General features: G+C 49.3%; 4 protein-coding genes and 1 pseudogene across 5 annotated transcripts; 3 read left to right on the forward strand and 2 right to left on the reverse strand.

The window, feature by feature from the left end:
* Window positions 1-17039: 17039 nt before the first annotated feature.
* On the forward strand, window positions 17040-82442 carry SMG1 (SMG1 nonsense mediated mRNA decay associated PI3K related kinase; the record flags this gene model as incomplete). Its single annotated transcript, XM_084271014.1, has 63 exons — window positions 17040-17128; window positions 25595-25758; window positions 28858-29013; window positions 33851-33987; window positions 36175-36233; window positions 36973-37186; window positions 37993-38118; window positions 38219-38291; window positions 39395-39492; window positions 40997-41170; window positions 42199-42423; window positions 42890-42991; window positions 43423-43692; window positions 44251-44381; window positions 45057-45218; window positions 45704-45822; window positions 46561-46648; window positions 46729-46830; window positions 47258-47398; window positions 47693-47892; window positions 48157-48353; window positions 49590-49757; window positions 50318-50472; window positions 51535-51680; window positions 52309-52510; window positions 54264-54373; window positions 54743-54890; window positions 55118-55277; window positions 55931-56051; window positions 56664-56912; window positions 57197-57481; window positions 57817-57961; window positions 58244-58382; window positions 58669-58899; window positions 58983-59160; window positions 59659-59820; window positions 60127-60344; window positions 60510-60664; window positions 61585-61807; window positions 62511-62757; window positions 62975-63204; window positions 63755-64003; window positions 64386-64524; window positions 64612-64721; window positions 65319-65537; window positions 65960-66150; window positions 66744-66916; window positions 67648-67927; window positions 68616-68888; window positions 69019-69253; window positions 70654-70880; window positions 71628-71778; window positions 71859-72048; window positions 72892-73361; window positions 74271-74408; window positions 75236-75388; window positions 75728-75907; window positions 76816-77043; window positions 77656-77867; window positions 78044-78150; window positions 78835-79014; window positions 79145-79251; window positions 80034-82442. 63 exons carry the CDS (start codon window positions 17040-17042, stop codon window positions 80109-80111), a joined length of 10989 nt encoding a protein of 3662 aa, XP_084127140.1. The 3' UTR covers window positions 80112-82442.
* A 2391-nt stretch (window positions 82443-84833) lies between these two features.
* On the forward strand, window positions 84834-92700 carry ARL6IP1 (ARL6 interacting reticulophagy regulator 1; the record flags this gene model as incomplete). Its single annotated transcript, XM_084271317.1, has 6 exons — window positions 84834-84869; window positions 86753-86886; window positions 89629-89748; window positions 90594-90711; window positions 91324-91408; window positions 91629-92700. The coding sequence occupies 6 exons, from the start codon at window positions 84834-84836 to the stop codon at window positions 91745-91747; spliced, it is 612 nt and encodes a 203-aa protein (XP_084127443.1). The 3' UTR covers window positions 91748-92700.
* Window positions 92701-93512: 812 nt separating this feature from the next.
* RPS15A (ribosomal protein S15a) lies at window positions 93513-98054 on the forward strand. The gene is made up of 5 exons (XM_084271141.1): window positions 93513-93532; window positions 94362-94499; window positions 94658-94737; window positions 96256-96341; window positions 97919-98054. Exons 2-5 carry the CDS (start codon window positions 94367-94369, stop codon window positions 98010-98012), a joined length of 393 nt encoding a protein of 130 aa, XP_084127267.1. The 5' UTR covers window positions 93513-93532; window positions 94362-94366; the 3' UTR covers window positions 98013-98054.
* A 4461-nt stretch (window positions 98055-102515) lies between these two features.
* On the reverse strand, window positions 102516-110213 carry LOC311197219 (large ribosomal subunit protein bL28m-like; annotated as a pseudogene). The gene is made up of 7 exons (XR_014618186.1): window positions 110034-110213; window positions 109775-109789; window positions 109517-109663; window positions 109131-109264; window positions 108354-108440; window positions 106508-106804; window positions 102516-103025 (listed from the first exon to the last, which is right to left on the reverse strand). The product of XR_014618186.1 is annotated as a large ribosomal subunit protein bL28m-like (transcript).
* A 1779-nt stretch (window positions 110214-111992) lies between these two features.
* PGAP6 (post-GPI attachment to proteins 6) lies at window positions 111993-129384 on the reverse strand. The gene is made up of 13 exons (XM_084271059.1): window positions 129282-129384; window positions 123532-123709; window positions 121842-122049; window positions 121633-121766; window positions 121075-121340; window positions 119650-119978; window positions 118746-118839; window positions 118097-118220; window positions 117312-117448; window positions 115085-115263; window positions 113695-113841; window positions 112563-112679; window positions 111993-112318 (listed from the first exon to the last, which is right to left on the reverse strand). Exons 1-13 carry the CDS (start codon window positions 129376-129378, stop codon window positions 112022-112024), a joined length of 2307 nt encoding a protein of 768 aa, XP_084127185.1. The 5' UTR covers window positions 129379-129384; the 3' UTR covers window positions 111993-112021.
* Between the last annotated feature and the right edge of the window lie 6299 nt (window positions 129385-135683).

Below are 135683 nucleotides of genomic sequence, written 5' to 3' on the forward strand. Positions count from 1 at the left end.
TCTTGGAAAAGAGCACCTGTGCTCCCACAGGAGAAACCAAACCCTGCTGCTGGTTGCAGGGCTGGGAGAGTCTTTGCAGCAGGAGGGGAGATGCCTGGAGGGTCTGGGGATCCCTCACTGAGTCTGAGGCTGCCCCTCTGCTTCCTTTCTCTGCAGCTGAAGCCGCTCTCCTCCTCCTCACTCTTCCTGGGCAGTGCTGGTGCCTCTGCCCGTGGAGCTCTGCAAGGGACCCGGTTGGGCTGGAAACTGGTTACTGCCCATCAGCCATGAGCACTTTTGGGAGCAGAGCAAAAGCCACCGGATGGCTGGTACAATAAAACTACAAAGGACTATTGGCTTTGGTTTGCTTTTCAAAGATTAAGAAGCTCTTTCAAGTGTCTGAGGCTTAATTTATCACCTTGATATAGACCAGCACAGGCAAGTACATTCATGGTGCAAGATACCTCTAAAGGTCTTTGTACTTCGCAGCTGGGAGGCCTCCAGCCCTCAGCTTTTTTTGTGATAATTCAGTCAAAATAAGCTGTGAAGAGGAGCAGCAGGTGAGGGTGGAGCTGTGGCAGAGCCACAGGCTGGGCACCCTGGCAGCTCTGCTTCCCCAGGGCTTGTCACACCGTCACACTGCTGGCAGGGACAGGCTGGGGATGGTGAAGAAAAGCCTGCTGTAAAACTTTCATGGGCATCCTGTTGTGGTTTGCCCTGCTCTGTTTGGACCTGGAGGAAGGTTTAGTGGTGGCTGCTGCCTCAGTGCAGCCCGTGTGCAGCTGGTTTGTCCAATATCTCACTGGGAAATCCCCTTCCAGATGCACAGAGACCTCCACCCCTGGCAAAGCCCCAGGATTTCAAACTGGGTATCTGCATCGCTCCTGGATAACTCATCGCTGAAGCAGACTCCTCCTGAGTAATCCCCAGTCTCCCCCTGCGCCTGGGGGTGTGACTCATGGCTGTGTTGACATGTACCCATTGCAGTGAAATCTGGTATTTGTTTGGCTCCTGGTGTTGATGTACGAAAGGCATGGAGATGAAGTGCTGCATGTTAAAGATCAATTAGCTTCTACTCCCACTGAAAGTGACATTGGTATTTGGAAGATGTGTGGGCACCCACGTCCCTGCTGACACTTGCTGGGGAATTTATGGTCCTCTCCCCAGCTGCAGGGAGGATGTTTCCTTCACAGTGAGCTTGGAACTTTGGTTTCTAGCTCTGCTCTTCCTCCACCTGAGGATGTTTTTGCGTATGGGCAGGGAAGTCCTGGAAAGATGGAGCAGGTGGGTGTCAGACCTCTCTCCCTTCTACTGGAGCTGAGTTTGGGTAAGTGAAGGAGCTGATTCACATCTTGGGTGGGGGTACCAGGTGGGAAACCCATCTGCCCAGAGACCTGCACCCCAGAGCTGGTGAGGGTAGGAGGGCAGGGAGAAGGGGTAGCACCATGGGGGCAAAGGCCTGGGGGCAGAAGGCTGCAAGGCTGGTACCCAGGGCTTTGTGCTGTGTGGCAGGAGAAGCCATGCCAGAGGCCCTTGCCTGGCCTAAGCCTGTCCTGGTGTCCCTGCTGATGGTGGGGCCACTCCTGCTCCCCTGGCTGGAAAAGGGATTGGGTTACTGCTCAGTTCCCTGTGACCTTGGGCCACCACTTCAGAAGACAGCAGCATTTTGAGGGGTGAAACACATCTTTCCATGTTGTTTAAAGTGACAGTCAGACTTTGTGGGAAGGAACCTGCCCAGGCTTTCCCATTCCTGCGGTTGGGTTGGTGTTGTGAGGAGGGAGGAGGCTGTTGCCCAATGCCTGTGAGTAATGCACCACTCCCTGCCCATGGCTCTCCCAGGGAGCCAGCACCCTCCATCCAACCAAAGCCCTGCTGGAACCCGGGGTGGCCGGCATGGAGCTTGGTGTGAGAGGACCTGGGCCAAAATAACCCTGGGGAAAGGGGGTCGGGGGGCTTTTTTCAGCCTGATAATTTCCCTGAGGGGACTAGGGAGGGGCTGCTACTAATGGAGGAAGGGGAGCTCAGGAAACTTTGTACTGCTAAAAGAAATGCCTGGGAGATGGCTGTGGGTGATGCTGGACTGGCCTCAGCCATCATTCAAGAGCTACAAAACCAATGAGGCCAGCACTGAACGGAGGTGATTCTTGTCCTAAGTTAGTTCCCTGGTGTGTTTTTTACTGTTTCTCCCCCCCAGAAAAAGATGTAGTGGCCCAATCTGGGCAGGCCTGAGCTGGTGGCTCTGCCCTTGATGGGAGGGTAATATGTTGGGGGCCAGCCAGGTGAAACACCAGGTGCTTCTCTCACTTCTGAATCCAGAAATTCAAGTGCTGCCACAGGATGACTCCTTTTCCTGCAGTTTCCTTCCATTATCTTCTGTCCCTGTGTGAAGAGAGATGCAAACTAAGTTTGCTATGGACTGGCTGCAAAAGGGATTTCAACTGCCTGGAGCGACAGACAGGAAAGACTGAGGGATGAGGGATGTGCCTGCCTCCCCGTACACTGCAGCTGTGGATGGTATTCCTCACTTCCAATCTTCATTTTGTCAGTTAATCAAATCACTCCTTTTAACCCTGGGCTTGCTGGGGGCTGCTTTCCATCCCTTCCAATGCCTGGCAAGGCTCCAGCATGGGCAGGGCAGGCAAAGCTGTCCCAGTGCCCTGCAGTGTCCCCAGAGAGCTTGTGGCTGGGATGCTGCTGCTACTGCTGGGGGATACTGGGATGCTGCTGGGGAAGCATCCCCAGCTTCAGGTGCAGGCTGGGGCTGGATATGCAGGAGCAGCATGTCAGGGACCAGCAGCCATGCCAGGCCCTGCCACGACGCTGGTGCCCAGTGAGGCCCAGAGGAACTCACCCGGTCACCGAAGACGCCTGCGAGCGGCGGCGGGAGGGCGGCAGTAAGAACCCTGACGTCACTGCCGCGGCTGCTCGCTCATCTCTCCTGCTGGGGACTATTTTTAGCATTATCTCAGAAGTGCCTCCTGGCCAGGGTTTGGTTGCTTAGCAGCCGCCTCACGGCTGCCGTGGTTGGGATGGGAGCTGGTGGGTAATGCTCACGTGCGGGGGCTACCGTGTGGTTTCCACCTGGCTGCTGCCCCAAAACCCCCACAGCAAGGAGCTGTGTGGGGCTGGGGGCTTTCTGCTGCATCACCCCTCTAGCACATAGAATCATAGGGGTTGGAAGGGACCTCCAGAGCTCATCAGGTCCAACCCCCTGCCAAAGCAGCTCCCCAGCTCATATTGCACAGGTTGGTGTCCAGATGGGTCTGGAATCTCTCCAGAGATGGAGACTCCACACCCCCTGGGCAGCCTGTCCCAGGGCTCCCTCATACTCACTGGGGAAAAGTTCTTCCCCATGTTGGTGTGGAACTTTCTGTGCTCCTGGGCTGTTGCTGAGCACCACTGAGAAGGCTCTGGCCCCATCCCCTTGGCAGCCCCCTTTTGATACTGGTGAGTATTGATCTGGTCCTCTCTCTGTCTCCTCTTCTCCAGGCCAACCAGCCCCAGCAAATGATATTCCTCAAGAATGGTTGGAAGCTTGCCAGAGTGGAAAACTGGGAAAAACTCTGGCTGAGGCTGTGTGCGCATCCTGGGGCACAGCCTAGTCCTGTCTGGTTCATGCTGTGTGATAGGCAAGTCTGGGAGTGCATCCAAGCTGGAGAGCAGCGATGCCGAACTGGAGGTCTCCAAGCACAGGCAAAGGAGGTACTGGGAAGGTGCAGTAGCAGGGGGGGGATGGGGAGGGCTCTTGGGAGGAAGGTGCTTGACCCTGGCAGCTGAGGGAGATAAGGGAGTCTGGGATCTCTGGATCACCAGTCTGAGAGCTGCTGGTGGTTATCAGGGAGGGACACGTTATCGTGAGGACGGATGCTATTTCAGGAGCAAAGCTGTTTGTGAGACTGAAGGTCTCAGTCAGGCACCAGGACACCATGGGCAGGAGAGGACTTCTGCAGGGTGGGGAGCAGCCCTGCTACACCCAAACCAGGGCCACAGACCAGATTTCTGCTCGAGGGAGGTGATCCCTGAGCATCATTCCCTAAGCCAAGGTAGGTCAATACTGCTGGGTGTTTTATGCCCAGGATCTCATCTGGAGAGTTTCCATGTACCTCCCTGGCTCTGGGCAGGGATGAGGGATGGGAGCACTGGCTGTCAGCAGGTAAGAGCCCTCTGTGTGTACCTGCAGTCTTAAGGACTTAGTGTGAAGGGCAGAAATCAAGTATGAATTCAGTCCCCTGTGTCAGTGTGCTCTGCAGACTCTGTGTGTTCAGAAAGCCACCCCAGATCCTCCACATAACTGGGAGTTAACGGGCTACCACCCTCGATAAATGTCAGCCAGGAATTAAGTGTGCTGTGGGGATGGGGCAGACATTTCCTGCAGGCAATGGTGACACCCAAAGCCCTCCCCATGGCCCAGTCACTGCCCAGCTAGCTGCCAAGCTGGAACACTGCTCCAACAGCTTGAGGAATAGGAAAACATGATACAACCAAGGAGGCATCTCAGCCTGGCTTCTCTTGCACCCTGGAGCAGTCTTTAATAACTTAAAGATTAAATGGCAATTCCCCAGCTACTGGCAGCTCAGCATTTCAGGAAAATCATTCTCCTAAAGCATGCTTGAGTGATGGAGCTATCTGCCCTCCCTTTGTCCTCTGTAACTGATGTCCAGTAAAGGATGCAGAGCTGGTTCCTCAGCTGGTTTTCCTGACCAGCCCCTGGGGATTTGGATCCGCCAGACACCAGCAGCAACAGCCTGGGAGTCATGGTCAAAGCAGCAAAACACAGCTGCATCTCTCTGCCGTGGTCCTGGAAGGGCGATGGAGAGTCGGGTACCGCTGTGTCCCTGCTCCTGTTCCCTCTGCAGCTACAGTTGGCTCCTCTCCGCTGTCTGGCGCGTGTCCTGGCTGAATCAACGCTGCTGTCTGCACAGGCGTGCCCCGAGGTGATGCTGCAAAGGTTACTCCTGGCTTTTCACTCCCATTACTCCTGTTAGCGCTCCCATCGATTATTTTTCAGACGTTATGCAAGGCTGAAGGGTGAAGCTGAAGCTCCCCCGCCCTTGTGGGGCAGCGCAGGAGCGGGTTTGTGTGTTTCCTTCCACCAGCTATAACCCTGACCCGGTGCCTTTGCCAGCACAGCCCCTCGCGGGGCCTTTTCCAGGTTTTTAATGGAACGTTTTCTGCATTCAGATCCCAGTCGCGGCTGCGCCTTCGCTCTGCCACCTGCTGCCGGCTGCTGCTTTGCAGCCGCCGGGGCCGGGCCTCAGGGTTCTTCTTCCTTTTCCTTTATTGTAAACTAAAGTTCAAATGAAGAATAATATTTAGGTGTTTTAGGGGCGAGCTTTATCCTACTGCTTGTTTGCTTAATGCTCTTCGCCTTGGCAGGCACGTCGGGAGAGGGAAGGGAAGCGAGCATTAGTGTTCCTCACGCCTTGGGTAAGGCTGGATGCAGCAAGGTAAATGCTGCTTCATAAATAAACCCTTCTGGCAAGGAAAGGCGTCTTTCTGCCCGGCTCTGTGGCCTTTTTGATGTAAATGTTATAGATGTGTGGTAATGTTTGGCCATCTGCTGATGGGAGTAAGAATTGCACAGGCAGCCCCTGCACGGCGGCTTCTGCCGGAGGAGGGATGGAGAGGAACCCCCGGTATCCTGCAGAGGTGCTGGGATGCCTTATCCAGACCTCCTCACATCAACAGACACCTAAATCCAGGCTCAGCATCATCACCTCGGTCTGTTGTAGTATGTCTGGGTGGGAACTAGCAGAAGACTGAGCTGGCCTGTGGGCTGCTGACCACTGGCTGCTCTCAGTGGTGGGAGGTGTTTCTGGTGATGTGTTTGTCTGTCTGATCACAGACTGCAGCTGGGACCAGACCTGGAGCACAGTGCCTGGTGAGAGAGGAGGAGGAGAGGTGTGAGAAGAAAGGAGATGAAAAAAAAGCCCTACAAACTGGAAAAGGTCTAAACAAAACCAAGGTGAGAAAGTCTTGGTTTCCGTGGTCGAGGCTGTGTGAAGGGGGAGGTGAAGGCTGGGGGAGCAAGGAAAAGCTGAGGAGGGAAGAAGTAGAGACAAGGAAAGGGGAAAAGAGGAGCAGTGGAAGTGTTGAGCCCTCCTCTAAAAAGAGAGGTGAGGCTCTACCATCCAGGTCGTGATAACTGGCCCCCAGAAAGCCACTTTGTCGAAGCCCACTGGTAGTGGTGTTTCATGCCTTCCCACCTCGCTGTGCTGTGGGGTGCCCTGTCCCTGTGTGGCAGCACGGGGTGTTTGGGGCCCTTCCAGGTGGGTGCAGGACTTGTGCTACCAAGCTGGAGCTGGTCTGCAGGGAGGAGCTGGGGCACAGGCTGTGTGCAGGGGTGGACAGCAGGGGTACAGCTGAACTGTGCCTCGACTGCATTTCAGAACCAAAAGCGCTGGTTAAAGGTTTCATCATCGGTTTTGGTTTCCTTTCTCTCCCTGTAACCAGCCACCTTGTTTCCTGTGCCAGCACGGATCAGCTCTGCAGTGGCGCTGGCCAGGATGGACACAGGGACACGGGTGCCCTGACCCTGCCATCTTGGGCTAGTGCCTTCACCACCTTTTCCTGCTCTTCCCTCCTCCCCTGCATTGGGCTCACGCTAACGGTCCTGCCCTACACCTCCTTGTTTCTCCTTGCCTGTAGCTGTGCTGAAGTCAAGCTGACGTACAACCCTGCAGCTGTGGTAGGATGGGCTGTATTGATCTTTATGTATAGATTCCCCTAACTTCACAAAGAGTATTTGACCCCTGAAGGGTGGGACCATCCCCTGTACCCTGGGAGGGGGGAATGGTAGTTTGGACACGCTGAGCTGTCGCTCAGGCTCCTGCTCTGGCAGTGACTGTGCTGGGAGCTGCGAGGTCGAACAGAAGCAGACACAGAGTCATTCCTTGCCAGCAGACAAACAGTGTTACTGGCATGACGTGAGCAACATCTACCCGGGGTGGGAGGAGGCTGTCAGCTTTCCACACATGGATTAAAGGTGTCAGGGAAATCTCCTGGATTCCTTAGATGTGCTGTCTCCTCTGGGACTTGCTTGTGTGCCGGGTTTGTGCTCTCATGCTGAACGTGGTTTGAAGCTCCCTTCAAGGGCCACATGTTTAACTGGCTTTGGGGGCAGGCACCTCACATGGTGCAGAGTCTGTCTTGCTGGAAGCCCCTGAAACATTTTGCCATTGTTCTTTTTCATTTGGCACACAAGTGTCTGAACACAGTGTCCCGAGTAGCCAGGTCCAAGTCACCGATGACGTCATGGTGTCTGGAAGGAAAACTTCCTCAGGGAGCAGGGGCTGTACGTGCAGCCTTGGGCTAACTGCAAACCAGACCCTCTGCTTTGTGTAGGAAATGAGCAATGTGAAAGCTGAAAGGGAATCATAAGGTTGGGCACTAGCAGAGGATGAGTTGGGTGAGTCCCAAGTCAATGTGATTGTCCTTTACCTTGTACCAGTGACTGCAGCTGCAGGATGAGCCCCAGCTCTCATTGAATCCATCCTTGTTCCTTGGGAGCCCTTTGCCTCTTACAGGGACAAGCCATGGTCCAGAACACCCTGCCAGGACCAAGCAGCAGCTGGCTAGAAGGATGTGAGTGCTCCTCAGCAAGCCTTCTGTCTTGGGAACCCATCCTTTCCAGAGCGCAGTCTGCTGGGCTCCAGGTTCTCATCCCAGTTTACCTTCTTTTTCTTCCTGTATCTTTATATTTTTTAAGCTGGTAGCAGAGGGTAGAAGCCCTTTTTGCTGACACTGCTGCAGGGACTTCACAGATTCCTCCTGGTTTCCAGGAAATGTTGAAAAGAGGGAGGGGAAAAACATCAGGAGCTATTTGACTGTCCTGGGAGACCTGCATTCCAGCTCATAACTGGACTAGGGTAAGACAATGGCATTAATTTTAAATGGCCTTAACAATCAAAGAGCAATTACTTCCTTTAACTGCAACCAAGACAGGGCAGACAATAGGATTTAATTTCAACAATATCTCAAGCAACTCAGCTATGATTTTGTCACAAAAGTGATAGATCTTCCTGCCTCACAATGCTCTGGGTGCCTGCAAAGGCCATGCTTGCTCTACCTTCAGTGGCACGATAAAGCACGGTACGGACTTTGCTTATCACTCAGCACCCGCCTGAAGAACGAGCCAGGGCTCTGGGCCTTGTGCTTCACTTGTAACCCCAGGTCTGTACAGCAGCAGCTGCCCTTGGAGCCAAAGTTCACTGGCAGAACCCAGCACAGAGTCGAACGATGCCCCCTTTGTTTTGGTAATGCTTATTAACTACAGTTTTTAGGACCACCCCTCCCCCCCCAAATTTTAGTCCCTTTACAGAGCACAAAGCTAACTCCATCTGAGCCCGGAGGGGCTGGGGACTCAGTGAGGGGGTGTAAGGGTGGCTTTGGATACTCTTGGGATGGGAAACAGAACTGAAATCTGGGCAAATAGAAAGGAGAGCTAAAGTTGGCTGCTGGAGCTGGTGAGCAGCACGGCTGGACAACAGGTTTGCTCTGCTGCTTCCTACTGTGTTGCATCTTATTGTTGCAGTTTGGTTTTCCCTGCTAGTATTCTTGGTTTGGCAGTGTTTAACCTGGCTGCAGCTGCAGCAGAAATTGTCAGGAGGGAATTTACTCTGTCTTTGTGGATGCATTTGTGTAGCATGAAGTAAAGAGGGCCCGAGGCAAGCTGTCAAACAGCAAGGGGGAGGCTAAGTATTGACTCTCCAGCTCGGTGAGCATCATCTGCCTCGCATGCGGCACAAGCAGGGGTCCTATAGAAAAAACGCCCTTGATGGTGTTATTAAGGGACATCTCATAAGGCAAAGAAACACTGGGACTGGAGACAGCTGCAGGGCCTAGAGCGAGCCCAATGAGTTCTGCATACTTGACTTGGCAGCATGTGAATATATAAACCTCATGCATAATTCATACAGGTAGGCAAAGGACCTGCTACACCCAGATGTGTATTTCTAATTCATCTAAACCAGCAGCAGTTCCCTGCCTGGTGCTAGAGGCTCCATTTATCCTTGCCTTGGTGCTGGTTGCTGTTACTCAGAGCAGCCCCCTGACATCCTGAGTCACCTCAGAAGAGGAGGACGTGAGGATCCAGCTTTAGCTTCTCGGTCCCATGCCTTGTTGTTGTCAAGGAGACATATCTCTGGCATACATCTTCTCTGTGGTTTCTCCTCTTAGTATGCTTTTCCATTGCTATGGAGACTATCAGAAGCTCATTTAGCAACTCCCAGTGCCCCACGAGGAATGTGTGTTTCGTAACCCACAGCTCTGGGCCGTTTCGGTTTTGGGCTCTCACCTGTGCTGTCTGCCCTGCCTACACCAGGGGCCGTCCGTGCTGAGGCTCTCTGAATGGATGCAGTGTAGCTCTGAGAGCAGGGCTATGAAAAGGTGGCTGCACCGGGGATGTTTTTGGAGCTGAGGCAAGTTTTGTATGTGGGATGTCACCATAGACTTGCCCTGGCTTCTTGGCATGGCTCTTCAAGACCAAACCCCTCTTTTTCTCCAGGTCTCCAGCTTGTGTTCTGCTTTCCCACACCACTGTTGTCTCCAGCAAAGAGGCTGTTTCAGAGCAAGGAGTAAGTGTTAGCATGGTGTAGGTGAACTGTAGCTTCGGAGACCTTAAGGATTTCCTAACTGTATTTTGGAGAGACATTTGGAGTCTCCAAATGGTGAGAGGGACTGACTTGCTGGGTTAAACAAGCTCCCAGTCTCAAGGACCGGGGCAGAGAGTGCAGGGATGATGGTCTTTCATTGCAGTTTCTGCCCAAAAAGCTTTACAATGTACAGAGATTTATAGAATAACATGTTTATACAGGAGAAATCACAAACTCTGGGGACTGAGGAGTATTGGTTATGTGTCACTCACCAAAAAACCCCTAGAGTTAAAAGGACATGTTGATACTGCATGATGGGATCTGCTGTCTGTCTGCTGTTTATTTCCAATAAATCCTTGGAGCTTTCCCTGGGAACACACCAAATCTTTATGAAGGATGGAGAAGCAAAACTTGCAGATTGGGAAAAGGTCGATCCTGGCTGACCAGGAATAACATCTGCTGTTTCTGCATGAGAGCTCGTTCATGCTGGCCTGGTGATGAGTCAAGGCTGTGTGCTGAAGGAAGCTGTGGTTTGCAAGGCAGTTGTTGGAGAAGTCGGAAATTGTAGTGTTTAGATGGGGCACTACAGGAAGGTGATGTGGTGGTTACGACCCATGCATGTTATTTGGGAAATCAGGTTCTCTTTTACATGATGCTAGACAGCTCTCCCACACCGAGCTCTTCAAAGGCTCAAGCTCACACCAAGTCTTTGTCCTGAACGTACCTGGCAGTAGAAGACAATTTATTCCTGTTTGATTTGGCTCAAATTGCTTTGTGTCATTATTTAGACACAGACACAGCCTCTGCTGCAATAATAACATACAATGACAACTATGCAGGTGAGATTTCAATCAAGCAGTGCCTGGGGCCTCAGTTTCCCCAGTGGAGACTTTGAACCCTTCTGGGTTTGCTCTAGATAGTGCCAGGTGAGAGCAGCCCCAGGGATGCCTGTCCCCTGCAGTGCCAAGCTGAGGAGCCACGGTTGAGCCGGAGCAGAGCAATGTCCCAGTTTTCCCCAGCTTTATCTACACACCGCAAGTGAAGGAGTCCAACTCCATTCCTTTCCTGACGACAAGTGTTTCTCCACCCTGGTAGCATGTTATCACTCTAACACCCAGAGGCATGAAAGACTTTGTCCTTTTCTTACAGGAGCAGAGGTTACATGGTTCCTGGGCCAGCCGGTGGGATGTTGATCCTCTGTTAACAACTTCTGGTCCCACAGCCAGCTCTGTGGTTGGACATGTCTGCTTGGGAGGTTCCACCAAAACCCCCTTCAGAAGGACAGTGAGAAAAACCTGTGTGGGACTTGAGAAACACACACAGTGTTGGCAGGCACACTGCTTGTACTTCATGTGTAAATCCCTCCTGTGGAAGACCGACTGGGTCAGAGCAGCAAACACTGATGCATAAGGACCTGGGGTTCATTCTCTGGCACCATGGCTCCTCCTTTTGGTGTTCTGCTACTTCTTTTTCCTGGTGAGGGCTGGTTATCAAGCTGGCATTCAAAGTATGACCCAAGTGTTATCTCTGGTGACATCATCCAAGTCTTTTCCAGAGGCTTCCAGAAAAGAGAGAGAGAGATAAGGACTTGGTGATGTTGAGACCTGCAACAAAAATGAGGAAAGGAAATAAGCCTAGAAAAAGCAGTTAAAGTTTGAGAAAATTAAAGGATAAATACCTTGGGGGAGTTGCCTGCCTCTTTCCCTTCTAATTGTGCTGCGCCTCTTCGATCAATTTTTCTTTTCATTTTCATTGGTGTTTATTGCCCACAAACTGAGCTGACTTACAGCATCCAAACAAATTTCCATGGGCTTATTACGCCTTAAGGGCTTGACACTTTCCTGGCAGTCCCTTTTAAATCACCCCTTTGACAAACATGACATAAACTTGGGTCTGTAGAGCGTGAAAATTTATGTGAGCGCGCCGTTACTTTAACAGATGGAGATTCTCAGATTCACCAGGAAGGTGAAGCACCAAGAACCCTATTAATTTTTTCCAAAGGGCTTCACAGTACAACAGGCTCGTTCTATTGGCATCCAAGGTAAAAGATAACTGCTTCATGCTCCAACTTGGCCGTTGCTCTGCAGTGCAGCGCAGGGAGTGCCAGCTCCGTTCCGGCATCGCGCAGCATTTCGTAATACACAATTACTCCTAGGGCCTGATTCAGCTTTTCACCCTTGCAGGGTGCAGCGTTTCTCATTAAGCTTCTGCCCAGGCTCTCCAGAACTAATGCAAGCAGCGCTGATCTCCCAACGGCCGCCCGTCCAAACAGCCGCCTCCTGCTGCAGCACGGAGGAATCTGCAGCTGCAGAGAGCAGAGCATCTCTGGCAGGACCTTGGGTACCGCACTGTCTGGCTGAACGGGAGAGAGGGAACTGCCCCTCCTTCCTGGCACACGGTTTATTCGGCATGAGTAAAAGGTATGCTTGGTTCTTGGCCAGCACTGCTTACCAAGCGACACACAGAGGGGGTTGGTTTTTTCAGGGATGTTGGGAAATGTCTGTAACGAGTCGCTGTGATGCTGTCAGGTGAACTGGGTGACACACGGTGTGCTGATGCTGGCTTTCCTCTAAGGCTTGCTGGGTGACTTCCAAAACTTGTATGTACTACATCACTGCAGTTTCTGCCCTCCTGGAGACCAGTGCCAGGAGGGCAGACCTGTCTCCCCATTTGTCCCCTGGCTGAGTTTAACAGTGGAATGTAGCCAATCATATTGAAAAATTAAAAGAACAAATTGAAAATTGCTATCCTACCATTTTTCCTTGGACATTTCAAGACCTAAATACTGCCAGACCTACAACTGGTTTTGCTGTATTTGTCAGGTCACGCTAACACCAAAACCTACTTGTTTGGGAACTGATCCCTTGGATGGAAGCGCTCAGTTTGTGTACTACATATGACTGTTGCTGTTTGTACATAGATGATGTCTGGGATGTTTAAGGAAGCACATAATTAATGAACAGAAGAGCATATTGTTAATACATGGAATGAAGAAACAGCTTATACACATTACAAAGGACTTCTGCAGTCCATGATGTGATATAATGAACATTCATGACAGGAGCTCAAATATTTACTCATACTCTGTATACAGAGGTACATAATGCAACCTTTTCTAGGAGCCTGGAATGCCTTAAAGACACCACAGCCTTGAAGAAATGGGGAAGAGCAGAAACTCAGGTTCTAACAAAGTTAATGTGTTTGTTGCAGTGATGTCGAGGAATGCTGTTGTCCTCTAAAAGACCTTGAGGAAATGGAGCAGATGGTTCCATGTGCTATCCCGCTTACACTCAATATGGTTTCATAAATATTCTGGAAAAGTGAGGTAGTGTTTTACTTCGTCTCTTATGGAAAGAGAAGATTATTGTCAGCACTGGATGTGTTTAAAAATAGGGTAGATGAGGTACTTAGGGATATGTGTTAGCTTAGGATGGGAACGGTTGGACTTGATGATCTTAAAGGTCTTTTCCAACCTTGGGATCCTGTGATTTATCTCTCACTCAAATCACAGTGCACTTACTGTGGAGTTCTAAAATAAAAGATTGACTATTTTTTTTTTGCATTAAAAAGCTTTTCCTTACAAAACTCTAGGATGGCTTGATGCACCTTGCTATTAATTATGACTATTAGTACGTTGGTGTGATGCACCCCACTGAATAAGGGAAAATACCAGTTTGAGGTGAAACAAGGAAAGCCCTGGTGCAGACCATGCTGTTGGTTCATGGCACACAGCTCATGGCATCTCTGTTTGGCAGCAGAATCACCAGCGATCCTTACACCCAATGACACTTTTAATGAGGAAAACAGTCGGAGCCCTGTGGGACCTGCTGTGCCTATGCCACGAGCACAAGATGTTCTGGACACCCCGGGCTCTGTACACCTGCGCTGACTGCCCATCCATCACGTGTGCTCTGAGCCTGCGAGCTCCAGGAAAGAGCTCAGGGGGCCATCCAACTGAAAATCTGGTAGGTGACTGATAAAACCAGGGTTCTGCCACCAAAGTGATGGAATTGGCAGGTATAGGGAGTAACTATTCTAGGAATCCTTTGTAATTTTTAAGAGGCATCCATCTGCAGTATACAGGCTACAGGATCTTGGCGTCTGGTACTTCTCTGCTCTACTTAAACACTGGTTTGCTCCTTGGCTCCTGTCCTATTTCCAGAAGAGGAAATAGCATCTCTTTCCCTCCCATGGTTGGTGATTGTTTTTCTCTCAATCTGTAGCTTTGTTATGGACCAGAGGGAGCCCAAGGCCAAAAGTGACTTTGGATCTTCAGCACACACTGCTTTTTCTAGACACACTGCTTAGTAAGGAAATGAACTAGCAGGGGGAAAAGATGCAATCTGGTCCTCCCCGCCCTGCTTCGGCACATGCAATATATAGAGTCTGTGCTTGATTCCAACTGAACATAACGCTCGGGTTAATACAGCTTTCTTTATGTATTAGAGAAATTGTTAATATGGACTATGAAGTGGGAGACGTGCAGCTCCCAGCGTCTGCCAGCCCAGAGCTCTGCATGAGGATGGGGGGAAAGTTGGATGGAGCAGGGAGAGGAGACGCCTGGGAGCAAGAGGGGAGATGGATCTCTGTGAGTGTCACTGACTCATTCTGAGATTTAGGAGAGGTCTTTTCAGTCCATATAGTTCTATTTTGGGGGGTGTCCAGATTTAGACATCTATTTATTTATTAACAAGGCTCAACATTATGTACGGCTCCAACTGGCGTCAGTGCCAGCTTCTAAGTATCCTAAACTGAAGTCCCAAACTCGAGCACAGAAAATTAGAAGGCGGTTTTGAAAACCCTGGCCTCTGCTTTTCTGGGCTGCTTCATTCTCAGAGTTGTGCCTGTGTGGCCTCCAGTTTCCTGAGCTGCTTCATTTGTAGGAGCACCTCCCCTATGAAGAGAGGCTGGGGAAACTGGGCTTGTTCAGCCTGGAGAAGAGAAGGCTGCGTGGGGACCTCATTGCAGCCTTCCAGTCCCTGAAGGGAGCAGAGAAACAGCAGGGGAATCAGCTTGTTCAAAGGGTAGAGAATGGCAGGACAAGGGGGATGGAATAAAGCTAAAGGAAGGAAGGTTTAAATTGGATATTAGGGGGAAGTTTTTTACAGAGAGAGTGGTGAGGGGCTGGAACAGGCTGCCCAGAGAGGGGGTGGATGCTCCGTCCCTGGAGGTGTTCAAGGCCAGGTTGGATGGGGCCCTGGGCAACCTTGTGTAGCTCCAGGCCTGCAGGTTGGTGTCTCTGCCTGTGGCAGGGGGGTTGGAACTCTGTGATCCTTGGGGTCCCTTCCAACCCAGACCAGTCTGTGATTCTATGATTCTGTGATTCTCAGAGTCATGCCTGCATGGCCTTACCCATACTTGTGGAGTGGTTGACCGAAATCTGCAACCACGGAAGTGCTACACAAGTAATTATTGCTCTGCCTAACATGCTGTGATGAGTGTTCTCACTGGTCACCTGTAACACCACTCAAATCCCACAACACAATCGTCCTTGTAGAAACAGATCAAGTATGTCTTTTTATTCGGTAAGAACAGAACACGCTGCGGTTTTAAGGCTGTGTACAGCCTTAGAAAGGTAAACATCACCGATTTGTCTTACAAGTGGAGACAATCCTCGCTCAGAAGAGGGATCTGCATTAGAACACACAGACATCAGCAAGTCATGCACCAGAATACAGGATTTCTGACACAAAACTTCCTGGAACAAACACCGAATTGGTGGCCCTTAAACTCCTGCTACGTGCACGCAGTCGTCAGTCACAGTGTGCCAGCTTACGTTCTCACCTTCCCTTCCTAAATTAATTTGAAAGGTAGTAAAAAATATGTTTCTGGTATTACTTTGCCCCTCAAGTGATTCATTACTGCTGGGATCCTGCTCAGTCATGGAATAAAAAGAAAAATCATCACCTGGTGCATCACCGGGGGCAGAGGGGCTGTTACACTTCCTTGGAAAGGGTGAATAAATTCACAGCGTGTGTTGCTGCTATACTTATAAAAACCTAACTTTGTGGCATGGTGTGTGATTCTGGGCACCCATCTCAGTTATAAAGAAGGGAAAAAAAATCTATCATGGCTCACGGAACTGGTTGTTTCTGCAAAACTGATTCATTTGGGATATGACAGCTCACGTCAATTGGAAGGCAGTTGGATTGGCACGGGGTCACCCCATGTCAAACACTTGCAATGAAGCCTCGTGATATCATTTTTTGGGTCCTGAAATAGATTTTGTGATCTGCACATCTCACGTTGCTTGTGGTCTGAAAGCCAACTGGGCTGTGAGGGGAGGGCGACGGCTGCCCAGCAGAGCCCACGGGGGCAGCAGGTAGGATGACATTGCTTTTAGCTAAGTCACCAACAGAACCACAGGGCTTTAGGCACGGGGGAGTTTCAGGTCTCCTCAGATCTTTTAGCAGTCTCAGATCTCGGATGGGATTTGATCTACCCAGGTCTCTTTGCTCAGTATCTGACTAAATGATTAGAATTTTTTGTAACTAAGTGAATATTTCACAGTTAGGGACTGGGTTTATTACATCAGCTAATGTTAAGTGTCCAGGTTTTTTAGGAGAAACAAAAAAACATGTGATACAGTCATCACTCTTCTTTCGGAATTGGACTCAGATCATTACAGATCGAGGGGACTTTCCTCTCGGACCGACCAGCCTTCCCGTTCAAAGAGAGCCTTGGTTTTGAAATGCATTTCAGCAGCTCTGGGGAAGGGGGAGAAACCTTAGAGGTTGAAGTGTTTAGCGTGGGATTTAGTTGTCTTTTCACTGACTGCTGCCCAACGTCCGACTTCTCCCCTTCATCCCTGCAGAGCGGCTGTCTGCATCCCCTCAGCAAAGGGAGGCAGGGCAAGGGCCCTTCAGCTCCACTCGGGGCCCGGGAACCCCGGTTCCTCTCTGGACTCTCGGGCTCCCCTCGGCGCTGGTCCCCTCGGGGTCCGGGATCCTCCCGCTCCCTTCACGCCGGACAGGCTGGGCTTCCCCGGCTGCCCGCACGGCCAGCCTCGCCTCACAGCTGAGCGGCCGGCAGCCGGTCGGCTGTCACCGGCCCCCACGGCCCGGGACGCCGCGGGATCCCCTCAGGACCCAGCAGGACGTCACCCTCCGCCCCCCGGCACGAACCGCCGCCCGAGCCCCCGCGGGGCGGGCAGCGGTTGGGTCCCCCCGCGGGTGGGGAAGCCCGTCCGCGGCGGCCGGAGGCGGGGCGCCCCCGCCCTCCCAGCGTGCCCCGCGGAGGGGGCGGGCGGCCCATGTCCGCCATCCCGGCATGCCGCGCGGCCGGGCAGCAGCCGGAGCAGTCGCGGCGGCCGCGTCCCCTCCCTCCGGTGTGAGACAGCAGCCGCCCGCCGAGCGCGAGTGAGGAGCCGCCGCCCGCGCCTCTTCCCTCCCCCCCCCCCCGGCTTCCTGCTCCTCCGCCCCTGTCCCGCGCCGCTGCCCAGCCGGCCATGCCGTCTCGGGCAAGGTAATGAGCCGCAGAGCCCCGGGGTCTCGGCTGAGCGGCACCGGCAGCAGGCAGCACTACCACCCGCGGGGCTGGAATGACTGGCAACCCAGGTGGGCAGGGCTGGGGCAGGGGGCGCGGCCTGGCCGCCCGCGGGGCGCGGGGGCCGGGGCAGCGGGGCTCAGCTGCCGGCGGTTCGGCTCGGCCCCGCCGCCGGGCCTGGGGGAGCGGGGCGGCGCGGGCCGCGGCGGCCCCGAGCGGTGGCGGAGCCACTTCCTGGCCGCTGGGCCTAGGGGCGGGCGGGAGGCAGCCGCCGGGCCTAGCGCGGGGCGGGTGGCGGCGGGCCGGCCGCCGGGCCTAGGCGGCGGGGAAGGTGCCGGCCGCAGCCGTGCCCCGGCGGGAGCCGGGCAGAGCCACGGGGCGGGGGGGGGATTTCCGGGTCCGTGACTGCCGGCGGCCGGAGAGGGAACGGGGACGGGTCTGTCACCGCGCGGGGCTCGGCGGGACCCCGGTCAGGGCTCGGAGCCGGCGGGTGGGAGCGCTCCTTCACGTCCCCGCCTCTCCTCCGGGTGTCCCCCGCTCCCCTGGGCCTCCCCGGGCCCTGTGGGGCGGCCGGCGGCCCTCTCCTGCGCCTCGCCCCGCGGGACAGTCGGCGGGGAAGCTGCAGCCTCGGGGTCCTGCCCTGGGGCACCTCTGTGTGCTGGGGCTGGCTTTCAGCGGGCGGTTAATGGGAGAGCAGCGGCTGCGGAAGCACTCGTGGGCTTTTGGGGGTTAATAAAATACTACGGGATCATTATTATTGTTGTTTTTCATCCGGGGGAAGTAGTGGAGCTATAAGGAGGCTGGGGTGAGAGCCAGTGCAGTGTGCTAGGTTTTAAGGTGTATTTACACCTGGTGTTCTGCTACTTAGTGAAATTCAAAGTCTGTTGACTCCTCTAGTTGAGTATAGAGAGTGTTTGGGTATTGATTGCTTCTAATATATCTGATATATCTGATGTATCTGCTCTGCTGCTCAGCTTTGCTACTTTAAGAGTCAAAGTTGTCGTATAGAACTTGTAAATACATTTGGTGTTTTGTGTTTGCTTTTTTAACCATGGAAAACTTGGCCCTTTTTTGGTGTTTCTGAAAGTTTAATGTAGTATGGGTTCCTACTTTTAAACTTCCCAGCAAAGACAGAGTGGCATGTGCTCAGGAGTGTATGCTTTCCAGCTGGATATATTAATTTGTCAAAGTTTTATCTTTTAGTCTAAACAAGATGTCTCAGAGGCTAAGGAAGCTGGTTTGCCAACGTAGCGTTGTCTGTGTTAGGCTCAGTTGTGTCGGGAGCAGTGCTTTCTCACAAGCAGCCTGGTTTAAGTTAGGCTGTTTGTTCCCTCTAAGTCTAACCCTGTGCTGTGGTTTGGTGCCTCCTCAGCTGTCAAGTCAGGGTGCTGTAAATGGGGCTGCTGAAATAGCTGAGCCAAAAGCCACAGCAGAAACAGAAATCTGAAAGCACTGGAGCAAGTGTGGCTGGCTGGGGGAGATCCATAGCATGGGTAGGGCCTAGATCTGCTTCCATCACACCGGGTGATTAGAGCTTCTGCTGAGAAATAGGTAACACCTTTCCTCATTCCATCACTTGTAAGAATTTAACTTTTTTCTTTCCTTTAAATATATTATTTAATCTGGTGAGAGAGCTCAGGAACCAGAGCCTTTCGCACAGCCCCAAACACAAAGCACATTTATACATTAAACTCAAGTTTTTTAAAATCTCAAAAAGATAACTTTGTTTGTGTGGAACCTGTGAGTCTACAGCAAGAACTTAGAGAACTTAATCTCTGCTTAAAGAATGAAGCAGAGACTAAGTTGATCTTTTTTTTTTGGTGTTAACTAATTTCTAAAAAGTGTTTCAGGTGCCCGGTTGGAAGGAGATCTATACAGAACTGTCAATGAGTGTTTCTTTTTCGTTGATTGCTCTTGGACAAGCCCTGAAAGACAGAATTTACCCACATATTCTTTCCTTCCTCTTTCTTGGGACTGTTAGTTCTATTTAGCTTAAGTGGTGTTGCTGGTAGGTGTTTTCTTGCAGGGCGTGGAAGTGGGAATGCACATGGCCAGGGTAATGAAAGCTACAATAGCTGTAGTTGCTTCAAGTTCCTAAAGGAGAAAAAAGGAACTGCCAGTGTGCAGATGTATTACCAGAAACACACACTGCTGCATATGTAAAAAATCCCTAGATCAGTGCTCGTTACTGGGTCCAGATTCCTCTCAGATTTTAATGGGATGCCATGGGATGAAAAAGGTGTGAGGCTGAAGTTTGGAGCTCACATCCTTCTCCAAGGGAGAGCAGTTTTTAATTAGAACTTCACACAGAATTGTAGGGGTTGGAAGGGACCTCAAAAGACCATCAGGTGTTTGTTTCTGCATGGATGCAGTCACATCTGTCGGATGCAGGTGGACTGGTTTTCCTGCAGTGTGTGTGACAAGTTCTCCTGATACATATGGGCACATGAGTGTGCACTGAGGTGTACCAGACCCTAAATCAATAGCCATGCAAAACTTCAGCTGAATGTTGGGTGCGTGTGACCAGAGAACAGTGAGGTTTGGCTTGATAAGATCTTGTTCCCCCTTCCTCTAATCGTTACAGCTTGGGGGACCTTTGCTTCTTATTTTTCTTTCCTTTTAGTGTGACAGACCTCACTCTGTTTTCCCTGGTACGACTTCTGGGGGGAAATAAAGTCATGTCAGTGTGCAGGTCTTGTGTGTAAGTGGTGTTAAATTTGTTGGAGCACCAAAGGCTAATTATATCCTGAAACAAGCAATGCTTGCCTTTGGTAGGAAGAGCTCTGGGTGGCAAAGCAAGCTTCACATGCTTCTGCTGGTACTAGGCAGGAGCTGGAGTGCAGGGTGTGCTTTCTTAGGCAAAAGCAGAAAAAGGAAGAGAAGAGCTTAATTAACAAGACCTCTCTGTCCTATCACAAATGGAGGCTAGCAGGGAGTAGATGGAAAAGTGAAAAGAAAATCTTTCACATCTGAGAGGTTCCAGAAGTGTCTCACTAGCTTCACTACTGCAATTTGTTCCTGCAAATGAAGTGTGTCCTCCTCGTGCAGTGTCATCAGAGCTACGAATGACTGACTTATGCTAGCATGCTGCCTGCCAAACCAGGCTACCACCTAGGTCCCTGTGGGTCCAGACACAATGAGACAGGGCAATAAAATGGGACCCTCCTTCCAGGAGGCTTCTAACAGGACAGCAGTATTGTCTAGTGCTTAATAATTGAGCACAAGTACCCTGTGCTTAGCGAAAGGCAGACTGGGAGGTACTGGTGGGTAGCACAGAAGCTCATCAGGGCAAACAGGCTAAGAAAGTGATGGTTAGGGCAGTGCTGTTGGAGGCATGTGTTGTGCAGAAGACAGGCACCCCTTGCTCTGGATATAGTCTGTTCATCATGCTGGGCTGACACGTTGGATGACAGGCTGGGTGATAGTAGTGGGTGCTGCATATAAGGGAGGTGGAGACAGAGACTCTGTTTCTTCTGCATCTGCATGTACAAGGTACACAGAAAATGTTGGGGTTTGAGCTGAGGTCTTGGTCTGGACAGGTCTGTAACTGAGAGACCTGAAAGCTGGCAGCGCAGAGGTGCTTGAGGATGTTGCTGAATTTCCTGAGGATGGGTGTAGAGTCGCGTAGGATGAAATTGGTAAGGTTTCTCCATCCCTTCAGGGATCATTGAGAGAGCAGGGCACAAGGAATGAGAGATGTGTGCAATAGGGAGGGAGAGAAAAACAGTCTGAGATGTTGAAAGCAGCATAGAGAGCGTGATGCAGTCCCAGGTGTGAGGTGCCTTTGTGAAGAGAGCAGTGGGTGCCTTGGAGAGATTCAGTGGACTGTGTGTGGGAGATGCTGAGCAGGAATGGGTTCAGGTCTGAACTGGCAACGAGTAATTCTGGCTCTCCTTTCACATCTGAGTGTGGTGAAGATGCTGATGGGGTTGGGACAGTGTGAGATCAAAGAGCTTTTTTTGCTTTTTTGGTAAAATGGGAGAGCCTAAGTTTGTAACGTGCAAGCCTTTGTTTTTACTGTGAGAACACAGGAGAATGAGACGTGAGAAAGATGAAAGAAGAGAAAAGTGTGTCAGTGGGAAGCAAAAGGCACTTAGAACAGCCACACTACCTCCTCTCTTGTGTGGAAGACGAGGTCTGACCAGTGATTTAGCTAACATAATACCCTGTATCCCAAAATAGCTCTATCAGAAGGTGTCTATGGGAAGATAAGACCAGAATGCATAAATGTGATAGGTGATACATTGCCTCCTAATGCCCATGGCAGGACAGAAGGAAATCGATGTGCTGCTGATGCAGAATTGAGGTGATTCAGAAGGTTGCTGGGGCTGCAGGTAGATGTCCAGCAGCAGGGATGGCAGAGTTGCAGTAGGGGAGTTGGGAATTAGTTATTTCACTAGTAGAAGACAGCCTCTTGTGCTCTTATTGTGCTCTCTCTACCCAGGAGTAAGACAAAAGTAGGCTCTGGGGTGGGCTCAGCCAGGCTTGGGCTTGGCAAGCTGGACCTAGTGATGGTGAAAGAGGAAGGAAGGTCGGAAGCTGGGTGGGAAGCTGTTAATTTGAGCGGATACAGTGGCTCTAAGCTTTAAATGTTTTATTGACAGAGATTTGAAGTAATGAGGAATTCATCTGCATTGTAGCAAATAAACTTGGCAAACAGAGCAAGTAAGCAAGCAAAATTGACTGACTTGAACGACTATACAGCAGCCTTGTCTCAGAATAAAGCCTCCATGTAGATCCTGTACTTGGAAGTGAAATCAAATAGAATAATTAAGTGATTTTTGTCTCAAAATAATATCCATATGGCAGGATTGTTCTGAAAGAGCTGCAGATAATGAGTAGTATACACCAGATTGTTTGTTACAAGTTTCTTGGACAAAAATTCTTAAGGCTTCCATAGAGCTAAAGAAAAATGATATATTTAAGATTGACCTATTTTTTTTTTCTAGATAAAAAGATTATTCTTTTGGTTAAAGCCAGTTGTTCTCAGCCATGCTTTCTTCAGTCAGACAAATTGGCTGGTCTAATCATGCTGATAACTGTTGAGGGAAGGAGATGCACACTTATTTTTGGAAAAGTCTAACTTTTCCATGTCCCTGGGGGGAAAAAAGAAGGTAGGTTTGTGTTTTGTTTTAAGGAAGAACTAGTAGTCATTTCTGCTTGTTTGGGTGGGTGGACTCCTCAAATTATTTTTCTGATGGGGAAAAAAGGCAGGTTAGAAATCACCCTGCAGAAAACTGAATGCAGTATCTTCTGTATAAATGATCTTGCTGAAACGATGTTTGCAGGAGGCTGGTGTGGGGGTAGTTGGGAGGTCTTCTACCTGGAGCCAGGCGTAGGTGAGAACTGTCTGTGAGGTCCTGAAGTGCTTTGCTTAGTCTCCATCAGTGAGCTTCTCAGGTGGAAGTAAGAGCAGTGTCTCAGGGTGGCAAATACGCTTTTGAAGCTGCAGTACAAGGTAATCAGGGTTGTGTTTATCCTTCCCAGTTCCTATTCCAGCTGTGTCTGACATCACACTGGTGTCTGTACTCCTGCTTAGCTGTTGCAAAGGTACAACGTGATTTTTATTAGCATACAGTGTTTGCTCTGTCACAGTGTCAGTGTATGGAACTGATCCATGTGTTGATGCATAGACATGTTTGGGAAGATTAGAGTGTGAAGTCTGTCCTGTAGCTGCCATCTGCGTGGCACACTGCTTGAAGTGGGTAAATGCCCTTCCCAAGTGCGGGCAGGCGTTGGGGTGGCTGGGAGTTCTTCCATGGCCCGGTGACACTTGCTGTGGTGTGTCTTAAGGGGCTGGAGGGCAGCAGGAAAGGCAATTCATTGTGAGACTTTGGCAAGTACCTGTGCACAGAGTGGCTGTGCTGGAGTTGAAAGTGTTCTTTTTCGAAACCATGAACACATTACTGGTGTGAAACGTGGTGTTTGAAAGTTGAATGTCTCTTCCTGTGCACGCAGAGCGTGTGAGCTGGCACAGCAGTGCCTTGTGTCACCCAGGCACCTGGGTTCCTGGGACAGCAGATGACAAGTACTGGGGCTGTGTCCTCAGGGCTTGATGAACCCACGCCGCAAACCCCTGCTGACATGGGAGCCTGCAGTACAGTTCCTAACTCTGCTTCCCCTGGGAACTGGTGTGCACCCCTGGACTGCCAGGCGTGCCAGGCAATGGGCTCTGCTGCTGGTGTGCTGCTTTCAGTTCAGAATCCTCTCTCAGAGCAGCAGGGACCGTAGCAGCCAGCTGGGTCACAGAACCTCCTCATTCTCTGGGAAAACTACCCTTCTAGCGAGGACTTTTTCTCTGCCTTATAAAGAAAGGGCACAAACTGGTTTCATTGAGAGCTGTTGTCTCTTACATTGATACACGGGGAAGAAATACAGATTTTTAAGAAAATCCTGCCCACCTTTTAGTTGGGTGACACTGTGAACTGATTAGCTTGCAAAAAGCTGTTCCTAAGGACAGAATGAAGGGAGAGTGTGGTTCTTTCCGGGAAAACGATAGGCTTGTGTATTGCACCACACTGGAGAACTTTCCAAAGCATTCGAAGGCTGTGGAGTGGGCAGGGAGGATAGCTGGGAACACCTGGGGTCCTCCAGTGGTTTGGGATACACAGAACAGTCTCATGAATTGTACCTTTAATCAGCTTGCCTTCAGACTTCAGAATTTCAGACTTAATGCTTGACAATTGGAGATGATAGAGTCTGCAGCACATTGCTGTGAGCAAAGCGGTGCTCTTTGGGGAGGTGTGCTATTAAGAACCCATCAGTACTTAAATTTACCAATTGAAAATTTATCAGCCTGTTCCACTGAAAGGCTAAAATAATTGGAGTCCTCTGTGATAGACTCAGCTGTTCCTCAGTGAGCTGGAAGTCTCTGTAGGCTTTAGGGCAGGGAAGAGGAAATCTGGGAGCTCTGTAGCTGGATGGAAGACTTGGATGTGGTGTAGGCACACTTGAAGTTGGTATCATTTGAAGGTAGAGTGCAGAGTTTTGTTGTTGTTCAGCATGATTAGATGAATGATGAAGGTCCAACTGGACAACTATTCCTACTGCCATGAGCAGAGACTTCTACTAAGGCTTTGCCTCGAGAGCAGCACAGCCTGAGTGTTGGACACAGAGGTAGATGTGATGCCACAGTGAATGCTCAATTTCCTGCTTTCAAGCACTGTTCCAAGTATATTGTCTTTTAACATTCTCAGGAGATGAAAATACAGACTGGTGTGTCTTTAACTCCAGTTGTTGCAAATACCACCCCTCATGAGAGTACTCTTCCAGTTGTACTGAGGATGAGCTGCATTTGCAAATCGCCAGGTCTTCTGGCTGGCTTAAACAACACCTGCTTTCCAAAAGATTCAGCTCTGTGTTTCCCTTTTGGCCTTGAGATGTATTTAACACCTTTTCCCTGAACTTGTCTGCTGGTTCTAATCACAGTGTTCTCTTGAGAAGTAAAAAGGAAAGATTTTTTTTTTTCCCCCAAGAACATGCAGTGTTTGTCCTTCCACAAATTGTAGTTAATGCAGAGGAAGGAGAAGGAATGATCTGTCCTGCTCCTTGTTAAATAATCAAATGAACTGTCCCAAATAAAATGAAAATAGATCTTCAGGCTTTGCTTAGGAAAAGTCTTGAAGAAGGTGATTACAAATATACTTCAGTAGAAGAAAAATTCTGCTGAATTTTTGATTTTATGAATATTAATTTACTGGTTTTAATATAAAACCTTCAGTGCTGCTTGTGTGAATGTGTTTGAAGTTGAATTTAGGCTCTGAAGTCTCATGCACACAAGTTTGGTATATTAAAGTTACTCTTGTGTGTATGTGTGTAAATGATATCACTTAGTGTGTCCAGTCATTCTCACCTTTTTCCTTAAGAGTTTCTCCTGGGCTATAAATAAGTTTTTAGACATGAGTGGTTTAACTTAATGCAGATTTTTAAACTCTTTTCATCCCCAAATATTTACTCTATAAAGAATAACAGCTCTTAATTTACATTCTGTTTTTTTCCCACATTAAGGACTGTTTTCATGCCTTGCAATTTTTTTTTTTACACAACTTACAGAACTTTCTAGGGGGTCCCCATAGTGATTATCAGTTACCTGCTGGTAACTAATAAGGGGTTTGGTGTTCCTTAGTAAGGTACATAGCATCCTATGGCAGTGTTTGTATCAGGGTGAGTAGTGCTTTCACAGATGGTAGGTGGTATATCTCCGACCTGTGGTATATGCCTGTACCTGATTGTACTTGTCATTTCTGGGAAGTAATTTTTCCATATATAGGTGTCTGTCTGAAAAGAGAGTTGAGAACATCCTAAGAGAAGGCGCTGGCACGCTACAATGCATTTCTCTTGCATGTTGCTGTAAGAATCAATTCTAATCCCACTCTGAAGTTAAGGCCACTCTTTAAGAAGCAGATTAGGTGTACAACTTTTTTCTTGACACAGAAAAATACATTTGGGATTGTCATTTCAATATGTTGCATATATAAGTGAATGTGAATCCCACTCCTGTTATACCCATACATAAAAAAATATTTTTCTCTTTATAGAACTGACAGTGCATCAGCTGACCAGGACAATTTAAAATACTCTTCATCCAGAGATCGGGGCAGTTCTGCCTCCTATGGATTACAACCCTCAAATTCAGCTGTGGTGTCTCGACAAAGACACGATGATATCAGAGTCCACACTGACATACAGAATGAAGAAAAAGGTATTCAGATTGCTCTTTCGTGTGTAAATGGTGAGGGGACGTTCAGAGGAAGGCAGCAAACTTGAAATGGTGGTGCAGTGAACTGATGGAACTCATTGATTCCTGATAAATCTCTCAATACAGTGATACTGTGTCAAAGAAATGGGATTGACACAAATGGTGAGGAAAATACCTGCTTGTATTAGGAGAAAGTAAGAGAAGACTCAATGCATTAACAGAGTAAGCAGTCTTTCCTAAAAGAATAGTATTCTGGATGTGTCTGATCTGCAGGTTGTCATTTCTTCCCAAATACTGTCTGGTGCTCCTGGTATTGCATCTGGGCTGCCAGATTAAATGGGCTCCTAATCTGATCCGTTACCTACTGGAGCGAGCTGGGATCTTGCTTTGGGTATCAGATCTGTATTTTGTCCTTAATGGGAGTCTCTACTTCTATGTGCCTTGGTCTGGCTTCATATAAATCACATGCTGTATGGCTCACACCATGCTTTTTCTGCAAATACATTCTCCAGAAAATAGCTGAAAGTTCTTTTTTCATCTTTATGAGGACATCTGAAATCGATTAGTTTATAAATCACCAAACATAGGTATGAAATAGTGACTCTGCAAGTAAGAAATCCTCCTCTTTGACTAGATAAACCTTCAGGCTGGCCAGGCTCGAAACAAATCTCACAGGAATATTAGTGTGGGAGTTTTTGTTCAGGAGCCTAAGAAGCATTCACACTCCCCCTGCTTCCCTGGCCTGTAACTGTCCTTAAGAATTGCTCCATTTTATGGGAAGTTCCAGCTGGGTGTGGTGATGCAAATGTTGTTTTTAAAGTAGTAGGTACTGTTGGTGTGAGGCAGGAGCATGGAACAGGTATTCCTTTATCTGCATACCCCAAGAACCATAGGATTTGGTTAACTTCAATAGAGAAACTGCTTAGTGAGTGTGTTTCATGCAGACTGGCATAGTAGGTTATTCTTGTACTTTGAAGTGTGCTGGTATTTAAAGAACATCCTGGCAGTGTAGTGAAATAGTAAGTTTTGGGCAAATTCAGTAAGGTAGGAGGAGAAGCTGCTGGGAAAGTGCCTTTTGAAAAGAAAAATACACCCCTCTCCCTCAAGTGCTGTGTCTCACAGGGCATGTCTCTGCTAGCTCAGCACTGCAGCCGTGCTGCTGCGCTCAGGTGTGACTCGAAGAGAGGATGAGGATATTCTGTACTAGATAACAAAATTCCATGTATTTCCAGCCCGGTTTTGGTTAAATTTGTAAGCCTACAGATGCAGAGTAGTTTCTTTGTTTACTAAGATTTTTCAATTAATCTGTTGGAGGCTACCAGCATGGAATTTTCATTTAAAGAACAGCTCCTACCCCCTTCATCTCTCACACACACACCCCAGGAGGTAACTGAAGAGAGGCATAACATAGTATTTACAGCCCTATTGCTGAAAGTCATGATTTCCCTGCTGTTTTTTAATTACTGTAAGTGACAATTTATTTTATATTGTTACCAAAGCTGTGCCATCTGTATGTCAAGTGGGAAAATGTAGGTTTGTGTTTAATTCATTTAAGATCATGTCAGATACGCTGCAGCAAATACTACGTAGCTTTGCAGACAACCAAGAAATGCTGAGATACTTTGTGTGCCAGAGGGAAAGGTTGCAATCACTTAACTCTAATAGTATATGGTAGTGTGTCTGTTCTTGATAGTTGATTCTGACCTCTCCAGTTAAACTAATTCCTTTGTTGATTTGAGTTTCAGTGACAGACTTCTGTTTAGTCATAAATATAATTATTGCTCTTAGAAGTAGCTTCTCTTGTGTGACAGTCTTGGTTTGTTGTGACAAAGTAATGTTAAGGTGACATACGTGCTAGTTTATATTTAAAAATTGAGCTTAATGTTGTAAACCCAAACATATGCAAGTTATCTTTACAGTAATTGTAATTAATCACAACTGAATTAAATCCTGGCACAGGATTTTCTGTAATGGTTGGTAGTCCCGTGCGTATAGAAACACAGATACTTCTACCAGTAAGTCACAGGTTCTCTTTGCCTTCAGGATGATGTTCTTCATATCTTCTAAGGTCCAGATTCAGCTTGAATGTATTTTTTTACCCATCCTGTGGGGAGGTTGCCTCTCTTAAGAGAGCCACCTCTCCCTTTGCCTAGGCTTCCTTTACACACTGCTGCTGGGGCACTGGTGGAAATCCCGTTCCTGAAAGAAGCCTCGTGTGTCTCTTGCTCTCCTGGGTTTAATTTTATTAGTTGATTCTTCCTCATCTGAGGCAGGGAAGGAGCTTTAGAAACCTGCCTGCCCAGCTGCCCTGGAAGTGAGCTCTGGTACAGGAGCGAAGTACTGGGCAGGCTCAGGGGACAGTTTCATTTCTCCGTGGTACAGTGGAGGAAGAACCTCCCCCTCAAAGTGGTGTGGCAGGCTGGAAAAATCTTTGGTTTCAACATCTGAGTATGTAAATCATCGTGGACCTAGGAGTAAAAATAATCAAATTACATCTACTTTTATTTGTTTTGTATTGTTACCAAACATGTACTCTGTGTGTATCAAGTGAGAGAATATAGGATTGAGTTTAATTTAAAATACTGCCAGCCTTGGTGTGTGAGAATATTGAGTGTTGTATGTTTGTGGAGAGTTTTTCAATCTGTACATGTAAATAATTTGTGAATTTTAAAAAGCTTTCTCTGTTTTGGCTGTTACATTGAGGCTGTGAGGTGGACTTCTAAGAAAAAGAGTATAAATTTGATGGGTCTAATCAAGGAGCAAGCAAGCACATGTAGCTAGCGGTTTGCCATGAAGGGCCTTGCAAAACACAGGGCCACAAAGAAGAATAATAATACTGCAGATGCAACAAAATTGATGTTAAATTTGATTGCAATAGAGGATTTTTCATATGCTTCAAAAAGACTGATTAGGTTCTGAATATGTGACCTGGAAACTTACAGGGTGGAACAAAACACTTCTGCCTGTGAAGGTACAAAAGGATGCTAAGGGAGGTGGTAGGGAAGAGGGCTGCTAATTTCCATATGAATTGAGTGACTTATACTGCACTACTTAATATATGGTCAGATATCTGGTTTTAATCTCACCTTGGTTTTTCCACAGGTGGCTACAGTGTCAATGGAGGATCTGGGGAAAATACTTATGGTCGGAAGTCGTTGGGGCAAGAGCTGAGAGTTAACAATGTGACCAATCCTGATTTTACCAGTGTTCCGCATGGGAATCGTGCTTTAGCCACAAAAGACATGAGGAAATCACAGGGTAAGGATGCCACAGGTTTCCAGGGCAACCTCTTGTGTTCAGAATATGAAAAGGTGATTGCTACGATTAGACGATCTATATGGACTTTATGTGATGTCTGATTGATGACGTTCATGGAAGCTGCTGTCTTGCCCTTACTGTTCCCTGCACTGAGAATTCCTCCACAGATTCGGCAGATCTTTTGGCTGTATGGCTTATGCAGTCAACCTTTCAGTCCCCTTTAAATAGCACCCGAACCCTTATTCAGGTTAGCCAAATCTGGCAGAGAGATCAAGGGCTCCAAGAAGGATAATTTGCTCAAAAATTGGTAAAAAACTTGTTATTTAACAAGTCCCTAGTGTGGGGAAACCTGCAGCGGTGAGCTCAGCCGTTACCTGTTCGCACTGGCCTGCGGGTCGGCTCATTGTACCAGCTGGTTAGTCTGTACGTGGGTGCTCCTGTGCCAGCCACAACTCCTGCTCCCTCTTGCTCAGCTGAGGATGAGAGGCTGGGGAGGAACTGGAGGCATAGTAAGAATGTGGGCAGGGTCTTGGTAGATGCACAGAGGGGAAATCTGGAGTCGCAAGAGGGTCCAAGAATACTGGGCTTGTGTTTTTGAGAAACAAGGCTTTGCTTTTTTAGGGTGTTAAATCAGAGGGGTGTTTTAAAAAAGGAAATATTCCAAGGACTTGTGAATGAAAATAGAAACTTCGTTATGACTAATCGCTGCCATTTATTGTGTCACTTAGTATAAGTGGTAATTGAGCCACTGACAAAAACTGTGACTGCTGTATGCCAGGCATGTTCTAAACATAGGAGGACATGGTGTTTCTCTGCAGGGATTTGTGTTTTGGAGGAGACAAAAGGTGAAAGGAGGGTGTTTGGTGTGTTGCGGGTGGAAGAACTGAGGTGCAAGTAGTGACATGACTATTGTGAAAGCCTCATCTTTGGAACAGGTCAAACTCAGTCTTTATGGTCCCATTCTAGTGTTGTGATCTAAAAATTACTCAGTTCTCTTAGTGTCTATTTAGAGGAAATAAATAATTGTCTAACAGAGAACTGTGTGTCAATAACACTCCTTGTAGTGGGCTTCTGCATGAATTTACTATTAGTACTGGTAGAAAATTCAGACCCTTCTCCTAGGTACATGACCACCCCTTTAATCCTCAATGTTGGGAGCTGTAATTTTGGGTAACTGAAGTTGCTGCCTGTGACTCTCATGCTTCTCCACACAGCCTGTCTGTCTGGATGTCAGATCTCAAGAGTTCTTCTGGTTTAGTTGGGCTGTCTTTGTGATTGCTGTAGGTTTCAGCAAGCCCTGTTGTTTTCTCATATCGTCCTCAAAATACAGTGGGATTATGTTGCAACAGGATCTTACTTTAAAAATTCTCCTATATTTTCTTGTTTGTTAGTGTGTGTGTGAAGCAATTTTAAAGCAGTTGCCTTCTGTGAGTTAGCATGTGGCTCAGCCCATGCTGATTTTCAAAAAGTGGAAGTTGTTCTGGTGTCCATTAACTGGATCTCTGGTTAGTAAAGTTTCTGTCATGCTCTTTGTTGGTTTATTCCTTTTTAAATTTTATTTTTTAGGTTATGATTATGGCTCAACAGACAGCTAACAGTTACTCTCTTAGGGAGTGATGCCAGTGTTCATCAGATATTAACTGAATAAAACCAGAGCTGCTTTTAGAGAGTTCTGAACGGTACGCCTTGTCCTGACAGCAGTTAAATGTGTCTCATACCAGTAATCTTGGTGGTGGTAGTTTTATTTGTACAGTTCTGCTCTTAAGATTTTTTTGTATGTGGAACAGCACAACCATGTTTGAAAATAAATCACAGTTTTCCACAAAGAGATTACAAAGAAAGAGATAAATGAAGAGAAGACAACACCAAGAGGCTGCAGGTTGTGGATTTAATCCAAGGCTTATGCTAACTGTTGACTTTTCGTCTAACACTGAATCCACCAGTGTTTTTAGGGACAGAAGGAGACACTTTTTTAGGGACTTTGCAAAGATTTAGAATATATTTATAAATAAATTCAGTAAGTAATTTTCAGTGTTTCCCAAAACCACTGCATCCTGGTTTGTCTTGGAAGAGCAGTATTGAGTGGCAGAGACCAGTGCAAAGTGGGAGTGACAGAAGCAGCGATGGGCTCCATGTATTCCTGGCCAGGTTAGTGTAGGTGGGGTGCAGCTGCAGGAGTATTGAGAAAGAGAAAAGTGTCTTCTACTTGAGGCACATCTGTTGGCTTGGCAAGGAGTGTATTACGGGGTGGCCAATGCACTGACAGATTCAGATTGCTGTTTTGAGAAGCTTCATATGCAGAGAGTCTGATAGAGAAATCAGTGTATGTGGGTTTGGTTTGGTTTGAGCTTTCCAGATACACTCAGCAACATAGAACATGGTGCTTTCCTAGCAGAAGAGTTTTCCTGTGGAATTATTCATGAAGAGTGGTTGCATTTCTTGCTTTGTCTACCATAGTATTTGTTCATTTCCATTGTAACCAAGCTGTAAAAGCGCTTTCACTCTTGTTTGCATGTCTTACTTCCAGACTGTTGCATTTAAACTTTCAAAACGTTCTTTTTCCCCTTTGGCCTGGTGACCTCACACTTCTGCCCAGGATTTAAAGGAAATGGTAAACATGGTAAACCCCTGGGCAGGCTGCATTCTGCCTGGCAGCTCATGTCTGGGCAGAAATACAAGGAGATCTTCAGATCTGAGAGGTGATCATCTAGCAGAGATGGCTGACCTCAGTCTGGCACCATCACTTGAAGGCCTTGGATGCTGCTTTAGAAGGTGTCTCTGCTGATCATGATGCCTTGTATGCTTCTCACCAGACACAGGGCTTTTTGTCCACCATGGAACACTGTGGATTCCAGAGAAAGCAAGGAAAAAGAATTTTAATTCTTCCTAAATGGATGTGTATGCCTTTGTCTTCTGGAAAATCAGGAACATCTTAAAAGAAGTGCTCTTCATGCCCATCAGATGACATCTCAGCCTGTCTTGTGGAAGCTGGGAACAAAACGTAGATTTGATCCTTCAGCCTCTTACTGCTATTTTAATGTTTGCTAAGCCTGCCTAATCCTTCAGAATGTCAAGTGTCTTCAAAATTAATTGCTTAAACTGATGCCTGGCAAGAAACAGATTATCCAAGCCTATTTTATTCATACTCTTTTAAAATAAAAGACATAAAAATAAGGTTGAGAATGTTCTTCATGACTATTAACACAGAAGGCGTGCTCTGCTGCAGATGCTGCTGTGACCTATGGGAATTACTGGCCATAGGACTCTGCAACACACAAAGGGTTTGGCTTCTTACATCTCCTTATTACAGGTTACTACAAGTTACCACTAGTAAAGCAAATACATGCTTAAGATCTGTTACTTCTACCCAAGTGTTACTGGTTGAGTGCTTGCCAGAGCTCTCCCAGGAGAAGGGACCATTGATGACGAAGTCTCACTTCAGAGATTATCTGCATCACGGAGCCCGGTGGTGGTCAGGTGTCCTGAGCAAAAGGTCCAGGAGATCTTGTGTAATGAAGTCTTTGCAGGGGGACCACTCAGAGAAGCTCCATTTTGGGTAGAAAGTGAATTATTTTTCCATTGTTAGCTACATAAGGGGGCATGGGATACAACCACCTGGAGCTACCAGTGGCCTTTACTGCTCTTCACCTGGAACAGCCAAGAGATGATGCTGTTTTCTGTTTTCTCAGACCAATGTTTGCTCTCCTGGACTGTTTTTCCAGCTGCAGCAGCCAATAGCTGTTGCTGATTCCTGCTCTTCCAGGATGTTTTTCAATTTCCCAGACAAGAAGTTTCTAATTGCAGGTCTTGGTTTTGTGCTTATCGACGGTTTCTTGGGATGTCTCAGGTTCTTGGGTAAACTAACGTGCCACTAAGGCTGCTCCAGGTCCCAGGCTGGGTTCTCAGAGTAGCAGTTCCCAGGCTGGCAGATGACATCATCTGTCAGTGTTTTACCATTAGAACCAGGTTCTTTATGGCTGCTCCCACTGGTTGATGGATGTGGAACACAGCAGAGAGGAAAAGCTGTTCGTAGCTGTCTTGGGTGCCCTCAGGGTGACTAGGAAAACCTCAGCATGTTTCATGAATCACCATGAAACATTTCGCACCAGAAGCTTTGTTTCCTTTTTGCAGATGAGGGAAAGGAATTATTCATGGGCATTCCTCATTCTGATTGGTACCTAAATCAGGGAAACAGTTGTGATGTGACCTTCACTGGTATCAGTAGTCCTGTTAGTCAATTTAGATAAACCATTTTCTTAGGAAGATGTTGATTCTGCTGTGTTATGACCCCCTTAAATCCATAGCCCCTGCATGCTTTGTGCTTGTGTTCCTCAGGAGAGGAAGAGAAGATCTGTTTTCCTTTTCAAAGTGAACCCTTCTAGCTATGAGACAAGACAAGACAACTTGGAATCTTTCCTGTGCCAAAATGATAGAGAGAACTTTGTTTCTTGGTAGTTGCTTGAGCTTAAATCTGCTTCTTTACTTCAAGAACCAGGTTGTTTTTTCTGCAAGGTTTTCTTTCAGTAATATTTGTGGACTTTCAAAGTTCTATTTAGATAAAGGGAACTAAATCCAGGGATTTGTGCAGAAGTAAACAGTTTGGTTTAATTCTCAATGAGTTCTACCCAACTACTAAAAGAAATGAAACATGTCAGTAGCTAAATTAGATTTTACATTCAATTTTCCTAATATTTTAAACTAACCAGGTTTTAGTTTTTTGATTTTTCTCCTCAGATTGCCATTATGACTCCTTCTACCAACAGACACTTGAGACTGCAAGTATTACTGGTGAAATGCTGTAGAGAAAAGGAAAACAAAGTTGCCTTTTCTTTTCCAGAGCGATCGTTGTCTTATTCTGATGAGTCTCGACTGTCAAATCTTCTTCGGAGGATTACTCGGGAAGACGACAGAGACCGAAGACTGGCTACTGTAAAGCAACTGAAAGAATTCATTCAGCAACCAGAAAACAAACTGGTGAGTAATTTCTGCTTTTCCACAGTATTTCTCCTTTTATAAACCATCATTTTAAAAATCTCGAGTGATGGGGAATGTCTGTGAGGAATGTCTGTATGTGGAATTTCCTTCCATAACAAAGGAAAGCATATTCCTCTATTGCCTGTCCTTTCCTGGCATTCAGGAGCCTTTTTTATTGCTTGATTGCTTGTGACATGTTGCCTTAAAGCAAAGTACTGAACGCATCAGCTGTGGGAATAAATATGGCATGTACGTGGGGGATTTCACTTGTCTTAGCAATATTTTCTGGGTCCTTCAGCAAGGAAATACAGGGAAAAGGAAGTAAAATGTGTTGTCTTGTTCAAGAATACTTTCTGTATTTTAAAATTAAAAGATGTGGATATATATGCAGTTTTGTGAATAGCTCATCTTAGAGTTACTCAGCTTTCTAGCTAAACACCTTTGTTTGTGGATTCCCTTTTGTGAGAAGAGAACAAAATAAATCATTGTTTTCATTCCATCTTTGGGGGTTGTAATGGGTGATTGAAGTCTCTCATATCCTCAAGTGCTTCTGAAGGGTTTGTGAGGGGAGTAAGACCACTCTGGGTATATATTTTTATTATTATTTACTATTTGAAGCGAGGTTTTAGGAGTATTTTGTCTGATACATCTCCCCTCCTGTTCTGGAGAGGGCAGGACTTCTCCAGGAATTGAAAAAGCAGAGGTGGTGGTTTCACACCCTGCCCTTCACTCGTGGGCAGTGCTCTGATACTCCAGCAGTGGGTTAGGTGTCTGTCCACATCTGTAAGAAGTTGGCTCATTCATTACATATTGACTAACCAGTGCAGACTGCGCTCTCTTCCAAAAGGCCTGACGCTTAACCAGTGAGACTTTCCCATTCTGTGCACCTGGGTATAAACAGACCAGGTGCAAACCTTCCTAATACTTGAGCTTTCCACAATTATTCTGTAGCTGTTTAATTACTTTATTCCTGATGCATTTTTCCCCCCAGTTTTTTCCTGTAACTGTATTAAATTTGGGTTTATGAATGTCTCAGGGCGTGTTGGAATTGCCATTCTAATAACTAACTCAGTGGTGTCGAACTTTGTATGTGTTAGTAGTCAGAATGGTAGAAGGTTGTCACTGAGAAACTTCTCTTTAACCTTCTCCCAGCTCCCTAATGAGAACAGGGTCAGATGTCAAGTGATATCCCCAGGACTGAGGCTCACACTTAACAATGGGCAGCGTTTAACCTGACAGTCCAGGGCTCCTGCAGTTGGGGACAGTATTACCTATAGCTGAACAGAGTTTGTTTCATTTTCAGGGTTGAAATGTGTGTTCAGCAAAGTGAAGTGGTAAAAAGTCAGTAGGCAGTGGCACTGTCACGTAATGGCATTGTGCTCCAGCTTCTACATTGTATGGCTTCTCCTGTCACCTCCCCGCAGATACCAGGCACACCTTTAAAATGTCCTTGTGAGTTCTGAGGGACAAGCGCACAGAGCACTTCCCCCCTCCCCTGCAAACAGTGGTGTTGCTCAAAAGCTTTAAAAACAAAATCTAGGTAACACCCACTGGGCTAAAGATTAATAGCTTTCTGAAGAGAGAAAACTGTTCAAGACAGTCTCTTGTAAATTAACATCTTACACAGTTGCAGCTCCTGTATTATTTCACAACTCCGCTCAGGAATATTTATTTTTTCATTGCATATGAGGAAAACCAGCATTTCTGGTTACCCTTCCTAGAAGCACTGGTTCACCAATAACAGTGCTCTGTTTCCCCAAGTAGTATTCTGTCTTTCTGATTGCCTGAGGAGAAGGTTTTATACTTCAGCATGTATGACCTGATCAATTAAGTGGTCTGCTGATGCAATTGATTATTAGCACAGGAGACTAGGACTTCGGTAGATGCTCCTGATGAGCTGTATGCTGAGTCTTTTTGTTTGTGATGTAATATTATCAGCAAGAACTAAACTTAGAGCAAACCTGGATAGCAGGCTGCCAGTGTATTTTTGTGGCTACTGTAAATAAATACGGAATATAAGGTGTAGGGTAATATTGCAGCATTGCTTAATATAGTTCATGCCAGTCTACAGTGCCCCTGGAAAGTGTAATAGCATTCTATTAGCAAACAGGATTGGCAGTGGTGCTTCTAAACAGGGCCTAGTTTGCAGAAGTTACCTTATGTGTCGTGTCTTGTCTTATCTTACAGGTATTAGTTAAACAACTGGATAATATCCTGACTGCCATTAATGATGTACTCAATGAAAGGTAAGCTGGAAAAATGGTCTGAAGGCTTTAAAGAGAAGAAATAATGACAGTATGAGGTTTGGGTTTCAGTATAGAGATGGAATGTAGGGCAGAAAGGTTGGAGGATATTCTGCCACTAATTTTGGATGGGTGTGAGGTAACAGTAACAAGATGGAACTGGAGGAGAGTTAAGATTTAAGCACGTTGATGCTGTTGGATTGTCTAGAGCATGCTTCATGTGGAGAGAGTTTGTGCAATTGCATCTTATGTTGTAGATAATACAGAGTCTGTCTCAGCTCTGTCTAATCTCAGTGTAGTAGCACACTGCTCTGGCTGTCTAGCTTCCAAATGGAACTTAAGTGCTTTCACAACCTGATCTAATTTATTTATGTCCAATTAAGAGCGTATGTAGAGGGAGCTCAGGTGTGTGGGGGATTTTTGGTGTTCAGTATTACTGCCCAAGAATTCCACTGTACATTAAGAATTTCCTTCCTTGCATAGTGTATTGCAAGTAGAACAGCCTGTTTATTGCATACTTTTAACTAAGTTGATTTATTCCATAGAAATAGTGTTTGATTGATGTTTTTCAGATTTTTTTATTTTAACTTCAGCACTGCTGCTGCCAAGTAGGAGAGAGCAGCTTTGCTCATGCATATATATATTTTTCTGCTTTAGAAAAATACTTGTTCATGGTTTCTTCTGTTCTGCTGTTGTGTCTGGAGATTCCACATTTCTGTGTTTTTTTCTCCCCAAACTACAGTAGCAAATTGCTTCAAGAACTGAGACAGGAAGGAGCTTGCTGTCTTGGCCTTCTTTGTGCTTCTCTGAGCTACGAGGCTGAGAAGATCTTTAAATGGATTTTTAGCAAATTCAGCTCATCCACAAAAGATGAAGTTAAACTTCTTTATTTGTGTGCAACCTACAAAGCACTAGAGACTGTAGGAGAAAAGAAAGCCTTTTCATCTTTAATGCAGGTAAGGCTACAAATTAAAACAGGATTATTAATGACTTTGCCAGTGCAATGCTGGAATCAACTTTTTAAACTGGAATGAACAGTAATTCTGTGTTTAGATAATAAGTAAATATAATTACAACTGGGAGTGAACTTTCTGACTGACTGGGATTCTTTGATTCTGGTTATGCTAGAAAGGAGTGTCAGGTCTTTGTAGGATGATACATATTTTGATGTGAGTTTTTAGTATATATTGCATCTCCAAGAAGAATAACCATGAGACCAGAGAATGCTCAAGGGGAGTGGTACACACAGCCCAGCCTGTTGTGTTGTGCTTCCTCCTATTCAACAATTTCTGACTTGAATTCTAGTTAGATCTGAGATGGAGTAGGATGTGTGCAGACACATCTGGTCCCCTGGTTCAAGTTTTAGGGTCTCACTCTGGGTGTAGAACAGCTATGTCCAGGTCTGCTTTAATTTATTATTTACTTTACAGAGCCAAATACCTGCAGTAGGAGAAGCAGGAACTTTGAACAACTAGTTGTTCTGTGGCTGAAGAATTGAAGAAAACAGTGTCCTTGAGGCTTGAACCTGGGTCTGCCTTATTTCAAGCAAATGTCTACTTGGAATTATTATTTTCATGCAGTATATGTGATGCTTTTCACATTTTCCTTCCTTCCTGCAGAAGGAGTATTGAGTTGTCTCTGAATCCAAGTAGCTTCCTCAAGTGGTCAACATGGAATAAATCTCTGTGTGTCTGATACTGTAACTTCTTCTTCACATGTTCTAGTGAATTGAAATGCCTGGTGGCTTTGTTTTGCTTTTTAGCTTGTAATGACCAGCCTGCAGTCCATTCTAGAAAACGTGGATACACCAGAGTTACTGTGCAAATGTGTCAAGTGCATCCTTTTGGTGTCCCGATGCTACCCACACATCTTCAGCACCAATTTCAGGGTAAGCTTGCTTTCTCCTCTGTGTTCCCCTTCTCCCCTAGAAGTGTTGGTGAAGCAACTTGGGCCATGAACTCTTTTTTTTCCTCAAAATTCCTTTGCAGGACACAGTGGACATTCTGGTTGGGTGGCATATAGATCACACTCAGAAGCCTTCACTGACGCAGCAGGTGTCTGGTAAGCTCAGCCAGAGTCCCCGATGGGGCCCACCCTTGCTCACAGATGATCTGAGTTTACTTGCATGAGTAAACTTGTCCCTGCTGACATGGGAGTTGAGATAATGCCAAAATGAGCTTCTGGCAAAGTAGCAGGAGACCGTATCCCTAACTCTTCAGTAAATTTGCGCTTATGGTTTTATGCTGTGACTCTAAATATAGAATCATAGAATGGCATGGGTTGGAAGGGACCCCAAGGATCACAGAGCTCCAACCCCCCTGCCGTAGGCAGGGCCACCAACCTCCAGGCCTGGAGCTACACAAGGTTGCCCAGGGTGCCATCCAACCTGGCCTTGAACACCCCCAGGGATGGAGAACCCAGCTTCTCTTTGGGGAGCCTGTTCCAGCCCCTCACCACTCTCTCTGTAAAAAAACTTCCCCCTAATATCTGATTTAAACCTTCCTTCCTTTAGCTTCACTCCATCCCCCTTGTCGTGCCATTCTCTACCCTTTTAACAAGCTGATTCCCCTGCTGTTTCTCTGCACCCTTCAGGGATTGTAAGGCTGCAGTGAGGTCCCCCCGCAGCTTTCTCTTCTCCAGGCTGAACCAGCCCAGATCCCCCAGCCTCTCTTTGTAGGGGCTGCGGCCCTCTGATTCAGGCTCCATTTAAACATTGTTTTGTGTAACTTTTTAACACTTCTTAATAAGTTTATAGCTCTTAATATATTCTCTGTGAAAAAATATATTTTCCCCTATGTGCTTGTGAACAATCTTAGTGGTAAAGAGATGGTCCTGGCATTTAAGAAATTGGGGAACTTCTTCCCATATCTATAGCAGTTGTCTTGGAGCTGTTCCCAGCAAGTCTGTTCTGTTTCCTGTGGCGTAGTCATAGCTTGGGTCCTTAATGCTTAACGGCTGTGGGCAGGACTGAACCTTAAAATGAATTTGTCAAAGGGCCAAAAGAGGGAAAAACAATTTATACTTACTTTAAAAACAATTTATGTTGAAATTTTCATGGAGATGACCTTCTCTTACCTTAGCAACTTCAGTCATATGCAACTAAAACTTATTTAACATATGCTACCTCATTCCCCTGTTTTAATTGTCCTGGTATTTTTATACAGGATGGCTGCAGAGCTTGGAGCCCTTTTGGGTGGCTGATCTTACTTTTTCTACCACGCTTTTGGGTCAGTTTTTGGAAGATATGGAAGCTTACGCTGAGGTAACCAAGACTTCATGGCATATACCAGAGTTAACTGGCTAATTTCTTAATAAATCTGCAGCTGTGGTTCTTATGGATGGATTGCATGTGTAGAAAATGAAATTAAATGGTTTTCCTGGGGAAAAGAGGATTGAATTATGGAGTATACTTAAGGCATGTACAATGGCAGTACTACACGGATCCTCAAGAACCACTTAAATAGTGTCGTAGCCCTTGTCATTGAGAATGTCAGGTCATCGTAAAAACAGTTGGCCAAAGAGGAATGCTGCCTTTGGTATAAAGCTGCAGTGAAGACATTTCACAGTCTTCCTTTGGTATTTTTGGTGGTTCAACTCTGGAGCTTTTCAGAAGTGGCTGTTGGGGGAGAGATTCTTAATCCTTCCCTAGATTAATGGTAAATCTGTTTCTTTTTTTTTTCTTTTTAAATGAACAAATGGATTGTTTTGTGTAAGAACTGATAGGAAACAAAAGCATGTTCATTTAGCATGCTTTGTTTTGACTTTGCAACCTTTGCTTAGTTAACAGTTTGTCTGAAGCTGTCATTAGAGGAAGAGCTTTGGTTTGGGGGATTGTTGTCTTTTTCTTAACATATATGGGGTCATATAAATGTATGATTATAACTAGATGATGCTGAACTGTGTGCATTAACATGCAGATCCTGCAGGTGAAACTGTACTTTAGGCTCACTAATATTACTGTACTTCTGTGTACACCAAGGCACTGATGGCACAGCGTGAAGAGTTAGGATACACAGTGTTCAGCCAACAAACCTGGGCTGCTGTGGCTGTAGGCACGTGGTTGCAAGTGATTAATCAGTGCAAGTCCCTGCTTACCAGCTTCTCTGTTGAACTGGACAACATGTGTATTCTTAGTCACAGAAGAGTTTTAAGATAACATGGGTTAACTTAAGTCGTGGAGGTGGTTCCAGCTAGTGTGTGTTATCTCACAGTGGGGTAGACCAAGGCTACATCTATACTAATGAGATCAGCACTTCTGGGAATGTTCCCAGGCACTGGTGCCAGCTGGCATGGAGTAGCCTGCTAGTAAACTCAAGGTAGCTGCCTGTAAACAGTGTGATGGGAATGGCCACTCGAACATCCTGACTCAGTCTGTGGCCTGGAGAGGTTTGGGAGAGCTGTAAAAGGGTGCAGACAACTGTTGTAACAGCACAGCAATGTGGGTGATTGTGTTCGGGGGAACAGGAAAGTCATAAGCCTCTGTTTTAATCTGCAAAATACAGAGTGCTCTGTTTCAGTGGCTAAATTAATGAGCAGCATCTCATCACTCCTGACCTGCTCATCAACAGGTCATATGTGCCTAAATCCCATCTTTGTACGTATGTGAAGTTGGAGATACTGTCTAAATACATCTGTAATTGGACAGTACCCATAATATGTCTGGAAAATAGATGGATTGAGTATTTTCAATCTCCAATTGGTGTTTTTTGTGCATGTATCATAGCTGCTAATGCTGTGTACTGATCTATCGAACTCCTGTGCTGTAGGACCTCAGCCATGTGGCCTCTGGGGAGTCGGTGGATGAAGATATTCCTCCTCCTTCCGTGTCACTGCCTAAACTGGCTGCGCTGCTTCGGGTTTTCAGTACTGTGGTGAGGAGCATTGGGGAACGCTTCAGCCCCATTAGAGGACCACCCATTACAGAAGGATATGTAACTGATGTAAGAACCTGTTTTTTTCGTTCTGCTGTTCTTTGTTGCTGATAGGTATCCTCAGATGATGCTATTTGCTGTAGGGTTTATTGAAATTCCCAGGATTTCACGTGAATCTGCATGCTCAGCTTTCAGCAAATGTATTTTCTTGAAATATGCTGCAAGAATCATACTAAATGTTAAGGTATAGATTGTGGTAATACCACGAAGGAGTTGTATGTAGCAGAAACTAAATTTTTAAAGCATTTTAGCTTCATGCAGCTAGGTTTATGCTTGTGTTATCTGTCTTTGTAACCAAAATGTTGCCATGTATTCAGATTGCCATGATGCTGTAAAAGCTGAATTCAAATTATGAGTTTGATTTTATAAAATGCAGGAATTTTCATCCATGCTGAAATGATATTCATCAAATTATATAGCAAATCCTCTTGTTCTAAAGTATAGTATCAGTTGGTGTAAACTCAGAATAAATATTAGAAGTAGCTGCTATACTTCTGTAACAGGAACTGTACAGAGTGTGAATGACTAAAAAGATAAACACCTGCAGTTGCAGTCTTCTTGCTGCATGAGCTGCACAACTGGAATTTATTCCTCTGTGAGGGACAAAACTTCTCAGATAAACAGTGTCTGAATTTCCAAATTAAAGCCAAGGCAGTTCTATAACTTGTCTCTTAATCTGCAGAGGATTCTTGTGACAAAAGCTCAAGAAATGAAAACTATTCTGTCCTTTACAAGGGGAGCTCTGTTAACATCAGTTGGAATTAAGCAGAACTCTGAGTAATGAATGTAGGTTTTCTAGGTGTTTGCAGGTCTTTAACTGAGTTGGAAAACAGGCAGTGGAAGGTTTGTGTTTTCTTACACTGCTGAAGTGGAATGCTATGATGTCCATGATTCAGAATAATCTACCGATTGAATTTACCAAGTTGGAGAAGTGATGATGGGACAGGATATCAAATACATGTGAATATAATTAAATAACACGCAGACCTTCTTTCTTTTCGGTTGAGTTTAATTTAGGTGTGTTTTCAATTTTCCAGGTTCTGTACAGAGTAATGAGATGTGTGACTGCAGCAAACCAAGTATTCTTCTCTGAAGCCGTACTTACAGCTGCCAATGAGTGTGTTGGTGTGTTACTGGGCAGCCTAGATCCAAGCATGACCATACACTGTGACATGGTCATCACCTATGGATTAGATCAAATGGAAAATTGTCAGTCTTGTGGCACTGATTATATAATTTCAGTCCTGAATCTGTTGACACTGGTTTGTATATATTTTTATTATTATGGTTTTCCCATTGGAAAAACAACATTTTCCAAGCAACCTTGCTTTTGTGAGTGTGTGTGTGTCTCTTAAATAGTATTTAAACCTCTGATCACAAGCAAGAAATCTCACTTCTAAAGGCTTGTATTCTTTTCTGCAAAGCTTATGATGCTAGCTTGTTTCTGCATTTGGCTTGTTGATAAAGTGGCATTTAGTTTTAGGCTGTTGTTTTTCTCCCTGTCTGGCTTCTGTTGGGTGGTGCCATTCTGTGCTCTTAAAGCCTGAAAATAACTACATCTCAGAATGTGAGTTTGGGAAAGCAAATACAAAGTACTTGCATTTCTGGGAAGCTGTTTTTCCTAAATATGTTGTATACATGGTAAAAAATCACAGCATTTTAATTAATCTCTAACAAAAAAAAAATTAATTCAGATAAAGGTATCTATCTTTTTGGTTTTATCCCCAGATTATTGAACAAATAAATACAAAGCTGCCATCGTCATTTGTAGAGAAATTATTTATACCAGAGTCTAAACTACTTGTTCTTCGTTATCACAGGGAGAAGGAGGTAAGAGTAGGTGACTACTACAGGTATATGACAACAGCATTCATGTGTTTCTTACACTTAATATATTTATTAAGGTGTAAAACTTTGTCCATTATAAATATATCTGTGTGAAAGTTCTGGGAAGGCAGGTGTAGCTAGTTCTTGGGTTTGGCATTTAGATTTGGTAAGGCACTGGCAATTGGTTGTCGCACCAGACAGGGAAGTCCTGAGCTGACGTGGCTTCACTCAGGGTGTTATGTGGGTGATCCAGACAGTAATTAATAGATTCTGTGAGTAAGTAGTACTTAATTACAGAAAATTAAAGATAGGTGTGTGCATCAAACTAGGCTGTTCACAGATAAAGCAGCATAACTTTGTTTGACATTGTTGATTAATATATTTTAGGATTTTGTGCTAATCAGCTATTCCTGTGATGATTTTATACTCTGCAGGTTGTTGCAGCAGCCCATGCTGTGTACCAAGCTGTGTTGAGCCTGAAGAACATTCCTGTTTTGGAGACTGCTTACAGGTTGATCCTAGGAGAAATGACCTGTGCTCTGAATAGTCTTCTCTATAGCTTGCATCTTCCTGAGGCCTGCTCTGAAATCCAGCATGACTCTTTCAAGAAGCGTATATTAAATGTGGATAATGCAAAGTTTGTTGTTATATTTGATGTCAGTGCTCTAAGTACTATTGGGAATGCTAAGAACTCGTTAATTGGGGTGAGTAAAACTACAGAAAAAGTCTGTGCAAGAAGTGTAAAAACCCACTTTTTTCACTTAAAATGTACCATAATGTATTTCAGCAGTAGTGCACATATGTATAATTAAAATTATCATCTCTGTTTCCTAATGTGCTGTAGAAAATCTTCCAGTATTGAAACGTAGGGGAAACAGAATGGGTGAATTCTATTTTGGGTTGGCACATAGTGAAAAGCAGTTTCTAGGGAAGAACATCTTATCAGGGTTATTCAGGGATTGATCCTAAGATGGTCATAACAATTCTTTTTGAAAATCAGGACAGATAAGAGCAGCTTTAGTGTGTCGTCTAGTATGTCAGCCATGTGAGAACACTTGTCCTGGATCTTTCAGAATAAAAGCATAAACTGTTTTTAACAGGTTGTTTAAAAAAGGGAAAATAAATAGTTGCAATGAAAATCAAGAAATTAAGAGCGTTTTCCTTGGGAAGAAGCAAAACACAATAATTAATGGGATGGAAACTGCACTTAAAAATAGATACTGTTTGTGATGTGTCTTTGCTTATGTGGACTTGTTCTGTAGATGTGGGCCCTCTCACCGACTGTGTTTGCACTACTGAGTAAAAACCTGATGATTGTCCATGGTGATATAGCAGTTAATTTTCCTGCTGTCCAGTATGCTGTACTCTATACCTTATATTCACACTGCTCCAGGTAAGCAGTTCAATACTCCATCAGTATTTCATGAGCAATGGGATGGATTGATCAGAATAGGATACGTTGTTGGAGGGATGAATTTAAATAGACTATTGCAACTAAGCTTTTGCCCAAACTTCCCTAATCAGTTTTCACTTTCACTAATTGCAGGGAGCCTCTCTCAGCCAAGAAAAGCATACCCTGGCTTAAAATTTGGCATTTTATTCAAAGGCAGGTTAGAAGTCTTGTGTTTGAATAGAGATAACTGAGGGAGAACCCCACTGAAAGTAAATGAGGAAAGATTATTTACTTTTTTGCTTACTGTGAGATCTAGGAGAGGTAATGAAATGTAACCATCAGGTTTTGATGCATTTTGGACCTTGTTACTAGGAAATATGGTCAAAGTGAGGGAATACAATAATCTGTTACTCTTCATGTTCCTCGGCTTTGGGGATGCTTCACAGAGCGTTCGATACCAGGTTACTGGGCTGCATGGATGGATGTAAAATTGTAGCTTTGTTCTCTTAGGCAGGGATCAAACTAGTGGGTTTTGACATGATGTGGGTGCTGTGTGGATGTATTAACTTCTGCTGCTGGGGGCTTGGGGGTGGGAGTGATCACTGCGGGGTTGTTGAGGAAGTTCCCCTAATCTTGGGGTGGTTTTATACTTAATGTTTTTCCTTGCCTTCTCAGGCATGACCATTTCATATCCAGCAGCCTCAGTTCTTCCTCTCCCTCTCTGTTTGATGGAGCAGTTATAAGTACTGTAACCACAGCAACCAAAAAACATTTCTCCATCATACTAAACCTTTTGGGGCTACTGCTGAAGAAGGATAACCTTACTCAAGATACCAGGTAACAAACACTTTCTTATTCAACAGGGGAGTTGGTGTTTTCCCCTCAGTAAATACCTTAATTCAGAAATAAGGATAATCATAGAATCATAGAATGGTCTGGTAAATTTGGGGTAAATTTAGCCAGTCAAATGTTGGGAGTTTTGTTGGTGTGTTTTTAAACCCTAGTAATGAAATACCTGTGGAAAAAGTAGCTGTTCACTTTTATGCATGAAACCTAGAAATACTTAAACCATCATAAGATCTGCAAGGGGAAAGGAGTGCTATCAACCTTCCCTGGAAAAGTTGTGCTCACTGAGAGTTCCCTTTCACAAAAGCAATAACGTTGTATTCCCAAACTTCTGGGAAACTAGGGACATTAATAAAGTTACAAAATCCTTTAGTATAAGGGATATTTGTTATGGTATAATACTTGAAGTAGTTTAAGATGTACTGAAAGATACCTTTCTCTAACTGTAGAGTGACTAATACTTTTGCTTTTGGAAGGAAACTGCTTATGACATGGGCTTTGGAAGTGGCTGTTCTCATGAAAAAATCAGAAACATATGCACCATTGTTTTCTCTCCCATCTTTCCATAAGTTTTGTAAAGGACTTCTGGCAAACAGTAAGATATCACATATTTATACTTATTAACTATCTTTCAGGCAGCGTAATCAAGTGTATAATTGACCTTGTCATGTACCATTGACAGTTGTAACTGTACTTGTTTCATTTGCTTTTTGGGATGCTTCTGGTTGGTATTGTGCAACAACGTACACTCTCCTTCTAGAATTTCCCTCAAAGGGCTCTCTACCTCTCTACCTACTTACATAAAGAATTATTTTCTTAAAATAAGAATTTGTGATGGTGAATTTGATCATCCAGAAGTGTGGGTGATGTGCTGGACTTTATTTGTCAAAAACAGTGGGACCATTTCCGTAATGCAATGTATTGTTTTGGACTTCAAAATCGGAAAATTGGAAATCGAACTATGGGAAGAAATGCTTTCAGTAGCATAAAACAAGTAACAGCAGTAACTTCCCAAGGCCAGGAGTTGCTAACTTGACCATAGTTTGTTCTTACTATTTATTGTGTGTAACGCCAATGTATGGAGACCATGGAAGGATTGATGTCAGCCCTTGGAGAAGGCTTATGGAATAACATGTAGCATGGCTTACTTCTGTTACTAAGCATTTACTTATTAGATTAAAGCCAGTCAATCAAATAAAGAGAAAAGTATTGCTTAAATCTCGTCTTTCCTTCTACCAGCTGTGCTGTAACAATGTCTTTAGAGGTTCTGCCACACCAGAATAATGCAGAATGTTCTGTAATTAACTCTTTTCTTTCAACTCCTTAATTTCAGCCCTTCTGGAAGATGTGAACATTTGTCTTCAAGCATGTAGTAGCCTCCACGCCCTGTCTTCCTCCCTCCCAGATGACCTTTTACAAAGGTACTTGTACAGGATTTTGTATGTTATCTTAATTATGCTTGTAATGGAGTTATCACCCCTTTTCCTTTCTGGTGCTGCAGGTGTGTTGATGTGTGTCGTGTTCAACTAGTACACAGCAGTGCTCGTGTGAGACAGACTTTTGGGAAACTTCTGAAGTCAATTCCTTTAGATGTGGTGTTGAGGTAAGTGGCTCACATTAACTGCAGTGTAAAAAATGGGTTAGGTTTTTCTATGAATTTATCTGAAAAATAATGCCAGTCAAATATTATCATACTGTCCTAATTTAAAATAAAAAAACATGATTTGTCTTGCTCTCCCTTCTACTTTATACTGCTCTTAAACCAGTAACACAGTACACAAAGTAATTAACAAATCTGATAAACTTTGCAGCATTTCTTGCAGCAAATGCAAATACTTGTAAGGTCCATGTTACACAGAGCCTCAGCAGTGTTATGTCCTGCAGTTTGTCTCAAAGATTTGAACTCCTAAAGCACCTGGTCTTAATAAAGCATAAACTTACTTCCAGTGCTTGCATGTGTAACTCTTTAGTTTTATTCAAGTATCTTTTAGCATGGGTTACTCTCTTTTCTTCCCCCCTTCTTCCTGCAGTAACCGTACCCACACAGAAATACAGGAGATTTCTTTGGCTATAAGGAGTCATATGAGCAAAGCTCCCAGCAATACATTCCACCCACAGGATTTCTCTGATGTCATTAGTTTCATTTTGTATGGAAACTCTCACCGGACCGGGTAAGAGCTGCTCTTAAAAGTGAAATTCATGGATGATTAATTTCTAATAGAAAATTCTAAGCTATGTGTAGCTCACAATTTATTATCTGTACAAATTACATTGGTGTGTGTTCAGCTGTTTGTTTTACATTTGTCTCTTTCTAAATATCTTCACACACACACCCCTTGTGCTGTGTTTGCCTGTGTATGCTGCTGCTTGGAAGTAGCCCTCTGAGGGATTTGTGAGCTGAAATAGGTGGGGTATAAACTTGCTGCCACGTGGACTTGTGTTAACATACTGCTGTTTGCTTTCAGGAAGGATAATTGGTTAGAAAGGTTATTCTATAGCTGTCAGAGGCTAGACAAGAGAGATCAACCTGCCATCCCTCGAAATCTGCTGAAGACTGATGCTGTTCTGTGGCAGTGGGCTGTTTGGGAAGCAGCTCAGTTCACTGTTCTTTCCAAGTTACGAACTCCTCTGGGTAGAGCCCAAGATACATTTCAAACTATTGAAGGTAAAACAACAAATACAGTTGATTTTCATGGGTATTTTGGGTAAGATTGTGCAGCTAACAGCTTCATGTCCAAGGCAAAAAGCACAACAGCTTTATTTTTCAGTCATTACAGTTTTAACACAAAGAAATGTGTTGCCAGAAGAGCAGTTGCATAATTACTCTTAACTTTTCAGAGATTTTACTTTAACATTGCTATACCTTCACACACTGAAATAAAACACTGTCTGATAACAACTTTTTCCTGTGTTTTGGTGAAATGTGTAGGTATTATTAGGAGTCTGGCAGCCCATACATTAAACCCTGACCAAGATGTTAGCCAGTGGACTACTGCAGACAATGATGAAGGACACAGTAGCAACCAGCTAAGGCTTGTTCTCCTGCTACAGTATCTGGAGAACTTGGAGAAATTGATGTACAATGCTTATGAAGGATGTGCCAATGCCCTCACCTCTCCACCCAAGGTTTGCCTGTCTCTCAGTGCTGGGGTTACTTCAAACAGTCTATTGAATGGACAGCAGTTTTCAGGGATGTTTAGGTCTTAATTGTGAAACTTCACGGGAACCTCTCAAAAGTTTGAGACTTAATTCATTTGGCCCTGACTCTGGCTTATTCCTAGAGACAGTGGAAACAGGATTCATTTCTGCAGTACCAACTTCTATAGTGGTTCAACTCAAGTCTGTACAGCCTCTCATCTCTAGCAGTCTCTTCCTACTTGTAGATTGTCAGCATCAGTAACACAATTATTTGAGGCTTCAAATTGCTTTTTGAGGAATATAATAAATATTTGTAAATAACATACCCTTTTGTGTAGCTCTAACCAGAAGAAATAAGCTGTCAGACTGTCAGACTTTGATGTGACAGTAACGTAACTTATCACTGGCGCATTTCAAGCATTTTAACTTGCCTGTACCCCTGGCCAGCTGTGTGCCATGCACGATGTCAGACCATCTGTGTTAATAAAATTAGAGATGTGGAATGTCCTGGGGCGCATCAAAAGGAGCATGGCCAGCAGGTCAAAGGAGGTGATCCTCCCCCCTCTACTCTGCCCTGGTCAGGCCCCACCTGGAGTGTTGTGTCCAGTTCTGGGCTCCCTGGTATAAAAAAGACAGGGATCTCCTGGAGAGAGTCCAGAGGAGGCTATGGAGATGATTAAGGGCCTGGAGCATCTCCCCTGTGAGGAAAGGCTGAGTGAGCTGGGGCTGTTCAGCCTTGAGAAAAGAAGGTTGAGAAGGGATCTTATTAATGTTTATAAACATCTAAAGTGTGGGACACAAGGGGACATAGCCTATTTTTTATGGTCTGTGGGGACAGGACAAGAGGTGATGGCCTCAAGTTGGAGCACAGGGAGTTCCACACCAATTTGGGGAAGAACTTCTTCCCGGTGAGGATGAGGGAGCCCTGGGACAGACTGCCCAGGGGGGTCTGGAATCTCCTTCTCTGGAGATATTCTAGACCTGTCTGGACACCAACCTGTGTGACTTGTCCTAGGGACCTTGCTTTGGCAGGGGGTTGGACCCCAAGATCTCTGGAGGTCCCAACCCCTGTGGTTCTGTGAAACATTATCTGTTTCTTCATCTCAATTGAAAGCTCAAATGGAGAAAAGAAACCCGTCCTGACTTTGTTATAAATATGCAGTACCTCACGTAACTCTTCATGCAGAGGGGTGGTGTTGTAAACCACACTTTCTGTTGTTAAAGGTGATCAGGACTTTCTTCTACACCAACCGTCAGACGTGCCAGGACTGGCTGACGCGCATTCGGCTGTCCATCATGCGCGTGGGGCTGCTGGCTGGGCAGCCCGCTGTGACCGTCAGGCACGGCTTCGACTTGCTCACCGAGATGAAGACTAATAACAGCATCTCTCAGGTACTCTCCAGCCTATTGCAAAATACTCCTGCAGCACTACACTAAGGCAGTCAGTAGTTGCTAAACCAGCTGCTCTGTACAGTAAGAAGGTGTTTTAGAGCTGTGTTTTAAACTCGTGCCTCTGTTTCGATGAGTTCTGTGGTGAAGTGACACTGTGGGCTCATGATGAGGTGCTGTTGATACCTGTGGTCAGACACTGTATGTGAATGATTGCTGTAGCTTGTTCAATTTGAATGATTGCTGAAAAATTCAGTTCATGATTTGCTTTAGTATTTCAGCAAAAGAGGTTTGATAGATATTTATTGGTTCCTGCTTCTTCAGGAATTCTTGTACTCTTGTGTAGATCATCATATAGGGGTCGCTGACTCTTGATACTGAGACTGAGAATTCACAGCCCATACTCTTGCCTTTGCTTTTAGAAAGCAGGGAGCTCTGTAAGGGGTGGATATGCAGAGCACTTCACTTGTAGAAGTACATGATGAAGTACTGCTGCACCAAGTGTTTAACTGTATACAGCTTTTTATGAGGCTTGTTAAGTAAAGCTTTTGATTTGGTTTTAGGGAAATGAATTGGAAGTGACAATTATGATGCTGGTAGAAGCATTATGTGAGCTTCACTGTCCTGAAGCTATTCAAGGTATCGCTGTTTGGTCCTCTGCTGTAGTTGGGAAGAGTCTGACCTGGATCAATTCTGTAGCCCAGCAAGCAGAAGGGCGGTAAGTTTTCTCAGTTAATTCAATGTTTCGAATTGGGCATTTTTTCCTCCTTATGTATAGCTCTGCTTCTAAATCTCTTAAACTGTGGTGTGAATCAGGGCTCCTGATTTAATTTCCATGTCAGCTGAAGTCATTGTGTTTCAGATACCTAATGCATCCAGCTTTTTTAGATATTTTCACGTTTAATTTAGGTATTTTTAGATATTTCCATGTTTAGTTTTACTTAAATTACCAGAATAAATAAATGGTGTTCCTAAGATTTTTTCTTAGTTTTTTCATACACAGCAGTGCTGTTTTCATATTGTATCTTAATTTTCCATTGAAAATATTGATTTAAATATTTTCTAAAGAAGTTTCTGACCAATGCTGGGATCTGATTACCTACCACGGTCTGCCAAGAGAAGGACTGTGAGGGACATGTTTGCAGTGTTAGTTCAGCTTTGAAAAAGTGGCTTCTACATCTATTGAAGTAGAATCTTGACCCAAATAAGTGGGTCAGTGTTCCAGATAGGATATGCCTTCATTTTGGTGTTTTCATCTCCTTAAAGGAAGGCATCCTTTTTTCTCTGAAATGAAAAAGGGGCAGCTTTCATTATTTACCTGCCATGTAAAAATCCCCCAGCAAAACAAAGAAATGAGGTTTTATAGTTACAATTATCTTTTGTAAGAGTAATAATGCATGATGGTTTTGTAATATGTGAGAAGCTTCTCAGAACTGTGGAGTTGAAGGTGTGAATTGCTGCCCTAGGCCCGGGTGACTAATGACATGTAATGCTTTACTCATTCAGGTAAAAAGCCCAATAATCAAATATAAAAGGCATTTTTCTCCTTCAGTCTGTACTTGGTCTGAAGCTGGCGTTAAAACCTGAATGGAAAACCTTTTATACTATGCTATATTCTGGAAATTCAGCTGGTAACTTGTACTGTGTTAATCCCTTTCTTTTGCTGAAGGTGATGGGTGAACTTTTGAGTGTTGTGCTAAAGAAATGTTTCAAATACACCGTTTACTGTAAAAACCTAGTGGTTATGTACAATGCTGATTAAAATATTAAACTGTTTAAGGTTTGAAAAAGCAACTGCAGAATACCAGGAGCACCTGTGCTCCATGACAGGGGTGGATTGCTGCATAACAGGCTTCGACAAGGCTGTTCTCAAGCTGGCCAACTCGAGCAGCGTGAACAACGCCAGCCCCAAGCATTCCTTGAACGGTCAGTGTTCCTTGGCTCTCTTTCTGAGGGAGATGGGAGTTGGTCACTGTATTTACATAAAATTAGAAGATTCGTGGATATAGCTGGGGTAATGATGGCATCTAACTCTGAAATCTGGAAACCTGATTCTGTCTGCAGTTAAACTGAACTGCTTAATGCCATCGAAACCAGTATTATGGGTGAAAAGGAGGGTTTGCAGTACTGAGGTATAGCTGAATGAAACTAAGAATACGTAAAATTTAGCTCATTTTAAACTATTTTATATCATCATAACATAAGGCTTAGTATTTATGACACAATTGTATCATAAATGCACTAGTTAGTGAGTATTAACTTCTGAGATGCTGCTGCTGTATCCCCTTTCATCTTTGAAAAGGGACCTTCTTCCTAATTCAGTTCATCTGTTTTCCTGCTTTGATGCTTCTTCACAGCTATGGACTCCAAAAGTTCTATTTCAAAAAATAATAGAAGAGGAAGAATAACACTATAAATGTTGTGTAACTTTGACTTTCTTCATCCAGCTGTCTTTTTTTTAAACAGAAGACCAATTACAGTTGAGTAATAAAATTGCTATATTAAAATGTATAAGCATAAATTTAAGTATATATGCTACTCTTTCATTTCTCAGGAGAAGCTCGAAAAACTGTTCTGACTAAGCCAAGTGACTCTTCCCCAGAGGTTATAAACTACTTGGGTAACAAGGCATGTGAGTGCTACATTTCCATCGCCGACTGGTCTGCGGTTCAGGAGTGGCAAAACATGGTCCATGACTTGAAGAAGAGCAATAGTAATACCTCAATCAATCTGAAAGCAGATTTTAACTACATAAAGTAAGGATATAATTTATTCAGCTGTTCCTTTAGAGTTTAGTGTTGTGGAACTCAAATATTAAGGGTTTTCTGGATTTTGGAAGCTGCATGTTATTGAGAGGTGTGGTAATAAAGTTGTGTTCTTGGGAGGGGGGAACTTGGCCATAGTATTTACTAGCCGTGCAGAGCAGTAAAGAGGTACCTTAATTCTGAATAGTTACTGTGGCTTTCTGACTGCTGAGGGTTCTTAGTATTCAAGAAAAACATACTTTCATTGAAAGTGAAAGATACCAAATTTGTTCTTCTCTTGCTGGCAGAAGATGCATCCTTCTGCACAATTTAAATAACAGTTAAAAATAAAATATCTGTCAGTGGTGCAGTTCTTGAAGTATTTTAATGCATTTATTTAATGTAGAAAGTATGTTAAGGATGTTGTTTGGGTTGCTTACATTGTTTTTTCTCTTACTTTGATGGAATTTAGAATTGAAGCTTGTGCATTCACTTCCTAACCCCTGATATTTGTGTGATTCATGAAAAAATACTTGTGATATTGAAGTAGTCCTTCGAGGTTTACAGGTCCTGTCTGTCTCATTTGACAACTCGATTGCTTTCCATCCCTGTACAGTTGTGGTAAACATGGTAAAATCCTTCTAGATGAATGTTCTTGACTTGAAAATAAAAGCATAGAAGGAAGCTTTGAAATAAAACCTTGCAGGTCTGCCAAGGTGACTACTTCTAAGAGAGGGATGACCCTTTTTCTTACTGCAGGAGCTCAGTGTTGTGCAATTAATACGTTAGGAGAGCAAGTGCTTCTCATGGATGTGGAAACCTCCCCCTTCTGCACCTTCATGGGGTTGTAAACTAAACTCATGGACCTTCTGATAACTACCACGAGTGCTTGCTGTGCTGCTGCAGCACTGGTTTGAGTTAGGTTTCATCCAGATAATTACTGGAAGAAAGATGATACATCATCAGAAAATTCCTGTAATGGGCTCCTGAGGATGCACAGCACACTGACTGCTCCTGAGCAGGCTGAGAAGACACTCTGTATTAATGAGGACTGAAATAATAGAGCAGAAAGGGGAGTTTTCACATGCTGAATGCTTTTTTTCTAATCCAGATACTTAAATAATTCCTCCTTCATTACATAGTAATGAGACTACTGAACCTTTGAGCCTTCTCTGTGCTGAGCCATCAAACCTCTTAACCTTTTGTTGTGTATTCTGTACAGCTGTGTAATGCCCTATGATTTCCTAGTGTGGAATGATGGAGGGGAGAAAAGGCAAAACTTGCTGCTTCAGGCTGCTCAGCAGTTTAAATTTGTATTGTCTTACCTGCACAATATTCCAGTATTTCTGGATTTTTTTTTCATGGAAACTGAAGAGGAGAACCCTTGGTCTCATGAAATTCTGCACAAAACTTACTTTTCAGTGTATAGAGGGAGTGGTGTGGAAATCTGGAGTTTTATTTGACCTTGGAAGAGCTGAAAACCACCCTTTTTCTTTCTGACAATTGTAGAAGAGTATCTGTAGTGTGATATGAAAAGCTTCATAGCTGGAGAGGTGCTGTTTCCTTTCATGTTGATCCTGAATCTGTCCCTTTGGTGCAGTACTACTGCCTCTCACTGATCTAGGTGAAAATTGCCAGGTTTGTTCAGAAGTAATCCTAAGTGCTCTGTAGGATTTTGCGTTGGGCTTGAGAGTTTATTGCTGTGTAAGAGACTTAGCAACTGGCTTGAGGAACTGTGAAAATAACTGTGATCGTTGAATTGCAGGTCTCTGAGCAGCTTTGAGTCTGGGCAACTTGCTGAATGCACTGAGCAACTAGAATTGCTACCAGGGGAAAATATCAACCTACTTGCAGGGGGATCCAAAGAAAAAATAGGTATAAATGCATATGTTTGCTTTTGCATTTGAAGTAATGTTAATATTTCTTTATGTATTTGTGTCTAAATGACAGACTGAATCTTCTCAATGCAGCATGGACTGACCATAAAAAACCTTTATGAGCTGAGCTTCCAAATGATTACCAGGGTTGTTCTAAATATTGATGCAAGTGTGTGTTCTGGAGTTAATGAGCTTGCTTAGAAATAATCTATCATTGATTTCTAATATGAAAACATACATATAATTTTATATGTACTCTAAAAGAAGTTTTTTCCAAACTTCCTTGCTCTGAAAAATGCCTTCTCAGAAGGTGCCACTTGATGAAATTTGGCAGTTCTAGTTGGCTTCAATTGTTTTCTCCATGCAGACATGAAGAAGCTCCTTCCTAATATGCTGAGTCCCGATCCAAGAGAACTTCAGAAAGCAGTTGAAGTGCAGCTTTTGAGAAGTTCTGTGTGTCTGGCAACTGCTGTAAACCACATAGAGCAGGAGCAGAAGTGGCAGTCAATATCTGAGTAAGTTGAAACACGCTGTAAATGATGGGATGTGCTGTGCAAAGCTGTTCTAGCTTGTTAAACCTAACGTTATGAAAAGCATATTCCACTTTGTACATCACATCTCTGGTAGTTTGCTACCAGTTTTACCTGTTGCGAGTTATAAGCTTACTGGGGAAAGTAAGGTGAAGTTTAACTCTTAAAAGTCTAGCTAACAGCAATGCCTGCTCTGATTTGTTTTCTTTCAGGAATGTTATAAAGTACTTAAAGCAAACATCCCGCATCGCTATTGGACCGTTAAGACTCTCCACACTCACCGTGTCTCAGTCTTTACCAGTGCTGAGCACTCTTCAGTTGTATTGCTCTTCTGCTTTGGAGAACACTGTATCCAACAGGCTGACCTCAGAGGTGTGTCAGTGTGCTTAGGCCAGAACTGGAGTAATGTCTTTCTCCATGTCATGATGTATTGCATATAAAACATACACTGATTGTTTGGCCAGTTGTTAATCAGACTGTAAAAAGGCAGCATATGGTTTTGTAACATGCCTTGACCCAGGTGTTTTAAAATCTGCATCTCAGTTGGACTTCTTTCTGTAGCTAAACGTACCACCTTTCAGTTACACTTATGGCACCTTTTAAAGTTTCATTGGTAGCTGCTTTTTAGAAAAGTGTTGATATTCCTTCTCTGAATATATCACAACACTCCTGCAACACACGTGTATAACACGTTTTAAAATGATTTTTAAAGATTTATCAAAACACAGTCACCTCAGCAGTTAAAAACTGTGTGTGAACTTCAACCAATGCAAATGGTCTAGTTTTAATTTCTAATTGTGTTGTTCAGAGAATGATTCTGCTTGATTTTGAGCTACATTTAGTGTTACCCTCTCAAATCTATCTGTCTTGAGTCGTGTAAAACACTTGTGTGTTATTGCTTAAGGGTAAAAAGTGATGTCTAATACAAGTAACTTACTGTGTGCTAAAATAAATGACCTTTGTTTGTAATGAATGAAAAGACATTGTGGTAACAAGATCTCTCATGACAACTATGACACTTTCAGGACTGCCTTGTACCTCTCTTCAATGATGCTTTGAGGTCGTGCAAGCAGCACGATGTGAGGCCCTGGATGCATGCACTGAGGTACACAGTGTACCAGAATCAATTGATGGAAAAACTTAAAGGTGTGTAAGCTCTTGGTGTTATGGAAGGGGAGTGTAGAGTTTGAACTTAAATCTGTTGCTGAAAGCTGCAGCTATATCTCTTCGTGTTGCTGAGATGGGTTATGTCTCAGAAACCACGTTTTGGTTATTTGGGTGACTCTACACCCAGAGGTCTCCTTTACTCCTGTAATGCAAACAGTGTTCAACTGAAACAGATTTTATTGTGAAATGCTTAGCAGTTCTCCAATCTTCCATTCACATGCTACTTGCTCATCTTCTCATACTTCAGAACCCTTCAGTGCAATCAATAACAGGTCTTTTAAAACAGCCCTGAAAGCCATTTACAGTGCAGTGTGGTGGGAGGTAATGGGAGAAAAGAAGTTGTACTGGGGACAAGTAGATTGCTTAGTTAAGAAGAAGGCTTATAGTGAAAAAGTTCCTCTTTTGCCCATCAGATAATCTATGGATTAGAAATGAAATAATCTAAATATCTGTTAGGAAATACAGAAAAGCTGAGCAGTTTTGAGTGATGGCTGTGTACAGAATACACTGGACAGAAATGATCTGTATAACCCAGGTGCAATTATTGCTTGTTTACTCATTTTATTTACAATGTCTTCCTTTCTTCTCCAGAACCAACAGTCCCAATTAAAAGCCATTTAATGGAACTGGGCTTAACAGCAGCGAAGTTTGCCCGGAAGAGGGGAAACATCGCCCTGGCCACACGACTGCTCGCCCAGTGCAGCGAGGTTCAGCTAGGAAAAACCACCACTGCACAGGATTTAGTCCAGCACTTTAAAAAACTGTCTGCACCTGGTCAGATAGATGAAAAATGGGGTCCTGAACTTGATATTGAGAAAACAAAGTTGTTATACACAGCAGGTGAGTGTGTGCTAGTTGTAGATATTTGAGCTTCTGGTCCTTACAACCAGGCTAATTCCCTTGACCCTGAAGAAATCACAATATGCTGGTATCATTAGGAACTGATGTCATCCTGTTAATTTTTGTCTCAGTCTGGAAGTGTTTTCACGAGTCTTACTTGTAATTTTTAACTGCAGAAGAGAAATATTTTTGTAAAAATATATTCTTATACACTGTATCAATTTCAGCAGAAATGCTTTGAATAAAGTGTACTGCTCTGACAATATGCTTCTTATGATGCACAGGTCAGTCAACACACGCCATGGAAATGTTGAGTTCTTGTGCCATATCCTTTTGCAAATCTGCCAAAGCTGAATATGCAGTTGCTAAATCTATTCTCACTCTGGCTAAATGGATTCAAGCTGAATGGAAAGAGATCTCAGGACAGTTGAAACAAGTATACAGAGCTCGACAGCAGCAGAATCACACTGGTCTGACCACTTTGTCTAAAAACATATATAATTTGATTGATCTTCCAGCTGTTAATACACTAGAAGAAGAATATCCTAGGATTGAAAGTGAATCTACAGGTATTATCTTTTTTTATTACATGGTTACTGTTGATCCCACAGGGGGGTAGCACTAGTTAAACTGATGAAAGTGCTCTGTCACTCATGTATTTCTCTTCCTACCACACCTGTAAACAGTCTGGGTTTTGTGCAACAAGTAACTTATACACAGTTTTAAAAAAAACCCCAAAACTGATGTTTGGTATTTCTTTGGCTTTGTTTTCATTCAGGGAAGAAACTGGAACATGTTTAGTTTATAAGGAGGATATAAAATTTTGTCATGTTGCTGTCTGCTTTCAGCTCCTGTGTTTGCTAAAGTTTAACATCATAATGTATATTGGTCTTTCTCCTATCAGTAAATATTGGAGTTGGAGAACCTGACTTCATCCTGGGACAGCTGTATCACTTGTCTTCAGTACAGGCACCTGAAGTAGCCAAGTCTTGGGCAGCCTTGGCTAGTTGGGCCTATAGATGGGGCCGGAAAGTAGTTGATAACGCCAGGTAAATGCATCCTGATGTTTAAATTTATATGGCATACTTTTCTCAATGTAAACCCCTTGCTTTGTATTTATGATTACTGTTCTCTGTGGTCCGAAGTCACATGTGAACAGAGACTTGAGTGTTTTCTTGATTATTTGCCCTCTGCAAAAATAAGCGAGTTTAAATCTGAGATAAGGATGAGGATTTCTTCCTTGGAGAAGTTTTTTTATATACAGTCTTAATGGGTTCAGTAGCTCTACACAGACTAATACATTGGGATCAATAATTCATTAACTGTTACAGTCAGGGAGAAGGTGTTCGTCTGCTGCCCCGGGAGAAGTCTGAGGTCCAGAACTTGCTTCCAGACAGCATCGCAGAGGAAGATAAAGAGAAAATCTATGGCATTCTTGGGCAGGCAGTGTGTCGTCCGGCTGGGATTCAAGTAAGTGTCAGTTTGCTGCTTATAAATGTTAACCTCAGTGTGAGCCTCATTTTTCCTCTGCTTATGGTTCATATAAACTTGTGGAGTTAAAGTTAAAATTCAGACAATCCCAGAGGTCTGAGAGTAACCATCAGTTAGCTACGTGGTAACTCGCCTGCTCTGTGATAACTTGATCAAGTAACACAATTGCAGGAGGTGCCCAGACCAAACCTGGGTCAGGAACTAATTCCTCATGGAGGAGGTTGGAGGCCTGAATCAAACTTGTGTTCTCTTTATTTGTGTTTAGGATGAAGATATGACCCTACAGATCACTGAAAATGAAGACAATGAAGAAGACGATATGGTGGATGTTATATGGCGTCAGTTATTAACGAGCTGTCCCTGGCTTTCAGATCTGGATGAAAACGCAACAGAAGGGTTAATTAAAGTGTGGAGGAAAGTTGTAGACAGGATCTTCAGTCTCTATAAACTCTCCTGCAGTGCATACTTCACTTTCCTCAAACTCAATGCTGGTCAGGTTAGTGCTCATGCTGGTGAGGAGTTGGGTTTACAACCTTCCCTAAAGGCTGTCACAAACTGTGTGTGCTGCTGTCTTTCAAGGTTCCCCTTGATGAAGATGATCCCAGGCTGCACTTAAGAAATACTTCTGAGCAGAGCACTGATGATGTTATTGTGATGGCAACCCTACGACTGTTGCGATTGCTTGTGAAACATGCTGGAGAACTCAGACAGTATCTCGAGCATGGGCTAGAAACTACACCTACTGCTCCTTGGAGAGGTAAGAATGCATCATCCAGTTGTTTAATTTTGATACTTTTTCTCTAAATACAAGCAGAGAGGTATTGGTTGCACTTGGAGAATTTATTTAAGCATAATGGGATGAGAGCCTGGCTTTTAATAAATAATTTCATGACAGGTGTTCAGAATGCAGGGTGGACTTGAGCTCAGAGCAGATAAGCAGCGCAGGGTATGATCCTCTCCCTCCCTTGCATGAAGACATAGAAAGGAGATGCAGTTTGTGAAGTCTTACATTGTATTATCACTTTAAATAGAGCTCAACTGAAGGATTTACATATTGCACCTGATGTTGTCTTTGACTACTAGATCAGCTATCGTCTGTACTGTGAAAGACACTTATTAAAAGACATTTTAATTGGGAAACTAGACATGTTCTCCCAATGTGAAACCAGCATGCTCTTAAAAATGAAATAAAACTGCCTAATTTGAAGTGAAACAAAGTGAATTGGCACATTGTTTTCTTGTTCTGTTTGTGAAGGTATCATACCCCAGCTCTTCTCCCGCCTCAATCACCCAGAAGTGTACGTTCGCCAGAGCATTTGCAACTTACTGTGTCGAGTGGCTCAGGATTCTCCTCATCTCATACTGTATCCTGCAATAGTGGGCACCATTTCCCTTAGCAGTGAGTCCCAGACATCAGGTATGGAGGGAAATACAAATGTTCAAATACTCTTTAGCTGTTGTATTTTTATAAATGTTGGGGTTGTTTAAATTTTTCCCAGTAACTCTGATTACTTTGATTGCAAGAATATTTTTATTGTGAGAACTTGCTGATGGGTTTCATGTGATTTACCAGTTTGCCAAATAAGTTGGTCTTTTCAGTGTTAACATCATGTACTTCACCAATAGTTAATGTAATATGGGGACCTGATGCTAAATTAAGCACTGAGCTAGGGTATCTTTCAAGGCCAGAATGTTAATATTTGAACGTCCGTGTTTAATTTAGGGAACAAGCTGCCCTCTGCCATCCCCACTTTGCTGGGTAATATTCAAGGAGAAGAACTATTGGGTGGTGAATGTGATGGGGGAAGCCCCCCAGCTTCTCAAGAAAGTAGTAAAGATGACACAAAAGTTGGATTAAATGAAGATCAAGCAATGATGCAAGATTGCTACAGCAAAATTGTGGAGAAACTCTCTGCTGCCAATCCAACGATGGTATTGCAGGTAATTAATGCTAATGTGATAACCTCTTCCTCTTATTTGAACCACAAAATAGTTTGGTGCGGCTTTGCTGTTAGACTATCTTCTTTTTTGAGCTGTTCACCTACAAAAATAAACCTGAATGTTAGTACTCTTAAAAGTAAGCACATCTTAACTTCTTTTACACAGGTTCAAATGCTGGTGGCTGAGCTGCGCAGGGTCACAGTTCTTTGGGATGAACTTTGGTTGGGAGTTTTACTGCAGCAGCACATGTATGTCCTTAGAAGGATTCAACAACTGGAAGATGAAGTCAAGAGGGTCCAGAACAACAACACTTTACGGAAGTATGGCTTTCTGGGAATAGTTCAAGTGATAATTGTAACAAATGTTTGTCCTTGGGGAAGCATACAGTCAAACTGATCAACAGTGGTGTTGCACCTGAATTCATACTGTCCTGTCTTTGTAAGACAACAACCTTACTTCAAGAACAGATTGGTGCCACCACAAGTACTCTAAATCAAATGAGAAACAACAACAGTCTGCCTGTGCCTCCATGCTGGGATTTCCATAGTACAAACTGGGGTCTAACGAATTACTAAGTTGTGGATTGTGATGCCCTGTAGTTCTTCCTCTCCGAGGTCTGTCTTATGGGTCAGCTGACATGAGGACAAGAATGCTGAAGGGTGTAATCTGTTTGGAGTTTAGTGTAAATACAGATATTTAGAGTTAATGTCTTTATCTGCTTTTGGGTTTCAGTGTGCAGCAAGTCTTTTTATTTTTTTCCTCTCCCTTACTCTGAGGGCTCTCCTCTGAATGGGTTCGTGGAAAAGGAAAACCATCGACTGGGCACTTGGCCTGGCTTCAGAATGCCTCTTGACTTACATAGTCAGGGCTGATGTGGAGAGGGAGAACTGCATGATCTGAATCTCTCTTCCCCTTTGTAGTGTGGCACATCCTTGGGATGTGGTAGCAAAGACCTCCTGTGACAAAGCAAATCAGGTGTTTAGGTTTGAACTCCGAGCTGCTTCTTGGGGTTTCCAGTGGTGAGGAACCCAGATTAAATCTCAGTTGAAAAAGAAGTGTGTTTGAGGAACAGGCATTCGGTGTGGAATCAAGTGCTCTTCCTTGAAATGCAGTCACCCTCAAAGACCTCATTCTAAAGATGTAACAAGTTCTCAGGTGTCTCAGTTGCAGTCTTAGTGCTGTGCTTATGAAGTGACTTGGTGTTAGGAACTTAAGAGGAAACGTTTTGTGTGTTCAATAGAGAGGAGAAAATAGCAATCATGCGTGAGAAGCACACAGCTCTGATGAAGCCCATCGTGTTTGCGCTGGAGCACGTGCGGAGCATCACAGCAGCTCCGGCAGAAACTCCCCATGAGAAGTGGTTCCAGGATAACTATGGGGATGCCATCGAAAATGCTCTGGAGAAACTTAAGAATCCTTTGAATCCTGCTAAGCCTGGAAGCAGCTGGCTCCCATTTAAAGAGGTACTACATGCACAGGCAGAGAATACAATGTGGGACATAAACAGGAGGTTGCATAACTCTGCTGCCTGTGGCCACAACTCAAATATTTATAAATGCAGGAGTAAATCTCTGAAGGAGTCAGATTTGTTGTGACTTTGTTGCTTATCACCAGACAGGGTGTATTTACTGCATAAAGGACCTACAACAACCTGAAGGTAGTTGTAGAGAGGTGGACGATGGTCTCTTCAGCCAGGGGACAGGTGATAGGACAAGGGGAAATGGCATCAAGCTGTGCCAGGGCAGGTTTAGATTGGACATAAAAAAAAAAATTTTACTGAAAGAGTTGTCAGGGCCTGGAACAGGCTGCCCAGGGAGGGGGTTGAATCACCTTCCCTGAATGTGTTTAAAAAAAAGGGTAGATGAGGTAGGGATATGGTTTAGCTTAGGATGGAAATGGTTGGACTTGATGATCTTCAAAGGTCTTTTCCAACCTGGTGATTCTGGGTTTTGGGGTATTTTTTTGTCATTTTTGTCATCTTCATCCTAAGCTGCAAATGAATAATTAGGGGAGCAAGAATGAAAAGTAATTTGAAGAAAAATCTCTATGCTTTCTGGAACATGACTGCCATTAAGTCTGGTTTGGAGGGGGTGTGTTCCTTTTGGGGTTTGTTTTAATGGCTGTTTAGGTAAACTCAGTCTAAACCAAACACTTTCTTTGGAGCAGATTATGCTGAGTTTGCAGCAGCGAGCACAGAAACGGGCTAGTTACCTTCTGCGGCTTGAAGAAATCAGCCCTTGGTTGGCAGCCATGATGAACACTGAAATAGCACTGCCTGGAGAGGTGTCCACCAGAGACACAGTCACAATTCACAGTGTGGGCAGCACCATCACAATCCTGCCTACCAAAACCAAACCCAAAAAGCTGCTTTTCCTGGGGTCGGATGGGAAGAACTATCCCTACCTGTTCAAAGGTAAGGAGTTGAAGTTTGCTCCTGTGAGTTACAGTCTCTTGTTATAAACCAGATGTATTGAAGTTAGGAATTCATGGTTGCATTTTTGTTGGGTGTGTCTGCATGATATGGAGAAAGAGTTGTTTGGAGCAAAATCAGAAGCGAAGTAGGATTTAAAATACTAAATTTGGGGCTTTAAGAGAACAACTAAATTTTAAACAAAGTAAATTTCTCACAGGTTTGGAAGACTTGCATCTAGATGAGAGGATCATGCAGTTCTTATCCATTGTGAACACCATGTTTGCTACTATTAACCGGCAAGAGACACCCAGGTTCCATGCAAGGCACTACTCTGTGACACCTCTGGGCACGAGGTCGGGCTTGATCCAGTGGGTGGATGGAGCTACACCTCTCTTTGGTCTCTACAAGCGGTGGCAACAGCGAGAAGCTGCTTTACAAGCACAAAAGGTTATAACTGTGGGGTGTGCCAGCCTGGAATAATTTGGAAGGGATGTGTTCTGATTTGCTTTGTAATTCTAAATAGTGTAGCTTTAAGAGAACTGATTTGTTTGCAGCAATGCACAATTGTTCTGTGTATTCTTATCTCTTGGGATTTCATCACGTGTCCATGAAATTGCCTAGATGTCTTTATATATTACAATATGTATCAGAAATATGCTGCTCTGGGACGATAATTGAAGGAGAACTGTTTTTGAGCAGAGTTAACCTTGGGTTAAAATTCTTTTACTTCAACATCTCACTTCCAATATTCAATTTTGAAATAGTTTTTACAACTCTATTTTTGAAATTTTCCTCAGCAAGAGCAGAGTTAGGCCAAAACAAGGTTTTCTGTTTATTATTTAGGCTTTTTTAACTATTGGGTGTTGAGAGCTCTAAGCTGTAAAAGCCATCCTTAGCAGAGCTGATTTCATATTGCATTCTCACAAAACCTGGATTTGGGATACTTTTCTGCTGTAATAACTTGCAGTATGTGAACTACTGTTTTTACCTCTCCTAGGCTCAGGACTCTTACCAGACACCCCAGAACCCTGGAATAGTGCCCAGACCCAGTGAGCTTTACTACAGTAAAATCGGACCCGCTTTAAAGGCGGTCGGGCTTAGTCTTGATGTGTCACGTCGTGACTGGCCCTTGAATGTCATGAGGGCTGTTCTAGAAGAACTGATGGAAGCAACTCCCCCAAATCTCCTAGCTAAGGAGCTCTGGTCATCATGTACAACACCAGATGAGTGGTGGAGAGTTACCCAGGTGAGTTATAACTGATGTATCTTCTGTTGAAAGGCTGTGTTTGTAATGGGATGAGGGGCAAGAAATGCCTGGGATGTGTTCAAGCAGTGATACTCATGAGTTAGGTGAGCTGGCACTGCTGAAGTGTCAGGTAACAGGAAATGTTGGCCATCTGGAATAGAAATATGGGTATACACCTGATAACAACATAGAGCTGTGCTAGAATTATGAGTCTAAGACTTGAAAAATCTTATTAAGAAATCAGACAACAAATAGAAAACAGCTTGGAATAAGTTGGCTTTGATTTGTCTTACACTTAAAATAATGCTTTAAGATGGTAGGCAGTCCGATGTGTTGGCAGAGGATTCCCACCAATAATTTTTTCCTGAAACTCTCTTTAAAGTCGTATGCAAGATCCACTGCAGTTATGTCCATGGTTGGCTACATCATTGGTCTTGGAGACAGACATCTGGATAATGTTCTTATAGATATGACTACAGGAGAAGTTGTCCACATAGATTATAATGTTTGCTTTGAAAAAGGTAATTTAAAAAATGCTCTATGTTATTCAAATACAAGGCTTCCCTGCTTGGTCATTAAAAGAAACAACTGAATTTTTTATCTCCAAGGGAAAAGCCTCCGGGTACCGGAAAAGGTGCCGTTCCGCATGACGCACAATATCGAAACAGCTCTTGGAGTGACGGGGGTGGAAGGGGTTTTCAGGCTGTCCTGTGAGCAGGTGAGTTGGGGGGCTTGTGGGCAGCAGAGGGCTGTCGATGCCAGATGGCCTCTTAGAGATTTCACATTAAACATTCTGTCATTAATTTATAAAACCTTCACCTCTTCTGCTGCGATTTTAATTGTACTCGGGTTAGATACGTCCTGTAGTGGGCAGTTAAGAAGTGGGACGTTGGATACATGTGCCTGTAGTGGTACAAGTACTGCTTGGGGTGGAAGGAGTCTTGTGGCTCTGTGTGTAAAACGTGATGCTTTTCCTGAAGCATTTTTTGTGAAGTTTTGTGTCCCTGTTTTCTTCTGTGCTTTATCAACATGACAGAGACACTTTCAAACAGAAAAATACTCTAAACAAAGGAGGATTTTCCTCCTCATGGTCTGTTGCTAGAGTTTGTGGGGAAGGCTAGAGTGCAGTCCTTAGTTTTGGCCATGTTACTGCTGGCTGGCTGTGTTTGTAGGTGCTGTGGTGGTCTGTGTGTGCGGGGGCTGGGGGTAAGTCATGGATTTCAGTCCCCCTTGAGCAGGTATCTCGTGTTCAAAGCCCTGCTGCGCTACAGGGATTCCACAAGATCAGAGTGAGTCTGTTTCACATCTGATGCAGGTCCTTCACATCATGCGGCGTGGCAGAGAGACGCTGCTGACACTGCTGGAAGCGTTTGTTTATGATCCTCTGGTGGATTGGACAGCAGGAGGGGAAGCAGGCTTTGCTGGAGCTGTCTATGGAGGTGGTGGCCAGCAGGCTGAGAACAAACAGAGCAAGAGAGAAATGGAAAGAGATATTACACGTAGCCTCTTTTCTTCAAGAGTGGCTGAGATAAAGGTGAGTTCCTTATAACAACTTTCTCTTTTATAACCAGAGTGGTTCCTATGCCTTCACGTCATCTATTTGCTTTTTGGGGTGGTGGAAGAAGTGGCAATTGTTCAGCAGTAGTTAAAATGTCATTGAGCTGAACTGAGTTTGTATTGAGGGAGGTGCTTATGAGGAGCTGCAGCTACTTGGTGTTTGTTTTCTGTGTGCTCAATTCTGAAATGGGCGTTAATGTTTTGCCTCAATCTGGGCTACAGGAATACAAACAGCAGTTGGAGAGCAGCCTAAAGAAAGAAGGGCTGTTGAGCTTTAGTAGGTCAGTGCTGGAGGTAGTCCTAGATGAACAGCATCAGTGGAGGGTTACATGTTGCCTTAAGCGGCTTCCTCTTGCCTGTTTGAAGTCCTGTTCTAATACATCTGTGTCTTGGTTACAGGTTAACTGGTTTAAGAACAGAGATGAAATGCTTGCTGTGCTGCCAAAACTGGACAGTGGTTTAGATGAGTATCTGAGCCTGCAAGAGCAGTTGACAGATGTAGAGAAGTTGCAAGGAAAACTGCTGGAGGAGATAGAATTTCTGGAAGGGGCAGAAGGAGTGGATCATCCTTCCCACACACTTCAGCACAGGTACAGAGGAGTCAGGAATTCTGCCAGGAATCGCCCAGACCAATAGAGTTTGTAGCTCAGTAATGTACTTGTGAGTTAGATCTTAAAAATGTGTATTTGAAAGAGATGAACAGCTGTGGAGGAGTTATTCTTACAGTAAACAACTCGCTCCTTGTACGGAAGAACTATTGAAACCATTTTCCTTCTAAGCCTTATTTATGCCCTACATCTCCTACTGCATCAGTATAACCAGTGCTATTCCATGTCCCACACTTGACCCACGAGGCAAGAGACAGTGTGCTGAATGCAATGTCCCATCAAATTAATCCATGTAATGTGACTATTGATAAATAACGCAAAACTCTTTTCTTCTGAGTTTCTAATTCCTTAATTTTTTCAAGTTCTTTTGAAATTGGCCAAGATTTTCAGGATTGCATGAGTGGTTTGTAGGAAAAGAGAATTAACTGTCAATGCAACTTTGTTAAAATTGTATGTAACTGGTGAGACTATGATAATTTTCTGGTCAGCAAGGTTGGTGTGGGTTTGTATTCAATATAGTTAAGTCTTCTTTTGTCTTGTAGCACTCATGTGATTCTGTGGCTTCAATAATTCAGGTATTCAGAGCACACGCAGCTGCAGTCTCAGCAGAGAGCTGTCCAGGAAGCCATCCAGGTGAAGCTGAATGAGTTTGAGCAGTGGATAACACATTACCAAACTGCTTTCAGTAACTTAGAGGCACCGCAGCTTGCAAGTCTTCTGCAAGAAATCAGCACGCAAATGGACCTAGGTATCAATAGTGTTTGTGCTTTGAGATTGGAATGCTTTGAAAGTAATTGGGGTTTAATAGCAGGAGGCAATAAGAGTATAACTGAAAGGGAAAGCCCTGTATATACCAGGGGTTCTTCAGAGGGGGATTTAAAGAACTTCAGCCCTACTGTTCCAAGCTGCCTGAGGGGACTTCTCTGCCTTAGCCCAGCTGTGCATAAGGTGTGCCTGGAGAAGAGAAGGCTGCAGGGAGACCTTTGAACCCCTTCAGTCCCTCAAGGGGCTCCAGGAGAGCTGGGGAGTGGCTGGTGCCCACGGTAGGAAAGGTCAGGCCCAGTGGAACAGCTTCAGCTGCAGGAGGGCAGCTGGAGAGGGGCTGGGAGGCAGAAATCCTTCCCCAGGACGGGGGAGGCCCTGGCACAGGGTGCCCAGAGAAGCTGTGGTTGGCCTGGGATCCCTGGCAGGGTTCAAGGCCGGGTTGGATGGGGCTTGGGGCACTCTGGGCTGGGTAAGGTGTCCCTGCCTGTGACAGGGGGGCACTGGGGGGTTTGAGGTCCCTGCTGACTCAACCCGTTCTCTGGTTCTATGATTATTTTCTTACCTTGTGCTCAAAACTCTCACTGTGAATCCTCAATGCCTCCCATATCCCAGCTAAGAGAATGGTTCTGAAAAGATGTTCAGTGCTTGTGTGCTCTAAAATGTGTAACCTGCAGAGAGGGGCAGAGCTGAATTTCTAATCCTCCTTCTTAAAAGGGCCCCCAAGTTACGTGCCAGCAACAGCGTTCCTGCAAAATGCAGGCCAGGCACATCTCATCAGCCAGTGTGAGCAGCTGGAAGGGGAGGTGGGAGCCCTCCTGCAGCAGAGGAGATCCGTTCTGCGTGGCTGTCTTGAACAGTTACACAGCTATGCAACAGTGGCTCTTCAGTACCCAAAAGCTGTGTTCCAGAAGCACCGGATAGAGCAGTGGAAAACGTGGATGGAAGAACTCATCTGTAACATGACCATCGAGCGCTGCCAGGATATCTTCAGGAAGTAAGAATAATGGATTGTTTAAAGAACTTCATTTTCCAACTGCTTCAGGTCTTTAATTCTCTGATTAAACTAAATACTTCTGCAAGGACCAATCTAGTTATGAAGCAAGACAAGGTTCAGTTGTAATTCCAGAGGTTTGGAGGAAAAGGATGAAAGGCTGCTTTAAAAATACTGTTTGAGTTTCATCTGTGTACTGCAGTAACATTGGGCTGTAATGAATGAGTGATGTTTAGGGGCGAGTGATGTTTAGGGGCGAGTGATGTTTAGGGGCGAGTGATGTTTAGGGGCGAGTGATGTTTAGGGGCGAGTGATGTTTAGGGGCGAGTGATGTTTAGGGGCGAGTGATGTTTAGGGGCGAGTGATGTTTAGGGGCGAGTGATGTTTAGGGGCGAGTGATGTTTAGGGGCGAGTGATGTTTAGGGGCGAGTGATGTTTAGGGGCTTTAGAAACTTCCAGTAATTAAAAATCACTGAAGTCTAGTAATGATTTTTTTTTTTAATTAAAGCAGATTTTCAAGCAATCTTTTTCCTTATTTTCCCTTCCAAAGTCAGGCCATTTTAGCAGTGCTGCTGCTTGGCTTGCAGGATCTGGGTTAGATTATCTAGATTCCAGATCATCCCCTGCCTCAGGGACTCGTGACTGTCTTCTCTCCTTGCAAATACTTAGGAAATGCACTTTCCCTTGACAGGTATGAAATGCAGTACGCTCCTCAGCCGCCTCCAAGCATGTGTCAGTTCATCACCGCCACGGAGATGACGCTGCAGCGCTACGCGGCTGATATAAACAGCAGGCTGATCAGGCAGGTGGAGCGGCTGAAGCAGGAGGCAGTGACTGTGCCTGTCTGTGAGGAGCAGCTGAAGGAGATTGAGCGCTGCATAAAGGTGTTTCTCCATGAGAACGGGGAGGAGGGCTCGCTGAGCCTAGCGAGCGTCATCATCTCCGCCCTCTGTACGCTCACCAGGTGAGTTGCCTTGAGTGACACCTCTCTGTGTGTGTTCACTGTTGGGACACAGAAGGAACAGTCACACAATGTAATTACATGGAGAGAGGAACAACAAGCAGGTGGCTTAACCCAGTGTCGCTTTGTCCAGGCGGAATCTGATGATGGAGGGTGCAGCATCCAGTGCTGGAGAGCAACTGGTTGAGTTGACTTCAAGGGATGGAGCCTGGTTCTTGGAGGAGCTGTGCAGCATGAGTGGGAACGTCACCTGCCTCGTGCAGCTGCTGAAGCAGTGTCACCTTGTACCCCAGGACTTAGATATTCCGAACCCAATTGAAGCATCAGAAGCTGTTCACTTGGCTAACGGAGTATATATCTCACTGCAGGTGATACTTACTCTTATGTTACTTTTTCTTTCCTCATCCCCAACCTGTTAAGGCTACAGCTAAGCCATTCTTAGCAGCCTCTTCCTTGACCAGCTGAGTCTTTGCTTATGGTGCTGCTGAGTGTGGGGTTTTTTGGTTGCTGTGTGGCTGAGCTGAGCAGGTGTTTCCTACTGTGTCTCTTTTGGTTGAAAGAAACCATTTTGGTCTGTACATGGTAAATGGTAAAAACTACTGTCAAGTAAGGGAAGGGAAGATGTTAATGTCAGGTTTAGAGATGTGCTAGCCTTGTGTCCTGCTGCTGTTCTTTTATTCTGTTGCTGGCAGTCCAGAGCAACTCCCAGACTCTTTAATCCATGCTCCTGCTGGCTCTGCTCTTGCTAAGCCTTACTTATTTTCACCTGAAACAAGGAGTTTGAAACAAATCCTGAAAACCTGTTTTACAGGCTTCTGACTCCAAGATTGGGAAATTAAAAAAGCAGATTTAAAACTCTGTGGCTTAGAAACATTTTCACTTCAATAAAACAAAAATCTGTTAGCGGCAGCTTGAGTGAAATAACTGCTGAAGATTAAGGTGTTTATGAACTGTGGAGGCTTTTGGTTCCCCTGCATTGTATTTGAAAGATACTTTCCTACATAAGCATACTGAGATCTTTGTCGCTTCTGTTTCTTTGCTCTTCAAAGTATTCAGAATCTTTTCAGAAACCTGCCTGTAATCTCATTACAGCAGAGATCTCTTACCCTGTGAGCTCCTAAGCTGTGTAGCTCACTGAGTAGGCAGGATAACGAATCTTTTTGGGTGTCTTGGCTCACTTTGGAGACAGAGCACATTGGTTGCTTCCTTCTATAGGTGCCTTTAGCCCTCTGTTGTGTTCTGCTTGAGAAAAATTGCTTTATCCCACTTAAGGTACTGGGTTTTTTACCTGTGTTGATTCCTGTGGCATGAACAGGACACTAGCAAAACAATTGCTGTCTGGTGAGTTTTTCCTTCTCCCTTGCCTGGTCCAATCAGTTTAGTAAATCATAAATTTGGTAAATAATTTAACTTGCTCACTTACAGTTTTATAGAAAAGCTGTCTAATTAGCTGGAATTGGTTTGCACGGTGTGCTCTCTGTACCACTAACCCTCTGCTGAGGGTTGCTCTAATTCTTGCTGCTCATGCTGTTGAGGTAGTTGTTGCTGTGTTGTGCCAATGCCAACCCTTTGGGTTTCCACAGGTTTTAAGGTATTCTGCATTTCTTCACATAAAAAAAAAAAACAGATTTTGATTCCTGGTGGCCACCCTCATGTTGCTGTTCAGATCCTGCCTACTGCAGAGCGGCGTGACGCTAACATGGGATGCTGGATGTGATGCTTAGAGAGGAGAACGCTGCTTAATGTTTCCATGCCCCTTTCTCAACAGGAACTGAACTCCAACTTCCGACAGATCATTTTTCCTGAAGCACTCAGGTGTTTGATGAAGGGGGAGTACACTCTGGAGAGCATGCTCCATGAGCTGGACAACCTCATCGAGCAAACGACTGACGGGGTGCCCCTGCAAACCCTGGTGGAGTCTCTTCAGGCCTACTTACGGAATGCTGCCATGGGGCTGGAGGAGGAAACACACACTCATTACATCGATGTGGCCAGGTAAACCTCTTATTGGTGATGTTCAGGTGTGAGAGAAGTCTGCAGAGCATTAGTTTGTATAAATATTGGTGTTTGAGGTGCGGGCTTTTCTTGCCCAATAATACCCTCAAGCAGAGTGCGGTGTCTGAAGTGCACGTGTGTCCCCTCCACACACAGACCTCCAAGCAGGGAGTGACAGCGATTTGCATTTACATCTGCTCACATCTGCCAGCTTCCTCCAAAACAGAGTTGTGGTTTTATGGTTGGACTTAAGGGATGCTAAAAATAGGAACCAGTCTGTTAGTCTGCGGGAGAAAAGCGAGAGCCGGTAACCACAGCACTCATCTCAGGAGGGTTGAGCAGCTTTTGCATAATGAATCAGTGATTTAAAAAGAGCCCAAAAACACAAACAAACCAACCCCTACCCAAACAAAACGATTGTGTGTCTTTGATGTGGCTGCTGCCTTTCTGGGGAGATGCTGGGTGGGCAACTGAGCCAATTCAGAAGTGTCCTGGCGAGTAAAAGTGATCTGTAATCCTTTAATACAGTCCCATCCTCTGTGGCACCCTTGGCTGTTCTTGTGGGACCAGCATGGGGACTCATGTGGTTAGCAGGGCATGGTGGTTAGGAAGGGCCTGCAGAAATGTCACCTTGCTCAGGTGTTACTTAATTCCACTTTGCTCTAGCTGTTGGATCATCACTTTTAGAAAACACTATTTATTTCTTGTAAACCAAGGAAAAACATGTACATTTTGTCTCTTTTCTAGAGTCCTTCATGCTCAGTACGGGGAGCTGATTCAGCCAAGAAACGGTTCAGTTGATGAAACTCCCAAAATGTCAGCTGGCCAGATGCTTCTGGTGGCCTTTGATGGGATGTTTGCTCAGGTGGAAACTGCCTTTGGCTTATTGATTGAAAAGGTATGGATTGGTACACTCTGAGTCAGGAATGTGAAAGCGTTATAAAAACAAAGTTAACTTCTTTCCTTTGTGCTGCTCAGCTAAACAAGATGGAAATACCTGTTGCTTGGCGTAAGATTGACATCATTAGGGAAGCGCGCAGCACCCAGGTTAACTTCTTTGATGATGACAACAATCGGCAAGTTCTGGAGGAGATCTTCTTTCTGAAGAGACTGCAAACAATTAAAGAGTTTTTCAGGCTCTGTGGTACCTTCTCTAAAACGTTGTCAGGTAAATAAATGTTACCAAATACTTGGTGTTGGTTTGTCCCCTTCTCATGCTGTTGTGGTTTTACCCCAGCAGAGAGCCAAGATCCATGAAGCTGCATGCTTTTTAAAGGAAAAGCGGGGGAGGGGGGGGGGGGGGAGAAGGAGGGGTGGAGGGGTGAGGCAAGGGAAGGGAAAAGGAAGGGGCAAATAACAACCCCAAAAGCCCGTGGGTTGGCATAAGGATAGTTTACTAAAATAGCAGAAAGATAAAATATAACAATGCTAACAGGACTTTAGAGCAAAAATCTATGAAGCTGTTGGTACAGGATGCAGTTTCTCACCGAACCCACAGCTCAGGCCGTGCCACCCAGAGCTGTCCCGGAACCCGACCGTCCCCCAAAAACTGCGCATCCTGGAGCTGCCCCCTCTTCCTCCTATCAGCCCCCCGTTATACTGAGCAGGACATGATTGGCATGGAATACTCTCTTTGGGCAGTTTGGGTCACCTGTCCTGGCTTTGTTCCCTCCTTTCTCATTAGTAGAGAAATATGAAGAGCTGAGAGAGTCCTTGACTGTCTGACAGCAACTAAAACCATCAGGGTGTTATCAGCACTGCTCCCATTTTAACACCTAAACACAGCATTCCATCCACTGCCACAAAAGAAGTTAACCCCATCCTGACCAAAACCAGGACACATGCTGTGTCCTTTTGAGAACAACATACAGTGGACCTCTGTGTGTGTGGCAAGTGAGCAGGAATGAAAAAGGATTTCCTGGGACCTTGCAGTGTCTGTAAGTCAGACAATATTCATTGAGGTGCATCAAGTGTTTTGTTTAAAGAAAATGCTATTTCTTTCCTTTGAAAGGCATCAGTTCCCTCGAAGACCAGAACGCAGTGAATGGACCTGTTCAGATTGTCAACGTGAAAGCCCTTTACAGGAACTCTTGCTTTAGTGAAGACCAAATGGCCAAACCAATCAAGGCTTTTACAGCTGACTTTGTGAGACAGCTTCTAATTGGCCTTCCAAATCAAGCCTTGGGACTGACCTTGTGCAGTTTCATCAGCGCTTTGGGCGTCGATATCATTGCTCAGGTGGAGGCGAAAGACTTTGGAGCAGAGAGCAAGGTCTCTGTGGATGACCTGTGCAAGAAAGCTGTGGAGCACAACATCCAGGTTGGGAAGTTCTCCCAGCTGGTCATGAACAGGGCCACAGTGCTGGCCAGCTCCTACGATACGGCCTGGAAGAAGCACGACCTGGTGCGCAGGCTGGAAACCAGTATCTCCTCTTGCAAGACCAGCCTGCAGAGAGTGCAGCTGCACATCGCCATGTTCCAGGTGAGACTGTGCCACGCAGGAGCTCGCTCCCTGTTGTGTCTGTGGGAAGTGAGCTCGGGTTCTCGGGTTCCTCTGAGCACCACAAGCCCTTTATGTCCTGTTGCCTGAGCTTTACAGTGTTTTAATAGACTCAGTAAGCATTTTAGATTTAAATTGTTCTCTGAAAGCACAAGGAAGGAGGAGCTGCTGCTTTTCAAGACTGCCTGCTTTACAAGATGCAAACATGGCAATGCAAAATGCTCTCTTGAGTCAATACAAGTAATTAGTTCTTCAGTAACCATTAAGTGCTTTTATTAGGAAGCCTTCACTGGCTGTTGTTAGCAGTGTTGTCCCATTCTCTTTCAAACAGACTGTGATTTAAGGGAGGAGATGGCATAAGCAAAGAGTTTAAACCATTGCTGAATATACTGTCTCCTTGCTCTGCTGTTTGTCTCCTGAAAAACTATAAATAGCAGCAGCATCAATCTGAAAATGTCCTTTAGATAAATATACACGTTTAATAAATGTGTGCCATGACCTGTGTGCTGGTACCTGGCAGTGGGGTGGTATCGCTGAGTCTCCTGTCCTCTGGGGGTCTGTAGGGTGATGTCAGTGAAACCTTCTCCTAGGCCTGTGTGCAGAATTGTCTTGGCCTTAATGCCTCACAAGTGAATTGTTACTGAGCATTGATGGCTTTTCCTTTACATGAAGGAATCCTGTATAAATCACTCCCAGGAAGTTAAGGACTGACAGAAAACATAGTTTACTTATATAACTAAACACTAATGACGTAGAGCTGTTAAGTGTGGCGGTATCACCTGACACCTCACCCTCTTTAAATACCCTGACTTCTCCCCTGTACTAGAACTGCTGTTTGTGAAACAAGGTGTTTTATGCTGAGCAAACTGAATGTTCCTTTCTGTTTTAAAGTGGCAGCACGAGGATCTCCTCATCAGTCGCCCCCAGGCCATCTCGGTCACCCCTCCGCCGCGCTCGGCCATTCTGGCCAGCATGAAAAAGAAGCTTCACACGCTCAGCCAAATTGAAGCTTCAATCGCAACGGTCCAGGTACTGCTGATCTGGGGGGGGTTGTTCAACGTGACTAACACAGGCTGCAAAACTCCCTGCCACCTCCCTCTTGCTGTGGAAGGCCAGGTTTAGAGGGGTGTATCCCTTGGGCTCAGTTTGTCACACAGATCCTGACGTTTGATTTTCACTGTCTCATACAAAATATTCTCTATGGAATGTCAGTAAAGCTGTTAAATGTGTGGAAATAGGAATGTGGGATGGTACATTCTGAAAGCTATCATGCAGCTTTTCTTTAAGCTTGTCTGACTTAGACCATCCTTACTCTCATTTTTACTAGCAACATGTCAGAAGTTCCTTTGTAGATGTGAGCGGATCAGTTACTGTGTGTGCTGTGGCTTGGCTCAGCTCTTGGGACTTTTGGGTATCAGCAATACAGAATATTTAATTGAAATGAATACTGCTTAGCCTCTTGAATTTTAATTTCCTTTGTAATTGTGAAGGTATGTTTGCAGTAGTTTATTAGCTGTAAATAGTTCAGGACTCCTGTAACTATATAAATTAAGTCTAGAAATGTGATTAGTTCTAACTTTTGCCTGTATTTTCTGTTGGATTAAAACTGAGACAGGTATTTCCAACATAAATCCATCATAATCAAATCCAGTTGTGACATGTGCTGGAAACGAACCTTTAAACAGCACAAGCTAGCACTTGTCATGAATACCATGTCCTTTTATGTCTGTGGGTATAGGAATATGTCTGCACGTGTTTATGTATAAACTTTAAAAAAAATTAGGCTTAAGTTGATATATATCAACTTATCAGTACCCATGAACTGTATGTGTTTGGTTTTCTCTTCCCCAATGCAGGAGAAGCTAGCAGCACTTGAGGCAAGTATTGAGCAGCGACTGAAATGGGCAGGAGGTGCCAATCCTGCGCTGGCCCCAGTCTTGCAGGATTTCGATGCCACCATTGCTGAAAGAAGAAGCCTTGTGCTGAAAGAGAGTCAGAGAGCGAGTCAGGTACGTGAGGACAGGACACTGACTGGGTAGATGTGTGCTCTGTATGTCCCTCTTGAGTTATAAAGAAGGGGCTTTTCCTCCTCAGCATCTGATGAGCAAACAGAGCTGTAAGTAAGTACTTCTGGGCATCCCTTGTGGGGATCCCACTTGAGAAGCAAGATGCATAGTCTCTGGGGGAATAGCTGCAGGGTCGGATGGCCCCAAAGCGATACCTCTGCTGTGAGAGAGCAGCTTGACTGCTGCTGTATTTAGAATTCTCCCTTCTAAGGACACAAAACAAATGCAGTTTGTATGATAGTTTAATTGGAATACATTTTCTCCTCTTGCTTTGGCTTTCAGGTGACTTTCCTCTGCAGTAACATCATCCACTTTGAAAGCTTACGTACCAGGACAGCAGAAGCCTTAAACCTGGATGCTGCATTATTTGAGCTTCTCAAACGCTGCCAGCAGATGTGCTCATTCGCGTCGCAGTTCAATAGCTCAGTGTCTGAGCTGGAGCTGCGCCTGCTGCAGAGAGTGGTGAGTCCAGGGGAAGGGGAAATAGGTAACAGAAAGGTGTTGCACTGGGGCCAGAAGAAACCCAGACATAGATACAGACTGGGAGAAGAGCTCCTGGAGAGTAGCCCTGCAGAGAAGGCCTGGGTGTCAGGGTGAATGAGAAACTTCCCATGAGGCAGCAGTGGCTCTTGCAGCTCAGAAGGGTGATGGGCTCTCTGCTCTGCCCTCATGAGGCCCCAGCTGGAGTCTTGTGTCCAGAGCTGGGGCCCCAATACAAGAAAGATGTGGGACTGTTGGAGAGGGTTCAGAGGAGCCACAAAGATGATCAGAGGGCTGGAGCAGCTCCCCTATGAAGAGAGGCTGAGGGAGCTGGGCTGGTTCAGCCTGGAGAAGAGAAGGCTGCGGGGGGACCTCATTGCAGCCTTCCAGTCCCTGAAGGGAGCAGAGAAACAGGAGGGAATCAGCTTGTTCAAAGGGTAGATAATGGCAGGACAAGGGGGATGGAGTGAAGCTAAAGGAAGGAAGGTTTTTACAGAGAGAGTGGTGAGGGGCTGGAACAGGCTGCCCAGAGAGGTGGTGGGTGCCCCATCCCTGGAGGTGTTCAAGGCCAGGTTGGATAGGGTTCTGGGCAACCTTGTGTAGCTCCAGGCCTGGAGGTTGGTGTCCCTGCCTGTGGCAGGGGGGTTGGAGCTCTGTGATCCTTGGGGTCCCTTCCAACCCAGCCCAGTTTGGGATCCTATGATTCTATATAGAACTGCTGTGATGGTGAGCTTACATCATGAGTTCTAAACTAATGTTGTGTGAACCTTCTAAGGGGCTGGGAAGTACAGAGCTCGTTCCACTGGTGGCTGAACATGCGGCTTTAGCGCCAGCACAGCCACGGACTTGGGCTCTGGGTACAGATACAGGAGTGTCTCTCTTCCTTTCAGGGCACCGGCCTGGAACACCCCATCGGCAGCTCGGAATGGCTCCACTCTGCTCACAAGCAGCTGACCCAGGAAATATCCACCCAAAGAACAGTACAGACAGAGAGAGAACAGCAAATAGAAACAGTCTGTGAGACCATCCAGAATCTGGTGGATAGTATTAAAACTGTGCTTACAGGTCATAATAGGCAACTTGGGGATGTCAAACATCTCCTGAAAGCTATGGCAAAGGTATGCTGCACACTTCAGGAGGCTTATTGCTCCAGATCACACCAGCAGAGCTAATGGCTGTTACTATGTGCTTTCTAGAGTGTTGAGAAACAGGATATGGGGTTCAAGACCTGGACTCTTAGAGATGAGATTAATTTTATAAAGCCTTACTTCTCCAGTTAGGCTCATCAGGCTTTGGTCAAATTAAACCTTGTTCTCATTTGGCAATTATTTGTGTTTACAAATCCCCTCTTGGCTCTTGATCAGTAAAACATTTGATCCCTTTCAAATGTATTTCCTTGAAACATTACCTACTAAAAATCCCAGTTATGTGCTGGTAGCAAAGTCCTGTGGTGGCTTTTTTTGGTTTCTTTTCTTTTGGTTTTAAATTGTTTGGAAGCGGCAGTGCTGAGGAACGCACAGGCTGACTCCTGTCCTTATCTCTGCCATCAGAGTGCTTCCAAAGAATGTTTATCAATAGGGTGATAGGTGCTTTGTATAAATATAAATATATATATGTATTTGCCACGGTTGTGTGGCAAACTGTGGGGCTGGGAAGGCAGAGGGATGCTGGGCTTCCCACTCAGCCAGCGCATAGCAATTAATTGGCCTTCTTGCATGTGTCTGTTACAGGATGAAGAAGCGGCTTTGGCAGATGGTGAAGATGTTCCCTATGAGAACAGTGTTAGGCAGTTCTTGGGCGAATATAAATCGTGGCAAGATAATATTCAGACAGTTCTGTTTACGTTAGTTCAGGTTATGGGCCAGGTCCGCAGTCAGGAACACGTTGAAATGCTGCAGGAAATAACCCCCACCTTGAAAGAACTAAAAACCCAGAGCCAAAGGTAAGGAAGTCACCCTCTCTCAGGTGAGGCCGTCTCGCTCATCCCTGGCAGAAGCAGAGCATGCCGTACTGCTCCGGTGGTCCTCAAACTCTTCTGCCAAATGTCAGTTTTCCTTTTGAGCTGTCAGGAAATCAAGCAGCTGCATGAATATTTATCAACTCTGTTCTGTTTCCCAGTGTCTACAATAACCTGGTGGGGTTTGCATCACCCTTAGTCACGGATACATCCAACGAGTGCTCCAGCCCAACATCGGCTACTACATATCAGCCAACCTTTGCTGCAGGTAGTACTAGGAAAAGCCCAAATGTTACATTGATACTGGAGAGGGGATCACAATTTTAATTAGATTTTGAAATAGAGACAAAAGCCTACAAAATTCAAGTCATTGGTGCACAATACCAAAAGACCACTTGATCTCATAGCCTTCAGGATTTGGAGTCACTCCACAAAGGCCACGATACGTGGGGTGTCTTGTCACTGTGTTAACTGAGCTGTGGTCTCTGAAGTTGGTGTTACAGTGTAGAGCAGCTTTGGAATTAACCTCAAAATGCATTTGTGTTCACAAAACTGTCTTTACAGTTAAAAACATCAATTGAGTTTCTCATGAGAGTGGGTTTCTTCCTTTTAGAGGCTTATTTTGCTCTCACTATTTGGACTAATCAGGTTCCTGATTTCTCTCAAGAACAAGAATTGCAATTTCTAACTCCATAGAGTGATAGAATTGGATGTTGGGAGCCTGTGAAAACTTGCTTAGTATAACTTAAATGTTATGCAGCAGAACAAAGCTGCTTGTCTTTGAAGTGAAAGAAATTAGCAGAGAGGAACTGGGGCAGTTTAAAACACCAGTTTAAAACGTGTTTGTACAGAAGTACCGATAGCTGCATCTGATACACATTTCACTGTGCCTTTTCTCACATCTGTAGTTTGTTCTCTTCAGTACTTTAAGCACTTTGAACTTCCTCCACAGCCGTTCGCAGCAACACGGGGCAGAAAACTCAGCCTGAGGTGATGTCGCAGAACGCAAGGAAGCTCATCCAGAAGAACCTCGCCACCTCAGCGGATACTCCTCCCAGCACAGCCCCAGGAACTGGCAAGAGTGTGGCCTGTAGTCCCAAAAAGACAGCCAGGGACCCTAAAACAGGAAAAGGTAAATTCAGGGCTTAAACAACCACCGCTCCCTAAGCAGCCCCACACCCCGCTGCTAAGGACAGCGACAGCGATCCCCAACCACCTCAGGGGGAATGTAACATTGACCCAGTGTTGTTTTGTGCCTCCAGCCGTGCAGGAAAGGAATTCGTATGCAGTTAGTGTGTGGAAGCGGGTCAAAGCCAAGTTAGAGGGCCGAGATGTGGATCCCAACAGGAGAATGTCTGTTGCTGAACAGGTGAGTCACACTATAGCATTGCTGTGCTGGTCCTTGCTCTGAGCAATGGCAGGCAGCTGTGTGTGTGCCTGCTGAAGGACTGCAGTCCTGTTGTGATGGGGGGTTCTTTCTGAGGGCTGTGATTTAAATCCCAGCACAAATCAGGGCACGCTGCTGCCTTGATTTGCTGCATGTCTCTTCTTGTCAAATGCTTTTGTTTCCTAAGTCATAGGTTTATACAAACATGTTTTGCCCTTTAGAAATCAGCAGGCTCCCTACACCTGTCTGAAGGATGGAACACATCTGTGCTTACTAGCACAGCACAGCCATACGCCTGTTTACCATAAGGGCATTAGTGAACCTGAAAGTCCATTTAAATTCATGGAAACCCCAAATTGTTTGGGTGGGCAGGGCCCTCAGCCTCCCAGTGCCCCCCCTGCCATGGATCCCTGTCAGGGATCCAGGGACAGCCCCAGCTTCTCTGGGCACCCTGTGCCAGGGCCTCCCCCCTCCCCAGGAAGGATTTCTGCCTCCCAGCTCCTCTCCAGCTGCCCTCCTGCAGCTCAGATGATGTGGACTGTCCCCAGGGTAGGAGCTATGGCTGGGACAATGCGTGATCTTTCTTTGCCCCCCAGTACTTTCTTTGCACCTGGTTATTGAGGTCAGGTTTGCAGTCACTGCAGGGTTTTGTCTGCTGAAGTTTGGTATTTGCAGGTGACATTGGCCAGTAAATGTTACAATCACTTAAAGCCTTTAAGAAAACAGTTAGCTTATTTTAATTCCTTGTTTGACCTTTTTAATAGGTTGACTTTGTGATTAAGGAAGCAACTAATCTAGATAACTTGGCTCAGCTGTATGAAGGTTGGACTGCCTGGGTATGAGTAGGGCGAGCGCAGATCAGTCTGGTTCAGCGAGGTCAGACATCCACCAGAATCAACTCGGCCTCAGGCATCCGTAGCCGCACCACAGTCGGTGGTGATGAATACTGGGGCTTAATCTGAGGAAACCTAGGAAATCTCGGTGCACTGGGAAGTGAATCCTGCAGGATAGCTGCACTCAGGGATACGCTACACACAACGGTCTGCAACCCCCACGGTCAAGGGTGAAAGCTCACCGCTTGAGCACCACGGTTTGTCTTTCTGCTACGGAAGAACTGCAAACGTGTCGGGGGGGGGGTCAGCTGCAGAAAGCAATCGGGATGCTACAAACCGCAGAGCGATTTGGGACTCAATTCCACCTGACCCTGTGAACAATTCAGGAAACACCGAACCCTGTTCAAAGAGAAACCGAAAACAATGGGGCCATGAAGAAATCACAGCAAAGGAAGATTTGATGCGTTCGGATTCTTGGTACTCTTGTTGCGTGGCAACAGTGCTGGTTGGGTCGACCAGTCCGGACGGAAAAAAGGTTGCAAAACGTCAACTTCAGAAATGGACTGAAAGCAAAGAGCTGTACATCAGATCTACGCTGCATTGGAAGAACTTCTGAGATAGAAGAAAAAGCCTTTGTTCTCTTCTTCTTCTCCCTTTCCTCTCTCCTGTCTCCCCTCCCTCCCAGCCTCTCCTCGCACACGCCCCTCTTGGCTTGTTCTTGTAGGTTAGGCGTCCTTCCAATAGACCTTTTCTTTCCATCCTTCTCCTTCTCGCAGTTTAGTCAAATTAACAACTTAACATTTTGGTTGGTAAACAAAGTTTCCAAAAGCACTGAAGACACAGAACATCAACGATGACGTCTGAGCTGGACGGTCAAATGCAAAACGTGATTTTGGTTCTTTTCAAAGTCATTTCTGTGATTATTATGTACAGTTTCTCAAAATTGTCACTGTGCATCTAAAAGTAATGATTCCTCCTGGCATTTGATTTAATGTGCACTTCCCTCTGCTTGCAGTGTACACTCTTTTGTAATTCAAATTGTCCCTCCAATCTCATCCTACTGTGATTGCTGTAGTTTCTTTTGTACGACGTAGCTAAGCCAATGTAATCTTTACCTTTTTAAAAACCAGGATAGAGTATCTAGTAGAGTTTTACATTGTTGATGACAGATGAACAATAAAGTGATGTTCTGGTGGAGGTAGTGATACGCTTTTTACTTCACTTTTCCTAATCCTTTTAGTTTACACTTGTAAATGATAGTGCTTTGGTTCACAGGGATGTGTGTGGAACCCAAGGAAATGAAGGACTCTCCAATTCTGGTTCAAATAGGTCTGAAAGTTTCCTCCAAGTGATTTTTTTTTTCTTTGCCGTATTCCTTCTAGAGCCGGTTGTTCAATAATGCTTCCCTAGGGACTCTTCCAGCCAGGCTCATGGGTTTGCAATCAGTTCTGCATTCAAAGTGTGACTGCAGTCAGAAAAATCTCCCTCAGAATGGCATCTTCTTACTTAGATCCAAGTCCTGCTTGTCTGTTGTGTGCCTCAAAGGGTTCTCACTCCCTCATTGAAGCAGAACGCCTTTGGGAAAAGGCAGCTGCCTTTTCTTGGAGCAAACCAAGGCAACAGAGTCCAGCCACAGTCCTGTGCAGGAGCTGTTGGCTGAAGCAGAAATGCACCGGTGTTCCCAGCCCTGAGAAACTCTGTGTAAAAGGTTTCTCTCTCTCTGAAGTGGCTGAATTTGGTACACATGGCTGCTGAAAAACAATGGATGCCATTTTAGTCTCTTTTCAGAGTCAAACCATGCTTTAAATATAGCATTTTTCCAGTCAGAATTAGAGTATTAAGGATTTGAGCCAAGCTCCATTTAACAGTGTGGACTTGGAGCAGTTCACCCCAGTAGAAAGCTTGGCTGGTGATTTTCAGGTACCATCAATTAACACCAGGCCTAAGCACTAGAGGGACTTGTGCTATTTCAGGATTTGCACTGTGCTGCCTGCTCTGCCTCCTCAGTAGGTCTTAGAATCCCCTTTCTCCTCCGTTGCCAGTTTGTTGTGGACATGCACTTTGTGTGAGAGTTTCCAGCAGACACGCTGCCTCTTCCCATCCTGATCTGCTCAGGGAAGTCGTGGGCTCTGCAGCCCAGGATCCCCCTGCAAACGCATTCCGCTGCTGCTGCTGCCCCAGCCCGCTGCAGGAACGAGGGGTTTGCATGTTGGGGTGAAGAATGTTCATGTGCACAATGAGAGCACTTGAGGCTGTTGGTCCTTTTTTTGTTTTTCTCCAGTTAAAAGTAACCCTACAAACAGTCTGTTGGAGCAATGTAGTGACAGGAGTGTGGTGTACATGCTGTTTTGTTTCTTGGAAGCTGGGGGGGGAGGGAGGGGACAGCACACTCACCTGTGGCTCGTGTATTATGCCTCTGCTATCCGGAAATGAAACACTTGTGTGGAGATGGGTTCTTACTGAGTAATGTAATAAAGTTTTAAAGACAAATACATGTGTTCATTTCCTTCTGTGCCAAACTGCTCGTGGGTGTGAAAACTGGGGGGGAGAATTAACCCTCCCACTTTGGCCAAGTACAGCACAAATCCCAACTTGGGGAGGGATGCTACAGACTGAAGGTTGTGTAGCTGCTGCTGAGCGGACAGCTCCTCTGCTTTGGGGGTGGTGGGACTGTGGGTGTTTGTGCTTGGGGGGCTGGGGGGGACTGTGGGTGTCCGTGCTTTGGGGATGGCGGGTCTGTGGGTGTTTGTGCTTTGGGAGTGGAGGGACTGTGGGTGCCTGTGCTTTGGGCACTCATTTTCCTCAGTGAGTGCTGACAGTGTGGCAAGTCGGGGCAGGCTCAGTTAAACCTCAGCACAGACTCTGCAGGCACCTTACGTATCTGATCAGACTGTGCTGAGAGCGCATCGTCCCTTCACTTGCCGTGGTAGCACAACAGCAGACATCAGTGTAACCCAGACTGAAATCATTGTGCATGGCTGTGGGCTTTAGTACCTTGCAGGCACTTGGATCTCCCTTCACAAGACTCCTTCAGCCTGTAGTGAGCAGTGTGTGTAAGCGGTGATGTGTTTTGTCTGTGGTTTTTCAAGCCTCCATAAGAGCTCTTCCGTTCCATGGAGGTCAGTGTGCTGCTTTCTCAAGGAGAACTCGGTGGTGATGTTGGGGAGCAGAGATCCCATCTACAGCCCATGGAGGACCCCACGCCAGAGCAGGTGGAAACACCTGAAGAAGGCTGTGACCCTGTGGGAAGCCTGTGTTGGAGCAAGCTCCTGGCAGCACAACCTGCAGCCCGTGGAGAGACCAACCCACGCTGGAGCAGGTTTGCTGGGGGACTTGTGACTCTGTGGGGCACCAGGCTGGAGCAGTGTGGGCCTGAAGGTCAGCACCCCGTGGAAGTGACCCACACTGGGGCAGCTGCGGAAGAGCTGAAGCCCTGTGGGAAAGGACTTATGTTAGAGTAGTTCGTGGAGGACTGTCTGCCATGCGTGGGACCCCACGGTGCAGCAGGGGAAGGGTGCTGAAAAGGGGAGTGATAGCGAGGCTTTAGTGGGTGTCTGGCCTCCAGCCAGGGCCAAACCACTCCAGACTAATCAGAATTATTGCTTGTGCTGCTTCCTTAAGAAATGGGCTTTTGTTTGAGCTTTGCTGTGGTAGAATTACGACTCTGGAGGCAGAAAACATCAGTAAGCAGAAAACAGGACCCACAGATACTCACAGCTTTTAGCAATGTGTACATGAATTCCAAAGTTGTGCAGCAAAGCCTTTATTCCTCACACTTGAGCAACCTTGAATGAGCACGAAAAGCCCCGGGAAAGACCGAACACCGCAGAACAGACACGGTTGTGCTTTCATAGTACCAACCCCGGTCCGTCTCCTTTTCCTCTCCATGGAGCTGGCCAGCCGGGTTGGAAAGCTCCTGCAGTTGTGCGGCCAGCAGCGCTGTTTGCTGTGGCTGGGGGGTGGCGATTAACGCTGCGGAACGTTTCCATCCTACCGCGCTGCTCCGGCTTTGCAAAGGCAGGACCGCGAGCTGCTGGGCAGCCGGCCAGGCCGCGGCGGGCCAGGCAGCGGCCTGCGGAGCCGGGACCCTCCCAGGTGCTCCATCGGTCTCCCGGGCGGGCGGCGATGCGGCACCTCGAACCCGCTTCTCGTCGGTCACCTGCAACAAACGCACCGGTGCCGGGAGGGCAGCGGCTCCCGGCCCGCCGCACGCCCGCAGCGCCGGCCCCGCCTCAGGGAGCTACCGCGGCCCGAGCCCCGCCTGCGGCCTGACCAGGGCCTGCCCGGGCTGAGTGGGGCGGCGGGAGGTCACCGCGCGCCTCCGCCTCGGTCCCTCGGGCTGCCCAGCAGGTAACGGCCCGGGCCCCAACCCCACCGGGGCCGGCCAGGGCCAGGGCCAGGACCAGGGCCGTGTGGGGCCGCCTCAGGCACCGCCCCCGCCTCCCTTAGCCCCGCCCCCCGCCTCCCTCAGGCTCCGCCTTCTCTCGCAGTCGCATTGCGACGGAGGGAGGGGAGGAGGCACGAAGGCCCACGCTGATTGTGCCGCTGTCTCAATTCAAATCCCAACAGCCAACCAGCTGCCGCCGGAGCACAGTGGAAGCCTCGTGATTGGTCCACTTTGAGTTTCAAGAAGGCCAATCGGTGCCGAGAAGAGCCGCGGAGTCTATAAAAGGCGGCGGCGCTGCGCGGTGCGGGAGGGTGTGGCCGGCGGCGGTGCGAGGGGCGGCTAAGATGGCGGAGGGCGACAACAACAGCGTCTATCAGCTGGTGAGGGCTGGGGCCGCTCGCTCCTTCCAGGGCTGCGGGCGATGGAGAACCGCTCCGCTGCCCGGTGGCCGCGGAAGGGCTGGTGGCCGCTCGGCCCTCCCGGCGCCGGGCGAGGGGGCGGGGAGCTGGGCCTGCTGGCGAGGGCGGCCTCGGCCCGCGAGCCCCCGGGGGCATCGCCTCCCCGCGCCGCTTCGCCCCGTGCGGGCTCCCGTGCGGGGTGGGGCCGGCCCGCGCCTCGGGGCCTGGCGGGGGCCCGACCGCCGCTGGGGTCCTGCCTGCTGGCCGGGGCGCGGCGCCGGGCTCCAGCCGGTGTGCGGGGCAGGGCTGGCGGGCGCGACTGCGTGTCTGGCTGTCCCGGCGCCTCCGGGCACCTCTGGCTGCCGCAGCGCGGCAGGAGCCGGGTGCTCGGCCTGAGATCGCCGCGGCTGGGCGGGGATGCTGGGACACCTGCCTGAGTGTTTATCTCCGTCCTGATAAGCGGGGAAGGGGCCGCTGCTGGGGCCGCAGGGAGCCGCGGGGCCGGGGCAGGGCGGCCCTCGGGTGACCGGGCAGCGTTGTGGGAGGCGGGGGGGCTGTGGAACGAAGGCGGCGTTGGGATGAGCTCTCTTCAGTTCTCTCCGCCTGGCCCGGGGGAAAGCGATTTGGGACGGCTGCCCTCCAGCCTGACAGGCGGGCTGCTGTCAGTAGCCCTGCTGTAGAACAGACTGTTGCCCGGTGGATTTTCCCTTGGCTGTCATGTTAAACGCGGGCAGAGGTAACAAAAGCAAAAGCCTGTCATAAAATATCTTGTGGCAGAACGCAGCTGGGGGTTTTCCTCTCTCTCTGTGTGTTTATAGCATGCAGTAGATAGGATAACATGCCCAGCAGTCTGCCAGGTAGTCTTAATACTGCTTTTTTTTTTTTGGTCATGGGCTGTTGTTTTCAAGTAGGTTGTGTTAGCATCACCCATAAAACTGTACTGTCCATGGCAGCAGCGCTCAGCTGCCCTAATTGTTCTGGGGGTGTCAGGCTTCTTGCTTGCAACACTTGTGGAAGGCGGCTGAGAGTGGGACCTGCCCCGCTATCTCAGCACCGCACGTGTGTGGCTCTTGCAGCTTCTCACCTCTTACTGCCTGGGTGGAGATTGGGTCTGTTCATGTTTACCTGAGTTTTGTAATCTCTGAGATCCCCAGCCTTGCTGAGGGGAAACTATTAAGCTGGGTTAAACATGGAACACCTCAGGTGAACTGCTTAGCGAGCTGGTGCAAGAGCAGATGTGTGAGGAGGGGTGTAGGAATTAAATATGAAGAGGAGTTAAAGGCTGACTGATAGCTTTCTTGGTCAGCCTGTGGCAAAACTGCTTCCTCAGCCCAAATGTGGTCAGCAGGGTAACTTCTCTCTGCTGTGGAGTCTGGGCTTTAGCTGCCTTTTGCATAATAAAAAAAGGGTGTTGGGCAGCAACTAGAAAGTTTCGGTTTAATGTGGCAGAGTTGTCTTTGAAAATACATAAATAGGTTTCACATTGCAATTTTCCTGATGTCAGTGTTAACACCTTGAGAGGTTTTAGCTAGGCTTTACAACTTGACTTTAACTCCCTGCTGCCCTGGAGGAAGGAGTACTGTAGATGGGAGACTGGGGGAAAACTCCTTGGTGAAACCTGGGTGGAGGTATCATTTGGTCTAATAATGTATGCTGCTGCTTGGGTGGGATCTTGCCTCTCTTAGTGTTGCTGCTGTGATGTCATAACTTACTACAAAACTTAGAATGTTGTTAGTAATTTAATTACTCAAGCAGGTTTGTGTCTGGGATCTTTAATTATGACACTTATTTTTAAGCAACTTGGAGTGTGGGACTTAAACTCTTTCATTACTAACCAGACTATTGAATTTCTTCTCTCTCTGTAGGCTGCAGAAACTGCTAGCTTGGAAGAGCACTTGCAAGGATGGGGAGAAGTGATTCTGATGACAGATAAAGTCCTTCGCTGGGAGAGAGCCTGGTTTCCTCTGGCTCTGATGAGCGTGGTTTCCTTTTCTTTTCTGTAAGTAGCTTGTGGAGGGAGCCTGGAACACAGGCTGGTAGCAAACCTGTGAAGGAAATTAGCAAGGCATCTTTAACAATTCAGTAGGGAGGCTTGTATTCCAGGCTCAGTTTCTCAATGCATGTGAGCTCTGAAAAGCCTCTAGAAGAGGCAGTAAAGGGAGCAGCATCCTGCTCAGAGGGACGTGGTGCTTTCTGCAGGAGCTGCTTGCCAGCAGCATTGCTGTGTGTGTTCACTGTGCTGGGCTGTGTGTTCTTCATTGGTGTGTTCACATCCTGCCCCCATTCTCTGTATCATGCTGCTTAGTCAACTCTGGTAGTCTCCTTTGTCTTTTTTCCCCAAACCAGCAGTTCTATCACTAAGGAAAACTTGTTTCCATAGGGAAACTTCCCTATACTGCATCTTTGATGTGGTGGTTAAGGTGAGTTCAGTTGGTTTTTGCAACTCGGGATTTTTGTCAGGCTTAGCCATGAGTGTTGGTATAATTAACTTGACATAAGTGGCTAAATTTGCCAAAACTATAGACCACAGCAATGAACTTTCACCTGATAGATTGAATTTTTGCTGAACCCTCTCCTAGTGAAGTCAAAGGTGACCCCAGAGCTGGTATAAGGTGGAAGATCAGGCGGCTGCAACTGGCAGCAGGGGTGGCAGCTGTAGAGATAAGCAAAGCAGCCTGGCTAGAGATGGAGAAAGGACCCCATGGAGAACGTGAAGACCCCCAGACCGTAATATAACTGCTGATCTGCCCTGCCCTGTAAGGGGAAGGGAACTTAGATTGAATGGGTGTGACTGCCCAGGAAGGTCTTTGTTCAGGGTCCTTCTGCAGAGGCACCTGGCTGGAGCTGTTACAGCTGCTGCGCTACCCATGGGAAACTGCTGTGGGAAACCTTGGGCAAAGAAACTTCCTTAACACTGAGAAAGGAGGAGAAGGAGAGATCACAGGCAACTCGCAGCTACCAGGATGGGAGTATGTTGCCTGTCTCTGGATTGGAGCTGCAGAACAGGCTTGCTGGAGGCTCATGTACATAATGTGATAGTGGCTGAGGTGAGTCTGACCTGCTTTTTACAGAGAGGTGCCCACACCAGCTGTGGAGTTTCCTTTTGGAGTAAGAAGGGAATTAAAAAGCTGAACCAGATGAAGCAGGGATAATCAGTCTATAAAATATGTATAAATTTTATGGTCTTCAAGAGTGGTGAGGAGGATGGAAATCAAATGAAACTGAAAAGCAATTTTTAAAAGAAGGATTTTAATGAACTTCAGGGTGTTCTGTAACCAAGTCAGTGATTATATGTTGTGGTTTTACCCCAGCTGAGAGCCGAGATCCACGCAGCTGCCTGCTCTTTAAAGGAGAAGAGGAGGGGGAGAAGGGGGGTGGGGGGTGAGGCAAGGGAAGGGAAAAGGAAGGGGCAAGTAACAACCCCAAAACCAAGAAACCAAAAGCCTGTGGGTTGGGATAAGGATAGTTTACTAAAATAGCAGAAAGATAAAATAGAACAATGCTGACAGGACTTTAGAGCAAAAATCTATGAAGCTGTTGCTACAGGATGCAGTTTCTCACCGAACCCACAGCTCAGGCCGTGCCACCCAGAGCCGTCCCGGAACCCGACCGTCCCCCAAAAACCGCACGTCCTGGAGCCGCCCCTGCTCCTCCTCCCATCAGCCCCCGTTATACTGAGCAGGACGTAATTGGCATGGAATACTCTCTTTGGGCAGTTTGGGTCACCTGTCCTGGCTTCACCCCTCCTTTCTCATGAACAGAGAAACACAAAGAGCTGAGAAAGTCCTTGACTGTCTGACAGCAACTAAAACCATCAGGGTGTTATCAGCACTGCTCCCATTTTAACTCTCAAACACAGCATTGCATCCGCTGGTACAAAAGAAGTTAACTCCATCCTGACCAAAACCAGGACATTATAGCAGAAAGGATCTTGTATTGAATAATACTTGGAGGAAATAGGAGTTCAGATCCTGAATTGGTACTGTATCAAAAAGGAGCCTGAACATTCAGTGCAGGAGCACTGCCAGGTGGATAGGAAGACTGGTCCTGCCACAGAGGATGACATTTTTCTCCTTGCATTACTGTGCTGTTCAGGAAGTACTGTTCAGTGTAAACAAGCAGCACGTGGTGCAGCTGAGTGTTAGCAAACACTCAGGAGATGAGCTGGTTCCTGTCCTGTACCCATGCCATTGCATCTGCCTGGTGGCACAGGTAGTATGTAAATGCACAGTGCTGGCCTAATTGGAGCCTTGTGGCTGCCCATCCAGAACAGGTTTGGTTAGCTCTCAGGGTGACACAGCAAATGACAGCCAGACTGGGCCTGAATTCTGTGACTGATGTGGAACCAGTAATGTTAGAGCTTCCACTCTGCCTGGTGTTTTGGTGTCTCTTCACTCCCTCACCCCCCCAGTCAGTGTTAGATCCCTAGATGTTACCTCTGAGAGAGATATAATGATGAATTCTTACTTCTGCTGCCCTTTGTGGTCAGCTTGCTCCTTTGCAGCATTTTCTTGCTTGGTGCAGTAAGAAAACCCTCTTTAATTTTTCTGTATTTCTTTGCAGTAGCATTGAAGTACTTTGTGTTAGTAATAGGAGCGAATCCAATGGGTGGGTTTGAGGTTGGGCAAGAGGGTAGGGCTGCTGCTTGGAGTCCTGAGTCCTTGTGAAGAGGTGATGAAATATGTCTAGTGTTTAGCAGTCTGAGCATCCAGAAATCACTTCTCTTACCTTCTTTCTGCAGGATGATCTACTACTTGGACCCATCAGTTCTTTCAGGAGTCTCCTGCTTTGTCATGTTCCTCTGTTTGGCTGATTATCTTGTTCCTGCTCTTGCACCAAGAATCTTTGGCTCCAATAAATGGTGAGGGAAAACTTGAATTGCAACAGTTTGAGTGCAAATAAATTGTGGACTTTATCAACATGGATGTCTGACTTAAATATCAATTACACTGTAGAGTCACTGTTGTAAGAAATCAGCAGCTCTGTAATACACAGTGAGGTCACTAGCAAGGTGGACATCTGTACGTGAAAGATCACTGCTCCTTTATTGCTCCTTCCAGCAACGTGGACTTTTTTTAAAGTGTAGGCACATTCTTTGCTCTCCATTAAGGATGCTAGTTAGTTCTGCTAAACTTGTTTTAGTAATTAAGGGGTAATAGACACTGAGAACTGAAATAATGAAGCAGGGTATTGGATTGTATGTTTGGAAAGAGTGGTGGTAGTAAATACAGTGAAGAGTAACACACAGAGTATGAATGTGATTGTAAGTGAAACAGATTTGAAGACAGAAAACTGGAGAAGAACCTTATTTGAACCAAATCTTGAATTACAAGAAAACTTTAGTGTGCTGGCTTTAAGTTGGCTAGTTGATAAAAGTTCTTGTCTAATAATAAAGCAGCATAAAAGCCAAAGGAATGTATTACTTGTATCACACTGGTATTGGATTAATACCACCCCTCTTCTGGTCTGAAGGTGGTTGCTCTTTTGGGGGTCAGTTTTAGAGAGTTGGTGTACAGGCAAATGACACAGGGAATTGCTTTGTGATGCCCAGTGAAAGCAAGGGGTAAGGCTGAGGTAAGCAGATGACAGGGTGAATCATAGTCATAGATGCTGGATACTTTTTTACTGTACTATGGGATATATTTTCACCTTTCAGATGAAACCTTGAGTTCTTATTTCTGACTTTCTTGTTTTCTTCAACAAAAGGACCACAGAGCAGCAGCAGAGATTCCATGAGATCTGCTGCAACCTGGTAAAGTCTCGTCGCCGAATTGTTGGCTGGTGGAAACGTCTCTTCACACTGAAGGAAGAGAAGCCTAAAATGGTATTGAGTTCCAGGACTTCATCTCAGGAGTTTCTCTGTCTTGTTAACTGGTTTTGCTAGACACATGTCTGAGTAAGCTGGTGTATCAAACCAGGACCCAGCAGGTCTGGCTGTGACTTTACACCAGTCACATCTCAAACTGTGAGTGGCAAGATATGTGGCTTTAAACTTGCAGTACCTGGACATAGGAGCATACCCTTGATAGGAAGAGTTCTTTGGATAGGTCAGCTTTTGGAAATGCTGCTTCTTTCCAGTGTACACACTGTCCTAGAAAACCCTAGATGTCAGCAATGTGCCAGCTTAGGGATGTGAGCAGTGCTTTACCATCCCACAGACAGCTTCAGGTACTGTGTGGGGCTGCAGCTGTGGCAGTGGGGGTGACCTAGGCTGATGCTAAGGGGTATCTGCACAGAAAGGGTGTAAACCTGATGGAAATAAATGAGAACACCTGATTGCAGACTCCAGTCTGTTTTAACAAGCCAGCAAGCTGTGTGTAGGTATTGCATGTGGAAAGGACAGCAAACTGCAAGCTGGCTTTAAATGTTGAGGAGTTGCCAGGTATTGGAGGGGGCAAATTCCCAACAGATCTAACTGTTCCCTTTCTATTTTTAGTACTTCATGACCATGCTTTTTTCTCTGGCTGTGGTTGCCTGGATTGGACAGCAGGTTCACAATCTCTTCCTGACCTATCTTATCGGTGAGTGTGCGGCAGGCAAAACAGCTGTCACTTTGTTAGCTGCCTGAAATGGCATCAGCCTGGTAGAAGTTAAGTTTTCATTATGTGTGGTGACTCTTTGTTGGAGGGTTTTATTTGTCTGTTTTCAAGCAGCTGGGCTTATGGGGAGCAAGGGATTGTAGAGTGCCAGAAGCTTGTTAAAGGAGTATTAATTAAGGCTTTTTTTTTTCCCCTCCTCTAGTAAGCTTCATGTTGCTGTTTCCTGGACTAAACCAGCATGGGATCATTACAAAGTATGTTGGAATGGCAAAAAGGGAGATAAACAAACTTCTCAAGCACAAGGAAAAGAAAAATGAGTGAAGATGAAGACAACTGCTGTTTGCTCTTGTAAAAGGTTTCCATGGGAACAGTTTAAGAATTAATGTGTAATTAAGATAATAGAAATTATATTGCTCACTGGCTTTTTTTTTTTACTGGCTCCCTGACGAAGTGAAAATGTCACCGTAGCAACTGCTGTGGGCGTGTGTGTGTGTAGCTGTGCTGACTTGGGTTCTGCAGGTGATCTTTAGGTGACAGACCCTGACCTTTGATGCACGGAGCTTACTAAGTGTCTTACCAAATTATGATGCCCGTGAATAAACACCCCGACTCAAGAAACCCTACAGCTGTAGTGTGTGATAGTGTTCCTGTGACTGTGTTAGCTTCACTGAGCACTGAGTGTGTAGCTACCACAAGTATGAAAGGCAGTTCTGGAAGCGTAGGCTTCTCAGAGGCTTGTTACTACTGATCCTTGTGCAGGAGGACAATGAATAAGAGTGATCACAGCTGAGGGTACAACCCAGAACGGCTGCGGAAGGTGATCCCAGTGTCTTGCTCAACCTGTTTGCTTTTGTTTTTTGGCTGCATAGACCAGATGATCTGTTGAAAAGAGGTCTGGAACATCTCAAGTGGTAGTTCAGTTATTTACCTGTAGTGTAAACTTCAACTCGTTGCACTGAGACTGTAGGAAATGAGTTAAGGTGTGTGTAACTTTAACAGCTGATTGTTCTGAAAACTGCTGTTGTCATGGAGCTGTGTAGCACGTTTGGTTTTGACTGTTGTTTGTGTACAAAATAGCCATGAACATGCTAGGTTTGCCTCTGTAAATAAGCCTGTTTGTGCTTTTCTATGACCTCTCCTTCTTTTTTTTTTTTTAAACAGAACTTTTTTCTTTAAAAAGCTCAAACCTGTGTTAATGCATTTTACTGTTCTGAGATGTCTCCAGTGTGTATTGTAACTGTTGAATAGGTAAATACAGACTCCAGAGGAACTTCCTTAAGGCTTGCTCTTTGAATGTGCAGAAAATGGTGTGAATACATCTCTCAATCATGAGTGGGAGCTGGGAATGGCCTTTCAGTGCTGTGTGGGGTTTGGAGCACAGCATCCTGACAGAGGAATGCCATGTGTGTGGAATGGTGCCACCTCTGCCAGCGCTGAGGGGCTGCTGGCAGCCCCTGCTGCAGGGGGAAGGGCTGTGTTGGTGTCTGGCGGCCTCAACTTGGGTTGGTGACTGGTTTGTGCAGGCACCACGAGGCTGCTGGGGCAACGCTCAGCGTTACCGGGGCTGGCAGAGATGGGGGGGGGGAGAGGCAAGCAGTGCGTTGCCGTGTCGGGGCCGCGCTGGCGGCAGCTCCCGATCAGGGCAGGAGCCGCGTTCCCGGTATGAAGCGAAGAGTCGGTGGAAGCAGCCGGGGCGCTGGGCGCAGCTTCGTCCCGGCCGGACCCGTCCGCGCCGGAGCGGGACCCGAGCGGCTCGTACGTCCCTCGAGCGCCTCCTGCCCCGTGAAGGCGGTTACGGGGGGAAGGGGGAGCGCGGGCTGCAGCCCGGTCCCGCTCCCCGCGCAGCCGGGCTCTGGCCGCCCCGGCCTCACCTCGTCCCGCCCCGCCGCGTCCTGGTTGCCATGGGAACGCGGGCGGCCCCGTCGCTCCGGAAGCGCGATGGCCGCTCTCGGCCAATAGAAACGAGCGGTCTCAGCGCGCGGCTCCTCCCGACTGGGACGCCAGCTCTCGCGAGAAGGCGCGGCGCGTGCCTCCTCGCGCCCATGGCCCTCCCATAACACCGCGCGGGTGCCCGGCCTCTTCCTTTTCCGCCATCTTGCCGTACCGGTGAGTGGGGCCGCCGCCGGGTCCCGGCCGCCATCCGCCGCCTCCCGGCCCCATCCGGGCCCCGCAGCCGCCTCTACCCGCCTCGTCGGGGCCGCCTGGCCGCGCTCGACCCTCTCGGCCCGTTTTGAGCCGCCGGCGTCTCCCCCAGCGCTCCATGGAGCCTCCGGAGCGGAGGGTGGGGGGACGCGCCCTCCCGCCTGCGGCTCCGCTCTCCTCAGGGGTGCGGGGCGGCGGCCGGGCTTGGGCCGCAGTTGTGGGGCGCTGGGCCGGGCCGCGGAGCCCGCGGGCTCGAAGGAGCGAGGGGTGCGCGGCGAGGCGCGGGAGGAGGTAGCGGAGGGTTCGGGGAGCGGGTGGCGGGCTGGGCTCCGGGGCGGGCCTGGCCGCGTGGCTCCGGGGAGGGAGCGAGCCGGCCCCGCTCCTCCGGGGCTCCCTGGCGCGGTGGCAGAGGCGCTCCGTGCGGCGGGGCCTGGCCTTGATCACGGCGTTGCAGACCCCTGCCCGGTTTCCTTCGCGGAGCTGCACTTGCAGTTTGTTCTCGCAGATCCTCCAGCGTTCGGTGTCACGTACGAGCCGGGCTCTGCCCGTGGCCGGTGCTGCATAATCGGGCTGTAAAGTGCAAAACGATTCCCCTGGGAAAGGTGTCACGCTGAGGAGAGACTGTTGGATGGCGGGCGTGTGACTTGGTCTGCGTTCTACCCTAAGAATTCTCTCTAACATCGAATGTAACTTCCAGTCTGAGATTTCTTAGGGCTAAAACGAGCCGTGGGAGCGTGTGCCGCTCAGTATTTCTGTGCTGGGAGTACTTAGCCGCCTCCCCTTTTCCCCCCAGGCACCATGGTGCGCATGAATGTTCTGGCCGATGCCCTCAAAAGCATCAACAATGCAGAGAAACGTGGGAAACGCCAGGTTCTCATCAGGCCGTGCTCCAAAGTCATCGTCCGGTTTCTAACTGTGATGATGAAGCACGGTAAGTACAGTGCTTCCTTTCTCCTCCCTGGGCTCTGTGGCTGGTGGCACAGTGGTTTTCTGGCTGGAAAAGATGCTTCAGCTGGTTTTGTACAACATAATTGTAGTGTTAACACAGCCAGGCGTTTGGTATGGGACCTGTCTGCTAATCTCTTCCAGGTTACATTGGTGAGTTTGAGATAATTGACGATCACAGAGCTGGGAAGATTGTTGTCAATCTCACAGGCAGACTCAACAAGGTAGGACTTGTCTTCCTGACTTCAGTTCTCTGGGGGGGTTGTTTAAATGGGACTCTTTGGTTGATGTTCTGTCTGCTCCAGTTCTGAAAGAATTCTTTGCCAAGAAGGTGGTGTGTATTGAATCCCTGTAAACAAGAGTAATGTCAGTGTTAGATGGGTTTTCGGGTCCTCCTTCACCTCACAGTGGGATGCTTGACTAATTAGATCTCTTTTAAATCTTGAATACATAAGACGCGTTTTCAGGGAGGTCTGTGCTTGCTCTGTGTTTCTGTCCCCTGAAAGGCTCTCTGGCTGTGGAGTGATTTCCCAGTTCCTTTGATGTTTAAGCTATCTGGGAGTCTTGACTTGTGAGACAGGAAGAGAGTTGCTCTCCATTTGATGTTTGACACCTGTAAATGTTGAGAAGACAGCCCTTCCTGCTGCTGCTAGATGGGCTTTGCTTGCAGCTGGGGGAAAGTTGAGTGGAGTGTAATTAGTGATTTTTAAGTTCTTGAGGCATATGAAGTGTATTGGGGTGTGTTTTGGAAAGTTTTTTAAGTGCTTTTGTCTCAAAATAAGGAGCTGCACAGTTCTGTGGTGACTTGCTGTGCGTTGCTGCCAGTTAAGCTGTGCAGGTGAGAGGAGGCTCTAGTGAAACAACAGAAGAATGGATTGGCCAAATTACTGCTGGAGGCTCTCTCTATCGTGGGCAGCTGAAAATTCCTTGAGTGAATTAGGCAGAAAACTCCTGACACCACCCAACTCACTAGTGTTACTGCCTGTGAAAAGAACAGGGCATGCTAGGCTTGGGTATGGTGTTCCTGACCTCTCCTGGGTGGTTTTGTGACAGATCCCGCAGGGTGCAGCTGGATGTAACGTTTCTCTCAACAGTTACAGCAAGGGAACAGTTGTTTGGTTCAGCAAAGGGTCCATCAGTACAGGAACTGTACCTCTTGGATGTTTATTGATTATTTGAGATAAAATACTCAGATAATTGGATCCAGCAAGGTAACTGGGAGTGGTGGTAGTGCTGTGGTTGTGGTCAGTGGATAATACAACTAACTTGAAAACTTCGGGAACTTTTAAGCATGTTTATTTCTGCTTAAAACCTCACTAGGGGTGGTTAGAAGTAGAATATCCCAGAGTAACTGGGACATAACTGTCTCATAGCTAACTAGGGACAGTTAGAAGTAGAATATCCCAGAGTAGTCTGAGGGTTTCTTGATGAATTTGGATGCTCAGTGATCTCTGGTAGTTCACAGTATGCTTCTGTTGGTTTCTCTTCACCAGTGGTGTCAGTTGCTCTGGGTGGGGAGGCAGCAGCTAGGCTAAGGAATTAAGGGCTGATAGCTGTGAGAGAGTCTCAGCTTAGCTGGGACAAGCACTGTTCATGCCCTGGGAAGATGCTTCTTGGTACTCTGACATTGGTGGTTCAGGTATTTTTGGCAGCAGAACTCCATATTCTGTTGAGTTGAAATCACAAATGTACAAATGCTGGTTATTTAGTTGTCTGGTTTGTAACTGGATTCTGTTTTACAGTGTGGTGTGATCAGTCCCAGATTCGATGTTCAGCTGAAGGATTTGGAAAAGTGGCAGAACAACCTACTGCCCTCACGTCAGTTTGGGTGAGTATGGAGAAGAGTTAAACCTCTGTGTGTGTGTGTGTGTGAGTACACTCTCAGGCTGCCTGAGCTAGGGTCACCTCACACCTTTCCCCTCTGATCAGTCTGGAGGTGGGCACCAGCCTGAAAATCCATCTTCTGCATGTGCCCTCTTTTAACTGCTCTTGGGGGGACACTGCTGAGAGAGGACATGTGTCTGCCTGGCTTTGGGACGTCCTGCTTGCACCAGGAAAATCAAACTTGGACCTGTTTTGGTTTTAATAATGACACTTGTAGATGGGAGGAGTCGTCATGCAGATTGCCAGGCCGCTGGCAGTTGGTCATACTGCTTTAAATTAAGCTTCTTGATTGTGTATAAATTGATGAGCTGTACAGTGATGAGAGGTCAGAGCCTCTGTTGAACAAACCCCCACAGCACTTAAAATGCTCCTATTATGCACTGTGCTGTTTCTTCACAAAATTCGAGGTCCTGGAGCGAGTGCAGAGAAGGGCAGCCAGGCTGGGGAAGGGGCTGGAGGGCAAATCCTCTGAGGAGCAGCTGAGGGAGCTGGGGGTGTTCAGCCTGGAGAAGAGGAGGCTGAGGGGAGACCTTATCCCCACCTACACTGACCTGACAGGAGGGTGCAGAGAGGTGGGCGATGGTCTCTTCAGCCAGGGGACAGGAGATGGGACAAGGGGAAATGGCCTCAAGCTGGGCCAGGGCAGGTTTAGATGCACATTAGAAAAAAATTTTTTACTGAAAGAGTTGTCAGGGCCTGGAACAGGCTGCCCAGGGAGGGGGTTGAGTCACCTTCCCTGGATGTGTTCAAAAAAAGGGCTGATGAGGTACTTAGGGATGTGGTTTAGCATAGGATGGGAATGGTTGGACTTGTTGATCTTCAAAGGTCTCTTCCAACCTGGTGATTCTGTGATTCTGTAAAATTCACTGAGTCAAGAGTAATAAAGCTCAGCACAGCAGGGTGACAGGGCTGGAAGAGCCTTGAGGGGCTCAGCCAGTGTGCCACAGAGGCAGGATGGACAGCTCCATGTCCCTTCTGCTCTCAGAGCTCCAGCAGTGAGCTGTGTGCCAGCGTTGCTCGCTAGCGTGTGCTGTAGATGTTCAGGAGTGTTTGTGGAGCGCTGGGCTGGGAGGTTGTGGGATGTGAAGCTGTGTGGGTGAAGCGTGCTGCCAATCCGAGTGTTGGTGTTGGCAGTGACTGTACTGTGTCCGTGTCAGCGCGGAGCCAGGCACTGGTCTGCATCTGTGCTCAGGACTGAGACACAAAGCTGTTGAGGGGTGTCTGTCACCCCCGTGTCTCTACCTGCTCTGAAGTTAAGTGTCTGCTTAAAATAGGGGCAGAGGGTTGCTGCTGCCATGGCAGAGAGTGTGCAGGAAACCTTCTTGCTGAGACTGTAGCAAATACTTGGCAGACAGAAGCCTGTAAATCCCCTCTGCGTGCTGCAGAGTTGTGCTTTGGGGGGGAGCTTCTCACTGCTCAATAACCAGCACCCATCAGGCCCATCCCTACAGCAACAGACCTGAAGCAGGTGCTGTCAGTGTAGAGTGAGAGGATAAACAGCCCTTTGTTCTTTCTTAACAGGTACATTGTCCTGACGACCTCGGCTGGCATCATGGACCACGAGGAGGCGAGGCGAAAACACACAGGAGGCAAAATCCTGGGCTTCTTTTTCTAAACCTTGTAAAAAAAGAGGATACTAATAAATTGTTCAAATGGACTCTGGTGTTCCCAGTCAGTAATTAATGACTTCTGATGCTGCCTGGGGTAGTGCCTGGAACAGGCAGCGCTTCACTAGTGCTACAGTTCCGTCTGTACCGCAGATGATGTGTGGGATCCATGCCATCCCTGGGCACAGCTTTGATTTCTGTTAATAATACAACTTACTGTCAGTAACTCCCCCTTGGGTGACAGCTACAGGTCACGGCACAGAATGGTCTCAGCTGGAAAGCTCCAAGGTGAAGGGGTGTAGTCCTCTGTCACGTGGTGGGATTGCTTCTTGGTTACTAGATACTCCTGGATCCTTGGTGACATGGATGTGACCATTCACCTTCCAGCTAAATAATGGAAAACACCCTTTGGAACATCAGCTTTGGGCAGGGTAGTTGCTGTGCAGCTGCTTTACGTGTTGCAGTGAAGATGTAACTCGGGGATTTCTTTAGTTACCTGCGGGTAGTAACTGTTTAGTACTGAATGAGTTGTTGGTCTTTGTTTCAGGCAGCTGATGCGTGACAGCATCATGTGTTTGATGATGCAGAAAAGTCAAGCCCTTTCTTCCGGAGCAGTAGAGAGAGCAGAGACTCCAGCAGAAGAGCTGCTTGCAGATGGTAGAGAGTGGGAAGGAAGCATCTGCGGGGCCGACTGCACTGTCCTTCCAGAGCTGCTGGGAATGCTGTGCCTTACCTCGCTTCGTTGGGAGCCTTTGTTAGGAGGGAGCCTCTTGAAGTGTAGCAAGCCCGTTGCAGCTCACTGTAAAACACTTGAACTTGTGGTTCTTGATACAAACAGTTGGAAACAGTTGGTGATCTGTCCTGCTGGTACAGAGTGGCTCAAGGTAGAAGCCGTGTGCCTTGAAGGCTGTATGGCATTGCAAAGCTTTTCAGGGAGCCTTGGGGTGGAAGTGCTGGTCCTCAGGCACAAAGTGTTTATACTTCATCATAGCCATGTAACCTGCCCAGCTCCCTCTTTTTCTGGAGAAAAGGAGATATTCCTTGTTAAGCACACAGTTCTTAATCCTTTGTAGATGGCTGATGATGTGAATTGTTGAGGAACAAGGCAGTGGCAGCAAACTGTGAAAGAATATTTAGAGAATCCTTCTGGTGATGCACACTGGCTCCTGCACTGGGGTTGGAGCTTGGCTGGGAAGAACAGGGTGAGGAAGGCTGAGGGACTGGGTTACCTGGGTTATGCCAGTCACACACAGGTTATGGTCCCGAAGTCTGGGTTGCAGATGGCATCAAAAATTCCAGTGTGACCAGGACAGTTCTGGTGTGATTTGAGACAGAAATTTGCTTAGCTGGAGAGGAGACCCATATGCAGAGCCACAGAGCAGTCACAGAGTCAAAAGGTCTGTCTTGGCCCCTTATTGTCAGGTCCAGCTGCTGGTTCCAGCGAGGTGTTTCCTGTCCCTCATGGTGATAGTTGTGCAGCACTGCACGTTGACTCTGTGTGTGAGCTGCCGTGTTCCTGCTCAGAGTGACCCTGAAGATCCTATCCAGACTGCTGTTCCTTTTCATACAGTCGTGGCTCGTGTCAGAGTAGAACACACAGTTCTGATACCTGGTGGAAGAAGGTTGGTGGCACTTTAAAGCTTCCTTTGGAGGAGTTTACTACAGCCTCAGGTTCCCTGGTAGTCAGACATCATGTGTTAAACCTGTGTGACACAGGAGTGCACACTGGTTGGTTCTGAGCCAGTTTACCTTTGCTCCTGCAGTGACTTCTAAAGTAAGAGAATTGCTGATCCCCAACTTGGTTAATTCATCTCCCAAGCCAGCCTGACAGCTTCTCTAGAGTTCTGAAACAGATGAGAGCTCCAGAGTCAAGAGCCGGACAGGGAGAGCACAGCAGCAGATGCACCTTTCCCAGCGTGTCTCAAATGTCACTGCTGGCTTGTCAGGCGTGGAGGCTGCTGAGGCTCACCCCAGTTACTAAGGTGATTCCGAGCTGCGAGTGTGCACCTTGGGAAAGTGGTGTTTGTAGGGAAAACTAGCTGTCTTTCAGGGTAATAAACACATTAACAGAGGGGGGTGAGAGGGGGAAAGGCCCTGCACTGCCACTGGCAGTTGGCGAAGTGTTAGCTAGAGAAGGTGTTTGGTGCCTGTGGAGCAGAGGGGATGTTAATGATGGACTTTAATGGGGACGTTAAATGCTGCCCAGGGAGGTGGTTGAGTCACCTTCCTTGGATGTGTTTAAAAAATGGGTTGATGAGGTACTTAGGGATATGGTTTAGCATAGGATGGGAATGGTTGGACTTGATCTTAAAGGTATCTTCCAACCTTGTGATTCTTGTCCCTTAGGGGACAGGCAGTTGACCTCCACATGGGGACAACTAGGGAGTGGGTGACACCCCTGGAAAGCGTCTGTGCTGCAAACCCCTCTGTTCCCAACCTTTATGTCTGGTGCCCTTCTGGTTATCCTGGGCTGGCACTGAGTCTGGAAGCTGACATCTCCCACACGCTCTCCAGGTGTAGAGGGGTCCCGGCCTTTTGCCTGAAGGTCTGCTTCTGCCTGCTAAGCCCAGTCTCCACACCTAGGTCCCTGAGAACGCAGCTGTGACACCCCAGAGCAGCTACAACTGCGGTACAGAGAGTGTGCGGTGACACTGCGCTGCCTGCGGCCCCTCTGCCTGGCTGGTCACCAGAAGGTAAGCACCAGTGGTTTGTCACTGTCACCAGCGGTGAGGTGGGGCCAGACTTCAGGTTGTGAAAGTCCCTCCCTTTGTATAAGCAGGGAGAGGGTTGGTGACCCGTCTGTGGGGTGCAGCCTGGTCACTTCTGGCCGCTCCCTGAGCAGTGTTTTCAGATCCTGGTTGCCCTCGGTCTTTACACTGGTGTTTGATACAGGATAAAGGATGTTCGAGCCGCCTACCGTGAGAGGAGAAACACCTATTTATTGTTGTGGTGAGAGGTTGTCACCAGATGGCAGCACCGGCTGTGAACCGCTAAGACAGAGCAGTCCCCAGACTTACCGAGGGAGCAGGCCCTATATAGACCCTCCCCAGCTCCACGGGGGTAACAACCCCACCGGGACAGGCTGTACTGATGGGATCTTTTCTCACACGGTACCCGGAGTGAAAGGATGGGCACACATTTGGTTAAGAACTGAGCTAGAACCTGTAGAGTGTGCTACTTGTGAGATGATGGTATTTTAGTCACGCCTGGTCTGTGTAAGAGGTCACTGTGCTGTTGCTGTAGCGTGCCAGCTCTCCTCAGGGCACTGGTATTCATTGCACAGAGAAGTGGATGTCCGTAATCACCTGATGTGTGTTCCACAGAGCTGCTCCTCTTCCCAGTTTGGGGATAGTGCTGTGTGGGCACAAACCATGCAAGCAGGGAGTGTTTCTGATACTCTTGCCGTTGCTGTTCCCTCTTGGGTGTTTGTCATTTAACGTGCTCATCATTTATAGCCAGGAGTTGATTAGTTTCACTCCTCTTCCATTTTATGTGGTGTTCCCCTCTGCGATCACGGTGTGCACAGCCCTGGGTTCCAGGAGCTCGTGCTCCCTGGCTGCTGATCTCTAGGTGTCTCTCTTGCCCTGATAAGAGAAGCTGTGAAGGCTCAGCAAAGCCCTCGGGGTGCGATCTTAGACAGGCTTCACCCCCGGGCTAGATCAGAGTGGGATTTGCTTCTGTTGTGGGAAGCAGCAGCATGGCATAACTGTTCTTATCCTCTTGTGCTTTCAGCTGGAGCAGGAGGGAGCAAGGATTGTTTTGTCTGGGAGCAGAAGGAGAAAAGCAGGTGACGAATGAGGTCGAAAGAAAAGCTGCTGGTGCTGAAACCCACCCCTGGGTACTTTCCCAGTCTCATTAGCTCAGCAGTTGGAGCCTCACTGGTGTTTGGTCTGTTGTTTTGTGCAGTTTAAGTTTGTTTTTAAAAGAGCAAAGGCTAGGAACATCTTTTAGTATGGTTACCATTCAGGCCTTTAAATGTGAGGAGGAAAAAAGTCGTGCGGAAGATGCCAGGGGTTTGTTTCTTCCCCCTCTTCTCCCCACACCTCTGCAGTTGGCATGGCCGCTCGCCTCCCCGCGTGCAGGAACAGGCCCAGCTGTGCTCTTGCATAACAGGATCCTCGAGATCATCCACAGGCCTGCGTGGGCTGGTAATTCACCTGGTTCAGCCCCTGGGATCCAGCCCTGAGGGCAGCACTGTTAGCCCCTCCAATGAGCCCCTCGCTGTGTACCCCAGATTTGAGACCTGTACCTCCCTTGGGTAAGCTGCGGATGCGGGAGCTGACTGCATGTGTCCCGTGGGTTTCTGCAGAGACCCGTGCTGGCTGTGGTGTGGGTGGGCAGTTGGCTCTGTCCCTCTTAGGCAGAAGTCAAACCTTGTTTGTTTTCCAGTACTGGAGGGGATTTCTGGTGCAGTTCTGTTCCCAGTTTAACATGGAATGTAATTACAGTCCAGGCTGTGTAGCAGGAGCTGGAGGTTGGTGTGGTGCCTCACTTACCTCGTGCTTGGGAGGCATCGTCAGGCACGAGATGAGACCTCGTGTGAGGTGGGACCACTACATTCACTGCTGCCAGCCAGGCAGACGTTTGCTCTGGGAAGGAAGCAAAAACTAGGGGACTGTTTTTAGCCCTGAAACACTTTTCTTCAGTGACATTCAATCCTCACCAGCCCTCGATGAGCAGAGAAATAATCCCTCTGGGGAGCAACCAAAGGCACCTGGATCTCTGTGTGGCTGTGGGCGCATTGGGGCAGGTCCTGGTGCAGCAGCTGGGCTTCACCTGACTGCAGGTACCAACTGAGAGGGTACCTCTCATGCTGTGACTTGGAGCTGGAGTCAGGCAGAGCACAGGAATCTGAGCTTGAGTAAAAGTGTCTCTGAGTCTGTTGCAGCTCAGCAGCCAGTCCCATTCCCTCCCCGAGCAGGAGACCCCACTGCAAATGGGCAAAATCCAAACCCAGTGCTGGTAGGTGGCAGCTTCAGAGGCAGGAAGGTACAGAGAGAGCAGATACTGCTACCTGATCACTGAAATAAAAAGAATTAAATGCTACAAAAGTGTGCTTTAATTGCTCTCTCCTGTCTGCTTAAATCACTAGAAATAAAGGTCTCCTCTTTAGTGGTGAGCAGTTCCAGGCAGAGTAGATGTGATGGGGGAAACATGTTTGGAGTAAATACTGATGTGAATGACACTTACTGGCTACAGTGTGGCATATTTATTTCTCTGTTGTTAGCATAATAGCACAGCTTGAAATGAGGAGGGTTCTTTACTTGTGGCTGTGTGTACATGTATAAAAATAACTGTGGAGTGTTAGGGGCAGAATGCAGACGGTTTTCCTGGCTCTGCAATTAGCACCAACGTTTGGGAGGCACCGTTTGATGTGGGAGGTGAGTGAGTGGCCTGGCTGTGCTTTGAGAAAACCTTCCCTTCCCTGTGTCAAACGGGAGACAAGTGAGACAGTGGTGTAAGAGGCCAGCTTTTCTCCCTGATCTCCGTGCCAAAGACACTTATTATGGGCTGCCTTTGGGTGAGACACCCCTGGCTGCAGCCAGCAGCCTCAACCTGAGCTGGGGCTGGGGCAGGAGGGAGTGGAAACATCTTTGTTATCTCAGGGGAATTGAATTGCAGATGTGTGGGTGGCTGGGTGAAAGCTTCATTGTCTGAGCAGTTAGGTGCTCCACGCACTCTGGTGATGGAGGTGAGGTTGGCTGCTTGAAGGAGCAGGATGGCTGTCTTTCTGCTGATGGGAACCTGCTCATCCTGGTCTTGGCTTGCTTTGCTGTGCTCGTGTGCTTTGAGGTGCCCCCATCCCGAGTGCTCAGAGCTGGGGGTGGTGTCGGAGGCTCTGCAGGGAGCTGCTCCTGGCTGTGGTGGAGCCTGGCAGCTCTGCTCTAAACCATGGGCAGGCAAAACACCCAGTGGGGGGCTGTGCCGCTTCAGGGGGCTGACAGAGCACTGGACACGCTTGTGGCAGATGGCCTTCAAGGTGGGCTCCTGGCCCTGGCTCTTGGGAGCTCACAGCTTGGCAGTCTGGGGGGGTCCTGGCACGATGTGGGGTATGCTCCAGGCCCTCAGTGCTTATGGACGTGCTGCTGAGCTGCGCTTATCTGCGACAGCCAAGGAACCCGGAGCGACAGCCTCAGGCAGAGCATGGGTTTGGGAGATGAGCCCCGTTTTCCAGCCCTGCCAGAAGCCCTCCCACTCCAGCTGCAGTCCCTGCACAGGGAAACAAACCCACCAAACAAGGAACAGACATCGCACCTGGGACTCGCCTCCATGGGGCAGCACAGCCCTCAGCCCTGCTCTGGGGTTTTCCTTGTCATTGCTGCCTTGCTAAGATCATTTTGGGGTGCTCGCCCTTCCAGGCAGCCCCTGCTGCTGCCCCAGCCGCGTCTCAAGCTGCCCAATGCAAGGTGACCCTGAGCAGCGTCTGTGGCCAGCTGTTGGCGGCTAGTGTGCCCTCATGAGCTCCGGGTGTCTGCTCCAGGTGTTGGTATGTGCTGTGTGTGCTGTGGCAGCACTCAGGAGCCTCATGGCTGGCATTAGCCATGCATCAACAGCCCTGAGCTATTCCTCCACCTCCTCACTGTGACCTGGCTGGGGGTAGCACAGCCCAAACTACCCCAAATGTCGTGCAGGGGCTCTGTCCCTACCTTGACAACCAGCCAGCCCTGCGGGACCTTCTCTGAAGTGGCAGGCCCCTGGTCCAGGAGCAGAGTTACCAGCCTCAAACCAGCAGGAGGGCAATTCCAGGGGGAAGCTCCTTGACCCTTCCAGCTCAGCTGCAGAGCAAGGAACACTGGGGAGGTGTTGCAGCAGTGGGGGGTGGGAGTACGGGGGCTCCAGCTCACAGAGAAGGACTAACCCCAGCCATAAGAGCTTCCCTGCAGAGAAGCTCCTGCAGCTCCTCTTGCCCTCCCTGAGGGGGGTCCTCCCCCAGGTCCATCCAAAAGCTCTCACTACCCCTCATCCCCCAGGAAACTTTCCAAGGCCACAGCCAGGAGGGTACAGTGAGCAGCCCCAAAGATCACAGCCAGCCTCAAGAATGGGCGATACAGCCAGGAGGGTGTACAGCTGGAGCACTCCCTCTCAGAGAGACACGGCCCACACAGCTGGAAGGTAATCACCCATTCAGCACTCCCAAACCCCCCCAGCACCCAGAAGCACTTGGGGACCCCCTGCAAGGTCAGGAGTGGGGTCTGGGCAGGAACCAGTTAGAGGCCAGACCCACACCAGCACGTTCCAGCAGAGCTATGGAGCGGGCCAGGCAGGAGCAGAGTCTGGAGCTCTGCTCAGAGCCACATTAAAATGCAGGAGCCGCACTGGCCCTAGTGATGAGCAGAGCTGTCAAACAAGGAGCTTGTCCCAGCTAATTATCTCTAACGAGGGCAGAGTGTCAGGGTCCCCAAGGAGCCAGGCAGCAGCTTCCCGCTCCACTCCACTGTGGAAGAGGGAGAAGATAAGCAAATGTCATTGTGCTGACCTAGCAACACAAATCATTAATTAGGCAGATGTGACCTGTGCCAGTCTGCTCCCGAGAACCCGGACTTGCTGGAGACATGTGTGCAAACTGGGCACACCCAGCTTCTGGCACCCAGCTCGTCCCCCCACACAGACAGCGCAGCCCCTGACCCACCAGCTGTACTGGCCAGGGGCTGCACAGCCACACCATGCTCACCCGTAGGCTCCAACCTCTTCCCTGGCCCAAAAAGGCATCAGGGAAATCAGATCTTCATGGAACGCTGTCACTGAGATCACATCTGGCTCAAGCAGCTCCCTCACCCAGGCACCCAGCACAGCCCCGTACAGCCCCCCCAGCGACATCCACCACAGCACCACTCCCCCAAATCTTCCAGGCAGATGGTTAAACGCAGGGAATTCCCTCTCCCCTGCAGCTGTACTCTGTTCCAGTGCAGAGGGGACCAGCCACATGCTGCTCTAAGCCCAGTTCCTCTCTCATCATGGGTCCAGTGGCTCAGGGACAGTGCACTTGCCCTTACATGCTGGGGAGGGGGAGCAACTTGTCCCAGGACATGGTTATGGCAAAGTCTCTTCCAGGGCAAGCGACAATCCAGACACAGCTCACACAAGGCCCATCCCATAAGCCCTGCACTCATCCCTCACCTCACGCCAAAGGGAAAGGGAGGAGAGGACACTTCCTCCAGCCAGAAACCCACCACAGGGCCATGAAGCTCACAGACACTGCCAGCACCACACAGTGCTGCTCACCAGCACATGGCTGTGTCAAGAGCCTTTCTGTCCCTCATTGCTAGACAGGGACAGTGGCTTTAACACCCACTCCCACTGTGTTTTCAGGAAATGGAAGATGTAAAAGTCACTAATGTCAGGGGCACAGTGGTCGCTGCTGCAGGAGCTGGGCATGTGTCCAAGCTACACCACCACCATGCCCCCCAGCCCCTGCCAAAACAGACTGGAGAGCAGCGAGCATCAGAGAACAGCTCAGGGGTATTCTCACAATGTGTATTGTGTATCAGCATCAGGCTCTCACCAGCCACCAGCTAGCTGCATTAAGCCGACCTCATGGGGACACTTCCCAAACCCACAGCACAGGAATTCTTCCCTCAGCCCGCAGCAACAGTTCCCCACTGAACTCTGGCTGTCACTAGACTCAGTAACGGTGATGTGCTCCCGGGGCAGGCTCTTCACACAGCCCCTGGGCACACACAACAGGACCTGCCGAACCCCGCAGCCCAACCCGCAGCAGGTTCCTCTCCTTCAGCTGCGCCTGTTCCTTCAGCTGCTTGACAAGCTCTTCAGCATCCACCTTGAAGAGCGGGACAGGGTCCTGAAACACAGGAGAGGATAAATCACTTCCGAGCACATCGCAGCAGCAGCGAGGGCTGAGGCATACCGCAAGCCCAGGGAGCTGGTGCAGCAGCAGCCCTGTACCTGCTAACGCCACAGGGAGATGGTGCCTGGGTTGGGGGTTATTTTTCAGTGCCCGAATGAGGCAGCCTGCTCTGCCCCACTCCAGACGCAGCTCTGTCCTGCAGCCTTGCCTCAAAGATGCCAGGCACCTGCATGGGACATTCAGTAGCTTTCCCAATGCTGCCCACAGACAAGAATCAGCAGGAACAGCTGGGGATCTTCTTCCTTCTGAAAATGTTCCCCCCCCCCGTGTCACTGTCAGTCAAAGCTGGGAACCCCTGGGTGAATGTACCCCCTGAAGAAGCCAGTGCCTCCTGGGGCTGGGGGCCCAGAGCCACCGCATGCGGGCAGTGTCCCGACCTCTGTGTTCCTCCTGCAGCCCCACAGAAACCTACAGATCTGGGGGAACCATCACCAAGAAACACTCCCCTCCCCCCCCCCGGCAGCTCTCTGGTACACACTCCTCTGTACGTTGCTTCTAACGAGCAAGCAGCAGCAATAGAGGGTCACCAACTTGGTGACTCTTGAGCTCTGAGCTTGTATCCATGTCCCAGAAGACTAGGAGAACAGCAGAAGGTAACCAAAGGCAAAGATGTTCAAGCAACTGGGCAGGAGTTATGAGCCATACCCCTATGACTCTCTCCCCTGATGGGGGGACCCAGTTTCACAATGTGCTTTAACTCAGCCCCACATTTTGGGCACCCAGATTTAACTGGGCTCATGTGGTCACTCAGGAGTTTCAGAGCACCACTTCCACGGCTCAGAGAGACCAGCTGGCTGCACAGTCTGGCACAGTGTCCTGGTTTTGGTCAGGATGGGGTTAACTTCTTTTGTAGCAGCAGATGCAATGCTGTGTTTGGGTGTTAAAATGGGAGCAGTGCTGTTAACATCCTGATGTTTCTAGTTGCTGTCAGACAGTCAAGGACTGTCTCAGCTCTTCATATTTCTCTACTAATGAGAAAGGAGGGGTGAAGCCAGGACAGGTGACCCAAACGGGCCAAAGAGAGTATTCCATGCCAATTACGTCCTGCTCAGTATAACGGGGGCTGATGGGAGGAGGAGCAGGGGCGGCTCTGGGACGTGCGGTTTTTGGGGGACGGTCGGGTTCCGGGACGGCTCTGGGTGGCACGGCCTGAGCTGTGAGTTCGGTGAGAAACTGCATCCTGTAGCAACAGCTTCATAGATTTTTGCTCTAAAGTCCTGTTAGTATTGTTAGAGTTTATCTTTCTGCTATTTTAGTAAACTATCCTTATCCCAACCCACGGGCCTTTTAGTTTCTTGGGTTTGGGGTTATTTGCCCCTTCCTTTTCCCTTCCCTTGCCTCTCAGCCCTCCCCCCCCTTCCCTCTTCCCCTGCTCTTTTCCTTTAAGGAGCAGGCAGCTGCGTGGATCTCAGCTCTCAGCCGGGGTAAAACCACGACACACAGATAACACACCTCGGTGCTAAGTGCAGCCTTAGGAACTCACCTTTTTTTCTAGGAGCCTCTGTTTTTCTATCACCTCCTCTAAACTCAAGCCAACCCACTCAGCTCCCTCTTGTGAGATGGCGAATTCCTGCAATAAAAGAAGGAGCAGGTTGCACAACCTTTTAGGCAACCAAGAAGTGTGTTCTCTCTATGCCTGACTCCCACAGATATGCAATCGAGTATGAAAGTCACTACAGAGCAATCTGAACACACTATTCCTTCGCTTCTGGCAACTGATGTCCACTTCCCCTCTCTCCTTTTCCCCTTGTGAGGGTCCTGCTTAGAATCACAGACTGGTCTGGGTTGGAAGGGACCCCAGGGATCACAGAGATACAACCCTCCTGCCACAGGCAGGGCCACCAACCTCCAGGCCTGGAGCTACACAAGGTTGCCCAGGGCCCCATCCAACCTGGCCCTGAACACCTCCAGGGCTTCCCTCTCAGCAGTTAAGCCCGCTGCCGTGCCTCTCCCACATGTCGCTCTGGGGCTGTTTCTCAGCACCACTCCACAGGCAGGAGATGCCAGTGGCGTTTCTATGGTGTCACCTGTCACCAGCTGCACAGAATGGGACCGCACACGGCTGCCCTCGCTGCAGTGGTGGAACAATCTCTCACTGCTGTCAGCTCCTACCAGTGCTAACTGCAGGCCCTCGCTCACCTCAACAGCAGCAAAACCCCAGGCTGTTGTCTTCTCAAATGACCCACATGGAGTTTGGCAGCCCCAAGATTGAAGAGGGCAACCTGGCTGACACCGTGGCAGGCGCTGGGGCAGGTCCCACCTGGTACTTGCCATAGATGGTCTCTCTCCGGGCCGGATCATCAGGCTGCAGCTTTGGGTCCCGGCGCCTGAGGCGCAGCAGCGTTGTTCACTTCAGATCCATCCTGAGCTTCGAGCACATGTGGCTTTTGGAGTCTGGGGCAGGGGGGAGGTAAAGTTTGTGGTTAAACCCCCCAAGAGACCAGCTGCCAGGGAGCACAGGTCGATCGGCACAGAGGTGATGCCAGCAGCTCACCCACCGGGCTGCCGGGGCTCTCTGGCCGTGCAGGATGAGAGGGTTTGTGCCGGGGCTAACGTGACAGCACCCCTGATCCCTCGAGCCGGGGCTGCCAGCCCGAGGCGCCGGGTGCTCGCTGACGGCAGCGGAGGGCGGCGCGGGGCCCTCACCTCGGGGATGCAGACGTCGAAGCCGCGGGACTCATCAATGAGGTCGAGCGTAAGCATGGTGACGGTGAGCGCGGCGTCCAGGATCCCGCCGTAGAGCTGCCGCTGCAGCAGCTGCGGCTCCCACGTCTTGGGCAGCCCGGGGGAGAGCTGGGCACGGCCCGCGGGCAGGGCTGCCGGGCAGGGCCCAGGGCCGCCGGTCGGCGCCCGCGGTCAGGCCCGGGGGAGGCCCCGCTCCGCGCCCGGTGCCGCGGCGCTCACCTTGTCGTTGCGCGCCTAGCGGAACCCGCGGCTGAGGGGCTCCGGGCGGCGAGGGGTGGGTCCGCGGGGAAGCCGCGGACCCACCCCTCGCCGCCCGGAGCCCCTCAGCCGCGGCGGGTGCGGCAGCACCGGCACGTCCTGCGCGGCTTCCGCCGGTGGCTCAGCCCGTGCGGCCGCCAGTCCGCGGGCAGCGGTGCCTCGCCCCGCGGCGCGGCCCAGAGCCGCGGCGGGTACCGGTGCAGCGACACGGCCCCGGCACAGCCTGTTCCTGTTCCCGCTCCCGCTGCCTTAAGCCGGCCCGGCCCGGCCCCTCCCTCTCCGCTTCCGCTCCCAGCCGCCCCCGCAGCCGGCTCCACCTCCCACCGCCCGCAGCGCGGGGTCCGACGGCGGCCGGCAGGGGCCGCTCCGCGCACGCGTTTCGCTCGCGGCTCCGCAGCATCCCGGGTCCTCCCGCACCCCCCCCATCCCCGCGCCCGGTCCAGCGGCGCCGCGCGAAGCAAGCACAGGACAGGCCGTGAAGGAAAGATTACCCTCGGGGTTCCCCCCTTCTATTTCTCCCCCCACACAATCAGTTCGCTCAGATTTCACCCACAGAATTACCGCCCCCCCGGCACCCAGCGCGGGGGCAGGGGCAGACCCCCCCCCGCGCAGCATCCCCGCGCCCCCCACACCCCAGGGCAGAGGGGAATTATTGCTTTCTCTGGTCATGGGCCGGGCCCCAACCTGGCGCGGCTGCGGGGGACACCGGGACCGCCGCGCCTCTGTGCAAACCAACACGCGGGGGGGGGGGAAAGTGCCTAAAAGTGATAAAAACGGGAGGCAAAGCCCCAGCCCCCCGTTCCCAGCCCGCCGGCGGGGCCGCGGCTGGCAGCAGCCAAGGGGAAGCGGGGCCGGGGGTGCCCTTTGCCCGCTGAGACACTCACCGAGCCAGGGGACGGAGAGGGATAAAGTGCAGAGCGGGGCAGGAGGCCTGGCGCTTCGCAAAGCAGAGAGAGAACCCTGTTTCCTACAAGCTAGGAGGCAAATCCTTCATTACTCGCTCCTTCCTCCCCAAAGCCAGCGGAGGGGCTGCGGGGGTGGGCTCCCCACAGCAAGGAACCAGGAGGGAGTGAGGGATTTGAGCCCTTATCTATGGAATGAGGATGGGCAAAGCCATGTGCCCTGTTGCCAAGGCTCTGCCCGTGCTTTCCCTTGCCCTGCAGTAAGGCAGAGGTGAGACAGACGCTGCAGGGGAGACCACAGCCATCCGGGGAGCCCCCAGGGATGGTGGTGGCCAGGGCGGGATGCAGCCGGAGTGCCCCCGGCACATCCAGCCCCCGCAGCGCGGCAGGCTGAGGAGCAGGACAGCAGCTCGGATGCCATCCCAGAGTGGTGCCTGGGCAGAGCTGCGTGTACTCCAGAGCCATAGAAAAGGGAGGAAGACGATGAATACCTGAACGTCCAGAGAGGAAGGGGCACGGTGCAGCAGTCTGGCTCCTTCCAGACAGGCTAGAGGGCTAAACTGAAGCTGAGACTAAGCCCTGTGCTGCTCTGGGTGAGATGCTGCTGGTACCTCTCCACAACCCCCACGCTGGTGGTTTTCCCCCCATTCCCACCACACGTGGTCCTGAATCCAGGGCCCAAATCCCAACACCGCTCTGGCCCCCAGATCAGGACTGGGCAGGGGCAGCACTGGCAGTTTTGCAGGGAGAGGCTCTGGGCATCCAGAGAGATGGCAGCCAAGAACTCAGCACATGCTGGTATTGGCTCTCCCCTGCCCCATCAGCACCAAGGGCACGTGGCAGCATCTTCCCCCCAGCCCAGAAGAAACCCGCTCTTCTCTTGGGCTGCAGCACAGCCAGGGAATCCCCAGGCCCCAGCCCTCTGCTCAGGCAGCGGGTGCAGCCAGGGCACAGCAGCCACAGCTCTGCTCCAGCTCGGCATGGGCTAAGCCCAAGCCTCACACATGCAGCAGGAGGAAAAGGAGGGTTGGCCGCTTCCCCCAGGGCCATGGGGAGTGGGGGGGGAGGAGGAGGGGGCAGGCTATTCCTTGATCTAAAACCGTGAAGAACCTGCCCCATCCCAGCAGAAAAACAAGACCTGGCCTCAGTCTTGCCTTGGCAAGACAAGTCCACTGCCTTCATCTTTAAACCCAGTCCGCTCTGCGCCCACACGGCTGGTGTGTGAGTGGGCACAGGCCCAGGGCAGCCTCCTGCAGCCCTCCTCCTCCTCCTCCTCCTCCTCCTCCGCGGCCGGGAGCCGAGCAGCTCAGGTCACGGCATAGAGCTCCTCACGGTCGTTCTGGCAGATCTGGTAACGACAGGTGAGCTTCTGTGACCAGGCCCAGGGCTTCTTATGCTTGTCCCGAGGAGGAAGCAGGAAAGCAACGCTGGAAGCCACCAGCACGTGCCAGATGCTGTGCGTGTAGTAGTAGTTCTCATTGGTTTCCATGAATGCATATACTGAGATGGCAATGAAAGCCAAGGTGATCCCTGGGAGGAGGTAGAAAACCCAGCGCTTCCACGAGGAGGGGTAGCAGCGTTTGCGCTTCACTCCGTGGTAAACCTGGAAAAGCCAGAGCGTGGAAGGGTTAAGTCACCCACCAGAAGCTTGGGCTGGGGGGAAGCAGGAGGACCCTGTGCCAGGAGGATCTGACAGCCTCATGGCAAGATGTGCCTGGAGCCCCTGAGGAATTCAGCCTCCCCCACTGCATGCAGGCAAGAGGCCGGATCCAGCCACAATACCCAAGCCCCTCCAGCACCATTCCCAGAGAAGAGCACTGGGCAGCAGCCTGGCCACCCCCACTTACCCACGCTGCCATCATGACGATGAGGGCGAAGAGGCAGGGACCCATCATGTTCCACACCCCTCTGCGGTCCAGCTGCAGGGACATGGCTATCAACAGGGTCCCCAGGATGAAGAGGACCTAGGAAGGAGATGCCACCACTATTGGCAGCAGCTCATCTGCCGCCAGAGCACAGCCAGCCTTGCTGGAGCTGGGAGACATCACATCCTGTCACTCACCCTGCCTGTGCGTGAGACCTGGGAGTTGAACCTCTGGGGGGTAAGTAAAGCAGAGGACCCACAAACCCTCCCCACACATCTCAGTCCCTTCCAGCCCAGTCCCTGCCAGCACACAGGCTCATGATCCAAACTCTTGGAACAAAGCTGGACAGGAGCCAGCGATGTGCCCTCACAACCCAGCAGGTCCATTGCATCCTGGGCTGCAGCCCCAGCAGTGCATCCAGCAGATGGAGAGAGGGGATAGTCCCCCTGTTCTGCTCTGGGGACACCCCCCTGCAGCGCTGTGTCCAGCTCTGGAGCCCTCAGCACAAGGAGGACATGGACCTCTTGGAGTGGGGCCAGAGGAGGGCGCGAGGACGATCTGAGGGCTGGAGCAGCTCTGCTGTGGAGACAGGCTGGGAGAGCTGGGATGGTTCAGCCTGGAGAAGGCTCAGGGAGAGCTCCGAGCCCCTTGCAGTCCCTGAGGGACCTACAGGAAAGCTGGGCAGGGCTGTTTGTAAGGGCAGGGAGTGATGGAACAAGGGGTGATGGGTTAAACTCGAGCGGGGCAGGGTTAGATGAGACCTGAGGGAGAAGTTCTTCCCTCTGAGGGTGGTGAGACCCCTGGCACTGGTTTCCTAGAGAGGAGGTGGAGGCCCCAACCCTGGAGACATTCAAGGTCAGGCTTGATGGTGCTTTGAGCACTGAGAGGTGCCCCTGCTCATTGCAGGGGTGGTTACTTGGTGGACTTTAACCTTAAACCTTAACACACCCTGTGATTCTACAAAAACCACCCACTGGTTTAAAAACCTCAGGGTAACAGCAGGTGACAGGCAGGCACCTTGTCACAGGGCTGGGCTGTGACGCAAAGCTACGGCCGTGCGCGGGCTCGGCAAGGCCACCCCCTGCTGGGCCACACAGGGTTACCCAGCACTCACGTATTTCAGGATCTTCTTCACCCGGGACATGCACAGGATCGTCACCCAGATGGACACCACGGAGCCCAGGAAGTCACAGTACTGTAGTGTGTCGTAGTCCATGATGCACATCACGGCGATGCCCGGCTGGTCGCACGCGTGGTAGAACTACAGCCGGGGACAAAAGCAAAGGCTGGCGTGAGCCCAGCGGCACCACGTGGCTCTCTGGGAAGCAGAGGCAGGAAAAGGCTCGGCCCATGGCAGCTGGGATCCCTCCTGGCAGCGCCAGGATCCCTCGTGGAGTGAAAACATGCGGGAGGAGCAGCTGTGCAGCCCCTGGAGCAGCGTGGAAGATGGGAATGAGGTGCTCCAAGCACCAGGGCAGAGATCCCCCTGCAGCCCCTGGAGAAGACCCTGGTGGGGCAGGCTGTGCCTCCACAGCCCAGGGAGGATGATGATGGAGCAGGGATTCCACTGCAGCCCAGGAAGGACCCCATAGTGGAGCAGGTGGAGACACCTGAAGGATGCTGTGACCTGGTGGGAAACCCACACTGCAGCAAGCTCCTGGCAGGACCTGCGGCTGCTGGAGAGAGAGAGAGGCCCACACCAGAGCTGGTTTGCTGGGGGGTGGATTTGTGACCCCATGGAGGACCAGGCTGGAGCACTCTGGGCCTGAGAGACTGAGACATTCTATGACTTATGACTGCACCCATAGTAGTGACCCACGCCAGGGCAGCTGGGGAAGAGCTGAAGCCCCAAGGGAAAGGACGTTGGAGATGTTTGGGAAGGACTGTCTGCCATGGGTGGGACCCCACAATGCAGCAAGGTAAGAGGGTGAGGAGGAAGGAGCAGCAATGTGTGACGGACTGACCCCAACCCCCATCCCTGTCCCCCTGTGCCGCCTGTGGGGAGGAGGGAGAGCACTGGGGAATAATGTTGGGCCTGGGAAGAAGGGAGGGGTGGGGTTTTAAGATTTATTTCTCATTACCCTACTTTGATTTGATTGGCAATAAATTAAATTAATTCAGTCGAGCCTGGTGTTTGCCTGTGACACAATGGGCCAGCGACCTCACCCTGCCCCTATCTTACCCATGAGCCATGAGCCATCTGTTACGTCTTCTCTCCCCAGCGAGTTGAAGGGCAGTGACAGAGCAGCTTTGGGTAGGCCTCCAGCCAGGGCCAGCCCTCCCCAGATACAAGTACCCACAGTGTGGGTGGAAGAACCCAGTGACCGTGACACGCCTGCCACCTCCAAAGGGGAGGACACAGCCAGGGAGGTGTTTGCCCAGTGATGCCAGGAGACCCTTGTGGAGCTCCAGCATGGATTGCTCCACCACGGAGTTCAGCCCGATGCAGCTTTCCTGGTGCTCAGGGGGAGCTGGCAGGGGACCTGACAGGACACAGATCTTACCGTGGAGAAGAACATGGTGTAGGTGTAGACAGAGGCCTCCACCAGGTAGTAGCGATAAACAGCAACCGCTATGGCCGGCAGGAACATGAGGTTGCTGAGCGTGAGCAGGAGGGTGGCCAGGTTCTGCGCGCCGACAGACTGGGCCTTGGTGTCATCTGTGCAGCTCCAGCCGCCCCAACCTGCAGAGCAGAGAGGCTCATGTGGATCTCACAGGCATGAGATCCCTGCCCTGTCCTCCCGCAGCACGCAGCGGGAGCAGCAGCCGGCCCCAGACCAGCCCCAAGCCCCGTCGCTGTGTCGGCTGCTCACATTCCTGTTCCCAGGGAGGTCTCATTGCTGCTCGCTGGGCTGTGGCATGTCAGGGGAACCCAGCACAGCCCTGTGTCTGCTCTGAGGACATGGATGTTCCCACACAGCAGACGCCATCCTCTGTACAGTGCGGCTCTGTCCGCGCTGGAATGCTCATCGCTACAGTAAGGCCACACACGTGCCACTTGCTGGGGTATGTCATAAGTTCAGGGTGAGGCACTTCAGAGGATGGCGTGAGGCGGGTGCAGGATCCTTACAGATCCCAGGAACCAGGGTGGGGAATGATCCACATTCATTGGGTTCCTGTCCTACCAGTGCTCAGCGCCAGCTCGGGGCAGTCTGGGCCTTACCCAGCTAAGTTCTGAAGATCTCAAAACGACCTGATGAGGTTGGAGCTCTATGATCCTCGGGGTCCCTTCCAACCCATGCCAGTCTATGATTCTATTCTATTCTATTCTATTCTATTCTATTCTATTCTATTCTATTCTATTCTATTCTATTCTATTCTATTCTATTCTATTCTATGATCTTTCAAGGTCCCTTCCAACCCCTACAATTCTGTGATTCTGTGATCTCCAGCGCTGGAAACCCAGACACCGTGCAAAGAGGAACCACCAATGGGGGAAAACTTCAATTTATCTGAGGTTCCCTTGACACAGCCTGCATCTGCAGCCTCCTGCCCCTCCCCTGTGGTCCCCGGCTCCAGGGTCCCCACAGCCACTGTGCACAGCATACAGTGTGACCTGATCCGGGTGAGCCAACCCATCACCACTGCCCATGGCAGCAACCAGCCAAGCACAGGCTGTTAGGAGGGGAAGGTTCCTGGGGGACAGTGTGGGCGCAGGGCACCCCCAGCCTGCTGCCTGCCACCCCAGGCTGAGCCACAGCCACCTTGTATCAATGCAAAACAGCTGGGTTTTTTAAATTTAAATAATTTCAATTCAAGATCAGGGTGCCCACACTCTCATTTTTGGGGAAAGGAGGTCAGCGCGGGCAGCCTGGGTCCGTGTAGGTCAGGAAGCCGAGCTAAACACAGCATCCATGCCCACAGTGCCTGCCAGCAGCTATGCCCTGGCTCCCCAGCAGGCAGCACCCCACAAGCTGCTCCCACGCTTTCACGAACATGCCGATGGGTGTTTGCTCCACACAGTTCAGCGGAAAGTGTCCGGCTCCCTCAGCATGCTCTGTGCATCCCAGAACCTGGCACCCCTTGGGGAAACTGGGATGCTGTTCACTATCCGACCCCTCGCCTGGCACCGAGCGGCAGCAGGGATGTCCCAGCTCTGTCCCGGGGCAGCAGGGAACCACACTGCCTTGTCCCTCTGCCCAGGACAGGTATGGACCCGCCTGAGCACAGCAGAGCCAGCACCTTCCCTGCCCCACTGCCTCCAGCCCTGTCTGCTCATCCCAGGAAGGCAATTAGCAGCTGACACACATACTGCTCCTCCGGGGCACCTCTGAGTCCAAGGACTGGCCGGCAAGGCTGCGGCAGGAGACAGAGCACTGCAACAGAGCGCAGGCAAGGACTGCAGCCCGGCTCCACCATGGCCCATACTGGCACTGTGCATAACACCCCTCTCCAAAAGGCAGGGGCTTCAACACAGGCGTTCTCAGGTAGCCCAGCTGGCACCCTGACCACTCCAGGGGGGCACAGAAGCACCTCTCCAAGCTCTAGGGGACTCCGAGCTGTTCTCAGCCCAATTGCCCTGGGGTGCTTTGTGCCTCTTTGAGCCCCACACCCTTTGGGGAATCTGGGATGCTCCCAAAGAGGCAACCACAGGTGCCAAGGGCTCATTGGTGTGGACCGTGACACCAGGCTGCCCCTGGCAGACCCCGGACTCCCCTACCTGAACAGCACCACCGAAAAGCACGTCACCCCCCTGAGGAGCCTGGCCACGTTTGCTGGGAATGCACTCACCAGCCTTGCAGCTGCAGCCGGCGTAGAGGTACCCGTGTCGCCTCAGGAGGCTGCACTGCCCGTACGGCCCGCAGTCGTTGAAGCAGGGCGTGAGGTATGCGAAGACGGTCACTTTGGCTTCCGCAGCGTTACATTCACTGCAGGGAGAGTGGGTCGCGTTGGTAACCCCGTCCTTGTGCCCAGGGAATGCCCCGCTCTTGAGGGTGAGCCCACCCTACTGCACGTGAGCTCCCTGCTATTCTGGCACCTGCTGTATCCAACCCAAGGGCTGGGAGCAGTCGGCCCCCTCTCCGTTTGGGCTGCCAAATGGATAAGTAGGTGGGTGCCAGCTGTCCCCAGCAGCCCCCAGTGCCTGTGACTGGTGCTCAGGACCAGCACCACCTGCACTGTTTTACTGCATGCTCGGCCCCTTGTGCAAGGACCCAGCGGGAAGGTGAAGCGCAGGAGTACGGGCACAGCTGCCTGCTCCTCGGAGACCCCTCAGAGGAGTAGCAGCAGCACTTTCATTTCCAATTTATCACCTCGTCCGGGCAGGCTCTGCCACACGCAGTCAGCACGAGACATGGCGGCTCAGCGCAAGGCGAGCTGCTCCAGTGCTCACAAGGGAGCAAGTTGGCACCGCCATTCACCTCCTTCCCGCCCTGCAGCCACAGTTCTACCACTACTGGGCAAGAGGAGCCATGGTGAGGGGCAGTTCTGCTCACACTAGCTGTTTGTTGGATGCTCTGAGCCAGCCCCAGGGCAGGACAAGACACCGGACTCATCCCTGCCCCACCCAGACTCACCCCTGGCCCCCTGGGCAGACGAGCTGCAGGGAGAGGAACCAGTCATCGGTCTGTGGGTACAGGACAATCAGCATTGCTTCCGCAGAGGCCATGCTCACACTCAGAGGGTAGCCCTGGAAAAAAGCTTAAAGAGAAGAGGGTGCTGTGACATTCCTGGACGTGGGGAGAAGGGCCCATAGCAGTGTCAGGCCAAGACAGGTTGTGCAGGTATGGGATGCTCCTGTGACTCCTGGCTCCTGTCCCTAGGAGTCACTGGGGGACGACGAGGACCCTCATTTGTCCTTCCATCTCAGCTCTCGGTACCTGCCCAGAGAGCCGAGGGCACCAGGAGCAGTCTGTTTGCTTGGCTGATTCCCTGGCACGGAGCTCAGCTTCTCTGCATGCAGTCATGCCTTGGCCAGACCCAAAACTCGTTCCCACAAGAGCCCCAGCTAGTGCCCAGACCTTCTTTTGGTGGGGGCTAACTCCTGGCACCAGACCAGCCCTGCACCCCAGCACCCTGGGCATGTGCCAGCACAAAGACCTCAGCTGGGTCTGTGCCAAAAACCACCTTCCCTGAGACATCCCAAGAAGTCCCGAATCAGTTCCCAGCTCGTGAGGTCTAAAAGCGAAGCCCCAAGCGGGTGCCAGGTGCCAGCGCCTCTCGTACCTGTGCTGCAGTTCTGGGTGGTGTTGGGGGACAGCACCGGGGACGCAGCACTCACGCACGCTGCCACGGTGGCATTGGCCAGGTTCACCGATGTCTGCAAAGAGAGCGGGGTCCTGTGTCAGCGTGCCCCAACCCACATCCCCCCGCGCAGGTCCCCCCCTCACTGCCCGTGGTGCACGGAAGCAGCGAGTGACAATAACCCTGGGGTGAAGGTCACCCATCCAGCCAGCAGATTTCGGGGCAGGCCCAGTGCTGCCCATCCAGCCGGCAGATTTCGGGGCAGGCCCGGCGCTGCCCATCCAGCCAGCAGATTTCGGGGCAGGCCCAGCGCTGCCTGTGCACCCTGGAAGGCAAGTGAGCTCCTGCCAGGGAAGTGCACGTGGTGGGGGCTGGGGAAAGGACTGCCCCAAGGCCAGGACACCAACACATGGTTCTGGCAGGAATGCAGGGAGGAGGCACGGGGCAGAGGCAGCAGGACACTGGGGCCAAGCCCCACACCGACCCTCAGGGAGTTACACAGGGGGCTGATTTCTGGGGTGTCGCTGAAGGAGCCCAGGACATCGCTGGGTTTCCCTGCTCAGGACATTGCTGGGTTTCCCTGCTAGCCCTGTTCTCCCAGCAGCAAGGCGCCAGGCTCCCACGGAGAAGATGGCATGGCAGCTGTTTCCCATTGCAGCCTTTCTGTGTCACTGCTGCCTGTGCCAGCGAGCCATGGCACACTGGAGCTGGCAGGTGGGACATGCTGGAAGCAGCTCCGAACAGCCTCCGAGTATATTGTGACAGCAGAAGGAAATAGCAGCAGGCCCACCAGTGCCCACAAGGCCTGGCATTTAGTGACAAACCAGCCCCGGAGAGGGACAAAGCCCTGTGAAGGGGCAGCCATCCCACCAGCCAGCCTCCGCACCTTGTTAAGCAGGAGATTGACAATGAGGGATCCCCCGCTGTCCATGCCAGTGTCCAGGCTAAGGAGGAGGACAGTCGGGGAGAGGGAGTTCACCGGCACGCTGGGACCGTTCAAGAGCCGGTACCGCACAGACACCACGTCCAGGTCCTCGCGGACGACGGGCTGGCTCTGCAGGCAGGAGCTCCTGGGGCTGGATGCGTTGCGCCAAGCCTCTCCACCGGACAGAGTGGAGCTCCCCAGTGCTCCAGCACTACCTGGCCTGGCACCAGTCTGGCTCTGGTTCAGGCTGCTGAAGTTAAGGAATGAACTGGCACTTCCCGGTCTGCAAGCTGCAAAGCAAAAAGTAAAGGGAGAGGCATCAGCACGGCCACGGTCAGGACTAGCTGCTCCCCAAGCAGGGCCCCAGCAGCCCTGGCCCCCAAGGCACAGCTGAAACTGGGGGCATTTCAGCTGGTTCTGGCACCAGTCACAGCTCCTGATGGGCAGCGTCTCTGCAGGGGCACCTCCAGCAGCAGCACCCGTGAGAGCCGGGACACTGAGAGAAGCCGGGCAGGGGATGGAAAGCACCCTGGAGCTGCAGGGAGGGGAACAGAAGAAGGGATAACGCACAGCACTGGGCTGTCCATACCCACAGGCTGCATAAAAGCCTCTACTGGTCCCTAGGCCTGAGCAGCCGGGCAGAACAGCCAACCTGGCGCAGCTACAGGCACAGGCCATCATAGCATGGCACCCGGAGCCAGTCCTGACACTCGGGTCCCACTGCTGAGCCTGCCCATCGCTCCCAGGGACAGCAGCTCCCTCTGGACACGGTGGCTGCCTGTGCCAACCCCTCTGGCACACAGGACGAGGCTCTGTATCAAGAAGGGGCTGGCAGAACCCCCATCAGGAGAAGACTTTAAAGATGCACCTCTCCAGTGAGCTTCCAAGAGTCAGGCAGGGATTATGCTCACATACTGAGAGGATGCCAAGGTGCCTACCACAGCCACCCGGCCCTTGTGACCTCCCGAGTCACTCGGTGTCACCTGAAACAGTGACAGCCCCTCACTACAGGCCAAGCCACTTGCCCAGTAAAGCTCTGTGAGGCCGTTTCCTGTCTGTAGGCTACTTATGGCCGGTCCAGAGTCACCATCATTACTCTGGTGCCTCTACACAGAGCTATTCTCCCCACCAGATTTTAAGTCAGCCGCTGCTTCCCAAATGCCTTTGGAAAACATCACTGATTCAGAGACCCTGAACCTCGCAGGTGTTCCCCAATCGGGCAGCACTGAGAGTATCCCTCGGGGTGACCGCTGGAGCCCTTTGCTTTCGGCCCCAAAGCAACAAGTAGGTCTCATTCCCCTGAGGTTGTGCCCAGGTAACTGGTGTGCTGGGGACACCGAATTCCCCCTGGTCCTTCCCCCAGGGCTAGCGAGAGCGGAAGCCCACCTGTGAAGGAAGCCAGCATCTCCACCGACACGCTGGCGTTGGCGGCGCTGAGATTCTCCACCATGACCTGCAGCCACTTCTCCCAAGGCGGCGAGTCCAGCGCCAGGCTGCAGTTCGTGCTGCCCACACAGGTGACGATCCTCTGGAAGGACTGGGGCAGCGTGATGGAGCCCAGTGCCACACGCACAGTGCACGCCTTCTGCTGGCCTGTCAGGCAGTTGCGCAGCTCCAACCGCATCCCTGCGGCATGCTTGGGAACGAAGAGCCTGCAGGAGGAGGGACCAGTGGTTTGCAGGGTTCCCACTTGCAGCACAGGCCAGGCCGGCCCACCGCAGCACCCCAGGAAGAGCTGGGTTGGCCTGACTGGTGCTGTGAAGACCCTTCCCAAGGGACACATCTTACAGCTGAATGCTGAAGCCACTTAGGCAGAGCACTTGCACGCTCCCTGTGCTGCAGGGAGACCCTGGCCCCCACCTGCGGACAGCAGCACCTTCCCTCAGTGGCACACCCAGCAATCCCACTGCCCCCTCCCCAAGCCTTCCTGCCCGCCGCTCTCACTTGACATGCAGCGGCTTAGCAGGTGAGACGATGGTCTGCGGCGTGAGGACACCGGGCTCCAGGATGGGCATTTCAGCCAGTCTGAGCACAAACATATCCGCCTGGAACATGTAGGGGCACGGGGTGGAGAAGCCCTGTGGGAAGGGAGAGCAGAGGTCAGGCACGGCAGGACACAGAGCGCCGGGCGAGACCCGCACCGGGACCCTCACCTTCACTTCAATCCTGCCGGCAGCCTCGGGGAGGTGGGCGGCGATGAACCAGTCCCCGGCGGCGGGGGTGGTGACGTTCACGAAGGTGGTGTTCTGCGCGGCGCTGCTCAGCGCGATGCTGATGTTGTAGGAAGGGCGGACGGTCGCATTGGCAGGAAAGCGAGTGCCCAGCGGGTTAATGACGGGAGGGGCTCCGTAGCGGAAGTGCCTGCGAGGGAAACCAGAATGAGAATGGATTGCGGGATGCAGAGATGCTGGCAAGATGAACTGGGGTACAAACTCGTCGGGGGACACCCGGGTTGGCCTGGGATCCCAGAGGGAGCTGGAAAAACCCCAAGTTTTCCACAAGAACCACAGATCAATTCATCTGGTGAGGACTGGCTCCTGTTAGCTTATCCGGGGATCGGTTTGACCTGGCTGCTCTACTAAGATAAGGATTTGCACGGTTCCATCAAGCCCGAACACAAATTTTCATGCTCACGAGGGTGAAGCCTCAGCATCAGGACTCACCCTTTTATACGAGCATCAGCAGATTCCCCACAGGCCTCGTCACCCACAAGGAGCATTCAGGGTCCAGCTAAGACCAGCAGCTTCCCCCGTTCCTCTTTTAAGGAGAGTGGGGAGCCAGGCTATGAAGATGGTCATCGGGGCGTGCCCTGTGACCGACTTCACTTCTGCTTTCCAGATAAGCAGCTAACGAACAGGATGTTTATTTGAGGAGCCAATTTGGCATTTAATTTGCTGCTTTTGGACTGCTAGAGAGAGCAGCGACACAGCAAGTCCAGCTAGCAAGCCTGGCTTGTGACGTGGCATTGACCTGTCTGAGTTTAGCTGGGCTGCTCCTCATTCTTAGGGCATCATTTAGCTGCTGCCTTGTCCCTCACATCCCAAAACTATCAGAAACCTTTCTAGGAAAAAGGAAGATCATCTGTATGGGGCTGCTCCAGGGCAACTAAGAGCAGCAGTGTGTGCCACAGACAGAGCGGGGAAGCAAAAGCCAAGCGCCAAGCTTCAGTCACTGCTGAGACTTCGCTGGAGCGGTTGCCAGAGCTCCACATGTCTCTACGGGCACAACCTGCCTAGTAAGTTGGGAGTCTCACAAAATACAGCTCCAAGTCTCACCCCTCCCTCACATTTTTGACCTCAAAACCCCCAACAACTCAAGCACTATATCTCTTGCACTAGCATCGAGTTTGAAGTCTTCTCCCACTCTCGTGTCCACAGGACTTGGCATGTCTATCTCTGCTCCACACACGGCCTGCATCCCCCAGAAAACCATCCCTAGATCCTCTGGTTCCCCTGTACCAGGGAAATTGTCCATCTCCAACCAGTCCTCTGGAGCCCCTTACAAGTTCTGCTACATCCCCTGGTACCACACACGGGGTCCTGCTAGGCACAGACATGTCAGAACACCCTGCTCATGACCCACACCACCCATCTCACTGCAGAGCTCTGCCCGGTATTTCTAAGGCGTCTCTGAGACACCATCTCTGATAAGACAGCCCCAGGCCCACTGGTAACCCAAACATGAAGCGTTCCTACAAGTTCAACACAGATTTAGTGCTACAACACTGCTGATGCACCCAGGGAACAGAGCCCAGCCTCCTAGGGCCACCCAACCCCAGCCATGAGCTGCAAGGACAAGAGAAGGACAGGAGGCCCGTGTGGGCCAGCGCTGGGACATACGTACACGGTGATCTCCATGTCGGTGCACTCGGGCCCTTTCCCCCGGGATGCCTGCAGGAGCCAGCGGAGCAGCACGGTGTCTTCGGGCACACGGAAGTGGAAGAGCTTGGCGTTGCCATACCAGCTGTAGAAGGACAGTTTCTGTGCGCTCTGGGAGAAGTACTCCGAGACATACAGGGAGTCTGAAAGGGGGAGCACAGCGGTCACGGGGGTGGCTGCTGGGGACAGGCTACACCCACTGGCATGTGCATTTTAAGGCTGCCGGAGAGGAGCCTGTCACATCCCCGAGTTCTCACCCCAGGCCCACCAGACAGGTCACAATCCATGCCATCCGTCGGCCAGAGCCACCCACCCCTGCTATGAACTTTCACAGCCAAGAAAGCACCAAAAGGTGCTTTAACCGCACTCTATGAGATGTGCTCGCAGGGTGACAATCATTGGGGACACTGAGGTGGAGGAGAAGGTGAAGGGAAAAAGTTGATAGCACAAGAAAAGGCAATGTCCAGGCCAGATGGTGCCGGGCAGACGGGTGCAGGGAGCACAGGGGTGCTCCAGACCCAGGCAGCAGCTCATGGTGCCAATAGCGAAGAGCGAGCTGTGCCCTGTCTGCCTCTGCAGAGCACAGGGGCTGATATTATCAGTGTCACCCAGCTCAGGAAACGTGTACTGCACAACACGCTGCCTTCCTGTGACATGCAGCACGACGAAAACTCGTGTGCTGCAAACCTCAGGCTGCTTTCAGACGTACCCTCCGAAGCCTAAAGATTTTCCTGCCTGGATGGAATGCTGCTGGGAGAGCAAGAGCAGCCTTGGGTAGGCTGAAAGCTCACGCAAGAGGACAACAATCTGAACAAGGACAAGGGCAAGGTCCCATGCTTGGGTTGGGACAACCCTCGTTATCAACACTGGCTGGGGCTGATGTGATAGAGCAGCCTTGTGGAAAAGACTTGGGGTACTGATGGCCACAGACATGGACAGGAGCCAGCAATGTGGCCTTGCAGCCCAGCAGGTCCATTGCATCCTGGGCTGCAGCCCCAGCAGTGCGTCCAGCAGATGGAGAGAGGGGATAGTCCCCCTGTTCTGCTCTGGGGATACCCCCCTGCAGTGCTGTGCCCAGCTCTGGAGCCCTCAGCACAGGGAGGACATGGACCTCTTGGAGTGGGGCCAGAGGAGGCCATGAGGACGATCCGACAGCTGGAGCAGCTCTGCTGCAGAGACAGGCTGGGAGAGCTGGGATGGTTCAGCCTGGAGAAGGCTCAGGGAGAGCTCCGAGCCCCTTCCAGTCCCTGAGGGACCTACAGAAAAGCTGGGCAGGGCCATTTGTAAGGGCAGGGAGCGACGGGATGAGGGGCGATGGGTTAAACTCAAGCAGGGCAGGGTTAGATGAGACCTGAGGGAGAAGTTCTTCCCTCTGGGGGTGGTGAGACCCCTGGCACAGGTTTCCCAGAGAGAAGGTGGAGGCCCCATCCCTGGAGACATTAAAGGTCAGGGTGGATAGGGCTCTGAGCGATCTGCTCTAGTTAAAGATGTCCCTGCTCACTGCAGTGTGGGACTGGGTGGCCTCTGAAGATCCCTTCCCACTTAACACAATCTATGGCGATGGAGGTTCTGTGGAAGAGCCATCAGGACTGACCAGACCCCCCCCACTCCATGCCCCTGTCCAGCTGTGCTTACAGCTCGCCCCAGCCTGCCGATCCTTTCGCCCGTGAGGTTATACACTGACCTTCCTGTCAGGCAGAACCGGCTGGGCTGCAGCTCGGGGATGGAAAACAACATCACACCGGGGACAAAACCGCACGGAGACAGCGGAGCCACGGCCACACCGCCCATGCGAAAACAAGGCAAGATAACACTCAGCAAGGGGGGAGAGGATTTCATCATGTCTCTGCCGAGTCCTCCCAGATGCTCTGTACTCAAGGGAGAAGCCAAGGCACCATTCAGACCCAGGTTCCTCATTTCCATCAGAGAGTAAAGCAGCGAACAGGGTTTGGCTTGCCTGCCTGCTCAGGTCATGCTGGGAACACAGAGCACCCCACTGTGTTTAAGAAAGATGCCAGAGAAAGAGGGAAACAGTCCTTGGGCAGGACTGGAGCCTTGAGAGGCGCTTGGTGCCAAGAGGAACCTGCCCCTGGCAGGACCTGTGATCCATGCCCCACAGCAGGATGCCTGGGCCTGCACCCGCAGCACTGCGACGGGACGGAGCCGTGGGTTTAAGTCCCTGGCAAACCACCAAGCCAGTGCCTCCGGGCACCTGCAAATTCAACAGGGAAACAGGGCAGCAAGAAATACTGGCCACGCCAGCCGAGGGCAGGAACAGCAGGACTGCCTCACCTCACCTCGCCTCAGGGGCTGCCCCAGCCGCCACACAGGCCCAGCCAAAGGAGCAGCGTGCAGCACCTGAACGTGCAGGGCCAGGCGAAGGTGTGGGGCAGGACAGCGAGGGGCAGGACAGCGAGGGGCAGGACAGCGAGGGGCCTGAAGTGCCTGGGCAGGGCCAGTGCTACGCTGCTCTCCAGGCCAGGGAAGAGCAGGGACCACAAAAGGGGCTTTTCAAGCCAACGCTCCCCGGCTGTGATGCCGGCACAGCGTGTGGGCTGCTGTGGATGAGAGCTGGCTGCGAGCCCCTGCAAGCCCAGCTACGCCACACTGGGAGCCTCCAAGGGAGCAGCCTTCATCTGGCAGCGTGTTCACTGGAGGAAGGTCAGGGAGATGTCTGGGGGCAGGATGAGGGACACAGCAACACTGAGAGCCATGAGAGCTGGGAGAGCCCTGGTCCTACCAGTGCAACAGGTCCCCTCACACAACTGGCTGTGGTGGGTTTGCGTGGCTGGGTTCTGGCAGAGGAGGGGGCTGCAGGGGTGGCTGCTGCAAGGAGCAGCCAGAAACTTCTCCCAGGCCTGACAAACATCAGTGGCTCAAGGCTGGGCCCGCCGCTGACCAAGGCCGAGCCCATCAGGGACAGTGGCAGCGCCTCTGGGGTAACAGAGTTAAGAAGGAAAAAAACACAAGCAGCAGCACCAAGGCTGGTGAAGAATGATGGGGAAGAGATGCTGTGGGAGCAGGAGTGGCCCCTGGAGAAGACCCTGGTGAGGCAGGCTGTGCCCCCACAGCCCAGGGAGGATGATGATGGAGCAGACATTCCCTGCAGCCCTGGGAGGACCCCACGATGGAGCAGGTGGAGGCACCTGAAGGATGCTGTGACCTGGTGGGAAGCCCACACTGCAGCAAGCTCCTGGCAGGACCTGCAGCCCATGGAGAGAGAGAAGAGCCCACACCAGAGCTGGTTTTCTGTGGGGGCTTGTGACACATTGGAGGACCGGGCTGGAGTAGTCTGGGCCTGAGAAACTGAGAGACATTCTATGATTTATGACCGCACCCCATAGCAGTGACCCACACTGGGGCAGCTGGGAAAGAGCTGAAGCCCGGTGGGAAAGGACTCACGTTGGAGAAGTTCACGGAGGTCTGTCTGCCATGGGTGGGACCCCACGGTGCAGCAGGGGAAAGGGGTGAGGAGTCCTGCCCCATGCTGTGCGGAGGCAGGGATAGAACTTGTGCACAACACTGATCCCAGGAAGAAGGGGGGCATTTGAAGACTTGGTTTTATCTCTCATTATTGTACTCTGTTTTCAGAGGGCAATAAATTAGATTCATTTTATTTTGTGTTGAGTCTGCTTTGCCCACGACTGCAATGGGTGAGTGATCTCTCCCTGCCCTTATCTCGACCCATAGCTTTTTGTTATATCTTCTCTTCCCTGCCAGCTGAGGATGGGGGTGACAGAGTGGCTTTGGGGGGCACCTGGCCCCCAGACAGGGCCAACCCACCCCACCTGCATTGGGACAAGCCCTCCGGCCATGATGCAGGCTGCTCCAGCCCCTCTGGCTGTCAGGCTCTGCGCAGCCAACAGCCATGGCCACCTCCCATCCTGCACGTCCCTACGAAGCTGAAGCACGATGCGTGCGGCTCTTGTGGAGGAGAGGGCAGGCAGACTGCAAAATTAGAAACCCCAGTAATCGGCAGTGCTGTTTATTAAGGGCTGGCCAATAATACAGCGGGAGCTGCAGCGTGGTGTCGGGCTGAGGGCAGGTAGGCAGACCCACCCTGCCCAGGCGCTGCCTGCGACCAGCGGCTGTACCAGCAGAACGCCAGCATGGGCAGAAATCCGCTTGCAAACAGGTTCTTGTGGTGACAGCCGGCCAAGCCCTGGCTCATGGCAGCACCCTCTGCTGACCCTCTGCCTGGGCTAAGGAGGAAGTAACCACGGGCAGATAAATCAGGCATCAGTGGGGAAAAGCCAGAAAGACAGGTCATCACTGGCAAGGTGTGCACCAGCAGCCCATTTGCATTGAGGGAGCGTCCCTGATTGCTGTGCTGGGTACGCCTCTGTCCCTGTCTCTTCCATGGCACCTGGAAAGTACTGCTCGACTGTCCCGTGACATAAAGCTGGCCTTTAGACCGAGCAAAGGAGTCCTCAAATGGATCCTGCTTCCACCCGCTCCCAGGTGATTTTGCAGGAGCAGATTTCACACTAATTACACAAAAAAAAAGGGTTTTCAAGACAAGAAGTGAAAGGCAGGAGACGCATTATTGAACTTCAGAATAAAGAGCTGCCTGTGATGCCTGGGCTTGTCTGCCCAAAGACAATCTCACGGTGGGTTCAGGAAATGATAACTTTGCCCTCCGGTTTCGGGGTTTCCCATTGGAAGGACAATGTCCTTGCTTCAAAGCAGACCCTGTGTACAGCTGTACGGACAGCGAGACGGCTGACTCTGGACCACACATGGCTACAGGGCAAGGTGTTTGGCCATCTATAACCTAACAGAACCCCTGCTCCTGGGTCAAAAATCCATCTTCAAATGTTCCAGAAAGGAACTCCTCGCCTGTCTGTGGGGCAGCTCATCTCTGCTGGCTCCCAGACTGAACCCCACAGGGACGTTCATCACCCCAGCCAGTGGGACGGTACCGAGACAAGCCTGCCTGAAGCACAGGGTATCTCTCCAGGACTGGGAACCCAGCTAACAGGATGCCAGGGGAGGGTGGGCCGGGGGCAAAAGGCCAGCTCACCCATCCGGAGCCTCATGGGCTATGAGGAAGCGATAACCACCAGCAGCAGACAGCCACTGCCAGCCCAAACGGAGCCCAATCACCCCTGACTGGAGGGGGCGGCACGGTTCCCCAGGATCCGCAGCCCCCCGGTACCGCCATGAAGAACATCCCCCGCCCTGCCCAGCCCCACGAGACCCCCGGTACCGCCGTGAAGAGCATCCCCCCGCCCTGCCCATGCCCAACGGCTCCCGCCCGGCCGCTGTGCTGCGCCGGGAATAAAGTCCCCCGAAAACAAAGCAGACCCCAGCGAAACCTCCGCGGCCGCTGCCAGCCCAGCGGACAGCCCCGGGGGGGGGACAGGCCCGGGCCCCGCTGCCCTGCCCTGTCCGCTGCTTGCGCTGCTCCACCGGGGCCGGCCCGCGGAGCCCGGCATCCCCCGGGAGACGCCGAGGGCACCGCAACGCCAGCGCCGGCGGGAGCTGCGGGGCTCCAGCCAGCTCCCGGGGCTGCGCGGCGGGCAGGTCACCGCTCTCCGTAACGTAACCCGGCTGGTTCCCCCCGCGGGACGCTGCCCGCCGGGAGGCCGTTGCCCCCGCCCCCACGCCAGACGCGCCCCGCCGCCCCAGCACCGATCCCCGCGGAGCATCTCCAAACTGTCCCCCGAGCACCCCGCCTCCCCCCCCCAGCCGCCGTCCCCGGCCGGGACTCACCGGGGCCGGCGCGGTCGCCTCGGCCGGCGGGCAGCGCCAGGAGCTGGAGCAGGAGCCGGAGCAGCAGCCGCAGCGGCGGGCCGCCCCCCCGCGCCATGGCCGTCCGGCGCTACCCCGGCATCGCCGCCCGCCGCCCGCCCCGCACCGCCATCGCCGCCGCCGCCCGCTTCCGCCGGCCCGCTCCGCCCCGGCCCGCCCCCGGCGGAACCGCCCCCTCCCGCCGCCACAGCCGCCGCCGAGGCGGGCGTGGGGACGGCGGGGTCGGGCAGGGGGAAGCCCTGGAGCCCTGTCAGCACCCCATGAGCCCAGATAAGCCCAGGCAGCCCAAAGACCGGAGACATCCGTGGGGTCCTCCAGCTCCCCGACACCCCGAGAGGTCCCTGAGAACCTCAGGAGAGTGGCTTAGTGGGGGACCCTAACCCCCCAGAGCACCCTGGGCCCCGAGGAGCCTGCCCTGGGGCAAAGGGGTGTGCTGGAGGCGCGCTGCGGCCACGGGAGGAGGCGAGCTAAGAATTCAGGATGAGTTCAGCCTGTAATCCCGAACATTATCGTGCTGCCACTGTAACTAGACAGCAGCTGCCCACCTTTCCTGAGCTTGGAACTGACACTGTTGGGGCTGCTCACAGCCCTTCGATCTGAAGGGGGTTATGCACGCCCCTGGAAAGCCTGGATGCCTTCTCGGCTCTCACACCCCTGCCACTCCTGTAGGACACACAGGAGATGTGGCTTCCAGAGGTCAACTCATCCTCTGATGTGCTGAGTGTTTGCAAAAGAGCCCAGGGTCTGTCCTCCTATGGGTCTTTTCTCTGGGAAAACACCTGATGTGTTGGTGTTCTCCAGGAGAATAATGCAGGCTGGACAGCCTCAGAGTCCTTGCTCAGGGAAAAATCCCACCCCTTGCTTGTGGGTCAGCTTGGTTGGAGTCTTCAGACCTGTTTTCAGTCAACCACGATCTCCCTGAAGATGGACTTTTTCAGGAGCTTAAAATCTTTGCTTCTTGCTCTCATGGGCCTGACATTCCTGTGGTGAGTTTATTGGGTATGGGAAGGAAATCCCCCAGGGAAGAACCAGTCATTTCCTAGGGGCTCTGACATCACCAAAAGCCCAGTCAGAGCAGGTTTTGCAATCAATAGCTAGCAATGCCCTCATGTAATTTATGAGAAAACTTCCCTGAAGTCAGCCCAGAAGCTTCAGCACATAAGACATGGGATTGGAAGGGACTCTTCTGATTCCCAGGCTGCTCATTTCCATCTGTTCCTGGGTAATGCCATTTTCAGATGTTCCAAGCTCTCCTGCTTGAATGGGTCCTGCTTAAAGACAGCATCAGCTCCCTCCACGCCTTTTTGTTAGGCATGAGAACACCATCCCCTTTCTGCTATGCCATCTCTGAGGCCAACAAGTAGCCTGCAATCGCCCAGTCCTCCCCTAGTGTCACAGTACCACAGGGGGGTTTATTGTTTTTAAAAATATTTTGGCCATTAATAAAAATTCCAAGGCCAGAGCCAAGGTCAGATCCCTCCAATAATTTCCCCCGAGCCAACAATCCCCTTTCAACACTGCTGTAAGCACCCCCCTGCTTTCTGGAGGCCTGGTCCTGCAGCTCTTGCACTCACCCGTGCGTCCATCAGTCCAACTGGCAGTGCCGGCGCCGCGTGACGCTGCCGTGACGCAGCTCACACCTTGCAGCGACGCTGGAGACTGAACTTTGAGATCCTGAGCCCCAGCTCGATGGGTCTGTTTGTTCTTGCTGCACATGTGCATATTGTGAACGTCGACTCAAAGCCGCCTCCGAGGGCAGGTCCTCCGCTCCGTGTTTCACAACCTGCTTACTATGCCTAACATCCTCCTGACGATTACACCCCAGCTGGGCATTAGGCTCTCTCCCTGGGTTTTTCTCCTGCTTCTTTGGGATACAAAGTAACTGTAAAATGTTTTCCCTGAGGAACAGCAAGCCTCTTCCACCTCAGCTCTGGGTTCTCCCAATTGATTGTGCTGTTGCTCAAGAATTTCTCTTCTTTCAGAAGAACAAAGTGTTCTGTTCTCATCCTACATTGCTGTAGCCTTCAGCTCCTCTTTAGAGGTACCAGCCTGCCAGTGATCAGTCCTTACAAATGACTCTCCTGCAACACTGTTTCTACTCACAGTTATTTTTCCTCTTAGAGGAGGAAACCTGAGATTCAAAGTCAAAAATCAGAGAGCTCCAGGCATAAACCAAACCCATCTGACATCACGCAGGACCAGCCCCTCACTGTGTTGCAGTGCCACAGCCTGGGTCCCCTAGACTTGCTCCTGCTCCCTACAAAAAGCATTCCAGTGCTCACTGGAGCTGTCTGGGGTGGTGGATGCTCTCACGGCTGGACTGGCAGCTGCTCCAAGCACGTGAGGCATGAAAATGCTGCCGTTGGCTTGGTAACTCAGTGGGTTGCCCCTTTCCCCTTTGACCCAGCAGCCTTGCACTCTCAAGAGGATAGGGTGAGTTGGAACCAAGGAGGATCCCCCTTTTGCTGTGAGGCTGAAGGTGAAGCTTCCTCCATTTCTACAGGCAGTGCCATACATGTACTCATCCAGCTACCCATGGACCACCATGACCTGCAACTGGGCAGAAGAGCAGAATCACAGAACCACTCACAGAATGGTGGAGGCTGTCAGTGACCTCTGGAGATCATCCAATCCCACCCCTGCCAGAGCAGGACCACCTTGAGCAGGTTGCACAGAACAGCGTCCAGGATCACAGGATTTGACTGTCTCCAGAGATGGAGGAAGACTCCCTAACCTCTCTGGGCAGCCTGGCCCAGGGCTCTGTCACCCTCCCAGGAAAGAAGTTCCTCCTCAGGGTTAGGGGGAACTTTCTCTGCTTCAGTTTGTGCCCACAGCCCCTTGTCCTGGCCCTGGGCACCACTGAACACAGACTGACCTGTCCTCCTGAGCCCACCCCTGAGGGATTTTTCAGCATTGAGAATATCCCCCTCAGCCTTCTCTTCTCCAGGCTGAACAGCCCCAAGTCCCTCAGCCTCTCTTCATGGGGTAGATGTTCATCGCCGTAGCACTTTGTTGTCCCTTCTGCAGGAGCTCCCTGTCCTTCTTGATCTGGCCATGATATCTCTTCCTCTTGTAGCAGCAACACAAACCAGAAAGCTTAGAAGAGCCGTGGTGAGCTCCTGTCCGTGATTACATCTGAGAGAGCGTGGCTACACGGCGACTGGCAGCACAGTGACGTCTCAAGCGCAGCCCTTCTGCAGGGGTCAGAGGCAAGGGGAAGGTCCTGTCCCACATGGTATGTTTCCTACAGACCTGGGGAGAGACCTGGGCCAAGTACCGAAAATAACCCTGATTGAACCTACGGTCTGGAAAAGTAAATACCAGTGACCTGTCCAAATGGAACCTGTGGAGCTCCGACTGTGCTGACCCACGCGTTCTGATAAATATACTTCTGCTATTAATAAAGGCACTCAGCTGCTCAGAACTGCAGGAGGTATAAGAGCTTTCTAGCTGAGCAGCTGCAATGCACATTTTGCTGCATCGCTTTCCATAAATCCATCGCTGGGATCCTCCTGGCCATGTCCGAATGTCTCTGGAGAGCACAGAGCTGGCACAGCCTGCACCCCTGCCTCTGTCCGGTCTGGAATAGGTGGTAAGAAAGCGGCACTGGCTGGAAACCCCTGTGTCTTAACCACCTCCAGCCAGATCCTTTGAGTTGTGTTTGAACAGCAGCTCATGGGCTACTTGAAGTCACCGTGACAGGAAATGGGGAAAGAAAGAGTACAATGAAGAACCCCAAATTAGCTTTTGATAGAGAAGTCTGACCACGCTCCATCACTGCAGGGGACTGGTGGGAGGCTATCTGCTGCCATCCATGGAGCTCTGCTCTGTGCAGCATACAGTGTTTTCCACGAGCAGACAAATAGGAGGTCAATTGTTCCAGCATAGATAAGGTGACACAGATGGGGAAGTATGATCTAAACCAGAGGAGGTTGAATGCAAACTGGCTCAAACTGAACTCAAACAGCTCAGGGAAAAGATGCTGGAGTCCGAGTTTGTTGCTCACCAAAATTGTGGCCTTGATGTACAGCAAAAAAACCCCACCATGAACCTCCCCAAAGAACCACAGCAATGGTGTCAGGAAGGACTTAGGTTCTCAAAACAAGGAGGGCATCTTTGCCCTGCTGTGTGGACTCACATCTGTGCAGTGCTGGCTTCTGATTGAAGGACATCATGAACTTGGAGCAGAGCAAGATGACCAAGGGGATGGGGTAGTGCACTCAGAGGTCCTAGGAAGGTCTGGACTTCTCCCTGTAGAAGGAAAAGCAGAAAGGACCAACTCTACAAACTCCTAAAGTGACTGTGGACCTGGCACTCACCAGGTTCTGTGTGACTGGAATTAGAAGCCATCGATGAGTCTGGTGGGTTGGTTTGAAATGGATGAAAAGGACTTTATACAGGACAGGGGGAGAATGAACTTCTGGAACTCGCTGCCACAGAAGGCTGTGGAAACAAATAGGCTCAGCAGGCTGATAAAAGGTATAGGGGATTCCCGAGCAGCAGGTCAGCAGGCAGATGCTGAAGTCAGCAGGCAGGAATGCACCCTCTGAAATGGCTGTTCCTGCACATGCAGACGCTGGAGGAGCATGATGAAAGTTGGCAGGGCTGGTGTACTCTCTGAAAACAGCAATAGGAGAGGAAAACCAGTGCTCCTACCAGCAGAACCCTGCCTGGGTTCTCAGTTCACCATCTTCAGGCACAGTTGCTCAGGGTGTCTCCACCCACAGGAAGCCAAGTTTTACAGTTCTAGTCTCATCTCTGTAGTAAACAATCCAACCAGGCCCCCATGGACAAGACAAGCAGGCTGGCCTGAGGAGTACTGTGATCCCATTGGAAAGGGCTCCTGGCAGTATGGCTGCAGCAAGATGCTAGCTAGATCCAATTATCAAAAATTACACAGCCACAAAAAGGTGGAAACCCAATGCAAAGTGGGGTGGAAAGTTTCTGCTCACCCCCTGAGAAGGCATCGGTGGCCAGTGTTGCATTATGTAGGTCGGCTCCTTCTCCTCCCAGATATACATTCCAAGGCCTGGATTCTGTTGTGACCATCCCCAAGGACTCATAGTGCTTGACACCCCCCAGGGCCCTGGGGCTCACCAAAGGAGACCTGGGTTCCTCACAGCTCAGCTTCAAAGGCCATCAGCAAAAAGGTTTTCTAAGATGTTGCTCGCAATGTTAAACTTTTTATGATGGCAAAGGAGGGCAGAGAGCATCTCACATTGTGAGGACACTTGTTTTTGTCAGCCCTGTCCTGTCTGGAGGGGCTCGTAGAGCTGTGCTTGAGGTGGCTGCTCGCTTCTCTCTCTGCTTCTAGGAAAGGAAGGGGAGAAGGTATTTTAAGTCCTTCATAAATCCTAAGACCTGTAGATTAAAGTGTGCTTCCGTTATTGCACTCTTCTCAGTGTTTGCCTGAAAACCCACCCCTCAATGATGGAAGCCACGTCCATGCAGCCAGACTCTATGGTGAGGGCACAGAAATGAGACAATAGGGTCTCTTATCATTAGCAGGGGAAAAGGAGGAGACTAAGGAACCATAAACCAGTCAACTTCAACTCACCAAAAAGCCATGGGACATTTAATCGAAGAAAGAGATGAGTAATGACCATGGCCACTGCCAGGAATGAATCATTTCAGATGAGTCTGTTTTCCTTCTGTGACAGATCCCGGTCCTTGGGATCATTATTATTCACCCTTCCTTCATCAATAACTTATGTGTTGTAATGGAGAAGGCGCTTATTAAATCCTGAGCTGGAGGGGCCGTGAGCACCCCGCAGCACTGGCGTGAAATACAAAATAGCATCGACAAGTGGGAGAAACCAGCTCAGCACGGCAAGTCTGGCAATTAGGGAAGAGAAACTGTCCCACCAGGAGGTAAACAGTGTGCTTACGCAGCAAACTGTCGGTGAAAGACCTACACGGGTGGCACAGATCGTGAGTTATTCTATTGGCATAGCGAATGCCAGTACGGGATCTATAAAGAGAAGAACAGTTTGGAAAACACATGATGTTTTCCCTCATCTCTCCAGCAACAGGATCTCTTAGGTGGTGTCCTAGGATGATCTCCCAGTAAGAGATGAATGCTGCATCTTCCCGCTGCTTCTCTGCTAAGTTTTGAATGGGAAATTCACAGTGATCTCCCCTAGGGCATGTGAACCCCCCCAGGAATGTGTCCTTCTGTGTCCCTTTCTGGCACTTCCCAGTCCTTTGCCTTTCCCTGTTCTAGGGCCATGACTATTTATCAGGTGCTAATGGGAGTCCTGTCCATCAGGAACAAATGTCGGCGAGGAAGGCAGCGGACACATCAGGGCAGGCTCCGTCTCCCCTGAAGGTGTTCATCCTCCTCCTTCACCCGGACCCTCCTGC

This window comes from Gallinula chloropus, assembly GCF_964237585.1.
Source record: "Gallinula chloropus genome assembly, chromosome: 15".
NCBI lineage: Eukaryota > Metazoa > Chordata > Aves > Gruiformes > Rallidae > Gallinula > Gallinula chloropus.

What these genes read in the sequence shown, in the direction of transcription:
- PGAP6 (XM_084271059.1), bottom strand. Translation starts at nt 129,378, where the DNA reads ATGGCGCGGGGGGGCGGCCCGCCGCTGCGGCTGCTGCTCCGGCTCCTG. An exon ending in GATGCTGGCTTCCTTCACAG is followed by an intron (nt 119,979 to 121,074) that starts GTGGGCTTCCGC and finishes TTTGCTTTGCAG; the next exon opens with CTTGCAGACCGGGAAGTGCC. An exon ending in ACACCATGTTCTTCTCCACG is followed by an intron (nt 113,842 to 115,084) that starts GTAAGATCTGTG and finishes CCCCGGCTGTAG; the next exon opens with TTCTACCACGCGTGCGACCA.
- RPS15A (XM_084271141.1), top strand. Translation starts at nt 94,367, where the DNA reads ATGGTGCGCATGAATGTTCTGGCCGATGCCCTCAAAAGCATCAACAAT. An exon ending in TCACAGGCAGACTCAACAAG is followed by an intron (nt 94,738 to 96,255) that starts GTAGGACTTGTC and finishes TCTGTTTTACAG; the next exon opens with TGTGGTGTGATCAGTCCCAG. An exon ending in CTGCCCTCACGTCAGTTTGG is followed by an intron (nt 96,342 to 97,918) that starts GTGAGTATGGAG and finishes CTTTCTTAACAG; the next exon opens with GTACATTGTCCTGACGACCT.